We start from the raw sequence: 122,249 nt of genomic DNA on the forward strand, positions 1-122,249 counted from the left end.
GGTCTGAAGCTCTGAACTGTAACCTGCTACCTCAAAAAGATGATTTCCTTTACAAGAGTTGCTGTGGTCATGGTGTCTCTTCACAGCAGTAGAAATACAAAAGAAAACACTACCTAACAAAGTAAGCAGATTGTAAGCGAAATAAATAAAGGATTGAGTTCATTCCTTCTGTTGAGTAAGCAGGAGACAAAACAGAATTACAAAGAGAAAAAGAAGATAACTTCTATCTTTCATCTCTTGAGAGGTTCGTCCTGACTTCATTATTGTCAAAATAACAAGAAATCAATTTCCAAAGTGTAGTGATGATGGAAACAAAGAATTTAATCAGAGGGCAAGGATGGCATGGCTCCATCACATGACACTAGAAATAAAACTTTTTGTGTAGAGTTGGTGTAGGAGTTCCTTCTGTTTGTGTGTTGCTTTCATTGGCTAATGAATAAAGAAAACTGCTTTGGCCTGATAGGGCAGAACTTAGGTAGGCAGAGAACACAGAACTGAATTCTGGGAGGAAAAAAGCAGAGTAAGAGAAAAGCCATGGTTCCTCCAACTGAGACAGATGCCACCGGTTAGCATCTTTACGGTAAGCCACTGCCACATGGAGATATACAGATTAATAGAAATTGATTAAATCAAAATGTGAGAGGTAGCCAATAAGAGGCTAGAGATAATGGGTTAAGCAATTATTTAATTAATACCATTTCTGTGTGATTATTTCAGGCCTAAGCTAGCCAGGTAGCTGTGATGAACAAATGCACCCCTTACAAGATATAGTACTCTGAAATGACTAAACTTTCTCATTAATATTGTGACAATCAATCACTATTTTATAAGATCTATGGATTCTGATGGGAAATAAGATCAGGGTTGTAGCACTAATAATAAAAACCTAGAGACAGAAATTGGGGTTCAACCTGAAAAGCAGAAAAACAAGCAACTCACTAAAGAAGTCTTACCTCTACCAAGGCTTGGCAGCCAGAGACTAAGCAGACTAAGCCTCTCTCTCCTCTCACTTTTATGACCTATACTACTGGGATTAAATATGTGACTCCCTAGTACTCGGATTAAAGTTGTGATGCACTCTGTCTCCTTTCATCGCCTGATGAAGGTAATATTCAGAGACAGAGATTCACATTGGAGCACCGGACAGAAATCTCAAGGTCCAAATCAGGACCAGAAGGAGAGAGAGCACGAGCAAGGAACTCAGGACCGCGAGGGGTACACCCACACACTGAGACAATGGGGATGTTCTATTGGGAACTCACCAAGGCTAGCTGGCCTGGGTCTGAAAAAGCATGGGATAAACCGAACTCTCTGAACATAGCAGACAATGAGGACTACTGAAAACTCAAGAACAATGACAATGGGTTTTTGATCCTACTGCACGTACTGGCTTTGTGGGAACCTAGGCAGTTTGGATGCTCACCTTACTAAGCCTGGATGGAGGTGGGTGGTCCTTGGACTTCCCACAGGTCAGGGAACCCTGATTGCTCTTTGAGCTGATGAGGGAGGGGGACTTGATTGGAGGAGGTGGAGGGAAATGGGAGGCGGTTGCGGGGAGGAGGCAGAAATCCTTAATAAATAAATAAATTTAAAAAAAAGGTGTGAGGCACTACTACTTGGAATTGCTTGTGCCTTGGTCTTGTGTAGTCCAGGGTATCATTGAACTCTCAGAGATGTTTAGTCCTCTGAATCCCTAATCCTGAGTTTGTGGGGGAGATGTTTTCCAACATTATTTGAATTTTAGTGGTTTAGCTATGCCTCTGGTCTTCAGGCAAGATTTATTTATTAAAATATAAAAAAATATACCTTTGTATTGGTTCTTATGATACAATTATAATAAAGCTTCATCCTCTGAGGCCCACAGAGGTTCCTCACATGGCCTTCGTTGCATTGGAAACATCTTATTACAGCATCTCAGGGCCCACATCTTTTAAATATATCAGTCTAAGTTGAAAGCAAAAGGAATTGAATACTATTGAGTATAGAGATGATGAGGATTGAAAAAATCAAATGTTGATACAGAATTAAAGGTCACAATTCTCTAGGCCATTAAAGAACCCTACATAACTAATCAAAACTAGTCTCCATAACCCAATAAACCAGAAATCTTCCTGATTCTATCGTTTTCTTTCCCCTTATTTATTATTTCCATTGAGGGTAAAAGGTCTTTGTCGTGGGTTGAATTTGATATATCCTCTGCTGTCATATGCTTGATCCCTTGTGCCCCTTAGGCAGTCCTGTTTGAGTAACTAGGGAATTCAGGGATGTATGGCCTGGCTAGAGGTGGTTGGTCTTTAAAATCCCTGGGAAACTATCAATGCAGTGATAACAGTTGCCTCACACTCTCCTGTCAGGGACAGAAGCTGAACCCAACACTTAGCCGATCCTGGCAGTCAGAAAGCATAATACAAAACAACCTCTGCCTCTCGAAGTTGTATTTTGACATAGATTTGGGAGGAGCCATAGAAACGGGTGAAGGATTCTGGCTAGCTGTGATTGGTCCACAGCTTGTATGACCTCACAGGGAGCCACTATGAGGAAAGACAGTCCCCAGCCCATATAAGGGACCAGCTTGGCCTGGACCTTGTCCCTTATACTGCAGTGAAGCTCTTTGTAGGGTACAAAGCAGTGGGACTCAGAATTTTGTTCTGAAACGTTATTTATTACTAGCCATCTTTGGAATCGAACATCAGTGATCACCACTGACCTAACACAGTGAGTCTGTTACCTGGCGCACCGGGGTGGAGGAGCAGTTGGTGTTGCGGTATACACTTTGGTTTACTGTTTGTAGTTTTAGATTTACTTTCTGCATTTACTTCAGATTTTCTCTTTTTATTACCAACCATTTTCTACTACATGCCCATTTATCTTAGCCATTTTGTACATTGGTTTATTTCTAAACTTAAAGCTTTTGTCAGTACATATTAACTTTAGAAAATAGTTTGACTATACCATGTACTTGGACCAACACAATAGCTTTGCTACTTCCCACAGCATTTCATTGGCCTTATGAATTCCCTTATCATTGTAAGACTCATCCTCTGGCACCATCCCACTCATAAAATAAAATAAGAGTTTGGACATCTTGAAGAACAACACATTTCCTAATGGCATCACAGTGTTTAGGACGGGATACCATATGACCACGAGGGGTGCACCCACCCACGGAGACAGTGGAGCTGATCTACTGGGAGCTCACCAAGGCCAGCTGGACTGTGACTGAAAAAGCATGGTTTAAAACTGGACTCTCTGAACATGGCGAACAATAAGGGCTGATGAGAAGCCAAGGACAATTGGCACGGGGTTTTGATCCTATGCAATGTGCTGGCTTTGTGGGAGCCTAGCCAGTTTGGATGTTCACCTTCCTAGATATGGACAGAGGGGGGAGGACCTAGGACTTACCACAGGGCAGGGAACCCTGACTGCTCTTTGGACTGGAGAGGGAGGGGGAGAGGAGTGGGAGGAGGGGGAGAAGGGTGGGACGAGGGGTAGAAGGGTGGGAGGAGGGGGAGGGAAATGGGAGGCTGGGAGGTGGTGGAAACTTGTTTTTTTTTTTTTCTTCCTTTTCTCAATAAAATAAAATCCCTGCGAAACTATCAATGCAGTGATAACAGTTGCCTCACACTCTCCTGTCAGGGACAGAAGCTGAACCCAACACTTAGCCGATCCTGGCAGTCAGAAAGCATAATACAAGACAACCTCTGCCTCTCGAAGTTGTATTTTGACATAGATTTGGGAGGAGCCATAGAAACGGGTGAAGGATTCTGGCTAGCTGTGATTGGTCCACAGCTTGTATGACCTCACAGGGAGCCACTATGAGGAAAGACAGTCCCCAGCCCATATAAGGGACCAGCTTGGCCTGGACCTTGTCCCTTATACTGCAGTGAAGCTCTTTGTAGGGTACAAAGCAGTGGGACTCAGAATTTTGTTCTGAAACGTTATTTATTACTAGCCATCTTTGGAATCGAACATCAGTGATCACCACTGACCTAACACAGTGAGTCTGTTACCTGGCGCACCGGGGTGGAGGAGCAGTTGGTGTTGCGGTATACACTTTGGTTTACTGTTTGTAGTTTTAGATTTACTTTCTGCATTTACTTCAGATTTTCTCTTTTTATTACCAACCATTTTCTACTACATGCCCATTTATCTTAGCCATTTTGTACATTGGTTTATTTCTAAACTTAAAGCTTTTGTCAGTACATTTTAACTTTAGAAAATAGTTTGACTATACCATGTACTTGGACCAACACAATAGCTTTGCTACTTCCCACAGCATTTCATTGGCCTTATGAATTCCCTTATCATTGTAAGACTCATCCTCTGGCACCATCCCACTCATAAAATAAAATAAGAGTTTGGACATCTTGAAGAACAACACATTTCCTAATGGCATCACAGTGTTTAGGACGGGATACCATATGACCACGAGGGGTGCACCCACCCACGGAGACAGTGGAGCTGATCTACTGGGAGCTCACCAAGGCCAGCTGGACTGTGACTGAAAAAGCATGGTTTAAAACTGGACTCTCTGAACATGGCGAACAATAAGGGCTGATGAGAAGCCAAGGACAATTGGCACGGGGTTTTGATCCTATGCAATGTGCTGGCTTTGTGGGAGCCTAGCCAGTTTGGATGTTCACCTTCCTAGATATGGACAGAGGGGGGAGGACCTAGGACTTACCACAGGGCAGGGAACCCTGACTGCTCTTTGGACTGGAGAGGGAGGGGGAGAGGAGTGGGAGGAGGGGGAGAAGGGTGGGACGAGGGGTAGAAGGGTGGGAGGAGGGGGAGGGAAATGGGAGGCTGGGAGGTGGTGGAAACTTGTTTTTTTTTTTCTTCCTTTTCTCAATAAAATAAAATCCCTGCGAAACTATCAATGCAGTGATAACAGTTGCCTCACACTCTCCTGTCAGGGACAGAAGCTGAACCCAACACTTAGCCGATCCTGGCAGTCAGAAAGCATAATACAAGACAACCTCTGCCTCTCGAAGTTGTATTTTGACATAGATTTGGGAGGAGCCATAGAAACGGGTGAAGGATTCTGGCTAGCTGTGATTGGTCCACAGCTTGTATGACCTCACAGGGAGCCACTATGAGGAAAGACAGTCCCCAGCCCATATAAGGGACCAGCTTGGCCTGGACCTTGTCCCTTATACTGCAGTGAAGCTCTTTGTAGGGTACAAAGCAGTGGGACTCAGAATTTTGTTCTGAAACGTTATTTATTACTAGCCATCTTTGGAATCGAACATCAGTGATCACCACTGACCTAACACAGTGAGTCTGTTACCTGGCGCACCGGGGTGGAGGAGCAGTTGGTGTTGCGGTATACACTTTGGTTTACTGTTTGTAGTTTTAGATTTACTTTCTGCATTTACTTCAGATTTTCTCTTTTTATTACCAACCATTTTCTACTACATGCCCATTTATCTTAGCCATTTTGTACATTGGTTTATTTCTAAACTTAAAGCTTTTGTCAGTACATTTTAGCTTTAGAAAATAGTTTGACTATACCATGTACTTGGACCAACACAATAGCTTTGCTACTTCCCACAGCATTTCATTGGCCTTATGAATTCCCTTATCATTGTAAGACTCATCCTCTGGCACCATCCCACTCATAAAATAAAATAAGAGTTTGGACATCTTGAAGAACAACACATTTCCTAATGGCATCACAGTGTTTAGGACGGGATGCCATATGACCACGAGGGGTGCACCCACCCACGGAGACAGTGGAGCTGATCTACTGGGAGCTCACCAAGGCCAGCTGGACTGTGACTGAAAAAGCATGGTTTAAAACTGGACTCTCTGAACATGGCGAACAATAAGGGCTGATGAGAAGCCAAGGACAATTGGCACGGGGTTTTGATCCTATGCAATGTGCTGGCTTTGTGGGAGCCTAGCCAGTTTGGATGTTCACCTTCCTAGATATGGACAGAGGGGGGAGGACCTAGGACTTACCACAGGGCAGGGAACCCTGACTGCTCTTTGGACTGGAGAGGGAGGGGGAGAGGAGTGGGAGGAGGGGGAGAAGGGTGGGACGAGGGGTAGAAGGGTGGGAGGAGGGGGAGGGAAATGGGAGGCTGGGAGGTGGTGGAAACTTGTTTTTTTTTTTCTTCCTTTTCTCAATAAAATAAAATCCCTGCGAAACTATCAATGCAGTGATAACAGTTGCCTCACACTCTCCTGTCAGGGACAGAAGCTGAACCCAACACTTAGCCGATCCTGGCAGTCAGAAAGCATAATACAAGACAACCTCTGCCTCTCGAAGTTGTATTTTGACATAGATTTGGGAGGAGCCATAGAAACGGGTGAAGGATTCTGGCTAGCTGTGATTGGTCCACAGCTTGTATGACCTCACAGGGAGCCACTATGAGGAAAGACAGTCCCCAGCCCATATAAGGGACCAGCTTGGCCTGGACCTTGTCCCTTATACTGCAGTGAAGCTCTTTGTAGGGTACAAAGCAGTGGGACTCAGAATTTTGTTCTGAAACGTTATTTATTACTAGCCATCTTTGGAATCGAACATCAGTGATCACCACTGACCTAACACAGTGAGTCTGTTACCTGGCGCACCGGGGTGGAGGAGCAGTTGGTGTTGCGGTATACACTTTGGTTTACTGTTTGTAGTTTTAGATTTACTTTCTGCATTTACTTCAGATTTTCTCTTTTTATTACCAACCATTTTCTACTACATGCCCATTTATCTTAGCCATTTTGTACATTGGTTTATTTCTAAACTTAAAGCTTTTGTCAGTACATATTAACTTTAGAAAATAGTTTGACTATACCATGTACTTGGACCAACTCAATAGCTTTGCTACTTCCCACAGCATTTCATTGGCCTTATGAATTCCCTTATCATTGTAAGACTCATCCTCTGGCACCATCCCACTCATAAAATAAAATAAGAGTTTGGACATCTTGACGAACAACATATTTCCTAATGGCATCACAGTGTTTAGGACGGGATATCATATGATTCCCATAACTGGGATTAAATAAAAAAAAGACTGAGTTTCATGAATAAAGAAACAAGGCGGTCTGCAGGCGTCAGAGTCACTAGAGAATTTGAGTGTCTAGGTGAAAGCAATATTGACAAAGCCCATGTGTTCACTGTCCAGTGAATAACCACATCACTAACTCGGTTCAGCAGGCAGCTCACTGAGTCTATTCTTGGTGTTACTGCTATTCTCCTTATACTCAAAATGTTCTCATTAAAGTTTGTATGACAGAGATTATAACACCATCACATATCTCTGAATTCCTGGTTTCAACAAGGGGGTGATATCTGGGTAAGTTGTGAAACAGCTGGGTGGTAGAAACCAGAAGGAAAAATTGGGTCATTACAGGAAATGAAACCGAGAACAGCCATGCAAGCATGCTTGAGATCCACCTTCCCAAGTCTCCATTCATGCCTTTCCTGTGCATTGTGAGCCAGAGTGTGAGTGTAGAACTTATGGAACTGATGTTACTTCTCAAAACTTTGGTCATGGACAGGGAGAAAGAAATGCCATTCTGGGAGATAGAAGGAGGAAAAATTCTTTGGTTCTGAATAGCATGAGTGCTTCCTTGCAATGACCTCACTGGATACATTGTGAGGTCTTGCAGTCCCCGCCCACTGAAGGCATTGGCCACTCTGAGTCTTGTCCTCACACTGCAGAGAAGGTGTTCACTTCTTGGCTTCAGGGAATTTAGATTCAGAATTTGGGTCACATTCACAAGGTTATTATTGATTACTTGGAAACAGACATGTTGATCTGATTAGACCAAAAGAGTTTGTGATTTTTTCCTGAATTGTAGGTTTTTATCTATATCTTTTGAATGGTGTTTGATTTAATTTGTGCTTTCAAATTAGTTTCTTGTTTTAAACCACGCTTAATTCGCATCTTAAATGAGCATGATACTTTGAGGTTTTTAAAATATTCTTTTCTGATTTTAAGTATTCCCTACTAGGAGATAATTTCAGAAAGTAAGCCTCACTATGGTGTGCACTGTCAACACCCCCAGTATGATTACATTCTCCAAGCTTTGTTGAGCCCCACATGTCACCTATTCTCTTGATGACCTTCCTGAATAGCCATGTCCCATCCACCACAAAACAAAACCATGCCATCTCAATTAAAGACAACGCACCACACTGCTATGTTCAATGAGGTCTATCACCATTTAGATCCATCCATATGAATTTAAGGAAAAAAACTGAATATCAGCAGTGAATAGGTGATGATGTTTATCCTAGTGAGTTCTTAGAGAACTTACAGGCACTGTGAAAAAGCCACTGAAGCAGTTCCAACCACAGTAGTCCAGACCCAAGTCCCTAGTCTAAGTCAGCTCAGAGTTCCTGAGTCTGTCATTCTTTTAACTTGGGGCTTAGCTAAGAGTTGAAAAAAGTCCTCAAGGTTTGATGTGAAAGGCCTTACAATTCCTCATGTGCCTGAATGCTTGGTCTCTAGTATGGAGTGCTGATTAGTTTGGGAAGTCATAAATCAATAAAGCACTAGAGCGACAAGAGGTATTAGGTGACTGGATGCAACAAGGGCCTGCCAAAGCCATGGAACCAGCTGCTTCAGCCGCATCTTCCCCAGGTCAACTTCCCCATCTCCTGCATCTGCCATGCCTCCGCTGTACTCAGAAGGCATGAGACAAGGAAGTCCTTATGCCCCTTAAGTTGCTTTCTGTTAAGAAAATGTGCACTGCCATGGTATAAATGATGCAGTCCCTGTTATTAGGCAGAGAAACTACCTTGGGTTACTCCTTGCTGCTACTGGTTGAACCTTGGCAGTTACATAACTTGTCCTTTGTGAGAAATGATAGAATTTGTTCCTAAAGGACATTCAGTGGCCTGGGCTTCATCCTGAAGCTGCAGAGAAAGTCATGTTGGATAGAGAGCATTTGTATCTAGCATTGGTCCTGATACACTTGGGATTTCCCAGTCTCACGGACCTTGATATTGGGAGATTTCTTCTCTGTTGCCATGAGTTTCATGTTCTGTGCAATCTTTGAAGTCACGGAGTTACTTCTGGTGTCTGAGACATTGATTTCTGCTTGTGCCCATTTGACTTTTTTCTAAATTTGGTCCCTTTTCTATAATTTTGTTTGGCCATGGGGTACTATAATTTCTTTGGGGGCTTATTGTTTTATTTCAAACCTTAAGTATGAAAAGTAGAAAATATGCCTCAAGACATGTATCCATACATATAGTGAGCAAGGATCATTTTCATCTGCTGTGTTATATTACAAAAGCCCCTGGTATGTGCTTACTGCACTCCCCTTTTAAGAATCCACAAACACATCCACGGCTCTACTTTGCCTTGGAACATCTCTGGAACTTGCACAGTACATTCGAAGCTGTGTCCATGTGTATTTCAGAAAACAACATTTCATTCGTTGTGGATGAACATGGACTCTTCTCGCTAAACTTGTTTGTTAACTGATGATCAGTTTTTGTGTGGACTAACCTTTGTACTCCTTGCTGAACATATTGAGAACATGAGGTATCTTTAATGTGTTATTGAACAGTGTTGAATAGGGAAACTCATTTCAGATAATGGGCAACAAGGACATTATATTATACATTTTGACTGTGTGTATTAGAGTGTGCATGTCAGTGTGTCTGTGTCGGGGTTTGTGTTTGTGTGTGAGTATGTAAACCCACAAATGTACACGAATTTGTGTGTGTGTGTGTGTGTGTGTGTGTGTGTGTGTGTGCATTCATTGTTTTGGCATCAGGGTACTTCTGCCATCTTAGAATGTTTTGAACAATCTTTTTTGTCTTGGGTGAAGCAGCTTTTGAGGATCATGAACTCCATTGTATTAAAAGACAACAGTTATGTTTATTTATGTAATCTTTGGTCCTGGGCTGTCCTTATACTAAGAGACTTATTCTATTTCAATCTTGTACTCATATGGATCTTAGCACATTTCATGAGCTCCTGAATACATCACCATACCCAGGTGCAGCAGTGGGAGGCAGCTGCTGTTCCATTATTCGTTACTATTGTATTTCTTTTTGTGGGGCCTTTGTGAATATAGCAATCTCTTTAAGAATTGTCAACAGAAAATTTTCTCACAGCTTCTAGAGTTCCTATGTATCTTATCATCTCTTTCCAATAATGCGTGTCTTCCTTTGGGGGTTCATGTCAAGGGTTTTCAGATTTGTTCATCCTTTCAAAGGACCAGCTCTTTGTTTCAACTGCCAAGTTATCTCTAGCTCTGTTCTTTTTCACACTTTCTCATAACAGTTTTGAGGTTGGAATGTTGTGCTTTGTTTGTTTGGTTTTTTGTATCTTTGACCACTAAGATGCATCAGTGTGAGACTTTTGATTTCTTGACGTACAAACTGATAGTTATAACTTTGTCTCCTAGTGCTGATTTTGCTTTTTTTTTAATTTCTAGCATCTTGTTGCAGAGCCATTCCCCACCAGAAAAGATGGAGGACATAGCAGATAAAGTATTTTCTGTCAATTTCACTGATGACAGCTTGCAAGCATCCCAAAAATCAGCTTCGGAGTACTCCCTTTCAAGTCTTGTAAACGCAACCTGCTCACTCACTCACATAATTGCCGAAGAGAATTTCGACACAATTGTGCCAAATAGATTTTATGAGACCTTAGCCAAAAACGACTTATTGTTTCAGAAACATCATATCTACAGGTGGAAAAGCAAATATCATCCACAGGTCTGCTACTCCAGGAGGCTTTCCCATCGTCTCACCCTCCCTCGATTTCCCCTGAGGCGAAGATGGAGTGAGCTGGCCCTGCCAACTTTCCTGACAGAACCCGAGGTAAAGATAGGCCAGGAGATAAATGAAAAATCTAGCAAGGGCTTCTCTAAGTCCAGCTCCCCTGATTTATACATCAGATCTTAACTCACCTGCGAATTCTGCCCCTCAGGATGCTGATATGAAGGCAGAAAATGCTGCAAAAAAATCATCTGAATTGTCTAAGATGGAGGACATCACTTACACTAACACAAGGTACATGAGGTATCTCTTATGTGTTCTTAAACAGTGTTGAACAGGGAATCTTATTTCAGATGATGGACATCAAGAACATTACATTATACATTTTGTGAGTGTGTGGAGTAGTGTGTGTGTGTCTGTGTCTGTGTATCTGTGTTTGTGTGTTTGCACTCTCAAATGTGCATGTGTGTGTATGTGTGCATTCATTGTTTTGACATCAGTGTACTTCTGCCATCTTAGAATTTTTTTTTCTTTTTTTTTATTGAAAAAAAATTTCCGCCTCCTCCCAGCCTCCCACTCCTCTCCCCCTCCCCCCACTCCTCTCTCCCTCCCTCTCCAGTCTGAAGAGCAATCAGGGTTTCCTGCCCTGTGGAAAGTAAAAGGTCCTTCCCCCTCCATCCTGGTCTAGTAAGGGGAACATCCAAACTGGCTAGGCTCCCACAAAACCAAAACATGAAGTAGGATCAAAACCCAGTGCCATTGTCCTTGGCTTCTCAACAGCCCTCATTGTCCGCCATATTCAGAGAGTCCGGTTTTATCCCATGCTTTTTCAGTCCCAGTCCAGCTGGCCTTGGTGAGCTCCCAATAGATCAGCTCCACTGTCTCCGTGGGTAGGTGCACCCCTTGTGGTCCTGACTTCTTTGCTCATGTTCTCCCTCCTTCTGCTCCTCATTGGGACCTTGGGAGCTCAATCCAGTGCTCCAGTGTGGGTCTCTGTCTCTATCTCCATCCATCACCAGATGAAGGTTCTATGATGATATGCAAGATATTCGTCAGTATCCTCTTGGCTAAGGGAAGTAGACAAAATTGCCGAGGAGAAAATTGGGATCTTGGGGGTGGGGTGGGATGGGGGTAAGGGGAGATGGGGAGAGAAAAGGTAGAAGGGAAGGAGGGGGGACGTGGGAAAACAGCAGGATTGGGATAAAGGAAGGTTGGATAGGGGAGCAGAGAACCACAATTCTTAGTTAAGGGAGCCACTTTAGGGTGGGCAAGAGACTTGACTCTAGAGGGGCTCCCAGGTGCCCAAGCTGAGTTCCCCATTTAGTTCCTTGGGCAGCTGAGGATAGGGAACCTGAAATGACCCTATCCTAGAGCAATACTGATGCATATCATCATAGAACCTTCATCTGGTGATGGATGGAGATAGAGACAGAGACCAACACTGGAGCACTGGACTGAGCTCCCAAGGTCCCAATGAGGAGCAGAAGGAGGGAGAACATGAGCAAAGAAGTCGGGACCACGAGGGGTGCACCCACCCACTGAGACAGTGGAGCTGATCTATTGGGAGCTCACCAAGGCCAGCTGGACTGTGACTGAAAAAGCATGGGATAAAACTGGACTCTCTGAACATGGCGAACAATGAGGGCTGATGAGACGCCAAGGACAATGGCACTGGGTTTTGATCCTACTTAATGTGCTGGCTTGGTGGGAGCCTAGCCAGTTTGGATGTTCACCTTCCTAGATATGGACAGAGGGGGGAGGACCTAGGACTTACCACAGGGCAGGGAACCCTGACTGCTCTTTGGACTGGAGAAGGGAAGGGGAGAGGAGTGGTGGGAGGGGGAGGGAAATGGGAGGCTGGGAGGAGGTGGAAATTTGTTTTGTTTTGTTTTTATTCTCCTTTTATCAATAAAAAAAGAAAAAAAGAACATTATATTATACATTTTGTGAGTGTGTGTAGTAGTGTGTGTGTATGTGTGTCTGTGTATCTGTGTTTGTGTGTGTATTTGCACCCTCAAATGTGCATGTGTGTGTATGTGTGCATTCATTGTTTTGGCATCAGGGTACTTCTGCCATCTTAGAATGTTTTGAACGATCTTTTTTGTCTCTGGTGATGCAGCTTGAGGATCATTGATCTCCATTGTTTTTAAAGACAGCAGGTATGTTCCTTTATGCAATCTTTGGTCCTGGGCTGTCCTTATACTAAGAGACTTATTCTCTTTCAATCTTGTGCTCATATGGATCTTAGCACATTTCATGAGCTCCTCAATTCATCACCATACCCAGGTGCAGCAGTGGGAAGGCAGCTGGTGGTGCATATTCGGTAACGTCTTATATCTCTGTTTGTGTCTGGTCCATGAATTTAGCAATCTCTTTCTTTGAGGATTGTCAACACTTTGGAGTACAAGGTTTTGTCTTAGCTCCTAGAGTTCCCATGGATCTTACTCATCTCTTTCCTGTCTCACATTTCAACAATATGTGTCTTCCTTTGGGGGTTCATGTCAAGGGTTTTCAGATTTGTTCATCCTTTCAAAGGACCAGCTCTTTGTTTCAACTGCCAAGTTATCTCTAGCTCTGTTCTTTTTCACACTTTCTCATAACAGTTTTGAGGTTGGAATGTTGTGCTTTGTTTGTTTGGTTTTTTGTATCTTTGACCACTAAGATGCATCATTGTGAGACTTTTGATTTCTTGACGTACAAACTGATAGTTATAACTTTGTCTCCTAGTGCTGATTTTGCTCTTTTTCTATTTCTAGCATCTTGTTGCAGAGCCATTCCCCACCAGAGAAGATGGAGGACATAGCAGATAAAGTATTTTCTGTCAATTTCACTGATGACAGTTTGCAAGCATCCCGAAAATCAGCTTCGGAGTACTCCCTTTCAAGTCTTGTAAACGCAACCTGCTCACTCACTCACATAATTGCCGAAGAGAATTTCGACACAATTGTGCCAAATAGATTTTATGAGACCTTAGCCAAAAACGACTTATTGTTTCAGAAACATCATATCTACAGGTGGAAAAGCAAATATCATCCACAGGTCTGCTACTCCAGGAGGCTTTCCCATCGTCTCACCCTCCCTCGATTTCCCCTGAGGCGAAGATGGAGTGAGCTGGCCCTGCCAACTTTCCTGACAGAACCCGAGGTAAAGATAGGCCAGGAGATAAATGAAAAATCTAGCAAGGGCTTCTCTAAGTCCAGCTCCCCTGATTTATACATCAGATCTTAACTCACCTGCGAATTCTGCCCCTCAGGGTGCTGATATGAAGGCAGAAAATGCTGCAAAAAAATCATCTGAGTCGGCTAAGATGGAGTATATCACTTATACTAACACAAATGTAGATGTGGTCGAGTCCGTGGAAGACATCAGCGAACAAAAAGATCTTGAAGGAGATGTTCCTGACATCACACAGAACAACACCACCAGTTCCGACATCACCAGCCTGAACACACGGGATATCCTTTATGCTGCGGCCCCTCCATCCCCTTCCCAGCATGAAAACGACTATGATATAGTCGAAGACGTTATGAGGAGGGCGTTACCACCAAAATCTCCAGAAGAGCAGCTCCAGAAAGCACCCATAGCTGCCAACAAGCCCACCAGAAGGGGCTGTAAGGGCATGAGAGGGAAAATCAAGAAGCTGTTTGAAAGGATTTCTTGCTGCCTTCCTACCCGAAGCAAGGAATATACAACATCCAGGTAAGGGAAAACAAGGACTGGGAAATGGAGTTCCAAGAAAATGATGTACTTGGACGACAAAATTAGCATTTGTATTTGATATGCTCTTTGCAAGGCACTTTGCCACAGGCAGGCGTCAGCCATCTGTAGGATATGAACGTTAAGGTATCTGGCAACCTAGAAGAAGCTTTCCCACTGATTTCTGCTCATGAAGAGACTGGGGTGGTTGAGACCGAAGCAGACAGCAGAGTGTGTTGGCAGGGTCTGGGGTGCAGGGAGACAGGAGGGAGGAGTCTTTGTAAAAGAGACAGCAGTTTAGGGAGGAAGAATCTTATGGAGAGCTCTGGTACCACAGAGCAGATTTTTATTTTTTTCTCTTTTCTTGTTTTTCTTTACTTTCTACATTTACCTCAACTTTTCTCTTTTTATTACCAACTATTTTCTACTATCTATGTATTTACCTTTGCCATTTTGTACACTGGTTTATTTTGAAACCTTAAAGCTGTTGTCAGTACATATTAGCTATAAAATTAAAGCATTCAACAACTTACCAGCTGTGTTACTTCCCACAGCATTTCCCTGGTCTGATCAATTCCCTTATCATTGTAAGACTCTTCACCTGCCACCATGCCACACGTGAGACAAAATATGGCTGGAAATCTTGAGAGACAACACGTTTTCTAATGGCATCACAGTGTCCAGGACAGGCTACCATGCCTATGATTCCCATAATTGGGAGTTTAATAAAAAGAGACTGACTATCATGAGTATAGAAACCAGGAGGTCTGCAGCAGCCAGAGTCACTAGAGAATTTGAGGGTCTAGGTGAAAGCAATATTGACGAAGCCCGTGTGTTCGCTCTCCAGTAAATAACACATCTCTTACTCAGGTCAGCAGAAAGCTCATTGAGTGCATTCTTGGTGTTACTGCTGTTTGCTTTAGAGTCAAAATGTTCTCCCAAAAGTTCTAATGATACAGGTCTAACACTATCTCATCATCTCTGAATTTCTGGTTTCTATAGGGGGTGCTATCTGGGGAAGTTGTGAAAGAGCCGGGTAGTAGAACCCAGAAGGAGAAATTGAGTCATTACAGGAAATGGAACTCGGAGCAGCCATGCAAGCATGCTTGAGATTCACATTCCCAGGTCTCCATTCATGCCTTTCCTGTGCATTGTGAGCCAGAGTGTGAGTGTAGGACTTATGGAACTGATGTTGCTTCTTTTCAAGGATTGGGCCACTGTCAGGAAGAAAGAAATGCAGTTTTGGGAGACACAAAGAAAAAAATTCTTTTTGTTCTGAAGAGCATGATTGAGCCATTGCAATGACCTCAATGGACACATTGTTAGGTCTTGCAGACCCTGCCCATTGAAGGCATTGGCCAGTCTGAGTCTTGCCTTACATTGCAGAGAAGGTGTTGCCTTGTTAGCTTTAGGGAATTTGGACTCAGAATTTGCATCATGTTCACATGGTTATTTTTGATCACTTGGAAACAGACATGTTGATCTGATTAGACCAAAAGAGTTTGTGTTTCTTTCCTGAATTGTTGATTTTTATCTATATCTTTTGAATGGTGTTTGAATTAATTTGTTCTTTCAAATTAGTCTTGTTTTAAACCACCTCTAATTTTTTTATCTTAAATGAGCATGATTCGTTGACATTTTTAAAATATTAGTAGGAGATAATTGCAGAAAGTAAGCTTCACAATGGTGTGCACTGTGAATATACCCCAGTTTGATTACATCCTCCAAGCTTTGTTGAGCTCCAAATGTCACCTATTTTCGCAATGGCCTTGTTGAATAGCCATGTCCCATCCACCACAAAACAAAACCATGCGATCTCAATTATGGACAACCCACCACAATGCTATGTTCAATGAGGCTTACCATCTTTTAGAGTCCATCCATGTAACGGTAAGAAAAAAATTGAATATCTGGAGTGGAGAGGTCATGACGTCTATCCTAGAGAGTTCTTAGAGAACTTATAGGCACTGTGAAAAAGCCACTGGAGCACTTCTGACCTTCAGTAGTCCAGACCCAAGTCCCTAGTCTAGGTCAACTCAGAGTTTCTGATTCTGTCCTTTTCTGACTATGGTGCTAACCAAAGACTGGGGGAATACATCCTCAAGGTTTGATGTGAAAGGCCTCACACTTCCATGTGTGCCTGAATGCTTAGTCTGTAGTATGGAGTGCTGATTGGTTTGGGAAGACAGAAAACCTTAAAGCACTGGAGAGTAGCAAGAAGAATTAGGTGACTGGATGCAACAAGGGCCTGCCAAAGCCATGAACCAGCTGCTTCAGCCTCATCTTCTCCAGGCCAACTTCCCAGTTCCTCCATCTGACATGCCTCCCCTATATTCAGAGGGCATGAGACATGGGAGACCTTATGCCACTTAAGTTGTAATCTGTTAAAGAAATGTGTACTGCCATGGTATAAATGATGCAGTCCCTGTTATTAGACAGAGAAACTACCTTGGGTTACTCCTTGCTGTTACTGGTCCAACCTCGGCAGTTACATAACTTGTCCTTTGTGAGAAATGATAGGATTTGTTCCTAAAGGACATTCAGTGGCCTGGGATTCATCCTGAAGCTGCAGAGAAAGTCATGCTGGATAGAGAGCATTTGTATCTAGCATTTGGTCCTGATACACTTGGGATATCCCAGACTCACAGACCTTGACATTGGGAGTTTTCCTCTCTGTTGCCATGAGTTTTATGTTCTGTGCAATCTCTGAAGTCACCGAGTCACTGCTGGTGTCTGAGACATTGATTTCTGCTTGTGCCCACTTGACTTTTTTTTCTAAATTTGGTCCCTTCACTGTAATTTTATTTGGCCATGTGGTACTATAATTTCTTTGGGGGCTTATTGTTTTATTTCAAACCTTATCTATGAAAAGTAGAAAATATGCCTTGAGACATATATCCATACATATAGTGAGCAAAAATCATTTTCATCTGCTGTGTTATATTACAAAAGCCCCTGGCATGTGTTTACTGAACTCCCCTTTTAAGAATCCACAAACACATCCATGGCTCTAGTTAGGCTCAGGATATCTCTGGAGCTTGCACAGTACATCCAATGCTGTGTCCATGTGTATTTCAGAAAACTACAACATTTCATTCTTATGGAAGAGCTTGGGTTCTTCCCACTATACTTATCTGTTAACTGATGATCCGTTTTTGTGTGGACTAACCCCTAGTGTTCCTTGCTGAAGCCATGAGAACATGAGGTATCGCTTATGTGTTCTTAAACAGTGTTGAACAGGGAATCTTATTTCAGATGATGGACATTAAGAACATTACATTATACACTTTGTGAGTGTGTGTAGTAGTGTGTGTGTATGTGTGTCTGTGTATCTGTGTTTGTGTATTTGCACCCTCAAATGTGCATGTGTGTGTATGTGTGCATTCATTGTTTTGGCATCAGGGTACTTCTGCCATCTTAGAATGTTTTGAACGATCTTTTTTGTCTCTGGTGATGCAGCTTGAGGATCATTGATCTCCATTGTTTTTAAAGACAGCAGGTATGTTCCTTTATGCAATCTTTGGTCCTGGGCTGTCCTTATACTAAGAGACTTATTCTCTTTCAATCTTGTACTCATGTGGATCTTAGCACATTTCATGAGCTCCTCAATTCATCACCATACCCAGGTGCAGCAGTGGGAAGGCAGCTGGTGGTGCATATTCGGTAACGTCTTATATCTCTGTTTGTGTCTGGTCCATGAATTTAGCAATCTCTTTCTTTGAGGATTGTCAACACTTTGGAGTACAAGGTTTTGTCTTAGCTCCTAGAGTTCCCATGGATCTTACTCATCTCTTTCCTGTCTCACATTTCAACAATATGTGTCTTCCTTTGGGGGTTCATGTCAAGGGTTTTCAGATTTGTTCATCCTTTCAAAGGACCAGCTCTTTGTTTCAACTGCCAAGTTATCTCTAGCTCTGTTCTTTTTCACACTTTCTCATAACAGTTTTGAGGTTGGAATGTTGTGCTTTGTTTGTTTGGTTTTTTGTATCTTTGACCACTAAGATGCATCATTGTGAGACTTTTGATTTCTTGACGTACAAACTGATAGTTATAACTTTGTCTCCTAGTGCTGATTTTGCTCTTTTTCTATTTCTAGCATCTTGTTGCAGAGCCATTCCCCACCAGAGAAGATGGAGGACATAGCAGATAAAGTATTTTCTGTCAATTTCACTGATGACAGTTTGCAAGCATCCCGAAAATCAGCTTCGGAGTACTCCCTTTCAAGTCTTGTAAACGCAACCTGCTCACTCACTCACATAATTGCCGAAGAGAATTTCGACACAATTGTGCCAAATAGATTTTATGAGACCTTAGCCAAAAACGACTTATTGTTTCAGAAACATCATATCTACAGGTGGAAAAGCAAATATCATCCACAGGTCTGCTACTCCAGGAGGCTTTCCCATCGTCTCACCCTCCCTCGATTTCCCCTGAGGCGAAGATGGAGTGAGCTGGCCCTGCCAACTTTCCTGACAGAACCCGAGGTAAAGATAGGCCAGGAGATAAATGAAAAATCTAGCAAGGGCTTCTCTAAGTCCAGCTCCCCTGATTTATACATCAGATCTTAACTCACCTGCGAATTCTGCCCCTCAGGGTGCTGATATGAAGGCAGAAATTGCTGCAAAAAAATCATCTGAGTCGGCTAAGATGGAGTATATCACTTATACTAACACAAATGTAGATGTGGTCGAGTCCGTGGAAGACATCAGCGAACAAAAAGATCTTGAAGGAGATGTTCCTGACATCACACAGAACAACACCACCAGTTCCGACATCACCAGCCTGAACACACGGGATATCCTTTATGCTGCGGCCCCTCCATCCCCTTCCCAGCATGAAAACGACTATGATATAGTCGAAGACGTTATGAGGAGGGCGTTACCACCAAAATCTCCAGAAGAGCAGCTCCAGAAAGCACCCATAGCTGCCAACAAGCCCACCAGAAGGGGCTGTAAGGGCATGAGAGGGAAAATCAAGAAGCTGTTTGAAAGGATTTCTTGCTGCCTTCCTACCCGAAGCAAGGAATATACAACATCCAGGTAAGGGAAAACAAGGACTGGGAAATGGAGTTCCAAGAAAATGATGTACTTGGACGACAAAATTAGCATTTGTATTTGATATGCTCTTTGCAAGGCACTTTGCCACAGGCAGGCGTCAGCCATCTGTAGGATATGAACGTTAAGGTATCTGGCAACCTAGAAGAAGCTTTCCCACTGATTTCTGCTCATGAAGAGACTGGGGTGGTTGAGACCGAAGCAGACAGCAGAGTGTGTTGGCAGGGTCTGGGGTGCAGGGAGACAGGAGGGAGGAGTCTTTGTAAAAGAGACAGCAGTTTAGGGAGGAAGAATCTTATGGAGAGCTCTGGTACCACAGAGCAGATTTTTATTTTTTTCTCTTTTCTTGTTTTTCTTTACTTTCTACATTTACCTCAACTTTTCTCTTTTTATTACCAACTATTTTCTACTATCTATGTATTTACCTTTGCCATTTTGTACACTGGTTTATTTTGAAACCTTAAAGCTGTTGTCAGTACATATTAGCTATAAAATTAAAGCATTCAACAACTTACCAGCTGTGTTACTTCCCACAGCATTTCCCTGGTCTGATCAATTCCCTTATCATTGTAAGACTCTTCACCTGCCACCATGCCACACGTGAGACAAAATATGGCTGGAAATCTTGAGAGACAACACGTTTTCTAATGGCATCACAGTGTCCAGGACAGGCTACCATGCCTATGATTCCCATAATTGGGAGTTTAATAAAAAGAGACTGACTATCATGAGTATAGAAACCAGGAGGTCTGCAGCAGCCAGAGTCACTAGAGAATTTGAGGGTCTAGGTGAAAGCAATATTGACGAAGCCCGTGTGTTCGCTCTCCAGTAAATAACACATCTCTTACTCAGGTCAGCAGAAAGCTCATTGAGTGCATTCTTGGTGTTACTGCTGTTTGCTTTAGAGTCAAAATGTTCTCCCAAAAGTTCTAATGATACAGGTCTAACACTATCTCATCATCTCTGAATTTCTGGTTTCTATAGGGGGTGCTATCTGGGGAAGTTGTGAAAGAGCTGGGTAGTAGAACCCAGAAGGAGAAATTGAGTCATTACAGGAAATGGAACTCGGAGCAGCCATGCAAGCAAGCTTGAGATTCACATTCCCAGGTCTCCATTCATGCCTTTCCTGTGCATTGTGAGCCAGAGTGTGAGTGTAGGACTTATGGAACTGATGTTGCTTCTTTTCAAGGATTGGGCCACTGTCAGGAAGAAAGAAATGCAGTTTTGGGAGACACAAGGAAAAAAATTCTTTTTGTTCTGAAGAGCATGATTGAGCCATTGCAATGACCTCAATGGACACATTGTTAGGTCTTGCAGACCCTACCCATTGAAGGCATTGGCCAGTCTGAGTCTTGCCTTACACTGCAGAGAAGATGTTCACTTCTTGGCTTCAGGGAATTTAGATTCAGAATTTGGTTCACATTCACAAGGTTATTATTGATTACTTGGAAACAGACTTGTTGATCTGATTAGACCAAAAGAGTTTGTGATTCTTTCCTGAATTGTAGGTTTTTATCTATATCTTTTGAATGGTGTTTGATTTAATTTGTGCTTTCAAATTAGTTTCTTGTTTTAAACCACGCTTAATTCGCATCTTAAATGAGCATGATACTTTGAGGTTTTTAAAATATTCTTTTCTGATTTTAAGTATTCCCTACTAGGAGATAATTTCAGAAAGTAAGCCTCACTATGGTGTGCACTGTCAACACCCCCAGTATGATTACATTCTCCAAGCTTTGTTGAGCCCCACATGTCACCTATTCTCTTGATGACCTTCCTGAATAGCCATGTCCCATCCACCACAAAACAAAACCATGCCATCTCAATTAAAGACAACGCACCACACTGCTCTGTTCAATGAGGTCTATCACCATTTAGATCCATCCATACGAATTTAAGGAAAAAAACTGAATATCAGGAGTGAAAAGGTGATGATGTTTATCCTAGTGAGTTCTTAGAGAACTTACAGGCACTGTGAAAAAGCCACTGAAGCAGTTCCAACCACAGTAGTCCAGACCCAAGTCCCTAGTCTAAGTCAGCTCAGAGTTCCTGAGTCTGTCATTCTTTTAACTTGGGGCTTAGCTAAGAGTTGAAAAAAGTCCTCAAGGTTTGATGTGAAAGGCCTTACAATTCCTCATGTGCCTGAATGCTTGGTCTCTAGTATGGAGTGCTGATTAGTTTGGGAAGTCATAAATCAATAAAGCACTAGAGCGACAAGAGGTATTAGGTGACTGGATGCAACAAGGGCCTGCCAAAGCCATGGAACCAGCTGCTTCAGCCGCATCTTCCCCAGGTCAACTTCCCCATCTCCTGCATCTGCCATGCCTCCGCTGTACTCAGAAGGCATGAGACAAGGAAGTCCTTATGCCCCTTAAGTTGCTTTCTGTTAAGAAAATGTGCACTGCCATGGTATAAATGATGCAGTCCCTGTTATTAGGCAGAGAAACTACCTTGGGTTACTCCTTGCTGTTACTGGTCCAACCTCGGCAGTTACATAACTTGTCCTTTGTGAGAAATGATAGAATTTGTTCCTAAAGGACATTCAGTGGCCTGGGCTTCATCCTGAAGCTGCAGAGAAAGTCATGTTGGATAGAGAGCATTTGTATCTAGCATTGGTCCTGATACACTTGGGATTTCCCAGTCTCACGGACCTTGATATTGGGAGATTTCTTCTCTGTTGCCATGAGTTTCATGTTCTGTGCAATCTTTGAAGTCACGGAGTTACTTCTGGTGTCTGAGACATTGATTTCTGCTTGTGCCCATTTGACTTTTTTCTAAATTTGGTCCCTTTTCTATAATTTTGTTTGGCCATGGGGTACTATAATTTCTTTGGGGACTTGTTTTATTTCAAACCTTAAGTATGAAAAGTAGAAAATATGCCTCAAGACATGTATCCATACATATAGTGAGCAAGGATCATTTTCATCTGCTGTGTTATATCGCAAAAGCCCCTGGCATGTGCTTACTGCACTCCCCTTTTAAGATCCACAAACACACCCACGGCTCTACTTAGCCTCGGAACATCTCTGGAACTTGCACAGTACATCCGAAGCTGTGTCCATGTGTATTTCAGAAAACAAGATTTCATTCGTTGTGGATGAACTTGGACTCTTCCCGCTAAACTTGTCTGTTAACTGATGATCAGTTTTTGTGTGGACTAACCCCTTGTAATCCTTGCTGAACATATTGAGAACATGAGGTATCTCTAATGTGTTATTGAATAGTGTTGAATAGGGAAACTCATTTCAGATGATGGGCAACAAGGACATTATATTATACATTTTGACTGTGTGTTTTAGAGTGTGCATGTAAGTGTGTCTGTGTCGGGGTTTGTGTTTGTGTGTGAGTATGTAAACCCACAAATGTACACGAATTTGTATGTGTGTGTGTTTGTGTGTGTGTGTGTGTGTGTGTGTGTGCATTCATTGTTTTGGCATCAGGGTACTTCTGCCATCTTAGAATGTTCTGAACAATCTTTTTTGTCTCGGGTGAAGCAGCTTTTGAGGATCATGATCTCCATTGTATTAAAAGACAGCAGTTATGTTTCTTTATGCAATCTTTGGGCCTGGGCTGTCCTTATACTAAGAGACTTATTCTCTTTCAATCTTGTACTCATATGGATCTTAGCACATTTCATGAGCTCCTGAATACATCAACATACCCAGGTGCAGCAGTGAGAGGCAGCTGCTGTTCCATTATTGGTTACTTCTAGTATATCTTTTTGTGGGGGCTTTGTGAATTTAGCAATCTCTTTAAGAATTGTCAACACAAAATTTTCTCACAGCTCCTAGAGTTCCTATGTACCTTATCATCTCTTTCTAATAATGCGTGTCTTCCTTTGGGGGTTCATGTCAAGGGTTGTCTGATTTGTTCATCCTTTCAAAGGACCAGCTCTTTGTTTCAACTGCCAAGTTATCTCTAGCTCTGTTCTTTTTCACACTTTCTCATAACAGTTTTGAGGTTGGAATGTTGTGCTTTGTTTGTTTGTGTTTTGCATCTTTGACCACTAAGATGCATCATAGTGAGACTTTTGATATCTTGATGTACAAACTGATAGTTATAACTTTGTCTCCTAGTGCTGATTTTGCTTTTTTTTTATTTCTAGCATCTTGTTGCAGAGCCATTCCCCACCAGAAAAGATGGAGGACATAGCAGATAAAGTATTTTCTGTCAATTTCACTGATGACAGTTTGCAAGCATCCCGAAAATCAGCTTCGGAGTACTCCCTTTCAAGTCTTGTAAACGCAACCTGCTCACTCACTCACATAATTGCCGAAGAGAATTTCGACACAATTGTGCCAAATAGATTTTATGAGACCTTAGCCAAAAACGACTTATTGTTTCAGAAACATCATATCTACAGGTGGAAAAGCAAATATCATCCACAGGTCTGCTACTCCAGGAGGCTTTCCCATCGTCTCACCCTCCCTCGATTTCCCCTGAGGCGAAGATGGAGTGAGCTGGCCCTGCCAACTTTCCTGACAGAACCCGAGGTAAAGATAGGCCAGGAGATAAATGAAAAAACTAGCAAGGGCTTCTCTAAGTCCAGCTCCCCTGATTTATACATCAGATCTTAACTCACCTGCGAATTCTGCCCCTCAGGGTGCTGATATGAAGGCATTAGAGACACCCGAGACAGCAGAAAATGCTGCAAACTTAACATCTGAGGGGACTTCTGAGAAGGCTAAGGTGAAGGCCAACAGAAACCTTTTTCAAAGGTTTTTCTGCTGCCTCTGCATGCCAAGGACCAAAGATCCAACATCCAGGTGAGTAACAACAAAGAAGGAAAATTCAGTTTTAAGGAAATGGAGTGGGTGAGGCCAGTTAATCACATATGATTTGAGCTGATTTTTTTGAAGGCACTTTGCCATGGGCAGGCTTCAGCCATTTACAGGACCCAATCATTAAGGTGTCTGGAACCCCAAAAGGAGCTTTCACACTGAATCCTATTCATGAAGAGTCCAGCATAGTTGTGACAGAAGCAGTCAGCAGAGGTTGCTGGCAGGGCTTGCGGATGCAGGGAAACTGGAGGAAAAAAAAGACTTTCAAAGGGATAACAGTTTAGGAAGTGAAGAAGAAGTCTGTGGAGAACTCTGGTTCCTCAGATCAGCTTTTTGCTAAGTCTTTCTATGTCAATGTCACTAAAACAGTCCTTTGTTTCTCTCTTTTCAAGGGCTGATGATGCGGCCCTGACCCGGGGTTCCTAAACCCCGGATCTGTGTTCGGCCTGGTTGGGGCATAACAGCTTCTGGAGCAAGCCAGGCCAGAACATGAAAGGAGGTGTGCCCCAAACCTCTACCTGATAGACAGCTCCAGCCACCAGGGCATGAGCTCTGTACCCCTCCTCTTGTATTGGGTGCAAGGGTGAACTTCATTTGTCCACAGAAGAAGTAGCTGGACAAAGAATCCTGTCACATCATCCTGGGCGACGACAAGGCATCCATCTCGCTCCGAGTCCACATGAGAAAAGTTAAGTGTCCCAGATGACTCTGAGTCCCCATCTCCTTCTCCCCTCACTTCCATCAACAGAATCAATGAGCACATGTAAAGAAGTGCTTTCACGCTTTCCTCTTAGGTGGTAAGGAGGCACAGGAAGAGGAGGGGGAAGGAGGAGTGGGGCAAGTGGGACATGTCAAGGGATAAAACAGTGGGAGAGGGTAGAAGAAAGGGCTTGCGTGTGGATGGAGAGGAGGTGATTTATCCAGAGGAAATTCCATTACGAGAGCAGAAAAGTAAGGGATGAATGTGTGGGTGGTGACAGGGTCCACAACCAAGAAGGAGAGGAGCAAAATTCCCCTGAAGAGGAGGTTAGGAGCAAATGGTGCATGGGTACCCCGAGAAGACGACCCTATCTTCCTCATGGGTTCCTGCTTGCTCCAAGCTGCAGCAGGAGAGTGCTGCCTGAGGAATCTGCTCTCGTCCTAAGGTGCTCAGACAGGGTGTGGCTGCAGAGAAGAGAAGCCACATGTTTTCAGGAGCCTCTTCCTCTTTCTGCTTGACCGAGGCTTGGATTGATCTGGTAACATCTGCTTATGTTCAAGCCTTCATCTTTCATGCCCCAAGGTGCTGTTGTCCCATCCAATGATTATTCAGACAGATGTCCCCATGGGGAATTCCTTGACTTTGAGTAAACAGCAAGATAGGTGTTTGTACTGGAAATGGGTAAGCAGTGCTTAAAAGGACTGGGAAACATCACTGCCCAGAAAAAGTCAACAAACTTGGAACATCTTTGAGCCCAGGGCCATCATCAGGCTTTAGTTTAGAAGGAAACCTGATTGCCAAGGAGCTGCAGATGACGGCCAATGGTATTGTGTGCAGCCTTGTTGAGTGAGCTGCCTGCAGTCTTCTGTCCACCATACATATAGGGAGCATCTTCCTGGGTCACCAGGGGCAAGCCAGCTGACATGCTTTTCAGGGGTCTAATCTTGAGATCAGTCAGGTGTAGTGAATTTGTGTCCAATGTGCATCTCCTTGTGGTAGATGATGAGTTTCTGTATCGTGGCCTTGATCTACACCAACCATCCCAACTGAGCGCTCTCCTCTGCAGAGGCTGATGGTCCTGTCCTGGTCAATAGGAGTATGGTTCTTTGTGACAGCTTATCAATTGTCCGGAATACACTTCATTGGCTACATCATGTAGATGAAATCTGGACCGAGTCCTATATGGTGCCTTGCTCACCCTAGTCATAATGATAGTCAGTATTAGTATGTCAGTCATCATTTTATTCTAATAATTCCTGCCATTATATGTTACTTGATGTTTTTATTATATCCTTGAACATTCTTTGTTTTATTGTTGTGATTATATTGTGCCAAGTATGATTTGTTCAATGATCTAGTCTATTTGGAGTTCTGTATGCTTCTTTTACCTTAATAGGAAGCTCAATCTTTAGGTTAGGGTAGTTTTCTTCTATGATTTTATTGGAAACAGTTCCTGTTTCTTTGACCTTGCTTTCTTCTCCTTCTATTCCCCTTAATCATGGATTTGGCCTTTACATAATATCCCAATTTTTCTGGTGCTTTGTGCTTGAAATTTTATTAGATCTAACATTGTTATTGACTGGGAAATCCATTTTCTTCTATCTTGTCTTCAATATCTGAAATTTTTGCTTCCATCTCTTATATTCTGTCAGTAAATCTTACATCTAGGATTCTTGCTTCAGTCTGTTTCCAGTTCTCCCTTGGTTCCACTTGTCTTCATTGATTCTTTTTTTCATGTGTAGCCTTGACCTGTCTTCTTCATTCAAATCCATTGTTTGTGTTCCAAAGATTTCCATTAACACATTCATTCATGTCCTCCTAAGGTCCTTGACCATTTTCATAATAGCTATTTTGAAGTCCTTGTTCTGTGTGTCAGCTGTTTGCCTTGCTCAGGAACTACTGAAGTCCTACTGATGAACTCTAGTGGAGACACACTGTTGGGGCTGTTTTGATTCTGTCCTCATGCTGACATCCAGACATCTGGGCTTAGAAGGATTTCACTTCCAGTAGTTGATATCTGGTCTTGCCTGTGTGTTGGGTAGGTTTTTCCTTCCTTAGTTTGTGTTGCTCTCTCGGAATTTTTGGAGGGGTGCAGTGGCTGTGGTAGCTTATAGAGAGTGCTCTAAGTCTCTCCCAGGTATGGCCACTGGTGGTTTCAGGTGGGCAGTGTTTCTAGTACTGGGAGATTGCAGGAAAGAGTAGGATGAGCTAGACTGGCAAGTGTCTCAGCAGATACACAAGGAGGGAGAAAAGTTTGGTCAGCCATCTGGAGCTCTAAAGTCCCCAGGGAGTGAAAGAGGGTGAAATCAAGTCCCTATCCAGCACGTGGTCTGGTACAGGGTTAGGGATGAGACCGAGTGTTTGAAAATGGAGGACAGAAGGAGAGGGAAGATTGCCTATTTGCTTCCATGGTCAGCATGGCCGGAAGGGCTGCAGTGACAGACTGTCTCCAGTGAAGGTGACCAAGACAAAGGATGGGATGAAGAGAAGGCTGAGAGTGAGGGTTTCTTTACTCTCCCAGGAATGGGGACAGAAAAAAGGAAAGTCCAGAACAGGTGGCCTGCTCTAAGGCTGAGAATAAGACTGGGAACTGGGGTTGGAGGATGGGAAGGAGATTGAAGTTCACCTACCTGATTTCCTGCTCAGCACAGCAAGTGTGTCCAGGGACATAGTGTCTCTGCTGTTGCTGGCTGAGACAAAGTGGTGGGAATTGGGTGCAGTGATGTAGGAGAAGAATGATGGATTTGAAATTTGTACATCGACTAGTGAAACATACAGACAGTGAAATGAGTGCAGGAATCTCATAAATGAGTGTCTGATCATGTATGGGGCAGACTATTGTATAGGCAAAAGGTGGAGACTGTAGTGCAGTAAATTCATTTGATAGTTACAGGAATATGTTCCCTTAATAATGAATGCTGTGAGGAACCAAAAATATATGTCTTCATAGTAAATCACACACCAATGCAATAATCTGATGGTATTCTCTGTGGGAGAGTTAAGAATGTATTATTTCCTTTATTTTTGTAAGAGTGTTAAAGATTTCTTCTGGATGTGGCAATCTTTTCGGAAGATCAAAGATTATGATCTAGTAGAATCCAGCTGGATTCTGAGGGCTGTGTGCTGTGGTGACTGATGATCCTGTCAGAGCTCACCCTGTGCTCACTGAGGAGACTCAGCAGTGCTGTCCTCCTGTCCTGTCAGAGCCCAGGGTGAAAGGAGTCAGCCAGAGCTAGTGATTACTGCTAGGACTCCCCAAAACTGAAAGCCTACCTAGCTACTCCTCAGGCTACCATGGAAGCCGAGCTTTAGCAGCAGGGCTCACAAGGGTCTTGGCAGCCTCAGTGGAAACATACACAAAGGAAGAGCCACTTCTCTGCAGGGGTGGGAAAGGAGGCCTGGGACGACCTAGACTCTCCGAGATCATCTTTGGTCTTGAACTGCTTCTTTCTCACTACAGGGCAGGGACAGGCCTAGGAGCTCTGCTGTCACCCCGGCAGTATCTGCGTCTTAAGCACAGATCACTACTACACTTTACCCAGCATCTCATCTACCATCTGTGCGTCTCTATTACTGCAAGGATCCTTTCCCAGTCCAAGCCGCCCTCTGCTTCTAGGCTAACATTGCCTGCACCTTGATCATGGAAATCAGTTCCATTGTTCCTAGGGTACAATGAGGCAAAAAAGTCAGATATCTATTCCTCATATCTCCTTGGATACCCTTATGAGTCAATAAGAACCAATCCTGTAAGAAATATTAAATGATCATTTTTTTCTTGTCAAATACTATAAAACAAATGCTGTTTTTCCTTCAACCCTGAACACTCCTGAGCCTTTTAGACTTTCTTCCTCCATTCCCAATGTCCCATTCTAAATGACCACTTCTCTTCAAGTGTTAGACATGTTCTTCCAGACAGATGGAACCAATTTCCTTTCCTTTTTTAAAAAAGAAAATGGAATATCTATACATCCAGTGACCTCCTCTTCTCTCTGCCTTCTTCACTGTTCATAATTCTTTTCCAAACTAGCTAACTGTGCATACACTGTGAAGCTGGACCTCAGTTCATCCGAACAACCACTTTCTTTCCTTTGGTCATGGATAATAGTGTTAACAGGGATAAAAACTACAGCTTACTCTCCAGGTATGCTTGCTCTGCCACTTCCGTGAGCATCTACTCTCCTGATTAGAAGTTGCATTGTTAAGATGCTTTAGTGGGAGTGGTGGTCTCTTTCTTTGTGTTCTCAAGACCACTTCCAACAGACTCCAGCTCTTTCTATGAATCTAAATATGCATGAGGTAATATAGGCACCGTGCATATCTTTGAGTTGTGGCCTGATAGTGGATCTGGATATTACATTCAAGTCTGGCACAGGTGAGTTTCTCAAGATGACAGAGACAGGAGAAGCAGTGCAGGATACTCAACCTCCTGGGCCTAGATCCCTCTCCACATCTGCAACAGTATTTGTCTACACTGCTGCCTTTGTACACAGCTTCTGCTTACAGTATCTTTTATTCGTTCACATTCAATGATTCTAAATGATCATAAAATGCAAATAAAACTGTAGTAGGAGCTGCGGGCTGTGTTCCTGCCACCCTGCTCCCAGCCGCCTGGCTAGCTTATACCCCGAAATAACAACACACAAATTGTATTCTTTTAAACACTGCTTGGCCCATTTCTATTAATGTGTCTAGCACCCCAAGGTGCACTTACCGGGAAGATTCTAGCCTTCGTCCATCCTGGATCAGAGCTTCATCGCATCTGCCCGGGAGAGAGGAGCAAGGCTTCTGTCTGAGGCATCTTACCTCACTTCCTCCTCCTCCCAGCATTCTGTTCTGTTTACTCCACCCACCTATGTTTTAACCTATGAGAGCCAAGCAGTTTCTTTATTTTTTAACCAATGACCTTCCTCCATCATTTTTTCTTTTTTTGTTTAAACAAAAAAAAGGAAGGCTTTAACTTTGACATAGCAAAATTACATATAACAAAACAGTTATTAAGTAAAAATTATAGTTACAATATTTATATCTATTTTATCTTTTATTATAACTCAGAAAAACTATAACTATAATTAACCAGTTTTTAACTCCATTAAAGACTCTAGAAGGATATAATATTATCTAAGCAAACAAGAAGTCCAAACTCTAGAAATGACAGACATCTCGCTGCCTGTACAGTCACCCAAAGTTTTTTTGTACAGTTGGGGCATCCATCTTTAGCCTTTAGGCACATAGTATCCAGTAGACATTTTTATGAAGTGGGAAATTTTAAAGACAGTTTAGTCATTTTTGTTGTGTCCTGTAGAATGTCTCACAGACTCTTTTATGAGTCAGGAACCCCGAAAGACCATCTCATCTTTAGGCAAGTTTAGTAGTCCTCTCTCTGTGGGTTTTTCGTGTCTAGTTTATGTAACAGTCCAGGCAAGAGCAGTTTTTTGTCCAAATGACTAGCTCCATAAGGGTCTTTTTTGATGTTTATCTTTTTTTTAAGTAGCTGGTGTTATATCATATCTCCCTTTAAATGTAAAAGAACATTTATAAACAATATTTGGGAATATGGACCCAGTTTTTTTTAAACTGTTTTTTGTTGAATGGGGGTGCTGTTATTTAGGTCTTTTATGCTGTAACTTGTGTGTCAGGTTTATCTCAGTTAGCAGTTGAGTGAAGCAATTTTTTGAGGGTATTTACAGCAACCTTTTAGGAGGGCTTGTTCTATAATACCATATTGGGATAGAAGTAATTTATAGAGTTTCATCTTCTGTGAAAACAAAAGAAGACTCTTTCCAAAGTATCATATTCTTAGACCCAAATTTTGAAGTCATATCCTCATAATATTTGTTTTGGTTTCATTTGGAAGCCCATATAATGAAATATCTCTCTGTATTTAGTTCCTTTGTAGTTAAAAATTTTAAAGAAAACACAATGTACATAATCTAGACTCTTTGTGAATTTTTTATTCTTATGTGGCTTATTTTTATTTTATCATTTTATTTTGTTTTTTCAAGACTTTATCCTTTTTTAAGCCTATGTACATTTATCCAACATTGTGATTTATAAAGGTCTTTTATGTTTGAAATTTGTTTTATTGTGAATTTGTAATTTTTTTACTATTTAGGAGCATTTTGTTTTGTGCCTTTAAATCATTAAGTGCTTAAGAATCTAAGCTGTGACATTTTTAGGTCAAAAACAGGTACTGTAGGCTTGCCCCGCCCAATCCAACATGGCGGAGCCATTTGTGACTGAATCAGTTGTGCCTCTGAGCTGCAGGGCGAAGGGCTGTTTTCGATGTTGGCTTTACTTTTTTTTAATTTTAAAATGGAGGATGTACCATTTTTTACTAGCTTTGGGGCCGCCAGGTAGGAGCTGCATTTAGCACTTTAACTTTGAGACTGAGTGTGTGGCACAGAAGCTCTTTTTATCCAAGTTACAGCCAAATCTGACACGCAGAGTACTGCGCAGTCTGAAAACATGTTTCTGTATGGCGGCAGGAATTTGTCATGCTCTTCTGCCTGCCTAAGCCTGATTTTGCCATCTGCCCAGGTGCAGGCAGGGAACACTGATCCATTGACACGGTCTCAGAACACTCTCCTTTCGATCCCAAACGGGAGCATAAAATCCAGTCCCATAAAAGCCATTGAAATGTTTTAAAGCCAGAGTTTACGTTGGTAGCACAGCCCCAGGAAGCCACGCTTTAAAATGATGCAGCTTTTTTTTGTTGCTGTTGTTGAATCAGGAAATCTCTCTATGGCATGCCACCAATAAAGAGTAAAACTCTGTGTAAAACTCTGTTTTGTTTTTTTGTTTTTTTGTTTGTTTGTTTAAAACTAAGCTCTCTCAGGTTTTTAAGTGGATTAGCCCATCACATCTGGACGCCATAAAACAGACATCAAGGTTATGAATGGTTTACTAATCCAAGTACCTCCCATTGAACCTATTGCTTAAAGGGAATCCCATGGAGTTGGCATTGTTCTCTTAAATATAGAAATATCAGCCCATGCTTGGTGCATTTTACTAACAGAAAATGATTCTGGAAAGCTCTATGCCTGAATACACTCCTGTTTCCACATTATCATGTCTCATGTAGTTAATATATAACTAACCCCTAAGCGGGCCCTCGAACCTGCTTCATTTCCTAAGTCACGGTCTACGACCCATCTTGTACCCTGCACCATCTCATCTTTTTGCAACTCCTGCTTACTGCATCACTGCTGCAGCTTCAAGGTCTGTCCCATTTCAGCCTTTCCCTGGCTCTCAGCTGTTGGACTGTATCAGCCTTGGGCAAATGCATTCTTCAAGGCCCCTTCTGCACAAGTTCAGCCCATAACATCTATCAGAGTAGGGTGTCTAATGTCAGAAGAAACAACAGGCAGCATTTTGGTAAAGTATCTCTTGAACACATTAACACGTTTGCCTGAAAGCCACACATGACATCTTGGCATATTGCCTGGTTCTGCACTCTGTCTGCCAGCTGCAGACGCTGTGTTGGTATTTGATCTGCATTCTAGGCCATGCTGTGTCATCTCCTGTGATGTTTATCAAGGGCTGCTTCACTGCGTGAACCCCCTTTCACACACAGCATTTTGAACAAGTGCCTCCTCCTTTAAAATAAAGACAGATCTAATCATCCTTGATCCATTAAAGGCAACAGATTGTTCATATTGTCAGACTCATTGTCTCTGTTCAGGGTTTGTCATCCTCAGCTCCTGGGTGGGTCCCAAGCTCTCCTGTGTTGACTGCCCGTGTGCTGTCCCTGTCCACATTCATCAGGAAATGCATCAGCTATGGCTCCACTAGGACACATCGCCATGCTCCCTGTAGTTTTCCTTTCATGCGTCTGAAATGTAAGTCTGAAACCCACAGCAGCACTGATACAGTGAACAACTGTGGAAGTGATGGCTGCTCTGGGACTTACAGGAGTGTGCTGAGTCTCTCTGGAGTTTCTGCAGGACAGGTGCCCATGTGCGGTAACCCTAACGTACATGGGGGCCATGGCTGACTGAGTCCTCCAATTTGTGAAGAATCAGCAGCTGCTCGCTCTCCTGTGGATCTGAAAGAGGTCTTCGCACACAGGCCTGAGTGTTTTACCATCTACTTTATATTCCATGGGAGAAAGTAATTCACTTCACCTGGCTTGCTCTTTCAGGAGCCCACACTGAACCAACCACTAGGAGGAGTTAGTGAGAACTCATTTGCTTGACTAGCACCTCTTCTTCTATGGGGTCCAGATGATGAGATAATGAGACAGCCCAGACAGAAGACCCTGGTCTGAGAAGAAGGTGTGTTGTGCCTGCCATGGCTTGGACTCCCCTCATCTTCATTTTTCCATCTCAGTGTACAGGTACGGACAGGCCCAAGAGTCCTGGGGAGAACTTCTAAATTTAGTCAGTCCCTTCTGGTTCAGATCCCCAAAATGCTGTACCTCAACTCTGCTGTTCACTGTGATTTCTGCTTTCGCAGGTTCCTTTTCTCGGACTATATTGACAGAAACACCCTCCTCCTCTGTGCCCTGAGGAGTGACATCGGCATTGGCGATAACAGCATTTACTGGTACCAGCAGATGCAGGGGAGCCCTCCCAGGGTTTTCCTGTACTACTGCAAAGACTCAAAGAAGTCACTGGGGCCTAGAATCCCCATAACATTCTCTGGATCCAGAGAAGCCTCAAAAAAAATTTGCAAATTTGCACATCTCTGAACTATAGATGGAGGATGAAACTCAGCACTGCTGTGTTACCTGGGAAAGTAGTGTTTCCCACAGTGATACAAGCAGATGGGGAAGTAGCCATCAATAGTAGCTTCTGCTAAAAAACAAATCAGTTCTGGTAGAGTACATGTAGCAGACACAGGGAAGGGAGCAAGGAGGCTCCGCCAACATCGCCTGCCATAGCACCAGTTCTGAACATTGCAGAGGCCCATGGTATTGGTTTTGATCACCCAGAAAGATGCCCCCACCACATAGAGGGCAAATTGAGTGTAAACATCCAGAAGGGTGACTACCACAAGGCACACAAGATGTACTGAATGCTCTTCTTCAGATACATGTCTAGAAACAAACATTCAGAATCCTGAGATCTCAGGTACTCAAGAGTATTTCTCTTCTTCGGTCATGGCCAGCAGAGCAGTCCAGGCTGACCTGACCCTGCCGATCCTTGAATCCCTGGGGAAGGTAATGGTGTAAATAGCTGATGAACTGTTAGAGAACTGTAGAGCCAACTACAGTGTTCAGTTTGACGGATCTAAATTCGCAAGAGCAAGTAGTGTTGGTGGCCAGAACTGAAGTGGTCCAGTGGAAGATCTGGGAAACTGGGCCATCCCAGCTTCCACCAGCCCCTCATGCTGTGGGTCTGCAATACTACTGTAAGTCTCAGTATTACTTCCTGCCCCCCACTGAGGGCAAGGGCTGTACCAACATGACGGACAGGTACTCCACTACACAAGGCTTCTAAAGCAGGTGGGTGAGTTCGTGGTCCAGGCTGTGTACAACTGTTTCTCTGTTTGAAAAACAAGAAAGGTACCCAGGTGGTCTTTACAAGGTGCGCACAGAAGGTCCCGTCCATCAAGAGGACCTTCTTTCAATCCTTGCTCAACTTCATCTGGTTTCTGCTGCTGGCTGTGGACAAGCTGACTGTGTTCACAGTGAGCACCACCTGCTTCTCTACATGGGGACCCCATGTACAAAGTGTACCTGGACAGGGGAGCTGCCATAACAGACCTCCTCCAGAGAGGGCAACCTGGGAACAAGCTGAGCAGCCTCGTGGACTCCTCAGAGCAGGAGGATGGGGACAAGTGCTAGGATGGCAGAAGCCTCATCAGCCTGCACGGAAGCTGCCTGGCCAGCATGGAGATGCCCATGACCAGCACCACTGGGACGGATTCAGTGCCAGGATGGCATGAGGCCCCTTACACAGTAGGTTCCTGTTCCGGGGCTGGAGGGGCCTCCTGTGCAGAGTCTGTCCCTATTTATTATGGAGGTCAAGGGCTGTGTGGTGAGGACCAGGAACAAAGCCCAGCTTCTGCTGCCCACCGATGTTCCTCATATCTCCCACAATAAAGCACAAGTCTTGTTACAGCACCCTGTGCCGTCCTTGTCTCTGGTTCCTTGTGGAGGGCTCTAGTGGGACAGGCAGCCTGGTATCAGTAACCTGTATCCCTTCTTGTGTGTCCACTGTTGCCATGGCACGCCAGAGGAGTGGTACTCACTACTGGGGGCCATGCAGGATCCTGAATCCTGCAGATGAGAGCGCTTTTTTGTTTGATTTCTGTTTGGACACAGAGTTGTTTTCTAATCATGATGAGCTTCTCAGGGACAGAATATGTTCTCCTAGGAGGTAGAGATCAGTCATTCAAGCTACAGCCCTGCTGCTCCCCATGAGCTCCACGCTGCTGCTCTGCAGATGTTTTAAAGGGTGTAGTAGGTTTTCATATCTTCATGTTGTAGTATTTTTTTCTGGGTGAGTGATTTTTAGGACTTAATTATTTTAAGAGTCCAGGAGTGAGCAACCAACTCTATTACCACAGATAACGCCCATGCTACCAGTCAGATTATAAAGGGAGACTCCATATTTTTCACAAATAAAATAAATAAAATTTCTGGATTACAACACTCTAAGCTGCTAGGGAAGGAAGCAGATGTGCCCTATTCTCTATAAACTGGGATTTAAGGACGGCTTATGTCGTCAGTTGATTAGTTCTCAATTTTTTTCTAAAGGTTTGTTTACGTTTTGGATCTATTGGTTTAATTTCTCTGACCCAGATATATCTAGAATTTTACCCCTTTTATTAGGGTTTCCTGGCTCATAGATTTCAGAACTGTCTAGCCTTGTGATTTTTTATTTTGTTCTTGTTTCCGTTTATTAGTCTAGGAATATACAAAAGCGTGACATGGCACAACAATCTCATGGAAAGAAAACAGAATACACAGGAGGGGGCAGCTCTCTTCCCTGGCCCAATGCCTCAGGAAGGCACACATGTGAGGCGTGGGTACGGGGCCTCCTGTCCTGGACCCAGTGTGCTACACTGAAAGCCAGGCCCTTTTTTAAACAGAAGAGAGACCCTTCCTCACACTAAACTTGGGGTGTGGCTCAGGAGAGCTCAGGCGGCTGAAATAACATGCTCCAAGCCACTGCTGAGCTGTGCTGAATCTACGGTGCCAGCCTTCAGAGTAAAACCAGCCAACAGCAGCGAGATAACCCAAGACAGTACCTGTGGGACATCCTTGTCCCTAGCACAGTATATAGGCCAGCATAGGCTCAGATTGGAGAAAAGGGGTAGGGTGAAGAGCAGAGAGGAGACTCCAGATGCTATCTGCCACCTTCCCCAAAGGGGGCCAACTCTGTTCCCTGCATCCTCCTCTTGGCAAGAAGAACCAGACCTTCAGTCACATGTAGGGTGGTGGGAATAAAGATGTTTGCTAAACACGGCCTCTGCCTCTTGAGAATCCCTGGAGAAAAGAGGATTATCTAAGTGGCCAAGTCATAAGGATTGTCCTTCCCCAGTTCAGCAGGGCCAGCTGTCTGTTGTTTGAAGAACCCTAGAGGGGGTGGATAAGAAACCATCAAGGCCCAGAAATGTCAGCCACCACCTTGTGCAGGACATACTAGATGTGAGAACTTAAAATACTGACTCGCCCCTTCTTACAAAAGATCTAACATGGCAATGGTTTAACAAATTATAATTTCTTTTAAATAACCCAAGACACCCATGATGCTTCCAAATTTACAGAGCAAGATGCACTTGAGAACTTGGTAGAAAAGGATTCGCAGTCGCTCCTTCCAGCAGCTGGACCCCACGGGCTGGGTCAGTTCACCTCCAGCACCTCCGTCTCCGGAAGGCAGAATTTGGTCTTGTGATTGTCAAAGAGCTTCACCAGGGCCTCCATGTACATGGCGTGGTACATGTCGATGTCCTTCTGGGTCGGGAACTCCAGCTTGGGGACGGTGATGGGCTCACCCACAACAGTGGTGATAGGCTTGGAGTAGGGCACCAGCCCCCAGGTGTCAGAGGAGAAGAGGCCTAGGCCGTGGAAGATGCACAGGGAGAAACCAATATACTTCTGGAACTTCTTCTGGACCCAGCGGCCCCAGGAGCCTTCCTCAAAGATCACCTGCTTGTACACCTCATTCTCTCCAAAGGAATAGGTGGGAACCAGATCAGCTCCATGGCGCAGGGCCAGCTTTACAAAGCCCTTGCAGTTCCGCAGAGTGACTGCGTTCTTGCCAGGCATGGAACTCAGGGACGCGGCTGCACCTCCCACCACGATGATGATAGCATTGCCACTCCCGTTCTTTGAAAGCAAGTAGTCTATGGTGTCTCTGTTGACAGGGCAGATGCCTCCAGACATCAAGTACTCCTGAAGGACAGGCATCCGGAAGTTGCCAGCCAACTTGGCCAAGTAGGGCCTTATGCCGGGAAACTTCTTGCTAACTTCGGTCGCCTCCGTGCTGAAGTTGCAGAAGGCACCCTGGCCCATGATGCCATGGGGATGGTACCCAAAGATATAGTTCCTGGTGGTCAGCAGGTTGTGCGTCTTCACCAGCTGGATGGGAAAGTAGTCTCGGAAATAGCACCACACGGCCCAGTTCCGCACCCACTGCGGTCTCCTGCCACCTTTCTTGGGCGTGTTCCAGTCAAAGGCCAGCCAGGTGAAATAGAGCACAGCTAACGGCCAGCAGTCGGTGCAGAAGGTGCACATGAGAATAACACTGCAAGCCACTCCTAGCACCAGGAAGGACAGGACCCACTATAGGACTGAGATGACCTGGAGCTGCTTTTCCACCTTGGACCTGTTGAGCCAGGAGACAGAAAAGATGTCTTGGAGGGCCGAGAGGATGCTGGAGCCAGTGCCCCATCGCCCAGACCCCTCGCGTGACAGGGCAGATCCTCCATTCTTGTTCTCTCTACGGGCAGCTTCGGCCCAAGGCTCACCCCGCAGGACTCCGGAGTAGGCGGCAATGAGGGTCTTCATGCTGAAGTTGGTGCACGTCACGGCCGTGCAGAAAGCCGCCTCACTCCGCGCCCCTGGCCCATGCCCTGGCCGCCGGGGCCAGAGCTCGGGGAGCCGGGAGGAAGCGCCCAGGCCCTGGCGGCGACCGCAGGAGAGCCAAGGCAGGCAGCTACTGCCACCCCAGTTAAGCCTAGAATCCAGCGAAGCGCGGCTACGGCCTAGCCTTGTGATTTTTTAAAAAATTATTTCTTGAGATTATACTTACATCACTTTCCCTTACCCTTAATTCATCCTCCCATGTACTCTGCCTGGTTCTCTTTCAAACCATGGCCTCTTTTCTCAATCCTACACACATTCATTTATGTACATATATATTTCTACGTACATAAACACAACCTGCTCAGACTATATAACAAACTATATAATCTTTCTTGTATGCATATTTTTAGGTTTGACCACTGGTTTTGGGTCGCCAATAATAAGTGTGTGCTCCTCATGAGGAAGACTATTTCTCCTACCCTCATCATTCTTTGGTTGAGGTGTTTTCATTTAGGGTTGAGTTTTTGGGTTTTTGCTACCCATACATGTTGTTGAGACATTATGGGAAATGCTTCTGTTATTACTTGGAGGCACAGTCTCACAGCAAACTCCCTGATTCTCTGTACTCCCTGACTCTCTGTCCCTTACAATCTTTCCACCTCCTCTTACTCAACTTTCACTGGGGTGTGGGAATGTGGACTAATAACCCTGTGGTTTGATTGATTGTGGTTTTGTGTAGTGGTCTCCATCTGTTGCAAAGGGAAGTTCATTGATGAAGGATGATGACTATACTTATCAGTGAGTATAAATTCATGTTTATAGTTGTTACAGATTATTCTGGTTTAGCGGCTGTACAGTTTCCTATAATAACCATAATTTCTCTAGGATTGAGTAGTTAGGTAGTTTACCCCTACAAGGGTATGGTATTCCTTTTGATGTATGGGTCTTAAAATCAATTGGAGAACTTGTGGTTAGCACTAAGGTATGTTTGTCAATAGTGAGTTTGTAGGGTTATCATACCCTGCTGGTTATTGTTGTGGGTTCATAGGTATCAAGCTGGGTTAAGATTGTGTAGGTTGTCTCCTTCCTGTGAAGCTTGCATGACCATGGAAGTTAGACTGCAGAAAGGGAATGTTCAAGTCAGTTCAGTTAACAGGTCTCAGGGATCTTTTTCTGAACAGTTTGGTGTCTTCATCAATAGGGAATTACACTCTGGGCGGGAACAAAGGGCAACATCACTAGGCTGTATGTTTTAAGAGTCTCTTGAGAGCTCTGACCAACAACTCAAATACAGCTTCTCATATCTGGCACTGGTGCCTTAGTTAGGTGGCCTTTGGTTCTCAGGGGAGGACTGCCTTTGCATATGATAAAATCTCACTAACACTATCTCTATACATACTGACTAACATGTATATTTGTGTGTGCGTGTTTAGATAAATAGTTAATCGTATGATTCTTTGTGGATTTTTAAAACATTCTTATGGTTGATTAACCAACCTTCCTCTTCTCCTCTTCTCCCCTTCTCTAAGAACCCCATGTTTCACATTTCTGCTACCAGATATCTAGTATTCTATTTTCCTTTGCCCTCCTCTCTGTATTTATCTCCCTCTCCCTCTCTAATCAGCAACCCTTTCTGTATCTCCTTTATGGTCACTCTTACCCTGACATTATCCTCTCTTTGGCTCCCCAACAACCTTCTTGTGAAGGAGACATCCACCCTATCCTGGTAATTAGCTCTATTTTATTTAATAGAACATGTACTCACATGTGAAAGTTTGGACCTAGGAGCCTCCAATAAGAGAAAACATGTAATATATTGTTTCTGTGTCTGGGTTACCACACTCAGTAGGATCTTTTCTAGTTCCATCCATTTACCTGCAAAGTGTGTGATGTCAGTTTTCTTTATAGCTGAGTAGTATTCCATAGAGCACATGGATCACATTTTCATATCCATTTGTCAGTTGTAGGACCCTTGGTAGTTGTCATTTTCTAGCTATTATGAATAGGGCAGCAATGAGCATGCCTGAGAAAACATCTGTAGAGCATATGATAAGTTCTTTGGGCACATGCCATGGACTGGTATAGCTGGGTCATCTGGTAGATATTTTTTTTATTTTTTGAGGGATCTCCTCAGTGATTTCCAAGTGACCAAACCCATTTAGAACTCCAACAGCAGTGGATGTGTATTTAGTTCTTGGCACTACCATCTTTGTTCTCTATCTTAGTTGGGCCCATTAAGCACTACATACAGCATTTGACCACTTTTCAAAAGTCCCAAAGTCTTCCACATCAAAAAAGTAAAAGAACAACCAACCAACCAACCAACCAGACCAAACCAAACCAAGATTACCAGCTTAGGTCTGTCAGCAGCTATTAATACCCCACTCTCTGGTACCAACTTCAGTATTGGTTATTTTTCTATTGCTGTGATAAGACCAAGGTAACTCATAGAAGAAAGAATTGGTGGCAGCTGAGGTGACTGAGGAAAACCTTGGTGGCTAGGCCTGGGCCTGCTCCCTCAGCATTTCAGGACCTGAGGGGGCCACATGGGCCTGAAGGTGATGATGGGAGCCGAGGCATGGAGGAGCAGAGAGAGGCCGGCTCCAAATCACTGAATAGAAACTCTTAGGGGTTGGAGCTGTTGGAAAAGCCAAGCCTGCCCTGGTGATACAGCTAATTCAGAAACAATTTGTAGAGAGCAGGCCTGAGGCAGCAAACTCCACAAGAGCAGGTATAGGGGAGCAACCACTGGATGAGTGGAGCAGGGCCAGAGACCTCTGCAAGTCTGGGCATAAATCTGGGACCTTCAAGGGAGTATACCTGAGCCAGGACCCCTGCTGATCCAAACGTGAGACTGCGACCTCCAAGGAACTAGGCCTGAGCCAGGACCTCTTTGAGTCTTTCCATGAGTCTTGGTCTGGGACCTTCAAGGGAGGAGGCAGAAACCTGAGACCTCTGCAGGTCCAGGCATAAGTCTGGGACCTCTGAGGGAGTGGGCCTGATCCAGGATCTCTGCAGATCTGGGCATTGGTCTGGGGCCTTCAAGGTAGTAGGCCTGAACCAGGTCCTGTGTAGGTTCAAGTGCACACAGGTCTGGGACCTCTATGGGAATAGATCAGAGCCAGAGACCTTTGCAGGACCAACCCCAAGCCAGGGACTTCTGCAGGAGCAGACCCAGACCAAGGACACTTAACAGAAACAGGTCTGAGCCAACAACCTAGGCCAGAGCAGTCCTGAGTGAGTGAACCCCACAGGGGCAGGACTGAGACACTGACCTGTACTGGAGTGAACCTGGAAAGGCTGAACTCCACAGGAGCAGGACTAAGCCAGAGACCTTGACCAGAGCAGGCCTGGGACAGCAAAGAACTCCACAAGAGCAAACTCCACAGGAGCAGTGCAAACCCCGGGAGTGCTTAGCAACCTCCAGGAACACAGAGTGACCAATGAGTAACTGGAACCATAGCACTGACTGCACCATGAGGAACAACCATCTGAGCCTTGGATCCACTGGAACCTGGAAGATTAATCACCAGAGTAACAGACAGCCCCAACAACACCAATTAGAGGAAAAGATGAGTAGACAAGGTAAGAACACAGGCAACACAACAAAGAACAACACGACACCAGTAAAATCTAGTGACCCTACAACAAGACTTGAACAACCAAGTATCAATGAAGCAGAAGAAAATGACCTAAAAAAATAACTTCAGGAGAATATATCAGATGCTTAAAGAGGAAATGAGAAATTCCCTCAAAGAAATGGAGGAAAAGACAAACAAAAAATTGGAAAGCATCAACAAATCCCTTAAAGAAAACCAAGAAAAACATCTGAAAGGAGCTATTCAAGACTTGAAAACTGAAATAGAGATAATAAAATGAAAGAAAAAATGAAAAAATAGACTTCAAACTAAAATAAATAACTTATAGAAGCAGAAATCGTGAGAAAATGATCCAGAACTGCAAATGCAAGCATAAACAGCAGAATACAAGAGATGGAAGAATCTCAAGTGCTGAAGATACAATAGAGAAAACAGAATCATCAGTCAAAGAAAACACTAAATCTAACAAAAGCTTAGCCCAATATATCCAGGAAATGTGGGACACCATGAAAAGACCAAACCTAGGAACAATAGGTATAGATGGGAAAGTTCAACTCAAAAAGCACATAAAATATATTCAACAAAATCATGCAAGAAAACTTTTCCAACCTAAAGAAAGGCATGCCTATAAAGATACAAGAAATTTACAGAAAACCAAATAGACTGGACCAAAAATCCTTTACCACATAGTAGTCAAAACACAAAGCATACAGAATGAAGAATATTAAGAGCTACAAAGGAAAAGGCCAAGTATCATATAAAGGCAAACCCATCAGAATAATAACTAACTCTGAAAACCAGAAGGTCCTGGACAGATATTATGCAGACACTAAGAGACCACAGATGCCAGTAAGACTACTATACCTAGGGAAACTTTCAATCACCATAGATGGAGAAAACGATATTCCATAACATAACCAGGTTTAAACAATATGCATCCACACATCAAGTCCTACGGAAAGCACATGAAGGAAAACTCCAACCCAAGGAAGTTGGCTGCACCCATAAAAACACAGGCAATAGATAATCCCACTCCAGCAAATCCCAAAGAAGGGGAACACATACTACCACCAAAATAAAAGGAGTTAACAATCACTGGTCATTAATATCTCTTAATATCAGTGGACTCGATTCACTTATAAAAAGACACAGGCTAACGGAATGGGTACGAAAACAGGAGTTGACCTGTGGCATACAAGAAACACACTTCAACTTCAAATACAGATATTACCTCAGAATAAAGGGTTAGGAAAAGATTTTCTAGTCAAATGGACCTAGGAAACAAGTGGACGTACATATCTTAATATCTAACAAAATAGACTTCAAACTAAAATTTATCAAAATAGATAGAAAAAGATATTTCATATTCATCACAGGAAAACTCCATCAAGGTGAAGTCACAATTATGAACATATTTGCCCCACATACAAGGGCAGCCACATTTGTACAAGAAACATTACTAAAGCTTAAATCTCACATCAAACCCCACATACTAATAGTGGGAGATTTCAACACCCACTCTCAACAATGGACAGGTCTGTAGACAGAAAACTAACAGAGAAATAAGGGAACTAACAGATGTCATGACTCAAATGTACTTAACAGACATCTATAGAACCTTCCAACCAAACACAAAAGAATATACCCTCTTCTCAACACCTTATGGAAACATCTCTAATATAGACCACTTACTTGGTCACAAAACAAATCTGAACAGATACATAAAAATTGGAATAACAGCCTGTATCTTATCAGATCACCATAATGTAAAGTTAAAATTCAATAAAACAAATTACAAAAAGTCTGTAAGCTCTTGGAAACCGAATATTGCTCATCTAAAATATCACTAGGTCAAGGAAGAATAAAGAAAGAAACTAAAGACTTCCCAGAATACAATGAAAATTAATGCACAACATACCCAAATTTATGGCACAGTATGGAAACAGTGCTAAGAGGAAAGCTCATAGCACTAAATACATACATAAAGAATTTGGAGAAATCTCATACCAGTGACATAACATCACACCTGAAACATCTAGAACAAAAAGAAATAAGTGCACCCAGGATGAGTAGATGACAGGAAATAATCAAACTGAGGACTGAAATCAATAAAACAGAAAGTAAACAATATAAAGAATCAAAGAAACAAAAAGTCGGTTCTTCAAGAAAATAAAAAGAATGGGCAAATCCTTATCCAAACCAGCCGAAAGGCAGAGGGAGAATATCCAAATGAACAAACTCAGAAATGAAAAGGGAACATGAGCCGGACAGTGGTGGCGTACGCCTTTAATCTCAGCACTCAGGAGGCAGAGGCAGGCGGATCTCTGGGAGTTCGAGGTCAGGCTACCAGATCTAGTTCCGGGACAGGCACCAAAGCTACAGAGAAACCCTGTCTCGAAAAACCAAAAAAAAAAAAAAAAAAAAAAGAAGAAAAGAAAAGAAAAGGAAAGGAACATGACAAGAGACACTGAGGAAATCCGAGAATCCTCAGGTCATACTTCAAAAACATGTACACCACAAAATTGGAAAATTTAAAAGAAATTGACATTTTTGTGGATAGGTGACATATACCAAAATTAAAACAAGATCAAATAAACAATTTAAGCAGTCTGATAACCCCTAATGAAGTAGAAGCAGTTAATAAAATCTCCCAACCAAAAGAGCCCAGAACCAAATGAATTCAGTGCAGAATTCTCACAGAATCACAAAGAAAAGCTAGTACCAATACTCCCCAAAATATTCCACACAATAGAAACAGAAGGAACATTGTCAAACTTCTTTTATGAAGCTACAGTTATGTGGATACCCAAACCACAGAAAGGTACAACAAAGAAAGAGAATTACATACTAATCTCCCTCATTAACATTGATGCAAAAGTACACAATGAGCCAGGCAGTGGTGGCTCACAACTTTAATCCCAGCACTCAGGAAGCAGCCAGGAAGATCTCTGTGAGTTCAAGGCCAGCCTGGTCTACAGAGTAAATTCCAGGATAGGTTCCAAAGGTACAGAGATAACCTGTCTCAAAACAATCAAAATACTCAGGAGAGGTCAAACTTTTGCTATTTGCAGATGATAGGATAGTATACCTAAGTGACCCCAAAAACTCTACCAGGGAGCTCTTACAGCTGATAAATGTAGCAGAATACAAGTTTACTCAAAAAAATCTATAGCCCTCCTATATACAAATAATAAATGGTCTGAGAAATGAATCGGAGAAAAATCACCCTTTACAATAATCTCAAATAAAATATCTTGGGATAATACTAACCAAACAAGTTAAGATCTGTATGACAAGACCTTTAAATCTTTAAAGAAAGAACTTAAAGAAGACATCAGAAAATTGAAAGATCTCCCATGTTCTTGAATAGGCAGAATCAACATAGTAAAAATGGCAGTGTTACCAAAAGCAACCTTCAGATACAATACAATCCCATCAAAATCCCAACACAATTATTTACAGACTGCAATAGAACAATACTCAACTTCTTATGGAAAAACAAAAAACCCAGGATAGCCAATAATAATAATAAAGCTTGGTGCTGGCATGAAACAGACATGAATAAATAGAATCAAAGGACCTAGGCCAGAGTGGGCCTGAGAAAGCAAGCTCCATAGAACCAGAGAAGATTCAGTCCAAAGACATTTTGCAGACCAGAACTAAGACAGTGACCTGGGCCAGAGCAGACCTGAGACAGTGAACTCCACAGGAACAGGTACAAGTGACCAATGCTAAGCAAGTGAGCCAGAGCCAGAGACTACTAAGGGTCTGGATGTGAATCTGAAACCTTAAAGAGAGTAGACCTAATAAGGAGCCCTGTGTGTCCAGGCGTGAGTCTGGGACCTCAAAGGGCATAGGCCTGAGTCAGGACCTCTGTTGGTCTGGGCATTGGTCTGAGATGTCAAAGGGAATAGGCAGGAACCAGAAACCTCTGCCAGTCTAAGCATGAGTCTGAGACTTCTGAGGGAGTAAGCCTGAGCCAGGTCCTCTGCGGGTCTGGGTGCACCCGACCATGGGAACTCCGAGAGAGTAAACCAGAGCCAGAGTCCTTTACAGGATTAACTCCAAGCCAGAGGACCTCTGCAGGAACAGATCCAGACCAGTGACATTTACAGAAACACATCTGAGGCAACAACCTAGGTTAGAGCAGTCCAGAGACAACAAACTCCAAGGATGTAGAGCAAACCCTGGGAGCACTGAGTGACCTCCAGGAACATGGAGTGACCAACAGGGTTACCAGAACCGTGGTACTGACTGTATCATGAGGAACAACCATCTGAGCCGTGGATTCACTGGCACCTAGAAAATTAATCAACAGAATCACAGACAGCCCCAACCTCAAATATTAGAGAAAAAGATGATTAGATAAGGTAAGAAAACATGCAATACCACAAAGAGCAGCACAACACCAGTAAAACCAAAAGATCTTACAGTAGCAAGACCTGAACAACCAAATATAGACGAAGCAAAAGAAAATGATATAAAAAATAACTTCAGGAGAATGTTTGAAACTCTTAAATAGGAAATGAGAAATTCCCTCAAAGAAATGGAATAAAAAACAAAGAAAAAATTTGGAAGACATCAGCAAATCCCTTAAAGAAAACCAAGAAAAAGCAATCAGAAAGAAACTATTAAAGACTTGAAAACTGAATTATAGCCAAGAAAGAAAACACAAGCCGAGGGAATTACAGAATTTCTGGAGGCATCACACTCCCTGACTTCAAACTCTTCTACAGAGATACAGTACTGAAAACAGCCTGCTATTGGCATAAAAATAGACTGGAAGACCAATGGAACCAAATTGAAGACCCTGGTATCAATCCACACACCTTCGAACACCTGATTTTTGACAAAGAAGCAAAAAATATCAAATGGAAAAAAGATAACATATTTAACAAGTGGTGCTGGTGTAACTGGATATCAACATGTAGAAAAATGAAAATAGACCCATATCTATCACCATGCACAAAACTCAAGTGCAAATGGATCAAAGACATCAACATAAAGCCAGCCACACTGAACTTTATAGAAGAGAAAGTGGGAAGTAAACTTTTACATACTGGCACAGGAGACCACTTCCTACAGATAACCCCAGTAGCACAGACACTGAGAGAAATGATTAACAAATGGGACCTCCTGAAACTGAAAAGCTTCTGTAAAGCAAAGGACATGATCAACAAGACAAAACGACAACCTAAAGACTAGGAAAAGATCTTCACTAACCCCACATCAGACAGAGGTCTGATCTCCAAAATATACAAAGAACTCAGGAAATTGGTCATTAAAAGAACACAGAATCCAACTAAAAAATGGAGTACAGACCTAAACAGAAAACTCTCAACAGAGGAATCTAAAATTGTGAAAAGACACTTAAGGAAATGTTCAACTTCCTTAGTCATCAGAGAAATGCAAATGAAAACAACTCTGAGATTCCATCTTATACTTGTAAGAATGGCTAAGATCAAAAAAGTTGATGACAACTTATGCTGGAGAGGTTGTGGGGTAAAGAGAACACTCCAGCATTGCTGGTGGGAATGCAAGCTGGTACAGCCCCTTTGGATATCAGTATGGTGATTTCTCAGATAATTAGGAAACAACCTTCCTCAAGACAACAGTAATACCACTTTTGGGTATATATCCAAAGATGTTCAATTGTGCCACAAGGACATGTACTCAACTATGTTCATAGCAGATTCGTCATAGCCAGAACCAGGAAACAACCTAAATGCCCCTTGATCAAAGAATGGATAAATAAAATATGGTACATTTACTCAACAGAAAAAAATGACATCTTGAATTTTGCAGGAAAATGGGTGGAGCTAGAAAAAAATCATTTTTAATGAGGTAACCAAGACCCAGAAAGACAATTATCATATGTACTCACTCATAAGTGCTTTCTAAACATAAAGCAAAGAAAACCATCCCACAAATCACAATCCCAGAGAACCTAGGCAGCAATGAGGACCCTAAGAGAGACATACATAGATCTAATCTACTTGAGAAGTAGAAAATATAAGATCTCCTGAGCAAATTGGAAGCATGGGGACCTTGGAGAAGGTTGAAGGAGAGGTGAGAGGCAGGGAAGGGGGGAGAGAAAAAATATAGACCTAACCCAACAAAATCAATTTAAAAATAGAATTAAAGACCCTGATACTATTTTTATTCTTTCACTTTTTCTTCTTTTTCTCTTTATTTTACATTCCAATCACAATTTGCCCTCCCACCCTTCCTCCTGCCCCCCATCTCCTCCAGCCCACTCCCCATCCACTCCTACCAATGAGTAAGGGATCCCATGAGGAGCCAACAAAGTCTGGTACATTTAGATGGGGCAGGACCATACCACTTCATCCTACATTAAGGCTCACAATGGCACGAACCATAGGGAATGGGCTCCAACAAGCTAACTCATGTGTCAGGGATAGATCATGTGAAGACCCTGATATTAATGCACATACCTATGAAAATCTGGTTTGTGACAAAGAAGACAAAATTGTACAATGGAAAAAAGAAAGCATCTTCAACAAATGGTGCTGGCATAACTGGATGTCAACATGTAGAAGAATGCAGATAGAACCTCTATTGCCATGCACAGTACTCAAGTCCACATGAATCAAAGACCTCAGCATAAATCTAGTTACATGGAACTTAAATGAAGAGAAAGTGGGAAGTAGCCTTGAACACACAGGCACAGGAGATCACTTCCTAGATAAAACACCAGTAGCATAGACACCGAGAGCAAGAATCAATAAACAGGACCTCCTGGAACTGAGAAGCTTCTGTAAGGCAAAGGACATAGTAAGTAAGATAAAAGGCAGACTACAGAATTGGAAAAGGTCTTCACCAACCCCATGTCCAACAGAGGGATGACCTCCAAAATATATAAAGAACTCAAGAAATGAGACATCAAAATACCAAATAATCCAATTAAAAAATGGGGTACAGATCTAAACAGAGAATTCTCAACAGAAAAATCTCAAATGGTAAATAGACATTCAAGGAAATGCTCAATCTCCTCAGTCATCATGGAAATGCAAACCTAAATGACTCTGAAATACCATCTTATACCTGTCAGAATGGCTAAGATTCAAAACACTGATTGTAGCTTACATTGGAAAATATGTGGTGTAAGGGGGACACTCCTTCATTTCCAGTGGGAGTGCAAGTTTATACAACCACTTTGGAAACCATTGTAGTGCTTTCTCAGAAGATGGAGAATCAATCTACATCAAGACCCAGCATGACCACTCCTGGGCATATAGCCAAAGGAAACACAATCATACCACAAAGACATTTGCTCAACTATGTTCATAGCAGCAATATTTGTGGTTTTATGATTTTTTATTCTGTTAATTTTTATATTCCAACCACATTTCCCCTTCCCACACCTTCTCCTGTCCCCCTTGACTCCCCCAAGCCCAGTCCATATATATGCATTCTTCCCAAAGGGTAAGGGATACTGGGGGGAGTCAACAAAGCATGGACCATTAAGTTGAGGGAGACCAAGACCCTCCCCTGCATTAAGGCTGAGCAAGGCATCCCACCATAAAGAATGGGCACCGACAAGCTACCTCATGCACCAGGTATAGATCCTGGTCCTACTTTCAGGGGCTCCTAGGTAGCCCACACTGCATAACTGTCTCCCACATTCAGGGACCTAGTTTGGTCTCTTGGAGGCTCCACTGCTGTCAGTCTAGAGCTCACATGTTCCAAAAATCTAAGTTCAGCTGTCTCTGTAGATTTTCTCTCTATGATCCTGACATCTTTCTCATATATTCCTTCCTCCCTCTCTGGACTGGATTCCCAGAGCTCAGCCTGGTGTTTGGTTGTGTATCTCTGCATCTGATGCTGTCAATCACAAGATGGCAAATGAATGGAACTAGAAAAAAAAAAACCTGACTGAGGTAACCCAGGCTCAGAAAGACAAACACAGTATTACTCACTCATAAGGGAATACTAGATGTAAATTAAAGGAGAACCAGACCGCAATCCAAAGCTCCAGAGAAGCTAGGTGACAAGGAGGACCCTACGAGGGATGCATGGATCACCCTGGGAAGATGATATAGATGAGATCTCCTGGAGGCAAGGGAAAGGTAAAGGAGCATTTTGTTCCACTTTTACAAAACCTTCTCTGCCTTCCATTTTAAAAAAACATAGATATTAGAAAACTTCCTTCAGAAATTGTCAATAACCTGATAATAACTCAGAAACTAAGCAGGAATTTAAATTACAATTCAGTAATTAAATGTTTAATAAATGGACATAGTTTGATATTTGGGGTAAAAAAATCAAGTTCTAAATATTTCTATATTATGTTTTCTCCAACATATGTAATCTTGTCTAAAGGTTGAAAATCATATTTATTGTATTTCTATAATACTTACCCAAATTAATATTCTGATCAGTATTGTAAGTTCCATTTAATGTATAAAATACTTAGAGTTCTTAAAAAATATTTGAACTTCACAAATATTGATTAATAGCAAAATATCTTACTTAGAGATAATTTAATGATCACCAAAAGTTATTTTGATAATCATTATGTAATAAAAATAAAATGATTAATTTGGCTACAGATCAACATCTAATTATTGTATAACAATAGAACCCTTTATTTTTGCAATGATGCAATAAAATAGCCTTAAAATATGAAAGGATTACATAATATAATCAATGAATGTGCACATGAAATTTTTATTGAAATGATTTTAAGTGTCTTCTGACTTTCAAAATATGAGTAGAGCACAGTGAATTACTTTAGAAGTGGTGTGTTTTACTACAAGAATTGCAAATGGATACAAATAAAAAGATAAATGTAGGATGACTAATAAAAACTCAGAGACTGATATTGGGGTTCAACCTGAAGGCCAGAAAAGCAAAACAGTCAGCCACTGACACTTACTTCCACCTCAGTTCAAAACGACAATCCTAATTTTGGACTGAGGTAGAGGTAACAGCCAGTAGCTTACAGTTTTACTTTGCTGATCTTTAGATTGAACCCCAATATCTGTCTCTGGGTTTTTATTAATTGTCCTACAACAAACAATGAAGGTATCCTTAAAAAGCTAAGATATAAATCCAATCTAATATGTCAGAAAGATATAAAAAATTATATCTTTATATCCCTGCTCCCATATCCATCCTTCCTCCATCTTAACCATCTCACTCCCCAAGCTCTTCCCAACCCTCCCCTTCTCCCTTGTCCCCTCTCTCTCCCCCTCTCCCCTTCTCCCTACTCCCACCCCATACTCCCAACTTTTGCCTGGAGATCTTTTCTGCTTCCAATTTCCAGGAGGATAAATATATGTTTTTGTTTGGAGGGGATCACCTTATTACTTAGCTTCTCTAGGATCACTAACTATAAGCTCATTTGTTTATGGCTAGAATCCACTAATGAGTAAGTACATACCATATTCATATTTTGGGTTTACATTATCTCACTCAAATAGTGTTTTCTATTTCTATCCATTTTCATGCAAAATTCAAGATGTCATTGTTTTTTACCGCTTAGTAATACACTAAAGTGTAGATGTGCCACACTTTCTTTATCCATTTTTCCATTGAGGGCCATCTAAGTTGTTTCCAGGTTCTGGTTATTACAAATAATGCTGCTATGAACATAGTTGAACAAATGCTAATGTAGTATGATTGGGCATCTCTTGGGTACATTCCCAACAGTGGTATTGCTAGATTATACAATGGAAGAAAGAAAGCATCTTTAAAAAATGGTGCTTGTATAACTGGATGTCAACCTATAGAAGAATGAAAATAGATCCATATCTATCACCATGCACAAAACTCAAGTCAAAATGGATTAAAGACCTTAATATAAATCTGACCACACTGAACCTGATAGAAGAGAAAGTGGGAAGTAGCCTGCAATGCATGGGCACAGGCGACCACTTCCTATATATAACCTTAGTAGCACAGACAATAAGAGCAGCAATGAATAAATGGGACCTCCTGAAACTGAGAAGCTTCTGTAAAGCAAAGGACACAATCATTAAGACAAAAATGGGAAAAGATCTTCACCAACCCTACATCAGACAAAGAAATGATCTCCAAAATATATAAAGAACTCAAGAAACTAGACATTAATATTTTAAATAACACAATTAAAAGATGGGGTACTGAACTGAACAGAGAATTCTTAACAGAAGAAGTTCAAATGGCCGAAAGATACTTAAGGATATGTTCATCTTCCTTAGCTATCAGGGAAATGCAAATCAAAACAACTTTGAGATACCATCTTACACCTCTCAGAATGGCTAAAATCAAAAACACCAATGATAGCTTATTCTGGAGAGGTTGTTGAGAAAGGAAAACACACATCCATTGATGGTGAAAATGCAAAGTTGTGCAACTACTTTGGAAATCAGTGTGGCAGTTTCTCAGAAAATTGGGAGTCAACTTACCGTAAGTTGTTTCTATCTCAGATTTTAGTCCAGCTTTCTCTTCTGGGTAACTGTTCCTTGACACTCCCTCCCATTGCTTCTTTGGAGACTGAATCCTGCTTTGTATTAAGCTTGTGTGTTTTTCCAGTCTCTTGGCTTTTTCCTCCCTGGTGTTAGATGACAGTCATAAGCTGCCATGCCAGGCTCAGCTTTTATCCCCAGAACATTTATTCTTGAATAACCCCTGAGGTGGCCCTCTACTCTGCACTGTCTGTACTTCACTCTTTTTCATGACACTCAGTCCCTCTTGCATACTGCCAAAGATAGCAAGGACTAACCATGCACGGTTCCTGTGGTTTGATTTCAGACTTAATCGACAATGGTCACCAAGCATCCATCTTGGAGAATGATGTTTTCCTATAGAATTTCTGAAGATAGTGACTTCACTGTCTTGGATCTCCACTGTCCCAAAAGTAGAAAGACCCCTAGGGTGAGGCTGCAGGTTGCTTAAGCAAGAGACTACAAGGGCATGCTTGGGTCTCTGCTCTACCTTCTGACTTGGATGAGGAATACTGTATAGCTTCAGACAGAGAAGCTGCATCTAAGCTTAATAACATCTTTTCTGTAGCCAGTGCCTATCAGCTAATAACAATGTCCTTGGAGAGCTACTCTGGAGGACAACATGGTGAAGACACTGATCCGGGGATGGGGAGTATCTTCAAGCCATGATGCTGTGTGGGTGGGGATGGACATAGATCTTGATGCGGCAGTAAGAAATCCTGTCAACAGAGGAATAGAAAGGAAGACCTGTGTAGGGAACCAAAACTCTCAGGCAGAGAACTTGTCTCTGTTGAAGTTTTATTAATCCTTGGAGCCAAGGCTCCCCACAACCCCCAGACTACAGCCTGAGGGTGGCTCTGGCCAGAAGCAGAGTCCACTGCTCCCCAGGCTCTGTCCAGTTGCTCAAAGTGGTAAAGGGAGACTAGACAGGAGCAAAGTGCTCGAAACAGATCATCAGTCCTCTTCCTACCTATGGGATTATGGACTGGTAATATAACTTAAAAAAAAGTACCTGCCTAGAATGCAGAAGGCACTGTATTTCATACTCAATGTTACAAAGAATTAGAGAGTGTTACAAATAAACATTTTCACAAAAGCATCTTTGAAATTCAATGTTTATTCTATACCTTTTTGTCTTTGTGGTAGCTACATTTTGAAAGAATAATATTGACATGTCTCCAATTGAAGGCCACTTAAAGTACTTTTATCTAAAAAAAATTATAGACTCTAAGGGCTAGGGAGATGGTGCAGTTGACTACAAAATAGTAAGTACCTGAGTTTAGTTTCCCAGTTCTGACATTTAAAAAAAAACAGAACACTTGTAGTCTCAATACTTCCTTGTGAAGGCATTTGCCCATTTGATCTGCCTAAATCAGACAGTTCTGGTTTTACTAAGAAACCATATTTAAAAAACTAAGATGGAGAGGACTTAAGGAAGACATCTAATTTCAACCTCTCGTTTCCACATGGTGTCCGCACAGAAACACAGATACACATATAAACACAAAAACCTAGTAGTCTCTAGTTTCAAAGCATTATTAGGTTGGGAGAAAATTGAAGGCAAAGGGCAAAAGGGTCCCATATACCCCATGATTACTCACATTATTAATGATTTATGTAGAATAGAACATGGCACAATTTATAAACCAAATAGGATATAACATTATTTAGTAAAGATAAAATAAAATAATACACCACTACAATATGATACTGAATTATTTCACTTCCCTGATATTTTCCTTTGCTCCTGGACAACATATATGTCTATATATTTTTGCTTTCACTGTTTTTAGTAAAAGAAGAATTTATTAATATTTTCTGTTGATTTTCTTCTGTTTCAGAGGAGATGAGGGACATATACACCACGTACTATAAAAAAACCACAAACATGGGCAAAATAAATGCTTTGGACATATAGATGAATTATAAGAACACTTTTTAAAACATAATCTCTAGTACAGGTAGACCTTAACATCCTAAATATATAATGATGATCTTTACCGCCTGATTTTACTGTCTCTTGATCTTTCAGTGCTGGGATTAGAGATGCTAATAACAATGCTCAGTTTATGTGGTGCCATGTAATCCAAGCCTTTGTGCCTGATTAAAAATAATTTAGCTATCCACTGACTATCCTTAACTACACATCCCTCATGACAATATTTTTATCCATAACTGAAGGTAAAAGTTTCTTAGCACCAGCTTGGTCAAGTCTTTCCAGGAGGACTTCATTTCAGAAGGGAGCCCTGTTGTCAGTGGAACTGGATGAATCATGCCACTAGGGACTGGAGAAGATGAGCCTCAAGCATATTTTTAATCTTATATATTTTTTTTACCTGGACTCCAGATGTGATGCCCCAGGATGAATGTTTTTCAGAATCCATCAGGGAAATATTAGTAATCTGAGTTGAAGGATCTTTGGGAATGAGAGTGGTCATCATACCCAACAAAAACATTGGAATTTACATGAACAGGCACAAGTACCTGGGATATGTATACACCTGCCTGCTCTGAAAATTCAGACTCTACACAGTTTGACTTTGTAGATTCTTCCATGATGCTCCCTCTGCTTTTTATGTTTCTGGTTCTGCCGTATTCCAGCTTTGTTTATTCCTTTGATCGTTCTTACTGTGCTACAAAGACGGGAGTCAGTGTGTACAAGGGTGGGGATATGGTGCTTGCTGCATTTTTCCCACTTCACACTATTGTATATGATTCCATCACTGAAGATCCAAGCAGTGCAGGCCTCTATCATCAGTAAGTTCATTTTTTCATTTCTTTGTTTTCTGTCATATTTTCAAATAGATAATGCCTAGAAATATTATATGTGCATACATCAGTGCTGTCTACATCCTTCATACCACTCTTTCAACTCCATATGCCAAGAACTGTTTCTACTTTATTTTTCTTTACTAGCTTTATTAGTTTTTTTTTTGCTTCAAAAAGAACAAATTATTTTTAGTTTCCTTCATTCTACCTTCCCCTTTCTGAGACTCAATTCTTTCTTGATCATTCAAACGTTCCTGACTCTCTTCCAGACTGTGTTGTCACTGAATGATATCCAACAGTACGATTTACAAGCACAATACAAGCCTCTGGCATCGAATATTTCCAATGAGTATAAGGAACAGTCTCTTTCTGAGTAGTAAAGGATTTTTTTTATTAGTTTATATCAGCTTTTTGAGTTATTTGTATTAATTAAGTTACTTGTACTTATATTGGTATAAAATCTCTGTCAAATGTATACTTGATAATGATTTTCTTACTCTGGGCTTTTTTTTTCACCTGTTGATTACTGTGCAGAAGATTTTTAGTTTTATGAAGAACCAATTGTCAACTATTGGACTTAATACTTGGACAGAATCCTTCCCTACAATTCTAGCATGATGGTACTGCCTATGTTTTCTTCTAGCAGTTTCTGTGTTTCAGACTTCACATTTACATCTTAGACCCCATTGAATTTAGTTTTTGTATGAGCTAATAGACACAGGTTATTTTCATTCTTCTGCATGTGGACATCCAGTCTTCTCAGAACCGTTTATTGAAGATGCTTTCTTTTTGGCATAGTTTTTTTTTTGCATCTTAGTCAAGTACTAAGTTGCTGAAGTTACATGTACTCCTGTTTGGGATTTGATTTTGTTCCATTGGTCTACATGGATGCTTTGTGTCAGTACCATGTCTTTTTATTACTATGGCTGTCTAATATATACAAAGATCTGGGATGGAAATCCCTCCAGCATCATTCTTTTATCTCAAGATTGTATTGTGGTTTTATATAAATTATAGAATAGATTTTTTTTATTTGTTATTAAGAAAAATAAGGTGGGTTTTTAACCTAAATTGCATTGAACTTCATTCCCTAGTGTCTTTCCTTCTTCAAAAGTTAAATTTCAATAAAGAAAACTTTTATTTCCTTGGTTACACTTATTCCTAGATAGTTTATTTTTCTTGAGGCCATTGTGCATGTGCTCATGATCTTCTTTTTTGTATGTTTGTTGTTGATGTATCAAAAAAGCTATTGATTATGCAAGCTGACTCCATATCCTGCTATGTTACTGAATTTGATTATCATTTCTTTCCTGGTAGAATTTTTGGGATCTCTATTGTATAGTATCATGTTATCTTTCAATAATAATAGTATACCTTATTCTTTGCTTAATTGTATTCCCCTTAATTCCTTCTCTAGCTAATACTTCAAGAACAGTATTTAAAAGCAGTACAGGTGGTAGACATTCCTGACTGAATTCTGAGAGGGATTGTCTCCATTTATGTTGATGATGTTGTCATCAGGGTATATATAAATATAGATAATCTTATTGTATTGGGGTATGTTTCCTCTAGCCCTACAATTAATGACCTTGATCTTTAATACATGAAAATGTTATCAAAGATTTTATGCATCTATGGAAATAATCATGTGATTACTATTGGGCATATATCCATTATGTAATTTATTATATTTATTTACTTGAGACATAGGTGGAACCATCCCCATATTTCAGTTAGAAAGTCAATTTGGACATAGTTGAAGATTTTTTTATTGTATTCTGCTTGTAATATTTTGTTGACTATTTTTAGTCTGTGTTCCTCTGGAATATTGGCCTATGCTGTTGCTATCTGGTTTGTTTGTTTGTTTGTTTGTTTGTTTTTAGTAGAGTGATACTGGCTTTGTAGAAGTTTGGGAGTGCTCATTCTGTTTCTTTTCTCTGTTAATAATTTAAAAAGGATCTGAAAGACTAAAAGTCTGCTAGAATTGTGTTGTGAATCCATCTGGCCCTAAAATTTTTTGGCTGAAAACTTTCCATTATTATTTATTCTCCTCATTTTTATGGTTCTATTTAAATGTTTTATTTCTTCTTGGTTTAATGTTGGGGATTTGGCATAATATGGAAAATCATTTACTTTTTAACTTTTCCAAATTAATGAAATGCAGTTTATAAAATTTTCCTTCAAAATAGTATCAGACATAGGTGGAACCATCCCCACATTTCAATTAGAAAGCCAACTTGGTCATAGTTGAGAATCTTTTTATTGTATTCTGATTGTAATATTTTGTTGACCATTTTTAGTCTGCGTTCCTATTGGCCTATGCTGTTGCTATATTTTTTTTAGTACAGTAATACTGGTTTTGTAGAAGTTTGGGAGTGTTCATTCTGTTTCTTTTCTCTTTCAATACTTTTTAAAGTATCTGAAAGATTAAAAATCTGCTAGAATTGTGTTGTGAATCCATCTGGCCCTGAAGTTTTTTGACTGAAGACTTTCCATTATTATTTTAATCTCCTCATTTTTATGGTTCTATTTAAATGTTTTATTTCTTCTTGGTTTAATGTTGGAGATTTGGCATAATATGGAAAGTCATTTACTTTTTAACTTTTCCATATTAATGAAATGCAGTTTGTAAAAATTTTCCTCATAATAGTATCAGTTTCTTATGTACATGTTATAATCTTTCCCTGTTAGTTGCAGATTCTGCTAACTTGGTTTCACTCTTTCCCTATCTTTCTCTTTTTAATTAGAAAACAAAACAAAATATGATAATATTATAATATAATAGTATAAGATCTTTAAAAACAGAACAGGAATTAACAAACAGAAAAAATATCTAAAGATAAAGCATAAGACCTTTACAGACATAGAGACAGCTTCACACACAAAGAAAACACATAAGATAAAATTTGAAATTATTATATATGTGTTTATATATATATAATATATATGTATCATGTATGAAGACAGAGAGACAGATAAACAGTAGATAGGGAAAAAGAAATAACTTTAAGAAGAAATTCCCACAAAAAAGCATTAAAAAGAAAAAAAATCTCCAAAAATATTTGATTTGTGTCAGCCATCTACTGCTGGAATTGTGACATTCACTTAAGTGGGGTCAGTATACCCAATGAGACTCCATTGGAAAACACCTGATTTTTCCTTCGCCAGTGGTTATCAACTGGAGATAGCTTTTGGATTAGGGAATGGGGCTTGTGTCTATGTTGACTTTCAGTGCTGAGACCTCATCTGGCTTAGACATGTGCAGGCCGCCAGACTATGTGAATGTGTATGTGTGTCAGTCCTGATGTGTCTACAAGTGACCGTTTCCTTGGAGTCATCCATCCCTTTTAGCTCCTACAGTCCTCCGGCCTCACCTTCCATAGGATTTCTGAGTCCTCTGGAGATGTATCTGTGGGAGACATTTCATTTATGACTGAATGTCAAAGGACTCTCTTTCTCTGCATATTTTATGTTAGCTACTTATGATTTCATTTTCCTCTCTGTCCTTTTTGGCCTATATATTTGACCCATCTCATGTTCTGTTCTACCTGAGATAAAGTTTGAATCCCTTAGACATGAACACTAAGTTCCTGAAGACATCAATTTGGATGACAACTTTCTGGTACAATTATTGTTATACTCTCAACTGTGTCAACCAAACCTTCAGTGACAAAGTCATTTGTTTTTTTAACTTTGGTGTTTGTTAATTCATATAAGTTTACTAAAATACTCACTTTATGGTTTCTCCTGATTTTTTGTTCTTTCTTTTTAGTTGTTATATTATCCAGATCAGTATGGTTTCTGACAATAGGCATTAGATTCATTGTGCTCTGGGGAGGAGTTTCCTTTATGGTTACATGAGACAACTGAATTGGATATGACATAGGGGTTTGTGAGAGGTCCCTCAAGGAGGTTCCCAATGCAAAGGATTGCATTGAATGTCTCTTGTTTATCTACATTCATTAGTCCAATGTCAGACTTTCCCATACCTTTTATATAATCCAGAATGGAGAGACATTCTGATTGGATTGTGCTTAGAAAAAACATTGTTTCCAGGAATGCAATGTTTACAATCCCTTTTAAGATGACTTGTTTGCCAAAATTTAAACACTTTATATTTAAATTTTGCCTTAAACCTCTGGAAGTCAACTCTTCTATCCATATATCATCAGGGTCATGAGATTTATTGTATCTCAGATGATGTGGGAGTCCCTTCTGTGTGCTGTAATTACCATTAATAAATAAGCTGCTTTGGTCTGTTGAGAGGGCAGAACTGAGGTAGGTGGGGAAGACAGAACTGAATACTGGGAGGAAGGAGGGTGGAGAGAGACAGCATGGAACCACCAGAGTCAGATATGCCAAATCTTTGCCTGTAAGCCACTGCCACATATTGATACACAGATTAATGAAGATGGGTTAAATTAAGATGAAAGAGTTAGCCAAAAAGAAGCTAGAGATAATGAGCCAAGCAGTGATTTAATTAATACAGTCCCTATATGATTATTTTGGTTTTACGTGACCAAGACAAACAAGCGGCTCTCTTGCAACAAATTGGCACCCAATGTGGGGCCAACTAAATTCACTTAAAAATTTGAGAGTTAAATTCTAGACACACACAAAAACCACAGCTTCTTGCTGTTTTCTGGCAGCATGCCTCAGCTCCTTTAAAAGAGGTTTTCCTGACTCAGCAGCAGCAGCAGGCAAAAGCTGTGACATTTTGAAATATAGCTATTTTGGAACATGCTGAAAATGTGACCTCTGGCTTTTCGGAAGACACAGCATTTGGATGGGAATGTTAGCAGAGTGCTGTGGCTTGCTTGATGGCAACTTGTACTGGGTGTTTTCCTGGAAATGGGCCTGTGTGTGGCTCAGAGGCACAAGCAGGTCCACCATGCTAGATTGAGCAGAGCAAGCAGGTGGTAACATATTTGACCTAGTAATGTCACAGCTTAGATTCTTTTTTTAAAATTTTTTATTGAGAAAAAGAAAAAAAAAGTTTCTGCCTCCTCCCAGCTCCCATTTCCCTCCCCCTCCTCCCACCCTTCTCCCCCTCCCGCATTTCTCTCCCCCTCCCTCTCCAGTCCAAAGAGCAGTCAGGGTTCCCTGCCCTGTGGAAAGTCCAAGGTCCTCCCCGCTTCGTCCATGTCTAGGAAGGTGAACATCCAAACTGGTTAGGCTCCCACACATACAGAACATGAAGTAGGATCAAAACCCAGTGCCATTGTCCTTGGCTTCTCATCAGCCCTCATTGTTCACCATGTTCAGAGAGTCCGGTTTTATCCCATGCTTTTTCATTCACAGTCCAGCTGGCCTTGGTGAGCTCCCAATAGATCAGCCCCACTGTCTCAGTGGGTGGGTGAACCCCTCGTGGTCCTGACTTCCTTGTTCATGTTCTCCCTCCTTCTGCTCCTCATTGGGACCTTGGGAGCTCAGTCCAGTGCTCCAGTGTGGGTCTCTGTCTCTATCTCCATCCATCACCAGATGAAGGTTCTATGGTGATATGCAAGATATTCGTCAGTATTGCTATAGGATAGGATCATTTCAGGTTCCCTATGCTCAGCTGCCCAAGGAACTAACGGGGGACATCGCCTTGGGCTCCTGGGAGCCACTCTAGGTTCAAGTCTCTTGCCAACCCTAAGGTGGCTCCTTTAAGATTTGTAATTCCCTGCTCCCCTATCCAACCTTCCTTTATCCCAATCATCTTGTTTCACCAAGTTTCCCCCATCCTCCCCTTCTTACTTTTCTCTCCCCATCTCCCCTTACCCCCATCCCACCCCACCCCCAAGATCCCAATTTTTTTCCCTGGCAATTTTGTCTACTTCCCATAGCCAGGAGGATAACTATAAGTTTTTCTTTGGGTTCACCTTCTTATTTAGCTTCTTTAGGATCACCAATTATAGACTCCGTGACCTTTATTTATGGCTGGAAACCAATTATGAGTGAGTACATCCCATGTTCATCTTTGTGGGTCTGGGTTACCTCACTCAGGATAGTGTTTTCTATTTCCATCCATTTGCATGCAAAATTCGAGAAGTCATTGTTTTTTACCACCGCATAGTACTCTAATATGTATATATTCCACACTTTCTTCATCCATTCTCCCATTGAAGGACATCTAGGTTGTTTCCAGGTTCTGGCTATTACAAATAATACTTACAGCTTAGATTCTTAAGTGCTTAGCATTTTAAGGAGCACTTCTGGTCAAAAAGTAATTACAGATATGCAATAAAGACAAATTCAGATAAAAAAACTTATAAATGGGTCACAGTGTTGGATAAAAAGACAGACAGTCATAGAGTAAAGGAGTAAAGATAATAAAATAAATATTAAAAAACAAAAGAGTAAAAATAAGCCACATAAAAATTGGAAAATTCACAGAGAGTCTGGATTATGTATATTATTGTGTATTCTTTAATTTTTTTTTTACCGTAGAGGAGCTAAGTACAGAGGGACATTTCATTGTATGGGCTGCTAAGCTAAACCAGCAGGTATATTATAAAGGTATCTTGACTTCAGAATTTGGGTCTAAGGATATGTTGCTTTGGAAAAGAGGTTCTTCTATTGTCTCCACAGAAGATGAGAACCTGTGGATTGCTTTCAGAGTTGTGTGGTTTGATGGAACAAGACCCCCAGAAAGGTCCCCATTAGCACCCCAAAAATACCCTCAAAAAATTACTTCAACCAATAAACAGCAGGAAGAAGTTTAGAGAGAAATAATTTTGCCCATATTCCCAAATATTCTGTATAATTGTTTGTTTACATTTAAAGGGGGATATGATATAGAGATTTGCATTGGTATGGATCTTGGTTTATTGATACAAATTTAAGGTCAATCCCATATGTATATTTATGCTCTTGATTAAGGTATTGTGATTGTGTAATTTGTTTCAAAATGTAATGTATAATTAAGAAATATAGGTTAATAAATAATCATCTATAAAAGTCAACCTTGTAGTAATGATAGTTAGATTTTCTAGATGTGCAGAAATGTATTTTAGATAAATAGGTATTCTTCAATTCTTTCAGAGACCTTCAAAATATCCTTCTGGAGTCTTTAATAGAGTTGAAAAATAAATATAGTTTTCCTTAGTTATGCTAAAACACAGAGTAGATATAAATATTATAACTGTAATTCTTGTTTGATAACTGTTTTGTTATATGTAATTTTACTATGTTAAAGTTAAAGCCTTCTTTTTTATTGAAACAACAAAGGAGAGGTGATGTGGGAGGCCCCTCTCTGTGATGTGATTATTATTAATGAATAAAGAAATTGCCTTGACCTGTTGAGAGGGCAGAACTTAGGTAGGCAGGGAGACAGAACTGAATGCTGGGAGAAAAGAGGGTGGATAGAGTCACCATGGAACCACCAGAGTCAGACATGCTGAATCTTTGACAGTAAGCAACTGCCATGTGACAATACACAGATTAATGGAGATGGGTTAAATTAAGATGTGAGAGATAGGCAGTAAGAAGCTAGAGCTAATGGACCACGCAGTGACTTAATCAATACAGTTCCTGTGTGATTATTTTGGTTCTGGCGACCGGGACAAACAAGTGGCTCTCCTCCAAGACTCACATCCATTCCTCCAAAGGTGCTGACGTTGCCTTTAATGACCTAATTATTTTTACATTGAGAATTAGCATTTTCAAAAGCCTGAAATTCAATTATTATTTGTCTAGTTCCTAAATTTGTTAACATTCTATTTACTGCTGATGCAAATCTTTGTAAGAAATCCAAGAAGATTTCTTTTGGGTCATTTACAAGACTTCAGTAAATGATTCAACCTTTCCTACTTCAATTCTGTACCAAGCAGTCAAAGCTGTTGCACGGCATAAAGCCAGGATGTGGCCATCATGTAGGGTCTTGTCTTTCTATAATAGCATAAACTCCTTCTCCAAGAAGTTGATCTTGGGAGATTTCCATGCCTCTAGTTATATTCCATCAGAAACAGGTCCTCCATTGTGACTGTGAACCAGGTTCTAAAACAGCTTTAATTGTGTCCACCCAATCGATAGGGATAACTGTATTATAAATTGACCACAAGTTTAATATTTGCTTCACAAAAGGTGAATGAATACCAGATGAGACTATTGATTCCTCGATTTATCCTTAAATTTAACATTGACACAGAAGTCCAATTAGCTATAACAAATCATCTACCATTTGATAATTCCTGCAAGGTTACTCTGTAGTATTAAGGTTGGTTGTTTGGAAACATTAGGTTGTTCCTCTCATTACAATGTAATGCCGAAATTCTTCTATCTGGATTTGGATAGCTCTGTGGTATGTTTTATTAAATTTTTCTAAGGCATGTATCTTGGCAGTCAAGTCATACAAAATTTTAAGAGGCAAACCAAAGCTGGGTGGTGGTGGCACACACCTTTAATCCCAGAACTCGGGAGGCAGAGGCAGGCAGATCTCTGTGAGTTCGAGGCCAGCCTGGTCTAGAAGAGCTAGTTCCAGGACAGGAACAAAAAAGCTACGGAGAAGCCCTGTCTAAAAAATTAAAAGAGAGAGAGAGAGAGAGAGAGAGAGAGAGAGAGAGAGAGAGAGAGAGAGAGAGAGAGAGAGACAAACCAAGAATTAACAAAATTAGAACAAGGGTTATTAAAATGATAACAGCATGTCAATCTTGGTTTTTAATTCTTTCATTGAATTGTTCTATTTTTAAATCATGCATTACATAATCAGAAGAGACCTAACATTCACTATTGTAGTTGTGTTTTCCCATGGGGAAAGAAACTCCATTTTAACTAATTCCTTCCCTAAGAATCCTCAATTTTCTCACCAAGTAGACCACAAATATTATTGGAGATATTTGGGTTAATGCTATGGCATGGATCAGTCAGTAAAAAAAAAAGCCTGACTGAATTTCAAGGCATCTACACAGTTTGTCAACATCGCAAAAGGGGGTTCAAGGGAAAACCCACCAGAAAAGAAGAAAGAAAAACCTAGCCAGTAGGGTGGTTACTCTGGCTGTGTGGAGCTCTGGCCTATATCAGAGACTGCAAAGCAAGAGGCAAATGACTTTTATTGTAAATTTGTACTCCAAAAATGGGTGCCAGATGCATCATGAATAATAAAAACCCAGAGACAGATATTTGACTTCAAACTGAAAATCAAAAGCAGAGCAAGCAGTCACTAGAGAGCTCTTCTACAAAATCGTCAGACTGAAAAGATAGTGAGTTTCTGTCCTATCCTGTCTCATAGTTCTCTCTAGTGCTGGTTCTGAATCTATACAGCACCACTGCCTGGCCTGTATGGCTGACTAGTGTGCTTTCTGATCTTAGGAAAGTTATATTCATTAAAACATAAGTAAAATATGAGTTTGCAAAATGTTCCATAATAATCTTCTGGAATTTATTGGAATCTGATATATGTCCTGTTTTCATCTCTAATTTTATTTTAGAGGGCCACTATTTTTCTCCCCTTTTTGAAGTATTAAACATCTTCAATTTACTAAACAAAGATACATAGGTGCTTTTCTTGAAAGTATTTCCTTGTATGCCTCCATTCCCAGCTATCCTTTCCATTTTCAAGCTGCTAACATGCTCAATGTCTACTTTGTTCACCCAATTTCATGTCTACTTTCATGTCATCTGTATACTTATCAGGTTTTATGTATCTACATGAAATCTAGGACTTACCAATGATAAAACATGATATTTGTCTTCCTAGGACTGACTTAATTCACTTAATATGATTAAATTACATCCAAGTTCCCACAAGTGACATAAGTTCATTCGTTATACCTAAATAAAATTCCACTGTACACATGTACCACATTTCTTTATTCATAGTTCTGTTATTGGACATTGAGGTTAGTTTCATAATATAGCTCCTATGAGTAGCACTGAATATAGTTTATAATAGGTGTGTGCTTCTCCTGAAAGTAGTATTTTTGGAGTACTTCTCTGTTGGAGGAGGACCCACTTTTTCATCCCAGCCACCCAGCTAGCTTAGACCCAAAATAATTAAACAGATACTGTAATAATTAAATCACTGCTTGGCCCATGAGCTCTAGCTTCTTATCAGCTAAATCTTATATTAATTTCATCAGCTGCTTTTTATCATACTTCCACAGAACTCCCTGCTTGAGACTTTCCATGCACATACCCCATACTCAGGCTCATTGTTTTTATTTTGACAAAATCAGAATAAATTTCATATTTCAGTGCAGAGGAGCTGGGTTCTGCTAATTGCAATCCCTGTGTTTGGATTCTGTGAAGCACATTCTCATGGCTTACATGATTTTGTCAAAATAAAAACAATGAGCCTGACTCAATAAATAAGAGATTGAGCCTGAACTGAGGCCAATATATAATGTCCAAAGACTTGTCTCCACTGACAAACTTCTTTCAGTAATGCTCAAACTTTTGAAAGTTCCAGAGACTTCATCAATGTCATCAGCTGAGGACAGAGTGTTAAGATGTGAATATATGGGAGATATTTGACATTCAAAAGACAGCACCCCTAAATATTCTTGTGTCTTCTGTTCAGGTTAAAGATAAAGAACTACCAGATTCTCCTGGCAATGGTTTTTGCCATTGAGGAGATCAACATGAACCCTCATCTTTTACCCAATGTGTCTCTGGGGTATGATATCTATAATGTCCTGTATAGTGAATGGTCAACATTGGATAGATGCATCACGTGGCTATCAGGGAAGAAATATATAAGTAATTACAACTGCAGGAAAGAAATGAAGTCTGTTGCTGTACTCTCAGGAGTATCCTGGATAATATCTGCCCAGATAGGAACATTGCTGGGACTCTACAAATATCCACAGGTGAGAACAAGTGGAGTAGAGATATGAAAAACACTTACAAGTTCAGGGTCATCCCAAGGTGAAAAATGAAAATTATGTTTATACACCTGCCAAAGTTTATAATCCCCAAAGAGTAAGTGTTCAGTGACTTGGTGACATATCCACATTTCCTTGGTCAGTGATTACCTGGAACTGTGAGTGACCAGGAATTTTCTAAATATGCCTCAGAAAGTAGGATACCAATATTTTAGTGGTATTGTGGTCTACAGAGGTGTCTTTGGGAGTAAAGTATTTGATTCACAAGCATGGGAATCTGAGTGTGACTCTCTAGCACTCACATGAAATCTGGCCATGACAGGACATATCTTTAACCTCAGTTCTGGTAAAGCAGAGAGTCCCTCATAGGAAAGTCAGGCTAGCCAAAACAGTGAGCTACATGTCCACTTAGAGACCTATGCTCAAAAGAAAAAGAAAAAATTAAAGTAAAGAATAACAAGGTAATACCATTATCAGCCTTGTCCTTGTGTATACATGTGTACAGATGCGATGATCAAATTCTCTTCATCACTCCAGCTGATTCTACAATCCTGTCATGATTTGACCCATGCTTAATGGTTCCTCCTCTTAATTCTGCTTCTACTTCTTTTCATTTTAGCTGACCATTGGGTCTTTTGATCCTAACCTGAATAATCATGATCAGTTTCCCAATCTCTACCAAATGGCCTCCAAGGACACATCTCTGGCCAGTGGCATTGTCTTATTGTTGAATTATTTCCACTGGAATTGGGTGGGGTTGATTGTATCTGAAGGACAAAAAGGTGTTCAGATAATCTCAGACCTGAGGGCAGAAATGGACAGAAACAGAATATGTATAGATTTTGTGGAGATGATCCCAGTCAGTAAAGTATCCTTTTTGGCACAGGAACAATTGAATCCTACACGGGTTTTGAAATCATCAGCAAATGTGGTCATCACCTATGGGGACAGTGACTTTCTGAGAGGCTTCCTGTCTTATTTAAAGAAGACTTTAGTTACAGGGAAAGTTTGGATCATGAACTCAGAATGGAATGATATCAACCATTCAAAGCATTTCATTTTGCAGTCATTGCATGGGAGCCTCATTTTCTCACATCACCACAAAGAACTCCCTGGTTTCAGAAATTTTACCCAAACACTTCACCCTTCCAAATACCCAGAAGATTTTTACCTTCAAAAGTTCTGGTTCTACTTTTTTAACTGCTCATTTGCTGACAATGACTGTACTACAATTGAGAACTGTGTGCCTAATGTTTCCTTGCATGACTCACCTAACAACCATTTTGATAAGGTCATGACTGAGTATGCTTACAATACATACAATGCTGTGTATGCTGTGGCCCATGGCCTTCATGAGATGCTTCTTCATCAAGTCGAAGCAAAACCAATAAGAAAGGCAGAAGAATTGATGTTTTCAGCCTGGCAGGTAATGTGTTTCTCATTGGATTGCTCATAACACAAGCAATGTGATTTTCTGAATTTATGCTTTAGGAGGTCATACTACTTATCTTAGGTTCTCTAAGAGTACAAAATAAACTACTAGAAACACATACAAAGGGGTAAGTCAAGGTCTATACAGAAATGGGTAAAAGGAAGAAAGAAAATGTGTTCTAAATCCACATCAGTATTTTATATTGACAGATCACTGATTTCTGTATAAAAAATATCGAACATATCCAATCTTGTGAGTTCCATGAGATTCGATGTAGATGGAGGTTTTTCTGTCCCACCCCCATCTTGCACCTGCTTTAAATACTCACTCAGAGGCTTACATTATATATGAACTGTTTGGCCTATAGTTCAAGCTTATTAAAAACTAGCTCTTATATTTAAATTAACCTATTTTTACTATATTCATTGAGTTATATATTTTTCTCCATTCTTCTCCCTAACTCTATCCTCCACTTCTACTTTCTCCCATGATCCCCACACCACAATTTACTTAAGAGAATTTGTCTTTTTCTACTTCCCATGGGAGGAAAACTGGAGGAGGGGAGGAGGTGGAAATGTTGAAAGGTATTATTTATAAAGCAATAAAAGAAAAGAAAAAGAAAACAGCTTGGTATTGCCATAAGAACAGACAGAAGGACCAATGGAACTGAATAGAAGACCTGGATATTAATCCACACACATTTGAACACCTGATTTTTGAAGAAAAAAGCAAAAAAAATATCAAATGAAAAAAGAAAGCATATTTAACAATGGTGCTGGCATAAATGAACATCAACATGTAGAAAAATGAAAATAGATCCATAACTATCACCATGTACAAAACTCAAGTCCAAATGGTTCAAAGAACTCAACATAAAGCCAACCACACTGAACCTTGTAGAAGAGAAATTGGGAAGTACACTTGAACACATTGGCACAAGAGACCACTTCCTAACTATAACCACAGTAGCACAGACACTGAGATAAACAATTGATAAATGGGACCTCCTGAAGCTGAAAAGTTTCTGTGAAGCAAAGAATACAATCAAGAAGACAAAACAACATCCCACAGAATGAGAAAAGATCTTCACTAACCCCACATCAGAAAGATGTCTGATCTCCAAAATATACAAAGAACTCAAGAAATTGATCATCAAAAGAACACATAATCCAATTTAAAAATGGAGTACATACCTAAACAGAGAACTCTCAACAGAGGAATCTGAAATGGCGAAAAGACACTCGAGGAAATGTTCAACATCCTTAGTCATCAGAGAAATGCAAATCAAAACAACCCTGAGATTCCATCTATTACCTGTAATAATGCCCAAAGTAAAAAACACTGATGACAACTTATGCTGGATATGTTGTGGGGGAAAGAGAACACTTCTGCATTGTTGGTGGGAATGCAAACTGGTACAGCCCCTTTGGATGTCGGTGTGGTGATTTCTCAGAAAATTAGGAAACAACCTTCCTCAAGACCCATAATGCCACTTTTATGTATGTATACAAAAGATGCTCAATTGTGCCACAAGGACATGTGCTCAACTATGCTCATAGCAGCATTGTTTGCCATAGCCAAAACTTGGAAACAATCTAAATGCTCCTAAATGAATAAGGAAAATGTGGTACATTTACACAATGGAGTACTACACAGCAGAAAAAAATAACAACATCTTGAATTTTGCAGGAAAATGGATGGAACTAGAAAACATTATTTTGAGTGAGATAACCCAGACACAGAAAGGCAATTATCACAGGTACTCACTCATAGGTGGTTTTTAAACATAAAGCATAGAAAACCAGCCTAAAAACCACAATTCCAGAGAACTTAGACAACAATGAGGACACTAAGAGAGACTTATAGAAATCTAATCTACATGGGAAAAAGACAAGGTCTCCTGAGTAAATTAGAAGTATGGGGACTTTGGGGAGGGTTGAAGAGGGGAGGGGAGAGGCAGTGATGGGAGCAGAGAATAATGTAGAGCTCAATAAAAATCAATTTAAAAGACTTCTCAGACCTGGTAACACTTTCAGCAAAAAATTAAAACAAAACCATCAATCTTCCTATATACCAATGTTTAAGATATCAATCAAAATTGAGGAAATAATCCCAATGACAACAGTCACAAAGAAATTAAATATTCAACCAAGGAAATTAAATTAAATTAAAAACCTGACCAAGGAAATGAAACATTTCTACCATTAAAAACTTTAAGACATTTGGTTGAGAGGTATTTGATGACAGCTTCTATTTCCTTGCAGTTTATAGGTCTATTTAAATTGTTCACCTTGTCTTGATTTGATTTTGGCATATAGTACCTATCTAAAAATTTGTCCATTTCTTTTAAATTTTCCAAGTTTCCAATTACTACAGGGTTTTGTAGAAAAACCTAATTATTCTCTGAATTTCCTCAGTGTCTGTGGTTATGTTCCCCTTTTCATTTCTGATTGTGTTAATTTGGATGTTCTCTTTCTGCCTTTTGATTAGTTTGGAGAAGGGTTTGTTAATCTTGTTGATTTTATCAAAGAACCGGCTCTTTGTTTCATTGATTCTTTGTATTTTTGTTTCTTTTTTTTTCTTTTCTTTTTTTTTTTTTTTTTTTTTGGTTTTTCGAGACAGAGTTTCTCTGTGGCTTTGGAGCCTCTCCTGGAACTAGCTCTGTAGACCAGGCTGGTCTCGAACTCACAGAGATCCGCCTGCCTCTGCCTCCTGAGTGCTGGGATTAAAGGCGTGCGCCACCACCGCCCGGCTTGTTTCTATTTTGTTGATTTCATTTCTCAATTTGATTATTTCCTGTCTTCTCCTCCTGGGTGAGTCTGCTTCTTTTTGCTCTAGAGCTTTAAGGTGTGATATTAAGTCACTAATGTGAGCATTATCCGTTTTCTGTAAGTGGGCAGTTGGTGCTATGAACTTTCTTCTTAGCACTACTTTCATAGTGTCCCATAGGTTTGGATATGGTGTGCCTTCATTGTCGTTGAATCAAGGAAGACTTTAATTTCTCTCTTTATTTCTTCCTTGATCCATGGTTGGTTCAGTAGTTGACTGTTCAATTTCCTTGAGTTCGTAGGCTTTCTGAGAATATTATTGTTGAATTCTAACTTTAATCCATGGTGATTGGATAAGACACAAGGGGTTACTCCAATTGTTTTGTATCTGTGGAGGTTTCCTTTGGTGCTGAGTACGTGATCAATTTTGGAGAAGGTTCCATGAGGTGCTGAGAAGAAGGTATATTCTTTTTTTTTTTAATTTTTATTGAGAAAAAGAAAAAAATTTCCGCCGCGTCCCAGCCTTCCATTTCCCTCCCCCTCCTCCCATCCTTCTCACCCTCCCCTCACACCTCTCCCCCTCCCTCTCCAGTCCAAAGAGCAGTCAGGGTTCCCTGCCCTGTGGAAAGTCCAAGGTCCTCCCCGCTCCGTCCATGTCTAGGAAGGTGAACATCCAAACTGGCTAGGCTCCCACACAGCCAGAACATGAAGTAGGATCAAAACCCAGTGCCATTGTCCTTGGCTTCTCATCAGCCCTCATTGTCCGCCATGTTCAGAGAGTCCGGTTTTATCCCATGCTTTTTCAGTCACAGTCCAGCTGGCCTTGGTGAGCTCCCAATAGACCAGCCCCACTGTCTCAGTGGGTGGGTGAACCCCTCGTGGTCCTGACTTCCTTGTTCATGTTCTCCCTCCTTCTGCTCCTCATTGGGACCTTGGGAGCTCAGTCCAGTGCTCCAGTGTGGGTCTCTGTCTCTATCTCCATCCAAACCAGATGAAGGTTCTATGGTGATACGCAAGATATTCGTCAGTATTGCTATAGGATAGGGTCATTTCAGGTTCCCTATCCTCAGTTGCCCAAGGAACTAACTGGGGACATCGCCTTGGGCTCCTGGGAGCCACTCTAGGTTCAAGTCTCTTGCCAACCCTAAAGTGGCTCCCTTAACTAAGAATTGTGCTTCCGTCCTCCCATATCCAACCTTCCTTTATCCCAATCTTCCTGTTTCCCCAAGTTTCCCCCATCCTCCCCTTCTCACTTTTCTCTCCCCTTCTCCCCTTACACCCATCCCACCCAACCCCCAAGATCCCAAATTTTTACCCGGCAATTTTGTCTACTTCCCATAGCCAGGAGGATAACTATAAGTTTTTCTTTGGGTTCACCTTCTTATTTAGCTTCTTTAGGATCACCAATTATAGACTCCGTGACCTTTATTTATGGCTAGAAACAAATTATGAGTGAGTACATCCCATGTTCATCTTTTTGGGTCTGGGTTACCTCACTCTGGATAGTGTTTTCTATTTCCATCCATTTGCATGCAATATTTGAGAAGTCATTGTTTTTTACCACAGCGTAGTTAGTACTCTAACTATTATATATTCCACACATTCTTCATCTATTCTTCCATTGAGGGACATCTAGGTTGTTTCCAGGTTCTGGCTATTATGAATAATACTGCTATGAACATAGTTGCACTAATGCTTTTGTCATATGATAGGGCATCTCTTGGGTATATTCCCAAGAGTGGTATTGCTGGGTCCAGGGGTAGGTGATCCTGAATTTCCTGAGAAACTGCCATACTGCTTTGCAAAGTGGGTGCACAATTTTGCATTGCCACCAGCAATGGATGAGGGTACCCCTTCCTCCACAGCCTCTCCAGCAAAGTTTATCATTGGTGTTTTTGATTTTAGCCATTCTGACAGGTGTAAGATGATATCTCAAAATTGTTTTGATCTGCATTTCCTAATCGCTAAGGAGGTTGAGCATGACCTTAAGTGTCTTTTGGCAATTTGAAGTTCTTCTGTCGAGAATTCTCTGTTCAGTTCAGTGACCCATTTCTAATTGGGTTAATTAGCATTTTAAAGTCTAGTTTCTTGAGTTCTCTATATATTTTGGAGATCAGACCTTTGTCTGTTGTGGGGTTGGTGAAGATCTTCTCCCAGTAAGTAGGTGGCCTTTTTATCTTAGTGACAGTGTCCTTTGCTTTACAAAAGCTTCTCAGTTTTAGTAGGTCCCATATTTTCAATGTTGCCCTTAATGTCTGTGCTGCTGGGGTTATATATAGGAAGTGATCTCCTGTGCCCATCTGTTGTAGGGCACTTCCTGCTTTCTCTTCTATCAGGTTCAATGTGTTCAGACTGATAGTGAGGTCTTTGATCCATTTGGACTTGAGTTTTGTGCATGGTGATAGATATGGGTCTATTTTCATTCTTCTACAGGTTGACATCCAGTTGTGCCAGCACCATTTGTTGAAGATGCTCTCTCTCTTCCATTGTATACTTTTGGCTCCTTTATCAAAAATGAGGTGTTCATAGGTTTGTGGGTTAGAATCCGGGTCTTCTATATGATTCCATTGGTTGACTTCTCTGTTTTTATGCCAGTACCACACTGTTTTCATCACTGTAGCTCTGTAATAGAGTTTGAAGTCAGGGATGGTAATGCCTCCAGAAGATCCTTTATTGTATAGGATTGTTTTGGCTATCCTGGGTTTTTGTTTTTCCATATAAAATTGATTGTTGTCCTCTCAAGATCTGTGAAGAATTTTGATAGGACCTTGATGGGGATTGCATTGAATCTATAAATTGCCTTTGATAGAATTGCCGTTTTTACTATGTTGATCCTCCCAATCCAAGAGCAAGGGAGGTCCTTCCATTTTCTGGTATCCTCTTCAATTTCTTTCTTCAATGCCTTAAAGTTTTTGTCAAATAGATCTTTCACTTCCTGGATTAGAGTAACCCCAAGATAATTTATGCTGTTTGTGGCTATTGTGAAAGGTGATGCTTCTCTGATTTCCCTCTCTGCTTCCATATCCTTTGTGTATAAGAGGGCGACTGATTTTTTGGAGTTGATCTTGTATTCTGCCACATTACTAAAGGTGTTTATCAGCTGTAAGAGTTATTTGATGGAGTTTTGGGGTCGCTTATGTACACTATCATATCATCTGCAAATAACGAAAGTTTCACTTCTTCCTTTCCAATTTGAATCCCCCTGATCCCTTTATGTTTTCTTATTGCTATTGCCAGAACTTCAAGCATTATATTGAAGAGGAATGGAGAGAGTGGACAGCCTTGTGTTCCTGAGTTTAGTGCGATGGCTTTGAGTTTCTCTCCGTTTAATTTGATGTTAGCTGTCGACTTCCTGTATATAGCTTTTATTATATTTAGGTATGACCCTTGTATCCCTAATCTCTCCAAGACTTTTATCATAAAGGGATGTTGAATTTTGTCAAATGCCTTTTCAGCATCTAATGAGATGATCATATGGTTTTTTTCTTTCAGTTTATTCATATGATGGATTACATTGATAGATTTTTGTATGTTGAACCAGCCCTGCATCCCTGGGATGAAGCCTACTTGATCATAATGGATAATTTTTCTAATGTGTTCTTAGATTCGGTTTGCCAGTATTTTGTTGAGGATTTTGGGTCGATGTTCATGAGTGAGATTAGCCTGTAATTCTCTTTCTTGGTTGAGTCTTTGTGTGGTTTTGGTATCAGAGTAACTGTAGCTTCATAAAAGGAATTTGGTAATGACTCTTCTGTTTCTATATTGTGAAATACATTAAGGAGTATAGGTATCAGGTCTTGGAAGTTCTGGTAGAATCCGCATTGAAACCATCTGGTCCTGGGCTTTTTTTTTGGTAGGGAGGTTTTTGATAACAGCTTCTAATTCTTCGTGACTAACAAGTCTATTTAGATTGTTCACCTGGTCCTGGTTTATCTTTGGTATATGGTCCATTTCTTTTACATTTTCCAGTTTTGTGGCATACAGACTTTTGTAGTAAGATCTAATGATTCTCTGAATTTCCTCTGTGTCTGTGGTTAAGTCCCCCTTTTCATTTCTGATCTCATTAATTTGCATATTCTCTCTCTGCCATTTGGTTAGTTTGGATAGGGGTTTATCAATCTTGTTGATTTTCTCCAGGAACCAGCTTTTTGTTTCATTGATTCTTTAGATTGTTTTCTGTGTTTCTATTTTGTTGATTTCAGCCCTCAGTTTGATTATTTCAAGTCTTCTACTCCTCCTAGGTGAGTCTGCTTCTTTTTTTTCTAGAGCTTTCAGGTGGGCTGTTAAGTGTCCAATGTGTGCTTTCTCTGTTTTCTTTAAGTGGGCACTTAGTGCTATGAACTTTCCTCTTAGGACTCCTTTCATAGTGTCCCATAAGTTTGAGTATGTTGTTTCTTTATTTTCATTGAATTCAAGGAAGACTTTAATTTCTTTCTTTATTTCTTCCTTAATCCAGGTATGGTTCAGTAGTTGACTGTTCAGTTTCCATGAATTTGTAGGCTTTCTGGGAGTAGCATTGTTGTTGAATTCTAACTTTAATCCATGGTGATCTGATAAGACGCAGGTGGTTACTAATATTATTTTGTAACTGTGGAAATTTGCTTTGTTACTGAGTATGTGGTCAATTTTCGAGAAGGTTCCATGAGCTGCAGAGAAGAAGGTATATTCTTTCCTCTTTGGGTGGAATATTCTATAGACGTCTGTTAAGTCCAATTGATTCATTACCTCCATTAATTCTCTAATTTCTCTGTTAGGTTTCTGTCTGATTGACCTGTCCATTGGTGAGAGAGGAGTGTTGAAGTCTCCTACTATTAGTGTGTGCGGTTTGATGGCTGCCTTGAGAAATGTTTCTTTTACGTACGTGGGTGCTTTTATATTAGGGGCATAGATATTCAGAATTGAGACTTCATCCTGATGAATTGTTCCTGTTATGAGTATAAAATGTCCCTCTCCATCTCTTCTGATTGATTTAAGTTTGAAATCAACTTTGTTCGAAATTAGTATGGCCACACCTGCTTGTTTCTTTGGTCCATTTGCTTGATAAACCTTTTCCCAGCCCTTTCCTCTGAGTAGGTGCCTGTCTTTGTGGTTGAGGTGTGTTTCTTGTAAACAGCAGACTGTTGGATTCTGTTTTCGTATCCAATCTCTTAGCCTGTGCCTTTTTATAGGTGAGTTGAGTCCATTGACATTAAGTGATATTAATGACAATTGGTTGTTAACTCCGGTCACTTTTTTAATAGTAGAGTTTGTGTGTTTCCCTTCTTTGAGTTGCACTGGTCAAGGGTCTCTAGATGTCTGAGTTATTGTGGTCATTGTTGGACTGCTTGGTTAGTGATTTTCCTTCTATTACTTTTTGTAAGGCTGGATTTGTGGCTACGCATTGTGTAAATTTGTTTTTATCCTGGAAAATTTTGTTTTCTCCATTTATAGTGAGTGAAAGCTTGGCTGGGTATATCTTTTGTATTTCAGTGGAATGTTTTATAGATGTCTGTTAAGTCCTTTTTATTAATTACATCTGTTAGTTCTCTTATTTCTCTGTTAAGTTTCTGTCTGGATGACCTGTCCATTGGCGAGAGTGGAGTGTTGAAGTTTCCTACTATTATGTGTGGGGTTGGATGTGCGTTTTAAGTTTTAAAATGTTTCTTTTACATACATGGGTGCTCTTGTATTAGGGACATAGATGTTCAAGATTGAGACTTCATCTTGATAAATTATTCCTGTTATATGTATAAAGAATCTTTCTCCATCTCTTCTGATAGATTTTAGTTTGAAATCAATTTTGTTAGATATTAGGATAGCTACACCCACTTGTTTCTTAGGTCTATTTGATTAGAAAATCTTTTCCCAACCCTTTACTTGAGGTGGTGTTTGTCTTTGAGGTTGAGGTGTGTTTCTTGTACACAGCAGAAGGCTGGATCTGTATTCATATCCATTTTCTTAGCCTGTGTCTTTTTACATGAGAATTGAGTCCATTGATATTAAGCGATAATAATGACCAGTGGTTGTTAGCGCTGGTTATTTTTTGGTAATAGTGTTAGTGTGTTTCCCTTCTTTGGGTTATGCTGGTGGAGGGTTGTCAGAAGTCTGTGATTTTGTGGGTGTAATTAGCTTCCTTGGGTTTGGATTTTCCTTCTAGTACTTTCTGCAAGGCTGACTTTGTGAATACATACTGTTTAAATCTGTTTTTGTCATGGAATGTCTTGTTTTTTTTCCATCAATAGTGAATGAAAGCTTTGCTGAGTATAGTAGTCTGGGCTTGCATCCATGGTCTTTTAGTGTCTGCATCACATCTATCCAAAGCCAGATGGTTTTAGTACAGAATTCTATCAGAATATCCAAGAAGAGTTAATACCTATATTCCTCAAAGTGTTGCACATAATAGGAACAGAAGAGACCTTGCCAAACTCTTTTTATCAAGTTACAGATACCCTGATACCAAAACCACACAAAGACTCAACCAAGAAAGATATTTACAGACCAATCTCACTCATGAACATGGATGCAAAAATCTTAATAAAATACTGGCAAACAAAAGTCATGAACACATCAAAAAATTATCCATCATGATCAAGTCGGCTTTATCCCAGAGATTCAGGGCTAGCTAGTTCAACATATGAAAATCTATCGATGTAATACATCATATAAACAAACTGAAAGAAAAAAAACATATGATTATTTCATTAGATACTAAAAAAGCATTTGACAAAATCCAACACACTTTCATGATAAAGGTCTTGGAGAGATCAGTTATACACGGTTCATATCTAAATATAATAAAAGAATATACAGCAAGATGACAGCTAACATCAAATTAAATGGAAAAAATTCAAAGCTATTCCACTAAAATCAGGAAAAAGACAAGGTTGTCCACTCTCTCCATATCTCTTCAACATAGTTTTTGAAGTTTTAGCAAAAGCAATAAGACAACAAAAGGAGATCAATGGGATTCAAATTGGAAAGGAAGAAGTCAAATTTTCATTATTTGAAGATATTATGATAGTGTATATAAGTGACCCCAAAATACTCTAATAGAGAACTCCTACAGTTGATAAATACCTTCAGGGATGTGGCAGGATACAAGGTCAACTCAAAAAAATCAGTAACCCTCCTATACACAAATGATAAAGAAGCTAAGAGGGAAATCAGAGAAACATCACCTTTCACAATAGCCACAATTAACGTAAAATATCTTGGGGTAACCTTAACCAAGGAAATGAAAGACCTATTTGACAAGAACATTAAGTCTTTGAAGAAAGAAATTGAAGAAGATATTAGAAAATGGAAAGATCTCCCATGCTCTTGGATAGGAAGGATCAGCATAGTAAAAAATGGCAATTCTACCAAAATCAATCTATAGATTCAATACAATCCCCATCAAAAGCGAACACAATTCTTCACAGACCTTGAAAGAACTATAATCAACTCCTATGGAAAAAAAAAACCCTGGATTGCCAAAGCAATCCTGTACAATAAAGAAACTTCCAGAGGCATCTCCATCCCTGTCATCAAACTCTATTACAGAGCTACAGTAATGAAAACAGCTTGGTACTGGCATAAAAACAGAGACATTGACCAATGGATTTGAACTGAAAACCTGGATGTTAATCCATACACCTATGAACACCTGATTTTTGACAAAGAAGCTAAAATTATACAATGGAAAAAAGAAAGCATCTTCAACAAATGACGATGGCATAACTGGATGGCAACATGTAGAAGAATGAAAATAGATCCACATCTATCACCATACATGAAACTCAAGTCCAAATGGGTTAAAGACCTCAATATAAATCCAACCACACTCAACTTGATAGAAGAGAAAGTGAGTAGTCTTCAATGCACGGACACAGGAGACCACTTCCTAAATATAGCCTCTGTAGCACAGACACTGAGAGCACCAATAAATAAATGAGACCTCCTGAAACTGAGAAGTTTCTGTAAAGCAAAGGACACAGTCAATAAGACAAAAAGGCAGACTACTGAATGGGAAAAGATCTTCACCAAGAACACATTTCAGACAAAGGACTAATCTCCAAAATATATAAAGAACTCAAGAAATTAGACAGTAAAATTCTAAATAACCCAATTTAAAATGGGGTACTGAACTAAACAGAGAATTCTGGGTTTTTTATTGAAAAAAAATTTTCTGCCTCCTCCCAGACTCCCATTTCCCTCCCCCTCCTTCTACTCCTCCCCCCTTCTCTCCCCCTCTCTTTCCAGTCTGAAGAGAAGTCAGGGTTCCCTGCCCTGTGGAAAGTCCAAGGTCCTCCCCCCTCCATCCAGGTCTAGGAAGGTGAGCATCCCACAAAGCCAGAACATGAAGTAGGGTCAAAACCCATTGCTATTGTCCTTGACTTCTCATCAGCCCTCATTGTCTGCCATGTTCAGAGAGTCCGGTTTTATTCCATGCTTTTTCAGTCACAGTCCAGCTGGCCTTGGTGAGATCCCAATAGATCAGCCCCACTGTCTCAGTGGGTGGGTGCACCCCTTGCGGTCCTGACTTTCTTGATCATGTTCTCCCTCCTTCTGCTCCTCATTGGAACCTTGGGAGCTCCAATGTGGGTCTCTAAACAGAGAATTCTTAACAGAAGAATTTCAAATGGCCAAAAGATACTTAAGAAAATGTTCAACTTCCTTAGCTATCAGGGAAATGAAAGTAAAAAACAACTCTGAGATACCATCTTACACATGTCAGAATGGCTAAGATCAAAAACACTTATGCTGGAGAGGGTGTGGAGTAAGGGGAACAGTCATCCATTGTTGGTGGGAATGCAAATTTGTACAACCACTTTGGAAATCAGCATGGCAGTTTCTCAGAAAATTGGTAATTAACCTACTTCAGGATCCAGCAATATCACTTTTAAGAATATACCCAAAAGATGCTCACTCATACTATAAAAGCATTTGTTCAACCCTGTTCACAGCACCATTATTTGTAATAGCCAGAACCTGGTAACAACCTAGATGCCCCTAAACTGAAAAATGGATAAAGAAAATGTGGCACATTTACACATTAGAGTACTAGTCAGTGAAAAAAAAAACACAATGACATCTTGAATTTTGCATGCAAATGGATGGAATTAGAAATCACTATCCTAAGTGAGGTAACTCAGACCCAAAAAGACAAATATGGTTTGTACTCACTCATAATTGGATACTAACTATAAACAAAGGACATTGAGCCTATAGTTCATGATCCTAGAGAAACTAAGTAATAAGGTGAACCCAAAGAAAAGCATATATAGACCCACGTGGAAAGTGGAAACAGACAAGATCGCCTGACAAAATTGGAACCTTGGGTGGGGGGGTTGGGGTAAAAAGGAGGGGAGAAGTGGAAGAGGAGGGGAGAAGAGGGGTTGAGGAGAACTTGAGGGAATGGGAAAGTTGAGATGGAGGAAAGACAGATATGAGAGAAAGGAAAGATATGTCTTGATTGAGGAAGACATTATGAGGTTAGCAAAAAAACCTGCTCTAGAAAAATTCCCAGGAATCCATAAGGATGACCCAGTTAAGACCCTAAGCAATAGAGGAGAGAGTGCCCAAAGGCCTTGCCTTTAGTCAGACTGATGATTATCCTAAATATCACCACAGAACCTTCATCTAACAACCGATGGAAGCAGAGGCAGAGTCCCACATTGGAGGACTGGACTGAGTTCCCAAGGTTCAATTGAAAAGTGGAAGGAATGAGAATATGAGCAAAGAGGTCAAGACCATGAAGGGTTCATCCACTGAAAAAATTAACCTGAGCTAATGCAAGTTCACCAAATTTAGCTGGACTGGGAAGGAATAAGCATAGCACCAAACTAGTCCCTGTGAATGTGGTTGACAGTTGTATGGCTTGAGCAGACTGAGGGGACACTGGCAGTTGCAGTGGGATTTAGCTCTACTGAATGTACTGGATTTTTGGGATCCTATTCTCTTTAAATGTATATCTTACTCAGCCTAGATGTAGTAGATAGGGTCTTGGAACTTCCACAAAGAAAAGTGCCTTACCCTTTCTGAGGATTAGATGGGGGTGGGGTGGGAGGGTGTGGGGAGGGAATGAGAGAAGGGGAGGAAGTGGGAATTTGGATTGATTTTTTAAAAAAAAACTAATAAAAAATAAAAGAAAAAATAACCTTAAGACACCCAAAAAAGTATTTGAGGAAGACACAGGAAACTTGATAGACCTCCATTGTTAATAGATTGCATAAACTAATATTGTATAATGGTCATCCTACACAGAGCAATTGACATATTAAATTATATTACAATTCTACCATGAAATCTTAACGTGCTAGTTGATCTGTCAGCCTGCCCAGTAGAAATTCACAAAGTCCCACCCCTAGGTGAAGACCTTCAGACAATCAATGCCTGCTGGGAGAAGGAGAATAATCCAGAGATGTGCACCCAGACAGGTCTTCCAGTCCAAAGTCATCAGCACTAAACACATAGAAATATCAATAAAAGACTCAGTAACTTGCGTGTGTGTGTGTGTGTGTGTGTGTGTGTGTGTGTGTATGCCTTTGTGTTTGCATAGGTCACGAAGTTAAAAGGGATGTGGGGGCCATAGAAAGAATTGAGGTGGAAAAGGGAAAGTAGAAATTATAGAAATGCAGTTTAATTTAGTTTAATCAGGTATGAAATTCTCTAGAAAATAATTTTTAAAACATTATATTTTTCATAGACATAAAAATTCCTAAAACTAAGCACAAAAAACAAGTGTACTCAAAGCAATCCTAAACAAAATGAATACTACTAGAGGTATCATGATACCGATACTAAACTTATATACTACAGAGTCATGACTCATAACTTATACTACAGAGCTATTGGTCAATATTAAATAAATAACATGGTACTGATACAAAAACAAATAGATGAGCAATAAAATAAAATAGAAGAATAAAGAAGTCATATACAAAACCACACAATTACAGCTAGCTTATTTTTTTAAATAAACCTGCCTGATATATACATCGAACAAAAGACTGTATTTTCAACAAATGGTTCTGTGTGAAAACTGGATTTTAATATGTGTGAAATGAAACTACCTCCTCATCACTGACCCTGAACAATATTAAATTCAAGTTTATCAAGGTGCTCAATATAGGCTGTGACACCCTGTGATGGTGGGAGGAAAATGTTTCAGCTTATGTTCACATGTAAGCATAGGAAATGACTCTGTCAGCACAGGAAATAAGACAACAAAACAAATGAGATCTTTTGAAACTAAAATTTTCTGTACAACAAAACAAACTGTCAAGTAAAGAGGCAGGCCACAGAAAGGGAGAAAATATTTCCAGTTGCATATCAAATTAAGAATTTGTGTAAAGATACACATAGAACTCAGAAAATCCAAACATGAAGAAAGCACATGATCCAGTTTAAAAAATGGGCCATGGAACTGAACAGAAAGTTCTCAAATTATGAAATAAATGTGACTACTAATCACTTCTATTCCCTTCACCATCAAGAAAATGCAGGTTAAAACTGCAGTAAGAGTCCATCTAACCCAGTTAGAATGGTCATCCAAAAAAATCATAAATGACAAAAGATGCTATTATGAATGCGGAGAACAGGGAAAACTTATACACTGTTGGGAGCAGTGGAAACTAGTGCAGCCACTCTGGAAATCAGCCTGGTGGCTTCTCAAAGAGTCAAAAAAAAGTCATCATATAATCTTCCTATACCATTCCTGGTCATACACTCAAAGGACTCTATACATGACCAAAGAGATGCTTATACATCCATATTCACTGTTGTCGTACTCAGAGTAGCCAGGAAATAAAAATCAGCCTAAATTTCCATAAATTAATGAATGTACAATGAAAATGTGGTACCTATAAACAGGGGAATATTATTCATCTATAAACAGAAATCATCAGATTTTCAGGTAAATGGATAAAACTGGGGGGAAAAATCATTCTGAGTTAAATAATCCAGGCCGAGATAGACTAAATACAGATGGCTACAGTTCTTTAGCTATGTGCGCTTATCTTGAAGTGCCTATACAATTAAAAAATAGAAAAATATAAAGAAGCTATTCATGGGTATTAGAAAACAAAGGATAGTAAACACAGATAAAATTGAAATAGAAGAGGGTTCCTGGTAATAGAGAAGTTGAAAAAGAGGGTTCCTAGTGGTAGAAAATAGGAAACAAGCAAGGGACAGAACAGAAGAGAAAGTTAATCACAAAGTCATATGCAAAGCTACTATGTTTAACCCAACTTAAAATAATATTTTCTTAAAGTTATAGGGTAGATAGCTGCATAGCTGATAATTTTCATGTTTGTGGAAGTCAAGAGTTACTAAACAAAAATCCTAGTAACATGTATGAGACACCTCCATATGACATCTTAGTCAGGGAGATCACAGATTCGACAATCAAAAATAAATAAAGATAGGCTTCTGCCAGACTTTTTGTTTACAAACCAGAAGTAGAGAATTATAACCTATTGCATCAGATACTACACAACTTAGATGCATGATATAGAGATAACAAACTGGAGCTGAGCCAGACACATCTTCTCTGATGGCTACATTTAATAGTACCAGAAGGTGTTATGCAGGCTGTTAGGGAGAAAAAGCATCAAGGATTGTATTAGTGAGGGTTCTCTAGAGTGATTTACAGGCTGTGGTCCAGCTAATCCAACATTGGCTGACTGTGAACAGAAAGTCCAGTAATCTGGTAGTTGTTAAATTCGTGATGCTGGATGTCTCAGCTGTTCTTCAGTAGACACTGGAATCTCAGAGAAGTAGACACTAAGCCCACTGAAGGAATGGATTTGCTAGCAAGGAAAGGACAAGCAGGCAAAGAACAAAAGCTTCCTTCTTCCATATGCTCTATAGTCCAGCAAAAGACATGGCTCAGATTATATCTGAGCTAGATATCTGGATAAAAGGGATGTGTTCCTACTGCAAAGATCTAGATTAGAGGTGGATCTTCCTACTTCCAATTAAGCAAAAAATCCTCACAGGTGTGTTCTGTATTTTATGTAGTTGGTTATAGATGTAGTCAAATTGACAACCAAGAATAATCATCACATGTTCATCTCATCAACTAGACACAAAATTATATCTTTCATGTCATGTTTAATTTCCAAATGAAAACAATAACCAAATCATAATAAAACATAAGCATGATATAACTATCCCATGTAAAATTGCAAATACATTTTATATTTTAAAAGGTCATAAATATGCCTAAGATACTATAACTATCCCTCATATAATCACAAATGCATTATAAATTTAGAATAGGTAGAAATGTTCCTTTAGGGACATTCCTTAGTATCTCAAACTTAAATATGATAACCATTGATATTCTTTTAATTGATATTATATTACATGATACAGAAATGGAGGAAAGAAAACAAAAATATTTGTACAAATGCATTCTTAACAAAATATGACAGAAACATTCATATCAATTGTTAAAGTGGTTGCAACTATAATGGTCCCTAATGAGAATGGTACTATTAGGAGGTGTGGCTTTGTTGAACTGTATGGGTTATCGTTGATGTCTCCTTTGCTCAAGCTTCACTCCTGTGACACACAGTCCACTTCCTGATGGCCTTGTGATTATGATGTAGCCAGTACCACATCTGCCTACACAAATAAACCCTGCCATGATGATAATGGGCTAAACTTATGAAACTGTAAGCCTCCACCTCAATTAAATATTTTCCTTTATAAGAGTTGTCATGGTTATGATATCTCTTCAAAGTATTTGACACCTTAAATAATATAGAAATTGGTGCCAGGGACTGGGGTATTGCTGTGATAGGCCTGACCATGTGTTTGAAGGAATGTGGGCCTTGGTACATTGGGTTAGGATAGCAGTTGTTTTGAATACTGCTTAATGGGCCATACAAGTAGGAGAATGGCAAACAATGCTGCTAAGAGCTATTTGAACTGCAGATGGCTTGTTCAAGATGTTTCAGAGGAGAAGAATTTTAGTATGTGGCCTAGAGATTGTATTTGTGATCTTTTGGTGAAAAATGTGGCTGATTTTTGCCCTTGTCAGAATAGTCTGCCTGAGGCTAAAGGGGAAAGTTTTGGATTAATTATATTGGCAGAGGAAATCTCAAAACACCCTAGTATAGACTCTGTTGTTTGGTAATTATTGAAAACTCTAATGAAGATTTATAATGAAATGGGGTTAGCTGAGAAGATAAAAGTACAAAATGTAGTGATTGAGAAAAGGAGCTCCTCTGATCAAGGAGCTAAACAGATTAAGAAACAGAGCAAAGGGGGTGTTGACCTCAGGGCAAGATCCCACCCAGCTAAATTTCCAACTTGTGAAAAAGGAATCAAAGAAAAGCTTAGAGATTCGTGTGGTGGTGTACACCTTTAATCCCAGCACTTGGAAGGCAGAGGATGGTGGATCTCTGAGTTTGAGGCCAACCCAGTCTACAGAGCAAAGTTCAAGAACAGCCAAGTTTAGGCAATAAAGGTATAATAAAGGTAACAACCAAAAACAGAGAAATTGTAAAGCTGAAATTTAGTTGGATGGGGACAGGTTCCAGGCCCAGAAAGCAGCAGAACTTGGCAGCTTCAAACACATGATTCTGGCTTTAGATTCAAGGATAAAAGAAACAGGTTATGGAATTTGCCTTCACACCTAAGGAAAGCCACTGAAGCCAGGCATGTGTGAAGAGTGTTCCTTTTTTTTAATGGGCCAAGCAGTGATTTAATTAATACAGTGTATGTGTGGTTATTTTGAGGCTGAGCAGCCAGGAACAAACAAGTGATCTCCTCCAACACTTAGACCCAAATTTTGAAGTCAAGATATGTAATGGCGTAAACGAATGCAGACAGATTGTAAAAATATATATGCAGCTTTAATGGCGAAATAGACTTACAGAACCACCGTTCCTGCGGAGACCAGGAAAACAGAAGGGACGGCTGGGAGCACGCTCCGAATTTATAGGCAAACATTAGCCCTAGGCGAACACGCCCCCCAAGGGGCGGGACTTATCCTACAAAGATATCAGGAGTGTTCCAAAATGGAGGCCTAAAAAGGCCAATGCATGAAGCTGTAAAGCTGAAGCCTGGATTGCCTTGGAGACCCTTAGTTGTTAGAAATGCCACATTCATGGGATACCTGCCAAGGAAAGCTGCTAAGGGAATAAACAGCCCTAGAGAAAGAGGTGTATTGCAGTCAACAAAGCTAAAAGGAATTGAAAATGTGAAGAACATTTCAGCATCAGACATAGAAATGGCAGAGTTTGGAGTTTGCCTGGCTTGCTTTGGTCCGTTATTTCCTCACTGTGTTCCCTTTCCTACATTTTGGAATGGAAATGTATATCTTATGCCATTATATGTTGGAAGTATTTAATCTACTATTTTATTTTGATCTTATGGATTTTATGCATGAGTCTCAGAAGAGACATTGGACTTTAAAACAAGCTTGAGACTATTCTACGCTATAGGTACTTTTGAAGTTGGACTGAATGCATTTTTGCGTTGTGGTATAGCTGCATATCATTGGGGACCAGGGAGTAGAATGTGGTGGTTTGAAAGAAAATGGCTCCCGAAGAGAATGGCACTACCAGAAGGTGTGACTTTGTTGGAGTAGATATGGTCTTGTTGGAGGAAGTGTGTACTGTACAGGTTGTCTTTTAAGTCTCTTCTACTCAAAATTTACTCAATGTGACACACAGTCAACTTCCTATTGCCTTTTCATGACAGGAAAAGAAATTCACCTTTTCTGTCATTCCTAGTATATAGCTTTTTAAATTTCTTGACCATTTCTTGCATGCATTTAAGAAGGTTTTGGTGTTTTCACTATAATTAAGCAGTCTAATCCCCTCCTCCTCATGTTGAAACCTTTTCCCAAGAGACCCACCTCCCTCTTCCACATCTTTTCTGTGACTCACTGATTTTAATTATGGTTCTTCACATAAGCATAGGTGGGTATTATTTACTGAAATATGGACTAGTTAAAACACAGAAAATAATTACACACACACACACACACACACACACACACACACACACACACACCCAGAAACCACTGGCTGCCTATAGCCTTTTGGTATGGGAAACTCATGATTTACTCCACACTGGATGATAGATAAAAGATGGGCACAATTTCATGCAGAAATTGCATAGGTAATACTAGAAACAATAAATTCATGAATGTAACAGCAGAGTCTCATCCAAAATATACTGTTTTGAAACAATTTTCCCCATCCTCTGGATCTTATTTTTTAGGGCTCTTTCTTCCCTGAACCTTGGTGTGAGTAATTTATGTCCTGTTTAGGATCAAGCACTCTGTATTATTTTTCTGTTGCTGTGATAAAATGCTATGGCTAGGGCAAATTATAGGGAAAAAACTGCTTATTTTGGCTTATATTTCCACAAAATTAAAGTCCATAATGGTAAATGATATAGCAGCAGACATGAAATCTGGAACAGAAAAATGAAAACACATACCTTTCACCTCAACCACAAAGCAGAGAGAGTGACCTAGAAGTTGAATAAGCTTTTAAACTCTCAACGTAATACTCAAGTGACATATTTCCTCCAACAAGACTGCACTTCCTAAACATCCCCCAAACAATGCCACCAAGGGAGGACCAAATGATCAAATATCTGAGCCTATGGGAATGTTTCTCAATCAAACATCCACATTCCACTTTCTAGCCCCCAAATGTTTATGGCCATATCATAACTCAAAATTTCCCAATGGTCTTTCACAGCCTCAACATTATTTAAAGGTCCATAGTAACTTCTGAGACTCGAGGTAATCTCTTAATTATAAATCAAAAAGCAAGTCAAATATTTCTAATATGTAATGACTCAAACCACACATTACCATTCCAAGAAAGAAATGAAGGCAAAATCATAAAATTCTGGACCAAAGCAACACTGAAACCAAGCAAAATAAATACTTAACCCTTGAGTTCTGTGTCCAATGTCTGAAAATTTGATTTCAAAGGGCTCCACCTCTCCAGTCTTGCTAACAGCCACATACATCTTTCTCATGGGATGGTTCTGTTCACTATATGCAGTTTCCTTGATGGATCTCTCACATCTCTGTCATCTCCGACATCATTGAACCTCTATTGCATCATGGGATCTCTGTCACATCCACAGCTTTACATAATAGCCTGATGGGGCCTTCTGTTCCATGAGGACCTACACTCAGGGACTTGTCTACCACATGCTGCCTGCCTTTGGCAACTTTTATAAAACCATAAACGACAAATCACTCATACATCTTATATGTCTCTAATATACATCATATAGAAAACATAGCCAAGTTTGGCTGCCAGTTTAGAATGCACCCTCCTCCCATTCTCATTCATATTAGCAACAATGCTTTTGTTCACTTGCGTTTTAGGAGTACAAACTTTACTTTAGGCACTCACCCAGGTTGGAAGCTTGTATTAGGACCTTAAACTGAGACCACCTTTCTCTTTATTCCAAACCAAAGAACTCATTTTTAATTTTAATTAATATGTTTTAAACAAATTTTTCTCATCTTACATACCTAACCCGGTTACCACTCTTTCCCCTCCTCCTGCTGCACCCACCTTCTCTCAATCCCACCTCCCATCCACTCCTCAGAGACGGCAAGGCTTCCCATGGGGAGTCAAGAAAGTCTGGGACATCACTTTGAGGCTGGATCAAGAGCCTCTCCCCTGTGTTTATGCTGAGCAAGGTATGCCTCCAAAAAGAATGGGATCCAAAAATACAGTTTCGGTGTGATTATTTTGGGTGTAAGCTAGCTGGGCGGGATGGAACAAGGGCCCTGCTCCTTTTAACACTGGCCACACCACACAATGGTCACCCACAATCTGACCTATTCAGGTTAATCTACTGTAACTCCAGAGTCAGCGAGCTCCCACTAGCTCAGGTCAGCTGTTTCTGTAGAAATTCCCAGCATACTCTTGACCCCTTTGCTCCTATTATTGCTCCTCTCTCTCTCTTGGACTGGTCTCCAGAAGCTTGGCCCAGTGCTTGTCTGTGGATCTCTGCATCTGCTTCCATCAGTTGCTGAATGAAGGCTCTATGATGACAATTAAGGAAGTCATCAATCTGATTATAGCGGAAAACCAGTTCAGGCACCCTTTTCACTATCACTCGGGGTCTTAACTGGAGTCATCCTTATGAATTTCTGGGAATTTCCCAGGTGTCAGGTTTCATGATAACACCATAATGGCTCCCACAATAAAGGTATCTCTTTCCTTGCTCCCTCTCTCTCTCCTTTCCCTATCTTGAACATCCCATTCCCTCCTGGTCTCCTCCTCCCTTCCCTTCTCTGCTCCACCTCACCTTCTACCCTCCCTTTTCCCCAACCGTACTCCCAATTTTCTCAGAAGATCTTGCCTAGTTTCCTCTCCCAGGGGGATTCATGTATATCTTTCTTAGGGTTCTTCTTGTTACCTTGATTCTCTGGAGTCATAGACTGTAGGCTGGTTATCCTTTACTTTGTGTCTAATATCCATTTATGAGTATGTACCATGTCCATCTTTCTTTGTCTCAATTACCTCACTCAGGATGGCTTTTTTCTAGTTCCATCCATTCGCAAACAAATTTCAAAATGTCATTATTTTTTTCCACTGAGTAGTACTCCAGTGTATAAATGCACCACATTTTCTTTATCCAGCTTCAGTTGAGGAACATCTAGGTTGTTTCCAGGTTCTGGATAAAACGAATAATGCTGCTATAAACAGGGTTGAGCAAATGATATTATGGTATGAGTGTGTATCATTTGATTATGTGTTCATGAGTGGTATTGCTGGTTCTTCAGGTAGATTGGTTTCCAATTTTCTAAGAAATACCATAATGATTTCTAAAGTGACTGTACATGTTTGTACTCCCACCAGAAGTAGAGGAGTGTTCCCCATACTTAGCATCCTCTCCTCCTTAAATTATCATTGCTGTTTTTTATCTTAGTCATTCTGACTGGTGCAAGATGGTATCTCAGAGTTGTTTTGACTTGCATTTTCCTGACGGGTAAGGATATTGCTCAATTCCTTAAGTGCCTTTCAGCCATTTAATATTCTTCTGCTGAGAATTTCTATTTAGATATGTATCCCATTTTTTAGATGAATTATTTGGTATTTTGGTGTCTAGTTTCATGAGTTCTTTATGTATTTTGGAAATCAGTCTTCTATCCGATGTGGGGTTGGTGAAGATCATTTCCTATTTTGTAGGCTGCCATTTTGTCATATTGACTGTGTCCTTTGCCTTATAGAAACTTCTCAGTTTCAGGAGGTCCCATTTATTAATTGTTTCTCTCAGTGTCTGTGCTACTAGTGTTATCTTTAGAAAGTGAAATCCTGTGCCAATGTGTTCAATGCTACTTCCCACTTTCTCTTCTCAGAGATTCAGTAAAGCTAGATTTATGCTGAGATCTTTAATCCATTAGGACTTGAGTTTTGTTCATGGGAATAGATGTGGATTTACTTGCAATCTTTTTATGTTGACATCCAGTTATGCCAATAGCATTTGTTGAAATTTCTGTCATTATTCCATTATAAAATTTTAGCTTCTTTGCCAAAAATCAAGTGTTCATAGGTGTGTGGATTAATATCAGTCTTCTTTTCATTCCATTGGTCCATCTGTCTGTTTTTATTTCAGTACTAAGCTGTTTTCATCTTATAACTCTATAGTAGAGCTTGATGTCAGGAATGGGGATGCCTTTAGAAGTTTATTTCTTGTAAAGATTATCTATCTTGAGACTTTTGCTTTTCCATAAGAGTTGAGTATTGTTCTTTTGAGGTCTGTGAAGAATTGTGCTGAGATTTTGATGGGGATAGCATTTAATCTGTAGGTTGCTTTAGGTAAGACTGCCATTTTTACTATGTTGAGAAGAAGTCATCAAAAGTCTCCCAACCAAGAAAAAAAAGCCCAGAGCCAGAAGTTTTCAGTACAGATTTCTACCAGAACTTCAAAGGAGACAAAATACTTATACTCCTCATATTGTTCCACACAACAGAAACAGAAGGAACATTGTCAAACTCCTTTTATGAGGCCACAGTTACCCTAATACCAAAACCAACAAATAGTCATCTAAGAAAGAGAATTATAGATCAACTCCCTCATGAACATTAATGCTAAAATACTCAATAAAATACTGGCAAACCAAATCCAAGGACACATAAAAAAAACTCTACCATGATTAAGTGGGCTTCATCCCAGAGATGCAGGGATGGTTCAACATATGAAAATCTGTCAAAGTAATCCACTATATAAATGAACTAAAACAGAAAAAGCATATGATCATCTCATTAGATGCTGAAAAGATACTCAACAAACTCTAACACCTTTCATGATAAAGGTATCGGAGAGATCAGGGATAAAAGGAATGCATATAAACATTATTAAATCAATATACAGAAAGTCTACAGCCAACATCAAATTAAATGGAAAGAAACGCAAAACGATTCCACTAAAATCAGGAACAAGACAAGGCTGCCCACTCTCTCCATATCTACTCAACATAGTTCTTGAAGTTCTGGCTAGAGAAATAAGACAACAAAAGGAGATCAAAGGGATATAAATTGAAAAGGTAGAAGTCAAACCTTTGCTATTTGCAGATGATATGATAGTATACATAAGTGACCCCAAAATCTCTACCAGGGTCACTGATGAACTCCTACAGGTGATACTTTCATTTGTGTAGCAAGATACAAGATCAACTCAAAAAAACTCAGTAGCCCTTTTTAATGCAAATGATAAAGGACTGAGAAAGAAATCAGAGACACATAACATTTTACAATAGCCACAAATATAATAAAATATCTTAGGTTAATGCTAACCAAAGTAAGACCTGTATGAAAGGAACTTAAGTCTTTGAAGAAAGAAATTAAAGAAGATATCAGAAAATGGAAAGATCTTCCCAGCCTCATTTTATAAGCACTCTCTAGGCAATATACTGGTCAGTTTTTATCAATTTGACACAAATGACAGTCATCGGGTGAAGGAGTAGCCTCAGCTGAGAAATTATAACCTGACATCAGGTTGACTTGTGGGCAAGTCTATAGGGCATTTTCTTGATAAATATTTGATGTGGGGGAGTCCATCCCACTGTGGATAATCCCATCCCTGGTCAGGTTGTCCTGGATTGTATAAGAACAAAAGCTCGGCAAGCCATGGAAGATAAGTCAGTAAGTACTTTCCTCCATGGTCTCTGCTTCATTTCCTACCTTTAGGTTCTTGCCTTGAGTTCTTGATTTGGCTTCCTTCAATACGGACTGTAACATGCAAGCCTTTATCACAGAAACGGAAAGCAAAACAGGAAAGATTAATTCTGAAAATAAATAGATATGGCTAACTTTAGACAAACTGACAACTTCCAGGTTTTCTTTCATTTACTTATTATTTTGGTGCTTGTAATTGAGAATTACTATCTATTGCAAAGATTGTTATTTTCAAAATATTATAATATTTTAGCTAGCCATAGGCTGCCGTTTGCCCTACATTCTTGATACCTATGTCAAATTTGCTTTATTCGTTAAGGATTTAAGCAATATAATACTTTCCCAAACACTTCAGATTTTTGTCTTCGCTCTGGTACCAACTTCATAAAATAATATATCTTTTTTAGCTGAACCCTTTTTTAAAAGACATGGAATTTACTAATCATGCGGGAGAACAAGTGAATTTGGATGAGAAAATGAAACTGAATGCAGAGTATGATATACTCAACTACTGGAACTTTCCAGAAGGTCTAGAACTTAAGGTAAAGGTTGGACAATTTTCTCCATATGGTCCACTGGGTCAACAATTATTTTTATCTGAGGACATGATAGAATGGGCCACAGGAATCACAGAGGTAAGTTGGGTATAATTGTAATGCTATGAACTACACATATTAAAACAAACAAATCTTGATCAGTATCTTCTAACCAAAAAGCTATCTACAATGAATATTTTCTTGTAAAGGAAAGTAATTTCTTCCAATAGAGTCTCTCTTCACAGAAGGCTCCATTCCCACAAATTTCAGTTTCTTTTTTGTAAAATTTTTATATCACATTTCTTTGTTTGGGAACTTTTATCTTATTGGTCTTTTGCTTTATATGTGTGTGTTTCGTGGGAGTTTTTTTTTGTTTTCAGTTTTGTTTGCTTGTTTTGTAAACAGAGAGAAAGAAAGGGCATGGGGTTGAATGGAGGGGGAGATCTGAGAGGAACTGAAGGAAGAGGCACGATCAAAATATTTTGTGTGAAAAAGTCTTTTAATGTTTTTATACTTCAATACATATTTTTTTTTGCCTGTAAGTTTTATGATTTTATGATATACTGATATTTTTTAAGTTTTCTATATAAATTTTAAAACTATAAATATATAAAATATTATATGTCATTTTTTTGTGGACTCATATAAAATTTAGGATACTTCTATTTCTGTGCAGAATGAAATAGGAATTTTAAATTGGTATTACATTGAATGTGTAAATAGTTTTTGGTAGAATGGTCATTTCTACAATATTAATTCTACCAGTTCTTGAGCATGTGATGTTCTAACATCTTTATGGGGGAGGATTCAATTACAATAACAAATACAGAGATTTGATGGAAATATTCATGTTAACTTGAAGTAGAAGACACTTTTGTATTTTCCTTTTTTTTTCCTAACATAATTCAGAGGCAGCATCATTAGAGTACTGATTGGAGAAGATACACTTCACAGGTTTTAGAGCTAAGGGTGTCCATCATTCCTTCAATAGTAATTGAGGAAGGAATTGGAGAAATGGAAATAGAGAGTAAAGTAGGAATAAGAAGCACAGTGCATGGTTTAGGGCCACGAATGATAGTGGAGGAAATATTTCATAGCAGTTCACCAAGGCAGCAGTAGGGGTGATATCTGCTCAGGCAATGGTTTCCAGGATGCCAGGCAGGAATCTCAGCTCCAAGTTCCTCTACCTCATTTCAGCTACCATCTGCTCACCCAGTTTTACTCTACCCATCAATCCACTCATGGCTAGCAAACGGGGTTGACATGTTCCAGCTGCTGTTTTCTAGTGTCCATGACCAACTGCCCCTCATTGACCGATGCTTTTGTTGTTGGCCTGATGCGAGCAAGATGGTGAAACACACTAGCTTGACTGTTCCTTTGAAACAAAGGTGCCATGTAGGCTAATTTTTTTCATTCAATTCTTTTTCTGCTAAAGTAGAGTCTATTTGGTTTTTACTATGACTCTTGTGACTCTTGTCTTTTACTGAATCTTGTAAAGGCAGCTATTAATCGATTCTCATACACAGCAATCCCTTGAACAACAATGCTACCCCCAAAAAGCCTACAAAGTCATGGAAACTGAACAGTCAACTACTGAACCATACCTGGATTAAGGAAGAAATAAAGAAAGAAATTAAAATCCTCCTTAAATTAAAGGAAAATAAAGAAACAACATACTCAAACTTATGGGACACTATGAAAGCAGTCCTAAGAGGAAAGTTCATAGCACTAAGTGCCCACTTAAAGAAAACAGAGAAAGCTCACATTGGAGACTTAACAGCCCACCTGAAAGCTCTAGAAAAAAAAGAAGCAGACTCACCTAGGAGGAGTAGGAGACTGGAAATAATCAAACTGAGGGCTGAAATCAACAAAATAGAAACACAGAAAACAATCCAAAGAATCAATGAAACAAAAAGCTGGTTCCTGGAGAAAATCAACAAGATTGACAAACCCCTATGCAAACTAATCAAACGGCAGAGAGAATTTGCAAATTAATAAGATCAGAAATAAAAAGGGGGACATAACCACAGACACAGAGGAAATTCAGAGAATCATTAGATCTTACTACAAAAGCCTATATGCAACAAAACTGGAAAATGTAAAGGAAATGGATACTTTTTTAGATGAATACCATATACCAAAGTTGAATCAGGACCAGGTGAACAATCTAAATAGACCTGTTAGTCGCGAAGAATTAGAAGAGGTTATCAAAAACCTCCCTACCAAAAAAAGCCCAGGGCCAGATGGTTTCAATGCGGAATTCTACCAGAACTTCCAAGAAGAGCTAATACCTATACTCCTTAATGTATTTCACAATATAGAAACAGAAGAGTCACTGCCAAATTACTTTTATGAAGCTACAGTTACTCTGATACCAAAACCACACAAAGACTCAAACAAGAAAGAGAATTACAGGCCAATCTCACTCATGAACATCGACACAAAAATCCTCAACAAAATACTGGCAAACCGAATCCAAGAACACATTAGAAAAATGATCAAGTAGGCTTCATCCCAGGGATGCAGGGCTGGTTTAACATATGAAAATCTATCAATGTAATCCATCATATAAATAAACTGAAAGAAAAAAACCATATGATCATCTAATTAGATGCTGAAAAGGCATTTGACAAAATTCAACATCCCTTTATGATAAAAGTATTGGAGAGATTAGGGATACAAGGGTCATACCTAAATATAATAAAAGCTATATACAGCAAGCCGACAGCTAACATCAAATTAAATGTAGAGAAACTCAAAGCCATCCCACCAAACTCAGGAACACGACAAGGCTGTCCACTCTCTCCATACCTCTTCAATATAGTGCTTGAAGTTCTAGCAATAGCAATAAGACAACATAAGGGGATCAAGGTGATTCGAATTGGAAAGGAAGAAGTTAAACTTTCGTTATTTGCAGATGATATGATAGTGTACATAAGCGACCCCCAAAACTCCACCAAAGAACTCTTACAGCTGATAAACAGCTTTAGTAATGTGGCAGGATACAAGATCAACTCCAAAAAATCAGTCGCCCTCTTATACACAAAGGATATGGAAGCAGAGAGGGAAATCAGAGAAGCTTCACCTTTCATGATAGCCACAAACAGCATAAAATATCTTGGGGTAACTCTAACCAAGGAAGTGAAAGATCTATTTGACAAGAACTTTAAGGCATTGAAGAAAGAAACTGAGGAGTATACCAGAAAATGGAAGGACCTCCCTTGCTCTTGGATTGGGAGGATCAACATAGTAAAAATGGCAATTCTACCAAAGGCAATGTATAGATTCAATGCAATCCCCATCAAGGTCCCATCAAAATTCTTCACAGATCTGGAGAGGACAATAATCAACTTTATATGGGAAAACAAAAAACCCAGGATAGCCAAAACAATCCTATACAATAAAGGATCTTCTGGAGGCATTACCATCCCTGACTTCAAACTCTATTACAGAGCTACAGTGATGAAAACAGTGTGGTACTGGCATAAAAACAGAGAAGTCGACCAATGGAATCGTATAGAAGACCAGAATTTTAACCCACAAACCTATGAACACCTCATTTTTGATAAAGGAGCCAAAAGTATACAATGGAAGAAAGAAAGCATCTTCAACAAATGATGCTGGCACAACTGGATGTCAACCTGTAGAAGAATGAAAATAGACCCATATCTATCACCATGCACAAAACTCAAGTCCAAATGAATTAAAGACCTCACTATCAGTCAGAACACATTGAACCTGATAGAAGAGAAAGTGGGAAGTACCCTACATCAGATGGGCACAGGAGATCGCTTCCTATGTGTAACCCCAACAGCTCAGACATTATGGGCAACATTTAATACATGGGACCTACTAAAATTGAGAAGCTTCTGTAAAGCAAAGGACACTGTCACCAAGACAAAAAGGCAACCTACTGACTGGGAGAAGATCTTCACCAACCCCGCAACAGATAAAGGTCTGATCTCCAAAATATATAGAGAACTCAGGAAACTAGACTTTAAAATGCTAATTAACCCAATTAAAAAATGGGGCACTGAACTGAACAGAGAATTCTCAGCAGAGGAAGTTCAAATGGCCAAAAGACACTTAAGGTCATGCTCAACCTCCTTAGCGATCAGGGAAATGCAAATCAAAACAACTTTGAGATATCATCAAGAATGTGCTTTTTAAATTTTATACTTCCAATTTAAGGAAGAGAATTTTCTTATATACTGTATGGAACTAGAACATGTTCATCTACCGATATGCATCTAAATGCTCACACATTTCATATGAAAATATGCACAACATCTGTTGGGGTTCTCATTACTGACATATCTTTAGGTTGAATTTGGATGGTTCTGTAACTCATAGCTGTTACTTTGGTGGGATAAGGCACTGTGGTGTTGTTTGTGGCAGTAGAAGACAATCACCTCATGCCAGGAAAAAAAGAGGTAGGATGAGTCCATTGCCCTAATACACATTCCAAGGGCAAGCCTCCAATCACTAACTTTCTCGCCTTTGAAAAATTATTTTGTTTTTATTTTCACTGTTTATATGCACATTGGAAAAAGGAAAATTTATCTGCATGATGAGTGCAGGTGCCTATGGAAGCCAAAAGAGGCTGTTGGGTCCCCTGGAGCTGGAGTTACAGGCAGCTTTGAGTCATGTAATGTAATTCATGAACTCTGCAAGAGCATCCCACGCTGTTAATACAGAACCATTTCTCCACCCCAGTACCTCTCCACTTAAAGACTTCACCATGTCTCAGCAGCACCATAGGCTGAAGGTCATCACCATTAAGGGGGTGTGTGGTGTCGAAGCTACAGCAATATTTAATCAGTTGATTACATATGGATACAAAAACTATGTTCACTAATTATCCAGTTCTATGAATAATGTGCTCACTATAGTAGTAGGTATAATTCAGATTTTGAAGTAGAACTTGCTCACATCTGATTTTCTTCAGACTCCCCATTCTGTCTGCAGTGAAAGCTGTAGTCCTGGATTCAGAAAATCCCTCCCAGAAGGAAATGTGGCTTGTTGTTTTGACTGCATTCTGTGTCCAGAGAATGAGATTTCAAACAAGACAGGTAAGTGTGTCTTATGGAGAAATTCTCTATTTCTAATTAACAGTCTTTTTATGAAGATTCTAGGCATCTGAACACTGATTCTTACATTTGTTGTTCAAACACTTTACACACTGAGCCATCTCCCTAGCCCAAGATGTTTATTAATAAGAAAAAGAATATTAAGCAAAGTGTAGAGATACACACATTCTGCACACAGGAGACAGAGGCAGGCCAACTTCTGTGTGGTTACAACCAGTCTGTTCAACATAACAAGTTCCAGGACAGTCATAGCTACCTAATGAAAAATACTATGGGACAATTGTTTGTACCTTGTCAATTGTATTTTATTAAAACACTGATTGGCCAATAGCCAGGCAGGAAGCATAGATGGGGTTACCAGGCAGGATGTAGAGGCAAGGCAATGAGAGCAAGCAAGATGTGACAGCCTCACCGAAAAAGGTACCAAGCCACGTGACTAATATAGACAAGAATTAAGGGCCCTTGTAAGTTATAAGAATTAGTTAAGAAGAAGGTGAGCTGATAGGCCAATCAGTTTATAACTAATGTAGACCTCTGTGTGATTTCTTTGAGACTTAACGACTGAGGGAACTGGACAGGACAGAAGCTTCAGACATCAGAAAACTGCTTCAAAAATCATTATAATACCAAATAAATTTCCTTCGCATTGATGTTTTTGAAGCCAATCACAGGGCTAAGTGGACTGAAGCCTATGTGTATCCGTCATCTTCTCTGTGTCTTCTAGATGGTGTGTAACACATGTAGAATGACTAGACTGTTTAACACTCACATTCGTGCACTGGCTCTCTCAGGTTTGGGTACACAAAAGGCGATTAGCGAAGTGATTTGAAGCTAAAAGTACTTGAAATTCCTCTCTGCTTCTTTACACACTGGAAAGAGCAGGCAGGGCATTTGAAATGAGCTAGACAAAGTTTGTTTACAAATTCTTCACCACCTTGAAGTCAGGTCAAATGTTCCCCTACTGGGTGTGTCTCCAGATACCTCTGAAAATGGGCAAGGGGTTGCAGATCGTCAAAGATCTGTGCTGGGAGAGAGAAGCACAAGCACATCATCTGCCAACCTCATTCCAGGAGCCCTCATACTTGACTCCTAGCTTAACACATAGGCAGCCCTCTACTCCCCCACACTCAGAGAGGTTTCATCCATTTTCAAGGGAAGCACTTTCCACCTCATTCTGCAAGTCTGAGTCCTCCCCCACTATATAGAACTCCTAACAGGTTTATGTCAGAGGTGCACCCCAGAACCAAGATTGTCATATGAGTGACACCAATGACCATTCTAGAAATAAGAAAAGGCAGATGTTTCTGAACCCAGAGAAGCTCAGACAATAGAACCTCTCTCAACCAGCTCATGGTACTGCACATTAAGAATCTACAGAGCAACAAAGAGGTCTCTTCCTCTAAATGACCCTGATTAGCAGGTTAAGTGTCTTGTCCTTTGAGACTGTAGTCTGAAGAGGGGGCTAGATTCTACTCCAATAGAACTCTCTCTCTCTCTCTCTCTCTCTCTCTCTCTCTCTCTCTCTCTCTCTCTCTCTCTATCACTCTCTCTCTTTCTATTCTCTCTCTCCTCTCCTCTCCCCCATAACCCACTCCTGAATTAATATTGTTCTAGGTACACTGTTATGACCATTTAGCTGAGTAAAACTGGGTTGCGCCAGGTTGGAGTTTTCTTGTTGAATCCCAGAGCTTATATATAGTTGTCCCTGTTAACATACAACCAGCAATGTCAATTCAGTTCCATCTTGTGGGAAAATAGGAAAGAACTATCTGCTTCTTTTCTACTATAGTTCCTCTTTTATGAAGTTCTTTACGCCTCTAAGAATGAAATAAAAGAAACTCATCATTACTGCCTACTTATAGTTGATAAACATTATAGAAGTTACCATATTAATGATTCATGGAATCTAGTATTGTGAATATAAGTAGAAATGGCAGAGTATGGCATACTTCCAACTCATTTAGTATTGAAATTCCAAGTGTTAGAACATGATGTAGACTCAGGGAACCAGGAGACAAAGGTAGAAGGATGGTTTCAGCCTAAAAGTTTAAAACTAGCATGGGCAACATGGTGAGACATGTCTTTGAAACAGTTTTAAAATGGCTTCATGAAAAAGCCATTGGGAAATGCCAATATCAATAAACACACTAACTCATAAGGGTGAGTTATCATGGGGTCCCACCCCAAAGAACTGGTGGCAAGGCAACTGGTGACTGCTGAAAGGAGAATTAGTCTCCTCCTGAGGATGAAGCTAATTACCTGTCTAATGCAAAATGATCAGCCCTGAAACTATGTACACAGACAAGGAAAATGGGCTTGGCAGGTTGTATTTGTGTGTGTGTGTGTCCATGAATGTGTAAATATGTAAATGTATGCATTGTGTGTGTGTGCGTGCACACATGTGTGTATATGTGTGTGTGTGTGTGTGATTGGATGGAGGAAAGAGGCTATCGATGTGAGAGTCTGGGTACATGGAGGAAGTTGGGAGCAGGAACATGGGAGTGACTGAAGGGAAGAAAGGGAAGAAGATAAGCAATAAAATTATGCTGTAATTTAAAATGCAAACGCATTAAGTATTTTTAAATGAGGGTTTAAGAGATGGGTCACAGTTAAAAACGCTTGCTTGCTTTTTCAGAGGACCCAAATTTATTTCCTAACACTCACATCTGGTAGTTCACAACTGCCTATAAAAGTCTAGGTTCATGGTGAAATGTCACTGGTCCTCATGGGCACTCATGTACATATTGCCCGTATGCAAACATACATTCCTTATATATATATTTCTATAATTTTTATTTATTTTGTTGAGATACACATTTTTCTCTGCTTCTCTCCCTTCTACCCTCTCCATTAAACTTTTTTAATTTACTTTTTTTTAAAAAAAGGGGAGGGGAGTTGGTAATTATCTCCCAGGGAATTGAACTAATGTTGTGGGCTTGTTGGCAAGCCCCTTTGCTCAGTGAGCCATATTGAAAGGCCTCTAATGTATTTTTTTTAAGTCTTTGATGAGTAGATTTGGGCATTTAGCTCCATTGGTTGAGTGTTTGCCTAGGTTTCAGTTCCAAAACTGTACGTGCTATGTTTGGTGATTCATGCATACTTCCAACACTTGGGAGAAGAAGGGAAGAGGATCAGAAGTCCAAGTTTATCCTCAGCAACACAGTAACTGCAAGAGACTATCTCAAAAGAAAGTATTTTATTAGTGTATATTTGGTGTAAAATAAAATGGGTGTTAAGAATAGTTGTTCACATATAACATTCAATTTGACTATATTTACATCCACATCTTCCCTTGTCCCTCTCATTTTTTCTAGAAGTTCTTATTTTGTCCAAGTAGTCTGATCTGTGTGAGTGCATGTGTGTGAATATGCAGGCATGCATCTGTGTGTGTGTGTGTGTGTGTGTGTGTGTGTGTGTGTGTAAACCTAGATTACAATAATTAAAGAAAGAATACAAAGATTGTCTTTGGAAACCTGAATAATTTCATTTAAAAAGATAGTTTCTACAACCATATATAACTCTAGTTCTGGGAAATCTCTCTTTTTTAAAAGTTTTCATTTTTATTCTTTATTTTGCTTGTTAATATTAAGCATCTTCGTATTTTAAGACATTTAAGTATTTTTTGCTTTTTCTTTTTCTTTTTTAAATTTATTTATTTATTAAGGATTTCTGCCTCCTCCCCGCCACTGCCTCCCATTTCCCTCCCCCTCCCCCAAACAACTCCCCCTCCCTCATCTGCCCAAAGAGTAGTCAGGGCTCCCTGCCCTGTGGGAAGTCCAAAAACTCTCCTCCTCTTCTTTCTCAAGTAGGACCATTCTCTAATGACTAACCATTCAAGCCTATAGGACCATTCTTTTTCAAACCACCACATTCCACTACCTGCCTTCCTATAGGCATGTAGCCATATTTTAATATAAAATGCATTTAGTCTATTTTTAAATTTTATTGATTTTGTTGATCGATACATTTTTCTCTGCTCCCCTCCCTTTCTCTCTCCTCCCCTTGTACCCTCTCCCATGGTCTCCATGTTCTCAATTTACTCAGGAGATCTTGTCTTTTTCAGCTTCCATGTATATTAGCTCCATGTATGTCTGTCTCACTTAGGGTCCTCATTATTGTCTAGGTTCTCTGTAATTATATAGTGTAGGCTGGTTTTCTTTGCTTTATGTCTAAAAGCCATTAATGAGTAAGGACATATTATATTTGTCTTTCTGGGTCTGAGTTACCTGATTCAATATGACATTTTCTAGTTCTATCCATTTGCCTACAAATTTTCAGATGTCATTTTTTTTCTGTTGTGTAGTACTCCATTGTGTAACTATACCACATTTTTCTTATAAGTTATTCAGTTGAGGGGCATTTAGGTGATTTACAGGATCTAGCTATGTCAAACAATTATGCTATGAACATAGTTGAGCAGATGTTCTTGTGGTACTATTGAGCATATATCCAAAAGTGGTATTGCTGTGTTTTAAAAAAGGTTGTTTCTTAATTTTCTGAGAAGTTGCCATACTGATATCCAAAGGGGCGGTACCAGTTTGCTCTTCCACCAGCAATGCAGGAGTGTTCCCTTTACCCCACATCCATTCCGGTATAAGTGATTTTTTATCTTGGCCATTCTTACTGGTGTAAGATGGAATCTCAGACTTGTTTTGGTTTGCCTTTCCTGATGGCCAAGGATGTTGAGCATTTCCTTAAGTGTCTTTCAGCCATTTTAGATTCCTCTGTTGAGAGTTTTCTGTTTAGGTCTGTACCTAATTGTTTTACTAGATTGTTCTTTTGATGACCGTTCCTTGAGTTCTTCTTATATTTTGGAGATCAAACCTCTGTCTGTTGTGGGGTTTGTGAAGAGCTTTCCCCATTCTGTAGGCTGCTGTTTTGTCTTTTTGACCATGTTCTTTGCTTTACAGAAGCTTTTCAGTTTCAGGAGATGACATTTATTAATTGTTCCTCTCAACATCTGTGCTACTGGGTTATACTTAGGAAGTGGTCTCCCATGTTAATGCATTCAAGTGTACTTCCCACTTTCTGTTCTATGAGGTTCAGTGTGGTTGGTTTTATTTTGAGGTGTTTGATCCATTTGGACTTGAGTTTTGTGCATGGTGATAGATATGGGTCTATTTTCATTGTTCTATTTGTTTTTTTTTCTAATTAATTCTTTTTTTATTGATAAAAGGAAAATAAAAAAAATTTCCACCTCCTCCGAGCCCCCCATTTCCCTCCCCCTCCTCCCACTCTTCTCCCCCTCCTCCCACCCTTCTTTCCCTCCCCCTACTCCTCTCCCCCTCCCTCTCCAGTCCAAAGAGCAGTCAGGGTTCCCTGCCCAGTGGTAAGTCCTAGGTCCTCCCCCCTCTGCCCATATCAAGGAAGGTGAACATCCAAACTGGCTAGGCTAACACCAAGCCAGCACATTAAGTAGGATCAAAACCCCGTGCCATTGTCCTTGGCGTCTCATCAGCCCTCATTGTTCGCCATGCTCAGAGAGTCCAGTTTTATCCCATGCTATTTCGGTAACAGTACAGCTGGCCTTGGTGAGCTCCCAGTAGATCAGCTCCAATGTCTCAGTGGGTGGGTGCACCCCTCATGGACCCAACTTCTTTGCTCATGTTCTCCCTCCTTCTGCTCCTCATTGGGACCTTGGGAGCTCTATCCAGTGCTCCAGTGTGGGTCTCTGTCTCTATCTCCATCCATCACCAGATGAAGGTTCTATGATGATATGCAAGATATTCATCAGTATTGCTCTAGGATAGGGTCATTTCAGGTTCCCTATTCTCAGCTGCCCAAGGAACTAAATGGGGACCTCAGCTTGGGCACCTGGGAGCCCCTCTAGGGTCAAGTCTCTTGCCCACCCTAAAGTGGCTCCCTTAACTAAGAATTGTAGTTCCGAGCTCCCCTATCTAACCTTCCTTTATCCCAATCCTCCTGTTTCCCCGAGTCCCCCCTCCTTCCATTCTACCTTTTCTCTCCCCATCTCCCCTTACCCCCATCCCACCCCACCCCCAAAATCCCAATTTTCTCCCTGGCAATTTTGTCTACTTCCCTTATCCAAGAGGATAACTATATGTTTTTCCTTGGGTTCACCTTCTTGCTTAGCTTCTTTAGGTTCACCTATTGTAGACTCCGTGACCCCTATTTATGGCTAGAAAACAATTATGAGTGAGTACATCCCATGTTCATCTTTTTGGGTCTGGGATACCTCACTCAAGATAGTGTTTTCTATTTCCATCCATTTGCATGCAAAATTTGAGAAGTCATTGTTTTTACCGCTGCGTAGTACTCTAGTGTGTATATATTCCATACTTTCTTCATCCATTCTTCTATTGAAGGGCATCTAGGTTGTTTCCAGGTTCTGGCTATTACAAATAATACTGCTATGAACATAGTTGAACAAGTGCTTTTGTCATATGATAGAGCATCTCTTGGGTATATTCCCAAGAGTAGTATTGCTGGGTCCAGGGGTAGGTTGATCCCGAATTTCCTGAGAAACCGAAACACTGACTTCCACAGTGGTTGCACAAGATTGCATTCCCACCAGCAATGGATGAGAGTACCCCGTCCTCCACAGCCTCTACAGCAAAGGCTATCCTTGGTGTTTTTGACTTTAGCCATTCTGACAGGTGTAAGATGATATCTCAAAGTTGTTTTGATTTGCATTTCCCTGATTGCTAAGGAAGTTGAGCACGACCTTAAGTGTCTTTTGGACATTTAAACTTCTTCTGTCGAGAATTCTCTGTTCAGTTCAGTGCCCCATTTTTTAATTGGGTTAATTAGCATTTTAAAGTCTAGTTTCTTGAGTTCTCTATATATTTTGGAGATCAGACCTTTGTCTGTTGTGGGGTTGGTGAAGATCTTCTCCCAGTCAGTAGGTTGCCTTTGTGTCTTAGTGACAGTGTCCTTTGCCTTACAAAAGCTTCTCAGTTTAAGTAGGCCCCATTTATTCAATGTTGCCCTTAATGTCTGTGCTTCTGGGGTTATACATAAGAAGCGATCACCTGTGCCCATCTGTTGTAGGGTATTTCCCACTTTCTCTTCTATCAGGTTCAGTGTTTTCGGGCTGATATTGAGGTCTTTAATCCATTTGGACTTGAGTTTTGTGCATGGTGATAGATATGGGTCTATTTTCATTCTTCTACAGGTTGATATCCAGTTGTGCCAGCATCATTTGTTGAAGATGCTTTCTTTCTTCCATTGTATACTTTTAGCTCCTTTATCAAAAATGAAGTGTTCATAGGTTTGTGGGTTAAAATCCGGGTCTTCTATACGATTCCATTGGTCGACTTCTCTGTTTTTATGCCAGTACCACCCTGTTTTCATTACTGTAGCTCTATAATAGAGTTTGAAGTCATGGATGGGGATGCCTCCAGAGGATCCTTTATTGTATAGGATTGTTTTGGATATCCTGGGTTTTTTAGTTTTCGCATATAAAGTTGATTATTGTCCTCTCCAGATCTGTGAAGAATTTTGATGGGACCTTGATGGGGATTGCATTGAATCTATAAATTGCCTTTGGTAGAATTGCCATTTTTACTATGTTGATTCTCCCAATCCAAGAGCAAGGGATGTCCATCCATTTTTTGGTATCCTCTTCAATTTCTTTCTTCAATGCCTTAAAGTTCTTGTCAAATAGATCTTTCACTTCCTTGGTTAGATTTACCCCAAGATATTTTATGCTGTTTGTGCCTATCGTGAATGGAGAAGCTTCTCTGATTTCCCTCTCTGCTTCCATATCCTTTGTGTATAAGAGGGCGACTGATTTTTTGGAATTGATCTTGTATCCTGCCACATTACTAAAGCTGTTTATCAGCTGTAAGAGTTCTTTGGTGGAGTTTTGGGGGTCGCTTATGTACACTATCATATCATCTGCAAATAACGAAAGTTTAACTTCTTCCTTTCCAATTCGAATCCCCTTGATCCCATTATGTTGTCTTATTGCTATTGCTAGAACTTCAAGCACTATATTGAAGAGGTATGGAGAGAGTGGACAGCCTTGTCGTGTTCCTGAGTTTAATGGGATGGCTTTGAGTTTCTCTCCATTTAATTTGATGTTAGCTGTCGGCTTGCTATATATAGCTTTAATTATATTTAGGTATGACCCTTGTATCCCTAATCTCTCCAAGACTTTTAACATAAATGGATGTTGAATTTTTTCAAATGCTTTTTCAGCATCTAATGAAATGATCATATGGTTTTTATCTTTCAGTTTATTTATATGCTGGATTACATTGATAGATTTTCGTATGTTGAACCAGCCCTGCATCTCAGGAATGAAGCCTACTTGATCATAATGGATAATTTTTCGGATGTGTTCTTGGATTCGGTTTGCCAGTATTTTGTTGAGGATTTTTGCGTCAATATTCATGAGTGAGATTGGCCTGTAATTCTCTTTCTTGGTTGAGTCTTTGTGTGGTTTTGGTACCAGAGTAACTGTAGCTTCATAAAAGGAATTTGGTAATGACCCTTCTATTTCTATATTGTGGAATACATTGAGGACTATAGGTATTAGGTCTTCTTGGAAGTTCTGGTAGAATTCTTCATTGAAACCATCTGACCCTGGGCTTTTTTTGGTAGGGAGGTTTTTGATAACAGCTTCTAATTCTTCGTGACTGACAGGTCTGTTTAGATTGTTCACCTGGTCCTGGTTTAATTTTGGTAAATGGTATTATTCTTAAAAAGTGTCCATTTCTTTTACATTTTCCAGTTTTGTGGCATACAGGCTTTTGTAGTAAGATCTAATGACTCTCTGAATTTCCTCTGTGTTTGTGGTTATGTCCCCCTTTTCATTTCTGATCTTATTAATTTGCAAATTTTCTCTCTGCCGTTTGACTAGTTTGGATAGGGGTTTGTCAATCTTGTTGATTTTCTCCAGGAACCAGCTTTTTGATTCATTGGTTCTTAGGATTGTTTTCTGTGTTTCTATTTTGTTGATTTCCGCCCTCAGTTTGATTATTTCAAGTCTTCTACTCCTCCTAGGTGAGTCTGCTTCTTTTTTTTCTAGAGCTTTCAGGTGGGCTGTTAAGTCTCCAATGTGAGCTTTCTCTGTTTTCTTTAAGTGGGCACTTAGTGCTATGAACTTTCCTCTTAGAACTGCTTTCATAGTGTCCCATAAGTTTGAGTATGTTGTTTCTTTATTTTCATTGAATTCAAGGAAGACTTTAATTTCTTTCTTTATTTCTTCCTTAATCCAGGTATGGTTCAGTAGTTGACTGTTCAGTTTCCATGAGTTTGTAGGCTTTCTGGGGGTAGCATTGTTGTTGAATTCTAACTTTAATCCATGGTGATCTGATAAGACACAGGTGGTTAGTGATACTTTTTTTGTAACTGTGTAAGTTAGCCTTGTTACCGAGTATGTGGTCAATTTTCGAGAAGGTTCCATGAGCTGCAGAGAAAAAGGTATATTCTTTCCTCTTTGGGTGGAATAATCTATAGATGTCTGTTAAGTCCATTTGCTTCATTACCTCCATTAATTCTCTAATTTCTCTGTTAGGTTTCTGTCTGATTGACCTGTCCATTGGTGAGAGAGGAGTGTTGAAGTCTCCTACTATTAGTGTGTGCGGTTTGATGGCTGCCTTTAATTTTAGCAATGTTTCTTTTACGTACGTGGGTGCTTTTATAGTAGGGGCATAGATATTCAGGATTGAGACTTCATCCTGATGAATTGTTCCTGTTATGATTATAAAATGTCCCTCTCCATCTTTTCTGATTGATTTAAGTTTGAAATCAACTTTGTTAGAAATTAGTATGGCCACACCTGCTTGTTTCTTAGGTCCATTTGCTTGATAAGCCTTTTCCCAGCCCTTTACTCTGAGTAGGTGCCTGTCTTTGTGGTTGAGGTGTGTTTCTTGTAGACAGCAGAATGTTGGATTCTGTTTTCGTATCCAATCTCTTAGCCTGTGCCTTTTTATAGGTGAGTTGAGCCCATTGACATTAAGTGATATTAATGACCAGTGGTTGTTAACTCCGGTCACTTTTTTAGTAGTAGGGTTTGTGTGTTTCCCTTCTTTGAGTTGCGCTGGTGGATGGTCTCTAGATGTCTGAGTTATTGTGGTCATTGTTGGACTCCTTGGTTAGTGATTTTCCTTCTATTATTTTCTGTAAGGCTGGATTTGTGGCTACATATTGTTTAAATTTGTTTTTATCCTGGAAAATTTTGTTTTCTCCATTGATAGTGAATGAAAGCTTGGCTGGATATAGTAGTCTGGGCTTGCATCCATGGTCTCTTAGTTTTTGAAGTACATCTATCCAGGACCTTCTGTCTTTCATGGTTTCCATAGAGAAGTCAGGTGTAAGTCTGATAGGTTTACCTTTATAAGTAACTTGGCCTTTTTCCTTTGCGGCTCTTAATATTCTTTCTTTATTCTGTATATTTTGTGTTTTGATTATTATATGGCGAGGGGATTTTTTTTTTTGATCCAGCCTATTTGGTGTTCTGTATGCTTCTTGAACCTTCATATGTACATCCTTCTTCAGGTTGGGAAAGTTTTCTTCTATAATTTTATTAAGTATATTTTCTGGACCGTTGAGCTGCACTTCTTCTCCTTCTTCTACTCCAATTATTCTTAGGTTTGGTCTTTTTATTGTGTCCCATATTTCCTGAATGTTTTGTGATGAGAGTTTGTTGGACTTGCTGTTTTCTTTGATCAGTGTGTTTATTTTCTCTATGTTATCCTCAGAATCTGAGATTCTTTCTTCTATCTCTTGTATTCTGCTCATTATGCTTGTTTCTGTAGTCTCTATTCGTTTACCTAGATTTTCCATGTCCAGCCAGCCCTCTGTTTGTGTTTTCTTCTTTGCCTCCATTTTGTTTTCAAGTCATGAACTGTTTCCATTATCTGCTTGATTGTTTTTCCTTGGTTTCCTAGGGTATCATTCACTGATTTACTCAATTCCTCGAACTTTTTGTTATACTTCTCATCCATTTCTATAAGGGCGTTTTTTATATGCTGTTTAAGGGTGTCAATCACTTTCATGAAGTCAGTTTTTTCTACTTCTTCTTGATTAAGGTGCTCATGTCCTCCTGTTGTGAGGTCGCTGGCTTCTGGTGGTTTTGTGTTGTTTTTTCAGATTGTTGGGTGAATTCTTGCATTGGCGTCTCCCCATCTCTTCCTCCCAATACTCTCCTATGGATCTTCTTTTACAGGATCAGGTCTTCTTGCCCACTGATGTACCTTCCCAGTGATGTCACTCCCCAGTGATGTTTCTCCTGGTGTCCAGATCGGATCTCCTTGCTGCTTGGTTAACTCGCAAACAAAGGGCCCACCCTGCTTGCTGCAGGCAGGCTATGGAGACAAATGAGCTACCGCCCTCCCCTTTTCCCTACGCTTTGGGTTTGGCCCCAGCACCCAAGCAGGCTGAGCTGGGAGGTGCTATGCCGCCAAAGAAGGGAGGGAGGAAGGGAGACAGGGGGTGGGGGATCTGGATGTAAGCTGGATGGGATAGGAAGAGAGAGGAGGTATTGGGCAGTATAGCCCCTGTAGGATGACCAGGAAGTGTAGGCAGGCTGTTCCCGGGTGCCGCAGCACTCACTCACCACAATGCTGTTTCACTAGGTGCCCAGATCGAAACTCCGTGCTGCTTGGTTAGCTCGCAAACAAAGGGCCCATCCTGCTTGCTGCAGGCAGGCTATGGGGACAAAGGAGCTACCACCCTCCCCTTTTCCGTTCGCTTCGGGTTCGGTCCCAGCACCCAAGCAGGCTGAGCTGGGAGGTGCTATGCCGCCAAAGAAGGGAGGGAGGGAGGGAGACGGGGGGTGGGGGGATCTGGATGTAAGCTGGATGGGATAGGAAGAGAGAGGAGGTATCGGGCAGTATAGCCCCTGTAGGATGACCAGGAAGTGTAGGCAGGCTGTTCCTGGGTGCCTCAGCACTCACTCACCACAATGGTGTTTCACTCGGTGCCCAGATCGAAACTCCGTGTTGCTTGGTTAGCTCGCAAACAAAGGGCCCACCCTGCTTGCTGCAGGCAGGCTATGGGGACCTTGTTCTATTTGTTGATATACAGTTATCCCAGCACCATATGTTGAATATGCTTTCTTTTTCCATTTTATACTTTTTACTTCTTTGTCAAAATTCAATTGTTCATAGGTGTGTGTATAATGTCCTAAGTCATAAAACAATCCTATACCAGTTTAGAATTATGGATAATACAAGGGTTATTTATTTAAGGGGAAAACTTACAGATTACTGTCCTAGATAACAGTCCTCTGAGCATACAGGAACAGAGTCTAGCAGCTGAAAGTAGGAGCCAGAAGCAAGAGACCAGGCCTATGGTTACTACTGCTTTTTACATATAAGAGACCATGCCCAAGTAGGCTGGTATCTTAAAGGCTATTGGATGAAGGAGCAGAATGTGCTCCCACAGCACTTCCCCCTTTTGTTTAAATAAGAGAGTTCCAAACCCAATACAAAACTATATACACTAGGAACAGATATCAAGTATAATTGGAATTACAACTAGCATAAACAATATTAAGCAAGGAATATATGCTAAAGGTTTTAATAAACATTCTATCCTATGAACTCTAAGTCTTGTATAGGAAACGGCTTGGCTAGATCATAAGAGTACAGTAACTATGACTATCTAATCTTCAACCATGTCAAACCCCCTGAGAAGGGAGATGATATTACTTGAGCAGACAGGAAGTACAATAAAGTAGCTTCCAAAGCAGGCAATTAGCTAACTGAGCAATCACCCAAATTCTCATTTTGCAACGTGGAATCAACCAACTCTGGGTAAGGCCTAGAGTAACAGACCATTTTCAGAGGCAGGAAATTTTTCAAAACTATCTTACCCTGTCTTGGCAAGATTTGAAAGTCCTGCTTATCTATTTCTGGATACCATGTAACTTGTCAGTGGTTGAGGCATTATTAGTTCCTTGGCCAAAGGTCAGTTTTGAAAAAAAAAAACTCCAAGTGGAGTGTTTTTGATGCTCAACATTCTCTTGGGAATAGACCTGTGCTGTCAGAAGCAAACATGTCTCATGTCAACAGAACCCTAAATTATTTAAATGCCATGTTCCACAGACCCTTGAAGTGGTTGAAGATTACCTACCTAGACAGCATACAATCTCTATGTATCTAAAGAACCTAATTGATCTGACTGTATGTACAACAAACATGAACAACTATTGACCTATAATAATTAATACCTGTACAACTTAAAAAGTAAAACTTCATGTCAGAATATTAAATAATCTATAAACAAATGTGCAACAAATGTGAACAATGACCCAAAATGTAAACAATCTATAAGTGTCTTGATCAGAGGTAGAAGTAACATATAATGCATAATGAAAATATATCCTAAAAGTTGTATCAATACACAAAATGTTCTAAAAATAGGTAGAAACATGCATATATACAATCTGACAAAATAACTTTGCATAGATGTACAAATGTAAACAAAAGAAATAAATATAATTCAAACTTGTATCAATATACAAAAACTATACCAATGTAAATTATCCATAAATAATAGCTAATGTGTATTCACTCTATTACCCAATATTACTATCAGCACCCTTTTTTGAACAAACATAGTTTTCACCCCAACCCTCTATTTAGTACAAGTAATAATCAACAACCCATAAACAGTGTTCCCAACCCTATGAACAAACATTTTGGGGGATGGGGTGTCAGGGTGAAGTGCTATGGGACAATGGTTTGTACCTGTCAATTGTATTTTAATAAAATGCTGATTGGCCAGTAGCCAAGCAGGAAGTAGAGGCAGGGAAATGAGAACTCTGGAAAGAAGGAAGTCCTAGTCTGCCCTTGTGACCCAGCCACAGAAGAAGCAGGATGTGACAGCCTTGCCAAATAAGGTACAAAGCCATAGGGCTAATATGGACAAGAATAATGTTATAAGAGTTAAAAAAAAGTCTGAACTAATAAGCCAATCAGTTTATAATGAATGTAAAACTCTGTGTGATTTCTTTGGGACTTAACGACTGCAGGAATCAGGCAGGACAGAAACCTCAGACAACAACTGGTGTCCACCTATACAACTGCACCCACAAATCCTAAGAGAGCTTGGGAAGTAATACTACAGAAAAGAATAGAGTTGAGCATGACTTATTGATAGCAGTAGTTTCTCTGGTGGGCTCTGCTTGCTAGAGGCAAGCACTCTCATTTAAGAGAGGCTTCCTGACTCAGCTTTAGCTGTAAAACCTTACAGCTTTTTTAAAAGGTCGTGCCACAAAACACTTAAATGGTGTTGATAAAAAGCTGACTGCATGCTTTTTGGTTTTCAGAAATAGCAGGAAAAAGCCATGCTATTTTAAATGCTGTCTTTCTGGGCTGTCCTGCCAGAGCAAAATCTAACTCTGTCAGGCAGGAGGTCTACCTACAGAGCATTTGAATGTGGTTTTTGAGCAGAGTGCTGAAGCTTGCTTGGTGGCAGGGACCTTGAAACGCCATAGAGTTGTAGCAATATACGTGATTACAGATGGTACCTCCACCATGAGGCTGGAATCTCAGAAAGCTAAGGAAGGGGCTGGATCCAGCCGTCAAAGCCATACCTTTAATCCTAGCCATATTGCCCAGCAAATTAAAGACTCATGTGGTCAGAAAAAGTGAGATAAACAGTAAAGAGAGATTGAAAGACAAAGAAACCCTCTAAATAGTTTACAGTGTGTTGAAAATATATGCAGGCCTGAAATAGAAAAGGTTAAAGTCCTTAAAATAAAAAAGAAAGAAAGAGAGTAATTAAGAGTGGTGGCACACACCTTTAATCAAAACACTTGGAAGACAGAGGCAGACAGAGCTCTGTGAGTTCAAGGACAGCCTGGTCTACAGAGGGAATTCCAGGACAGAAATGATACACATAGAACCTGTCTCAAAAAGCCAAAAACTTAAAAGTAAAAATAAACAAAATGGAGTTTAAAATAAAGCCACGTAAAGATGGAAAACACACAGAGAATCTGGATACTGTATGTTATTATGCTCTCTTTGAATTGTTTGAATGCTGAGGAAGGAGCAACAACTACTAAAAGATATCCGTATATAAATGCTGCTGAATTAATCCAAGAGGGGTATTTTAAAAATAGCTTGACTTCAAAATTGAAGTCAAAAGATATATTACTTTGGAAAAGAGGTTTTTCTTTTGTTTTCACAGAAAGTGAGAGGATATGGATTCATGCTGAGTTAAGAAAAATCAGGTTTTATCAAAGAAGACCACCTGAGAAATCTCTGATAGGAATGGATGGCCCAGATGTCTGAGTTCTACATCCAGAACAAATTCAAGACTGCTACCTGAGATGATCAAGCCTCACAGGATAGTTCAGTCATGACTTGATGACAATTATAAATTTTCTTTAGGTCCCTATAAGATTATCAGAGGTCCCAACCAGCAGGAAGTAGCCTGGAAAACTATGTCTACATTCCCAAAAACTGGACTATGGATACTTTCCTTTGTTTAGAATGCTGTTTACAAGATGTTATGCATAATATTCAGGAGAAAAGCTAAACAAAGGATATTAGATTCAGAGTTTTTTTGGTTTTTTTTTTAAAAGGGGGGAATGCTATGGGATAATGGCTTGTACCCTGTCAAATGCTGATTGGCCAGTAGCCAGGCAGGAAGTGTATGTGGTACAACCAGGCAGGCAGTAGAGGCAGTGCAAATAGAATTTGGGGAAAAAGGAAGTCCTAGTCTTCAGTCATGACCCAGCCACAGAAGAAGCAAGATGTGACTTCTTTGCGGAATAAGGTATCAAGCCACATGGCTAACATAGACAAGACTAACAGGCTAATATAAATTATAAGAGATAATGGGCCAATCAGTTTATAACTAATATAGGACTCTGTGTGATTTCTTTGGGACTTAATGACTGCAGGAATCAGACAGGATAGAAACCTCAGACAACATGTGGATTAATATCATAGTCTTCATGTGCTTCCATTGATCTCCCTGTCTATTTTTATGGCAATACCAGGCTGTTTTCAGTACTGTAGCTTTGTAGTAAAATTTGAAGTCAGGGATAGTGATGCCTCCAGAAGTTCTATTACTGTACAGGATTGTTTTGGCTATCCTAGATTTGTTGCCTTTACATATAAAGTTGAGTACTGTACTTCAAGGTGTGAAGAATTTTGCTGGAATTTTGATGGGCATTGCATTAAATTTGTAGATTACTTTTGGTACGATTGGCATTTTTACTATATTAATTCTACCTACCCAACAGCATGAGAGATCCTTCCATTTTCTGTTGTCTTCTTCAATTTCTCTCTTCAAAGATTTAAAGTTCTTGTCATATTGTTCTTTCACTTATTTGGTTAGAGTTACTCCAAGATAGTTTATGCGATTTGTAGCTATTATAAAGTGTGATGTTTCTCTGATTTTTTTTCTTGGCCCATTTATTATCTGTTTAAAGGAGGGATACTGATTTCTTTTTGAGTTAACTTGTATCCTGCTACATTACTGAAAGTGTTCATAAGTTGGTAGTACTTCCTTGGTAGATTTTTTTGGTTGCTTATATAAACTATCATACTTAATCTCCAAATATTAAGAGTTTGATTTCTTGACAAGTAGCTAAGTCTGACTCTGTACTCTTATTTCTCCTGATTCTACATCCCAAGTTCAAAAACTACTGATGTGTGCCACCATGTGGCAAACTGTTAGAATGCAATACTTACTTATTAAAATGCCTTCAGACAGAAAATAAAATAACCAGAGAAGTCAGTTCACTGGGTAGCTCCATTTAACCCCCATATCTAAAAATGCCATTCCGAGGAAAGAACTTGAGAAACCCCTTCATAACTCACTAAACTTATATTGAGAGAGAGAGAAAGAGAGAGAGAGAGAGAGAGAGAGAGAGAGAGAGTAAGAGAGAGAGAGAGAGAAAGGAGTGTGGGTGTGCACGTGTCATGGTGCACAGATGGAATTGGAGTCAGTCATCACCCTCACTCTGCCTGAGATCACGTTTCTTCACAGATGCATCAGCCAGGCCAGATGCCCCACGAGCTCCTGGAAAATATTTTCTGTCTCTCGTCTTATAGCAGGGGTGCACTGGGATTATAGAGGCTTGTGCTACAGCATCAAGTTTTTATGTGGGACCTGGGAATCCAGACTCAAATCATCAGGCTTGAGCAACAATTTGTTTACCCAGTGAATCAGCTCTCCCCAGCCCAGAAAATATTTCATGTGAATTTAATATTGTGACCAAATTGAAGATGTATATTGTAAGTAAGTATATAAGTTTCTGGAAAGGGGAAATAATGATATCAGAATCTTCAAAACAGCACACAATTGAATTAGGAGGAGAAACTGTAGCTTTGTTCATGTCACATTGCAGAAAATACACGGTAGTCATATAATTCCCCATAAAACATTCTTTCATTTGATTTTCTGAAGTAACAAGGGATATCTATTAGGCTAAACTACTCAAATGAGTGGAGAAAGTGGACAAAAGAAAACTAACCTGAAATAACAAATATACATGCTTTCCCCAGATGCGGATCAGTGTGTGAAGTGTCTAGATCATCAATATGCCAACATGGACCGAAATCATTGCCTCCAGAAATCTACGACCTTCCTGGACTATGACGATCCCCTGGGGAGAGGGCTGTCATGCATAGCCTTGTACTTCTCTGCACTGTCAGCTCTCGTTCTTGGGATCTTTCTGAAGCAGCAAGACACGCCCATCGTGAAGGCAAATAACCGCACTCTCAGCTACATCCTGCTCATCACCCTTAACTGCTGTTTTCTCTGCTCTTTTCTCTTCATTGGCCACCCCAACACAACCACTTGCATCCTGCAGCAGACCACATTTGGAGTGTTGTTCACTGTGGCTGTTTCCACTGTCTTAGCCAAAACTATTACTGTGGTTCTGGCCTACAAGGTCACTGCTCCAGGAAGAAGAATCAGGTGGTTGTTGGTAACACGGGCACCTAACTTCATTGTTCCCATCTGCACCTTGTTCCAGATTATCTTGTGTGGGGTCTGGCTGGGAAAATATCCCCCCTTCATTGACACAGATGCACACTCTGAGCGTGAACACATTATCATCCTATGCAACAAGGGCTCAGTCACTGCTTTCTACTGTGTGCTGGGATATCTGGGAGCTCTGGCCTTGGGAAGCTTCACTGTGGCTTTCCTGGCCAGAAACCTACCTGACACCTTCAATGAAGCCAAGTTCCTGACATTCAGCATGCTGGTGTTCTGCAGTGTCTGGGTCACCTTCCTCCCTGTCTACCACAGCACCAAAGGGAAGGTCATGGTGGCTGTGGAGGTCTTCTCCATCTTGGCATCCAGCGCAGGGCTCCTAGGTTGTATCTTTGCCCCCAAGTGCTACATCATTTTGTTCAGACCACAGATGAACTCTATTCAGGGTCTCAGGAACAAAATACATTATAGGTACAAAGCTTAATATATTTAGTATTAACTTTAAAGTTAGCACATAAACTATATTTCATTAATACATTTTCATACATACATTTTGTTCCTAATCATCTCCCTCACAAACTGATACCAGAACCCCTCTATAAACCTCTTCCTGTATCTTCCTTATCTTAAAACAATCCTCATTTGTACACTCATGTCTGTGTTTCTCTACCCCCTGCCTTTTCCCACCTCACCTTCCATATTTTCACTCCCCTTTGGACACCTTTACTTTCAGGCTGAGGAGATAGAGATAGAGATAGAGAGAGAGAGAGAGATAGAGATAGAGATAGAGAGAGAGAGAGAGATAGAGATAGAGATAGAGATAGAGAGAGAGAGAGAGAGATAGAGAGAGAGAGAGAGAGAGAGAGAGAGAGAGAGAGAGAGAGAGAGAATGCCAGCTCCCTGTGGTATTTATACTTATGACTATTGCTTAAGTCACCAAATTTAATAGTCTCTGGTTCCAAAATTTTCCTTTTAAATGTCATGACTTTTTTCTACTTTAAGACTGAAGAAATGTCACTATTAATTTCCTCCATATTTATTTTATCTATTCACCTGATAATGGATAGCTATCTGTGTGCTTCCTTTCCTTATCACCATGAAAGTACAGCAATAATCATGGATGTGCAATTATCTCTGTAGATGTCTTCTGGGTCTATATACCTAGGAGTGGTATGATGGCTTGAATGGTACTTCTTTTAATTTTGTTAAGCACTTCTACACTGTTTTCTACAGTGGCACAAACATCCTACTAAACATGTAACAAAATTCATTAAGGAAAATATAAGGTGTGGGGTCATCTTTCTAAGGAGACAATGAATTTCTGGTGCTGACTTTCCCTGTGATCAAAGCTGCTGCTGAAATTCACCACCACTACCTCTTCAAAATCCAGGAGAGACATACCAACTAGCAGATGTGCAGACTACAAGCACAAAATACAAGAAACATAAAATAGGAAGTCAACATAATTTCCCTGAAAGAGTTCAACTGGTGAACTCAACATTCTGAAATAGGTAAACTATCAGATGAACATTCTGGTGTAGAAAGTCCTTCTATCTATGTGTTGCTTTCATTGGTTAATAAGGGACCTGCTTTGAGCCTCTAGCAGAGCTGTAGGTAAACAGAGCAAGATGGGGAAAACTAAAGGGAATTATAAGAGAAAGGAGGGCAAAGTCAGGGAGATGCCATGAAGCCACCACTACAGGAGACAAACGTGCTGAAATGTTTCTGGTAGGCCACAACCTTGTGGTGATATACATATTATTAGAAATGGGTTAAATTAAAATGTAAGAGTTAGCCAATAAGAAGTTAAAGCTAATGCGCCAAGCAGTGATTTAATTAATACAGTTTCTGTGTGGTTATTTTGGTTCTGGGTAGCCAGGACAAAGAGGCATCTCCTCCAACAAATTGGCACCCATGTGGCCAAGTAAATCCATGTAAAACCTGAGAGGGCTTGAAAAGGAATTCTGGACAAAAAAAATACAGAGTTTAACACAGCTTCTTGCAGTTCGCTGGCAGCTTCCTGCAACTCCCTTAAGAGAGATTTTCCTGATTCAGCCTAAGCAGGGAAAAAGCCATGGCTGTTTTTAATTGCTGGCTTTCTGGGCCATGCTGCCAGCAAGGCCTCTATCTGTTTCAGGACACCATGTATTTGGATGGGGTTTGTGAGCAGTGTGCTGCAACTTGCTTGATGGCAACGTAAACCAGCTTTGTGCCTGGAAATAATGTGGTTTGCGCCAGCTCAGAGGTGCAAGCTGTTCTGCCATGCTAAACTGTGTGGAGCAAGCAGGAAGTACCATATATATTATAGTGATGATGCAGCTTAAGTTTTAGACTGGGCTGGAAAGCAGGAAGTACCATGTATGCCATATTAATGGCACGGCTTACGGATTAAGAAGTGCTTAGCATTTTCAAAAGCTCTCTTGGACAGTAAAAAATTACAGATATGCAATAAAGACAATTCCAGATGAGTCATAGTGTTGAATAAATGTACATAGGCTTGGGAGAGAAATGAAAAAGAGTATAGAGAGTTGAAAAAGACTAACAGTCATAGATTAAGAGAGTAAATATAATAAAATAAATATTAAAAAGCAAGAGAGTAAAAATAAGCCATGTAAAGATGGAAAATTCACAAAGAGTCTGGATTATGTATATTGTTGTGTTATCTTTGAACTTTTTGACTGTGAATGAGTTAAGTACAGAGACATTTTATTGTATGGGCTGCTAAGCTAAACCAGCATATATATGGTATCTTGATTTCAGAATATGGGTCTACGGATATGTTGCTTTGGGAAAGAGGTTCTTTTGTTTTCATAGAAGATGAAAACCCATGGATTGCCTCCAGACTGATATAGTTTGATGGAATAAAACCACCTGAAAGGTTGCTGTAAACACCCCCCCCCCAAAAAAATACTTTACCCAATAAACAGCAGGAATCAGTTTGGAGAGAAATAACTACACCCATATTCCCAAATATTGTCTAGAAATGTTTGTTTATATTTAAAGGGGAATATGCTATAGAGATGGATATTTGCACTGGTATGGATGTTGTTTTATTGATACAAATTTAATGTCAATTTTGTTATATACATATATGTGTGTGTGTGTGTGTGTATTTATCCTCTTGATTAAGGTATTGTGATTGTGTAGTTCATTTAAAATTGTAATGTATAATTAAGAAATACAGGTTAATAGATAATCATTTATAATAGTCAAGCTTGTAGTCATGTTAGTTAGATTTTCTAGATATATGTGTGTGTGTGTAACACAGCTAGTTACATATTCTTCAAATCTTTCAAAGCCCACAGAATATGGCATTTAAAGTGTTTTAATAATTTAGGACTTTTCATGACAGTGAGACACATTTGCTCCCGGCAGCACCAAGTACTTCAAGAGAAAGATGGGCATTGAAGAAGCTCTTTATGGAGTTTGTTAAGTAAACTGGATGCAGGAGCCACAGAGAAATGACTGCTCCACTTGCCTAAAGGGGAGATGGTCCTTTGGAGTTCCTGCTTCATGAAAGAGTCTGCCAGACATTCTGCAGGACACAGAAGAAGTTACTGACAAACTGCCAATATACGCTGAACTGTCTTTGAAATTTCCTGCTTCATGAAAGAGTCTGCTGGATACTATGGGCCAGCAGGTTGAAGATGTATGCCCCAACAGTACAGAGGAACTTTGGGTGACTGTCCAGGCAGTGAGATGTCTCTGTCAGTTCTAAAATTTTGGAAGCTGCTTGCAATGCACTTCCTGTTTATTTAGGTAATATTATATCCTTCTGGAGTCTTTGATGGAGTTGAAGAATTTATAGTTATTGTTTTCCTTAGTTATGATAAAAATAAAGAAGATATAAATATTGTAACTGTAGTTCTTTTTCTATACCTGTGTTGTTATATGTAGTTTTGCAATGTTAAAGTTAAAGCTTTTCTTTTTGTTTAAACAGAAAAGGGGAAATGGCATAGGAGGTCCTTCTGTCTGTGTGTTGTATTCATTGGTTAATAAAGAAACTGCTTTGGGCCTATAGCAGAGCTGTAGGGGAACAGAGCGAGGTGGGGAAAACTAAATGGAATTCTGGGAGTAAGAAGGGCAGAGTCAAGGAGACTCCATGAAGCTGCCACCACTGGAGACTGACGTGCTGAAATTTTGCTGTTAGGCCACAACCTCATGATGATAAACAGATTAATAGAAATTGGTTAAATTAAGATGTAAGAGTTAGCCAATAAGAAGATAAAGCTAATGGGCCAAGTAGTACTTTAATTAATACAGTTTCTGTGTGGTTATTTTGGTTCTGGGTGGCCAGGAGGAACAAGCACCTCCTCCAACAACATTCCAGAAGTTTTCTTGCAAAGAATGATCAAAGACCCAAAGAAGGATATCCACAGGCAGATTAATTCCACACATACCATAAATACCTGTAGACAAAGTCATAAATACAGAGGAAAATGGCAAAAACAATCAGCATCATGAGAGAAAACTTTAGCAATGAGAATGGAATGAGGAGTGAAAAAAGTGCTGAAAGTGAAAAATAAATCAAATAAAAAAGCACAGTGGGGAGCATGAACAATGGACTCAAAGAAGCAAAAGAAAAACTGCCAGATGGATAATGCTGGAAAAATAATACATATAGACACTAAGAAGCAAAAAATAAATGAGCATGACCACAATGTCCATGAAAGATCAAACCCAAGAACCCACAGAACTAGAAGGAGTAACATAAACACAAAAAGTGTAGGATATGCATTCAACAATATTACAGCAAAAAAAATTCCCAAGCCTAGAAAACATTCAGACATTCAAAACACAAAACACATTCAGAACCCCAAACAGACATGACCAGAGAAGTACCTTCCATGGCATATTACAGTCAAGATGTCAAAAACACAAAGCAAAGAAACAATATTTAATGCTGTAAAGGAAAAAGCACCAAATCACTTTGAGGTCCCACTGTGTAGGATGGCCTTTCTGTATTGCGCTAGGCCATGTGTCAAAAGCCCCTAGTCCTCAAACTATATCTTCTTCTTTTTTTTATTAATTTATTTATTTATTAAAGATTTCTGTCTCTTCCCTGCCACCGCCTATGGCTTAGTATGTGGAAGTTTATTACATAATGACAGACAATTAGGTCATAATGGTTACCTGTTAGTCGTGGTGGAATACGCTCTGCTCATATCATGGACTCAAAAAGCAGAGAACAGCTGAGAAGCAGTGGTATACTGGAGTACTTTAAGGTTCCAAGGTATGTGCCTGCCATTATATACCTTTTAATGTCCACCCACATTGAAGGTGAGTTTCCAAATCAGACCTTGAATAAATCCTTTGAAAGTGCAAAAAAAAAAAGCCCCTAGTCCACAATCTGAGCTCTCCACGCCATGCTAAAACTGGTTCCTGGGCTATGGCTACAATGGCTGCATCTTGGTGAGTCCCTTTTTCTTGTCTATACTATAGGGCTCTTGGGGGACCCATTGGTACTTACTTTTGTTGATTATCGGACTCTTATTGAAGCCACCAGCTCATGCCAAGAGTTTAATCTCAGCAGTGGCTATACTGGCAAGACCAGGCCTGTCTCAGGTGGATTTTATTTGCTCCAGGGATGCCTACCGTTCAATTTCCATGACCCCATTAGGCCTTATAGCTATTTTAGTGGACATGCTATAATAGACTTATGCCACTTGGCTGGGCATAGACTTTAAAATGGGCACATGCAGTTCAAAGTCAGATCTGCTGTCGCCCCTGGGATGCCTCTTACAAAATCTTGATAAATTGGGCCTGTCTGATACAATGTCCCAAACAGCTAATTTCCCTATGCACTAAAATTTTGTTACCATAAAGACAAATGGGCAGAGCTTACATGGTTTGGGGGCTTTGTGCTCTCACCCTTCTCTTTGTAGCCATTGTCTCAGAGCACCAGTCTTGGTGGCTAAGGCCGCAATGCCTCCAAATTCTTGGTCATCTTTTATCTTCCAGCTCTCTCTCAGATAGAAAAGTGGCTAGGTTCCTTTTCTACTAATCCTTCTGCTTATATCAAAGAGTTTCATTGTTTGTCTCAGACCTATGATCTTACTTGGCATGACTATTATATCATCCAAGCTTCTACTCTCACTCCTGAGGAGGGAAATAGAATTCAGGTAGTAGCTAGGCATCACTGTGACTGTTCTCTACCATCTAAAATTAAAGCTGAGGCCTTGACAGCAGGCCACAACACATATATTCGCTTTCTGAAATTATGGCTTCATGGCAGAGTTACTGGTGGGAGCCATATTTACTCTTAAAACTATGTGGAGTTTCTAGGTTCAAGCCAACTCCACTAGCAAGCCAACAGCTGTTCATAAAACACCATTTAAGTGTTTTGTGACAGGGCCTCTTAAAAGAACTGTGAGGTTTTTGCTGCTAAGCCTGAGTCAGGAAGAAGCTTTAAAGGAGCCACATCTCTGATTTGTCTCTAGAAAACAGAGCCTATTGGTGAAGAGACTATTACCAAGAAGTTGTACTTGGCTCTGCTCTTGTCTGTTTAGAATCCTCTTTACTTTTAAAGCTTTCTCAGGCTTTATCTGGAAATTTTTGCCAAACATTTGGGTACCATTTTTAGATAAAAGCATCTGTGTTGCCTGGTCCCGAAGCCATTCAATCCCAAAGAAACAAACAGAGGTTTATATTAATTTCAAACTGCTTTGCCTATTTTCTCAGGCTTATGATTAACTAGCTCTTACACCTTAGAGTACCCCACAATTCTTGTCTATGGTTAGGCACATGACTTGGTACTTTTTCTCAGTGAGGCATTCTCATCTTGCTTCCTCTGCATCTGGTTGGTGACTGTGTCTCTGTCTTTCCTCTCCCCAGAATTCTCTCTTTCTGGTTATCTGGCCTATACTTCATGCATGACTATTGGCCAATCAGTCTTTTATTAAAACAATGCAATTGACAAGTACTTACAGTGTACAAGAGCACTATTGCACAGCAGTAATTTAAACCTGTGAACCCAAAGTTTCAACATCATAGCATGAAACCAATTATGGGTTTTTGGACTGGTAATATAACTTAGAAAAAGCACCTGCCTAGAATGCAGAAGGCACTGTATTTCATACTCAATATTGCAAAGAATTAGAGAGTATTACAAATGAACATTTTCACAAAAACATCTTTGAAATTCGATGTTTATTCTATACCTTTTTGTCTTTGTGGTAGATACCTTTTGAAAGAATAATATTGACATGTCTCCAATTAAAGGCCACTTAAAGTACTTCTATCTAAAAAAAATTGGGGCTAGGGAGATGGTACAGTTGACCACAAAATAATAAGAACCTGAGTTTAGTTTCCCAGTTCTGACATTTAAACAAAACAGAACACTTGTAGTCCCAGTACGTCCTTGTGAAGGCATTTGCCCATTTGGTCTACATAAATTAGAATGTTCTGGTTTCACTAAGAAACCAAATTTTAAAAACTAAGATGGAGAGAAATTAAGGAAGACATCTAATTTCAACCTCTGCCTTCCACATGATGTCCACACACAAACACAGATACACATATAAACACAAAAACCTAGTAGTCTCTAGTTTCAAAGAATTATTAGGTTGGGAGAAAATTGAAGGCAAAGGGCAAAAGGGTCCCATATACCCCATGATTTCTCACATTATTAATGATTTATGTAGAATAGAACATGGAACAATTTATAAACCAAATAGGATATATCATTATTTAGTAAAGATAAAATAAAATAATACACCACTACAATATGATACTGAATTATTTCACTTCCCTGATATTTTCCTTTGCTTCTGGACAACATATATGTCCATATATTTTGCTTTCACTGTTTTTAGTAAAAGAAGAATTTATTAATATTTTCTGTTGATTTTCTTCTGTTTCAGAGGAGATGAGAGACAGATACACCACATACTAT

General features: G+C 40.1%; 1 protein-coding gene and 2 pseudogenes across 1 annotated transcript; 2 read left to right on the forward strand and 1 right to left on the reverse strand.

Moving 5' to 3' along the window:
* Positions 1-33,951: 33,951 nt before the first annotated feature.
* LOC142846389 (Golgi to ER traffic protein 4 homolog pseudogene) lies at positions 33,952-34,806 on the forward strand (annotated as a pseudogene).
* A 1,840-nt stretch (positions 34,807-36,646) lies between these two features.
* On the reverse strand, positions 36,647-37,956 carry LOC142839977 (diacylglycerol O-acyltransferase 2 pseudogene; annotated as a pseudogene).
* Positions 37,957-54,498: 16,542 nt separating this feature from the next.
* On the forward strand, positions 54,499-114,839 carry LOC142846445 (vomeronasal type-2 receptor 116-like). Its single transcript, XM_075967017.1, has 6 exons — positions 54,499-54,701; positions 65,215-65,503; positions 66,138-66,944; positions 91,266-91,493; positions 96,343-96,466; positions 113,923-114,839. Exons 1-6 carry the CDS (start codon positions 54,499-54,501, stop codon positions 114,837-114,839), a joined length of 2,568 nt encoding a protein of 855 aa, XP_075823132.1.
* Positions 114,840-122,249: the final 7,410 nt, after the last annotated feature.

Source organism: Microtus pennsylvanicus, chromosome 1 (genome assembly GCF_037038515.1).
Source record: "Microtus pennsylvanicus isolate mMicPen1 chromosome 1, mMicPen1.hap1, whole genome shotgun sequence".
NCBI classification, from domain to species: Eukaryota; Metazoa; Chordata; class Mammalia; order Rodentia; family Cricetidae; genus Microtus; species Microtus pennsylvanicus.

Coding starts and splice junctions, on each gene's coding strand:
- LOC142846445 (XM_075967017.1), top strand. CDS start 54,499: ATGATGCTCCCTCTGCTTTTTATGTTTCTGGTTCTGCCGTATTCCAGC. Junction 54,702..65,214: donor AGTGCAGGCCTCTATCATCA/GTAAGTTCATTT, acceptor TCTTCTGTTCAG/GTTAAAGATAAAGAACTACC. Junction 96,467..113,922: donor TGAGATTTCAAACAAGACAG/GTAAGTGTGTCT, acceptor TGCTTTCCCCAG/ATGCGGATCAGTGTGTGAAG.